Raw genomic sequence first — 144,179 nt, forward strand, 5'->3', positions numbered from 1 at the left:
TCAATGAAACTCTAAAAGCCTCGTCCTCCAGGTATCAACCAGCGCTCGTCCCCACTGGCACAATCATGGCCATGACAACCAGAATAAAAAGGTCATGCTAATGAGAGCCGGACAGAGAAGCATCGCAGGCTCTTGGAAAACTGCAGGCATTGTGTTGAGAAATCGAAGGCATACCTAATGAAGCTCTGCAGGACTCTTAGATAGACGGATAGATTCTGCTGTGCATCGGCTGACGCAGTCACAGAGATCAATAAAACTGAGTAAAAGTAAAAAAAAACAAAAAAAAAACACATCTCTGCAGGCAGCAGAGAGTCAATGGTTGTTAAAAGCTTGAGCTTGGAGTCAGGCTGGAGTCAGCTGCATTTAATTATAAGAGCGCATTGTCCCGCCCGTGGTAAATTAAAAGCTTTCACTATTATACAAGCACATACTTCCTGAAAACCTTTTCAATCTTACTTTTGTTTTTGGCTTCTGTAGCGTTCGGTTTCTGAGGTCATCAAGGATTATTATTCATGTTCCTCCACACCATCTGGATGTCAGCGCCTTTCCTTCAAGAAAGTCTATTTTCCTTATATTTAGTTAAAATATACATTTACTTTGCACACACTCTGCTACCTTAATAAAATAACACAGAAAACTCTTTCTTAGCGCTGAAACTCAAGCCGTTACCGCCAGAGCATAAAACCCACTGTGAGGCATGGTGGTGGCAGCTCATGATCACAAGTCACTGTCAGTTTATTTATAAAGCACTTTAACTCGGGGCGCACCAATTTATCAGCCAGCCGATTTCCTTAATGTTGAGAGATTGTGATCAGCCGATACTTACATATGAAGCTGATCTCATTCACAGATCTTTTCTACGTCTACAAAGGTCTAAAACTCAACCACTTAATCTTCTGCTCTGCTGTGAGAAAGCTTTGACTGACAGACTGGCCCACCAGGTCATGTCTGCACACTTGCAGTTAACAATAGTCACCTCACTGTCTCCTAATCTTGTTATATTTAGCGACGTTTCAGACAAAAAAAATTGGTATCGGCCAAAATCAGAATTGGGCTTTTGAAAGATTGGCAATCGGCCAATCAGTGCAGCACAAACTTTAACAGATAACTTGTGATTGTATCAAAGTGCTTTATGTTAATCGCTAACCACAATAAGATAAGACTCACAGCAATAAAACATGGCAACTGAAACATATAAGATGAAGCTGTGGCAAAAAATTATAAACAATTTCCAATACTAGTCAGTTTTGGCCTTCAGTTGTTAGAAAGCTGGAGTTGAAGAAGGATCACAGAGAGTCCAAGCAGAATCCCAAATCAACAAAACAGTTTCACCTGAAAAGGGTTGAATCTTCGGTCAGGTGACCCGAACAGCCGCTCTGGACAACAGACGTTTTGTTACATTTTAACAGGAATGTGTAGAGATTTATTGCCTTTCATTGGATTTGAACAGGCAGTGTTCAAGCGTTTTTGGTTTTTCAAGAATAAACGAAATGAAATGAAGAAATATAACTTGCTCAATCATTTCTTCCCCTATTTTTCCATATTACTTCTACTTTCATGGGAAAACTGCACTCTGGATAGCATTTAACTGGTCTAACATGTGAGGAAAAACTGCGACTCTGCAGTCAAAATTTATATATCTTAAAACCAAAAGAAAGAAGTCAAAGCCATAAAAATGTACAGAATTTACTTGAGAAGAAAGTTTTGGCAAGAATTCAATGTTGCTGTCAGATATCTGTGTGCTTATTAATCTCCTCCCAGAGGCAAGAACATCCTGGGTCGTTAAATAAAGGACATCCTTAGACTCTGACAACTTCATTCATCAAACAATAAGGCTGCTGAACCAGTTTTAGATGTATTTTCACATGTATAGAGCTTCCTGCTCATCATCTGCATAAGATGAGAATGTGAGCGTTCAAACTGGAAAGTTTGTCACTTAGAGCTCTGCTAACTTGACGCTTGGTTTTCCAAAACATGTACAGAGTTAACTGGAATGAGGTTCCATGTTTGTTTTTAAAGACTTACAGAAGCTGAGCAACAAATAATTATATTACTTTACATGTTTCCAATGCACTTGAGTAAAGCCACAAGAAACTGTTTTCTGTTAAATCATCCCTCTTTTCTTGTCTCCTCATCTTTATCCTTCTTTTAACTTTCATTTTCTCTCCCCTCCATGACGTTAAATATTTAAGTCAAGCTTCTTTAAAACAGCCGTGGCATCCTCATCATGACTTTGCTGAACAGGAACATGCTGCTTTAAGACTCAGAGGAGTTTGTCCTCGAAGCAGACCTCTAAAACATGAATGAGTTCATCCCCCAGCTCTTTGACTTGGTACGCGTCCGATCTCCTCCTGCTTCAGATTTATGTTGGCCGAGGCCGACCCTCATCTTCCTCCTCCGCCTGTCTGCTCTGCAGCGATTACAGGAGAGGAAGATCCAACATGAATGTGAGCTCTTTCAGATGCCACCTCTTCAAATCTTTTCTCTTTTTGACTCTAAAGATAATGTATTCACTGTAATATTCAATAAATTGGAATATGCATTCCAATTAAGTTCATTTGTCAGACTAAAAGTACTTTTTAAAAATAGTTTTTAAGCAATAAATGTGGGTTTTCTTCCACATTTTGATTACGTTCTTGTTGATTATTTACATTCCATAGATCTTGCCATATTAGTTAAATCTGTTGTTTTTAGTTTCTTAGTTTATTATTGTGTTCCGTTTGTGTGTTTGAATTTATTTCTCTTAGGTCTGTGTTAGTTTGCAGTTCCGTTCTTTGTATCACACTGCAAAAACACAAAGTTTTACCATTTTATGTGTAGTATAAATATCTTAGTAAACTTAAAATAAGACAAAACAAACTTATAAGTAACTTTTCAGCAAGATATAGAAACTTGTTTTAAGTAAACAATTCCTTAATATATATTTTTTTAAAGTATTAGTTCTATTAGCATTAAATTCACTTATAATAAGAATTTTTCTCATGTTAGAGGTAGACAAAGGCTTTTTTAAAAACAATATTAAGTAATTATTTACTTAAAGCACGACTCCTATTTCTTGCTGAAGTTACTTGTAGCTTAAGACTCTGGTTAAAAGATGAACATCTCCTTGCTCTGATGCTTTGATTTTCCCATCATGCTTCACCTTCCTTCACCTCGAAGCCTGAAAAGTGTGACAAAGAGTTGTGTTAATTGATTAAATCTGTCAGACCTCTCATTGTAACTCTGCACACGTTCCTGAAAAAGGTCACTTGGAGAACTTCCGAAGAAGAAGAAGAGGAGAAGGAGGATTTGTCCCGAAGCAGCCGTCAGAATTTGAATAAGCCCTGTTGTATGTTATCTGCAGCTTTTCAGCTCTTGACTGTGTAAGCTTGTCTGTCCTCGTTTCAGCTGCACTGCCAATCACTTTGTGTGCTGAAACACGTAATCAGGGAGAGGCCAAAGCAAACCTAGATAATAATTCACAGAGGAACACACTCCAGCCTTGGACTGTTCGTTTCTGTGTCCTATTAAAAAAATGCAGGAGCAGATTAACATGTTACTCCCCCTAATTGTTCCAGGCGGCTGTGGAGATGATCACAGCGGCGTTTGTATTGATAACATTTTATCTGCTCTTTGGAAACTCTGCAGTCCACCCGAGCTTATCTCATGTGTAAATAAGCTCCGGCTCGGTTTCACACCGAGGCGATCTGAACGTTGGGATTCCAGGTCACGCAGGGCACGACTCCGTCTGAGCGTTTTAACGTTTACAGGAAAGGTGTAACGCGGTCTCAGTGCGTGCTGTCATGTTTTACGAAGACCAGAGGCCTCGCCTGTAAACACCTCATAGAGCTATTGACCCAGTTTGCTGACGAGGCCAATTCACTCTGTAGTGAGTGTGTTTGTCTTTGTTTATGTTGCCCATTTAGGACTTTTTCTAGCAGATTTAGTGGCTTTCTGAAGGCCAGTGGACCTATAATAGGGAGCAAAGCAGCATGTTTATTGTAAAGATTTTTATTGTTAATTAAATTAAGTGAAGTTTAGAATTTGGAATATTATGATAAGAGGAAAGGTTATGACGAAAGCATAAATGAATGGAAGCCAATATAAAGTCCAAAAATGGGTCAGTTACAAACTTGCTTGTGTGTGTGTGTGTGTGTGTGTGTGTGCGTGTGTGTGTGTGTGCGTGTGTGTGTGTGGTAGATGTAATTTCTTGGTTTTGTGCCAGTGAGTAAATATTTGACTGCACTGTGCACCTCAGTTTAATTTCCATTACACGTGAGAAAAAGGGCTTTAAAAAGAAATCACACTCCTTAAATCTATTCATCTCATTTCATCACAGCTACAAACTTCTGTACATTTTAGTGGGACTTTATGTGACGGAACAAAGTAAAGCAGAAGTGGAGGGAAAGTAAATTCATGGTTTTCAAATTTGAAAAGTGTGGCGTGTACCTGTGTCCATTTTCTCTGACTCAATACTTAGTAGAACCAGGTTTCCTGAGATGTGCCACTAACAGAGCTATGAAAAATACGAAACTGAAACCAGATTCAAAATAATAATACAATTCTTTCATTAGCTCAGAGACTTTTTACCTAGCTTTTCTTTCTGGCTTTGATTTTAGTTTAATAATTTCAACATTTTTGAAACAAGGATGAGACCGATATGGTGTAAATATGGTGACAAAGCTTTGATAAATAAAGTTTTAAAACCTTACCACATATCCTCAGCAGAGTTTAGGTTTCCCCTGTGACTGGGCCATTCAAATACACAAGTTTGTATTTATCTAATCAGATCTGCTGTAGCTCTGGTTCTGTGTTTAGAGCTGAACCGTTGCACCAAATCAAATCCTTTCCAGATTCGTCAGGTTTCCTTCCAGGATTGTGTTTTATTTACCGCCATATTCTCATCAACTCCAACCAGCATCGCAACCCAGATGAGGAAAAGTGTCACTGCAGCATGATGCTGCCACTGCCATGTTTCATCATAAGACTATAGAGTTCAAAATGATCTGCTCTGTGTGTGAAAAAGTTTCAAATGACCAAAGGATTTTCTTAGACTTACTTGCTGTGTTTTTAGGGGGTTGTATCAGGACAAAAATTTGTTTTTCATACTTTCTTAAGGTACTTCAGATGATAATAAAGTAAAGTAACCGAAGTTAGAACTATTTCACAGAGTTAAATCAATCAAAGTAGTGGAAAATGAACTAAAGGAAAAAACCCAAATGCAGCCTCAGACCCAGAGACACACAGCGGGTGTCAGTCTTTTACTGAAAAGACAAACTAAATTTAATCATTACAGCCTTTTACAGTGCCAGCAAGCCACAGGATTTCACAAGAATGTTGTAAAAGAAAACTGAGAACCAGGGACTTCATGTTCTCTAGCAGTTAAATTACAAACAAGGAGCAGGTGAGAGCAACATAACCACAACAGAACAAACTCAAATCACAAAACAAGCAAAAAATCTGAAACCTAACACAAATGATGCTACAAACATCTCAATCAAACCCCACTCCCTCACATTTATCCGTTCCTAACAGCCTTCTTTTTTCATGATAAAATCTACTCGTGTCCTTGAATGCCCTCGATGCAACTCTTCTCTGTTTTTAATTTATTTATCTCTGATCTCAACATACTAATTAGCTCAAGCCCACCTCCATGCTCCCCAGCTGCAGCTGCTCTTCTTCCACTCCAAACCTCTCCATATTGACTACATTATGTATAAGGAGTTACAATTATTAGAAAAGCTGGCCCATGCTGCCACTTTTGACAAATGTTGATCAAATGTTGTGAGTTTAGACATGAGTGATAAGAGTAATAAACTCTGCTTCATGATTTCGCATATGAACAAGTGGACAACGGTGAAATGCGCCTCGGAGAAATAGAAGAATCCAAGGATGGATGGATGGATGGATGGATGGATGGATGGATGGATGGATGGATGGATGGATGGATGGATGGATGGATGGATGGATGGATGGATGGATGGATGGATGGATGGGTGGATGGATGGATGGATGGATGGATGGATGGATGGATGGATGGATGGATGGATGGATGGATGGATGGATGGATGGATGGATGGATGGATGGATGGATGGATGGATGGATGGATGGATGGATCTTTAACGCCATACCCTTTGGGGATTAATATTCTGTTCAATCAAGCTGATTTGCACACCACATTTCAGCAACGAGGCAGTTCAAAGTGCTTTACATCATAAAAGCACAAAAATAAAAAGTCATAGAACAACAACTGTTTGTTACAGTATTCCAGTTATTTTCCATTGTAATACAGAAGCAGTAGGACATACAGTGGTGCCCTTTTCTCTTCTTGTACAACATTCAGCTAAATATTTCTGAACTAGACCACATCTACAACATGGCTTAATGACCCTGGTAAATTCTTACTACAGGACGGACGTCTCTTCCAAAGTCCTTGCAATTCCCTTTACAGCCTCCCCTAAAATCCCATAACCTTTTAGTTGCGGATATGAAGAGGTCTTTTTTTTTTTTTACTACCATCAAGCTGCCACTGCAGTGTTTAAAAAGAGCATCGACTGACAGAGCTAAAGGTCATGAAAGTCATTAGACTAATAAACCCACCATCTGGGACTGTTTTCCTTTTAAAGTCTCCTCAGATGAGCCGGAGCACAAAAGGTGGACGATGACATGAGACGGCAGTGACAGACTTTAAGCTGAAATGTCACTAAAACTCTCCACGGGTTCAATTATTGCTATTGGACCCCAATTAGTGTTCTGACTTGACACTTGCGTTCGTCTGAGGAGCCTTAGACTGGAAACTTAAAGTGAAGAGATAACAGGTAACGGCTCCAATTTATTCCTGATGTTTCACTTGAACACTCCAGAAAGATAACAGCGTCAAAATATGGAGGACGGTTATCCCCTCGAAGCAGAGAGGAGAATATTCTGATTCTCCTCTGGATTATCATTCCTCTATTCCCTATATAATGTCATCTCTGGCTGGTTTTATGAAAAATATAAAAACAGAAACCAGATAAAAACTAAGAATTAAATCCTTTCAGTAGCTCAGCTTTTTCATTCTGGCTTTGGTCTCATTTTAATAGCTGCACTATTTTTAACAGCCTGACATAAGTGCACAATTAAAGCAATGATGATACCAATGTGGAGTATTGACTGTCTAAGGTTTTATTGAGCTTTAATTAGTGATTAGCTGTTAATCTGACATAAAGCTTTATTAATTAACTAACTGATGGCTGCTTCTTACATACCAGCTACAAAAATAGACAATATTTCATCAAATATATAATAAATTATGGATTCACCAATAAAATGTATCAAATTTGTTTATGATTTATAAATATCCACTGGAAGATTGTGGTAGCTCCTTGCATGCGTCTCTACAGCACTCTAGAGACATCTACTGGTCAGAAAAGAAATATTCTTGACCAAGTATCTGAAGAGGCTGCAGGGGAAACCTTAAGGCTTTAAAAATTATCAAAAAGTCCGTCTCAGCAATGAAAATGTCTAAAAACTATCATGTTTATATGTTATAAATACAGCAGAAAACAAAAACTGCAGTGAAGTTTCCACTGGGAAGAATCACTTGATGTGTTTCTGGCACTTAAAGGAAAATTGGCTTTCACTTATATTCACTTTGTATCAAAGCAAATAACACCAGTTTCTATTCTAACATTAAAAAAAAATCAAATAGTTCAAGTTAAGTTGAACTTAATTTCAGGTGCTAATGTTGCTACTATTAGGGCACCAAAGAAAACATAAATAAAATAACAGATAATTGTTTGCTTGGTTTTTAATCACATTGTATAAAACTGAACAGTTGTTAACAGTTTTACATCATACCAGATTATTTGAAAATAACTCACAGGGTTGTGAAAATGTTCTTCTGTTTTGAGGTTTTGTTGCAAGAAATGCTTTTTTTAATCAAAGAGAACTAAAAACATCGTCAGAAGCCAAACCCAACCTCAGCAGTTCTTGTTCTCACGTCTGCCTGATGTTACAAAAGTGTGAAATCAAGGACTTACAGATAGAAAAACATTTTTATCCCCGAGGCCGTCTGGTTTTTACATACTGCAGCTTTAAGAGAAACAAATGAATCCACCACTAAATTAAAGATGACATTTAATATGGACTGAAGAAAAACGTGGTTCAAAGTCTTCTTTTAAGATAAAAGTATATTTTTTATTTAATTTGGTGATCCAAGAAGAGTGAGGAGGCACATGATCCAAGCCCTTTGAAGTTCTTATACACTGTAAAACATTTGAGCCACATTTAGTTGTGTCTACTATCTTCCGCTCTTTAAGTCAAGTAAGTATAGTGAGTGTCAGATTTAGAACCTAAATGAGATTGTCAAAGATAAACTTACAGTAGTAAGTTGCGTCAACTTTATATCACGAGTTGAATTAACTGGAGTTTTTTGATACTTTAAAAAACTTAAATAAGAAAGAGACAGATGTGGGAGCTATTTCCCAGAATGCTTAGCAGCTTGTTCTTGTCCCCTGAGACAGAAGTGTCTTATATTGATCTATTTTGCTCTTAAGACAAATGTTAGTTTTAAGTTTGAGGATAATGTCCTGTTCATACTAAGTGTTTTAGAGCAGAATTTATTGTGATGTTTAATAAAATTCATCAGAAATTTTGTTCATGCAATTTGAAACAAGAATTTAAGTTATTCTAAAGTAAAATAAGTAAATATTTTAATTTGATAATGTGAGTGAAAATAATTGAGAAATGTGTGCTCCTTAATTTTTTCTTGCAAATTGTGAAATAATTATTTGGTTTAGATTGCTGCATTAAGTTAAAACTCTCAATTCAAGATTAATGAACTTAAAAACAATGTTTAGACAACTTGTGTCTCGTTTAAATCAACTTCATGAACTTTAATTCCTGAATTAAATCCAAAACAATTTTCTTGTTGACTTAAATTGGATTTTCACGGCAGCAGGTGGACTTTCATTTTCAAGTTGAACCAACTTTTACATATTTTACAGTGTAGCCAGTGATGATTTGAAGTCACGCCATCTGCAAGTCTTGCTCCAGTGTGTTTTATGAGGTTGAAAGTCACTTCAACCATTAATAAACATCATGTGGGATTCTAATAATCCAAAATAAATAAATAAACAACTGAATGTTGGGTTTTATAATTAGAAGAATAAGTATTTGAGTCCTTCATCCTGCCTCCAGTGAGATGAATCTAGTGAGGCCCAAGGAGTTTCAAAGGTCAGACTAGAAATATCCATCAATTTCTGGATCAGCCATTAAATGTATGTCCAATTAAAAAGGAGAACTGCTAATCAGATGCCTGAATATGCGCTCTCTGCAATTAATCTGTTTCACTTATTGAATACAAAACCTGTTATTAATCAACTATTTAATGACATTTTAATCTATTGAGATGCACGTCTTTTACAACGTGCCCTTCACTCCTCTGTCCAATTAAGTAAACATTCAGCTGCAGACGACGATACCAGATGTTCTGATTACTTGTGTCTTTATTAAAACACATCATTTAAAGCCACATTTATCTTAGTTATCACTTTATGGCTTCCTATTAGGGGAACGATTCTATTCAAACGCACTGATCCATTACAACTGATACAGGAGTGGTTTAATGTAATCAGCCCAGCTACTGCAGCTCATCAGTATGCTGCAGAGAGAGCAGAAGTCTGGCAGCACTGTTCAAAGACTCCAGTACTTACTCACACTCAGGGATATTACATTAGTATCGATTCTGCGCTGCTTCACTCAGTATTTATAGGAAAGTTGTTTCTGGAATCCATTCTTTGAAAACACTGTATTTATAGAGCAACCCAATGTTGTTTATTTTGATTCCAGGTTGTCCGGAGACGACAAATGAATCTCTAAACAGCGATACTACAATTCCCAGAATGCCGCAGGAGCTCAACTGTGTTGTGCTTCTGCCACCGTGCGGCCGCGGATAGTAAGTGCAGGGAAATGTGCTCATTCATTCATACAGTCACTACCATGCAGGCAGCTCGACCAGGACCATCTGCGGCAGCAACAGCAGACATGTAGGGAAGAAAATAAAGGAAGTGATTAAACATGGACTGAAGAATAATGTGCCTCGGCTGCCATCTTAACCATCACCATCATGTTCCCGGGAGTTTTCTATGCATTGCTGGCGGGTTTCCTCGGAGCCGTGGCGTCGTCGTCGGCCAAACTGTCCCTGGGAGCCGACTATCTGAAGGGAGTCTGTGAAACCGGACTCCGGACGTGGGGCGAGCAGCGGAAATTCAGACACGCGGATGAAACCACAGCGTGTGACCGGGTGAGGTCTCGCTTCTGTTCATTATTCAGTCCGGATGTCTGGGAACGGGCCGGTTCTGGTTTTAGGTGGGAGCAAATCCCACATCATCAGCACCACGGACAGCGTCACGCGACGGGCACCCCTGCGGCATCTTTGCTCTCGTGCAGTGTCCGCGTGCTGAAGGACGATGCGGCTCGTGCGGGATCGCGCTGTTCTGCCAGCGTGTCTCGTGTTGCTGATGCTGGTGACGCGGAAACGATGTGAGGGGAGTTAGGTTTCTGCTGTGACCTTCGCTCCGTGTCTATGCGGTGAAGTCAAAGACATCTGCAGACAGGTGTTTGCTGCTTTCACGCCAATCAGCTCACCTTCTGCTCTGAGTTGGTGCGGATATTTAGGAAAGCAGGGGGTTTGGAGAGTAAATTAAACGATCCTAATTGAAATGCGGCACCTGATTTTCATGCGTCACATCAGGATTGAGGTATTTCAGGAATACCAATTAGGGAACGGTGCAATCCTGTGGGATATCCTGCTTTAACAAGGTCAAAAGCCTGTTAGTGTATGGCAAGACCATGTATCACATTATAGCAAGATGGGATCTTTATTTTCAATTCATTTCAACATGGACTTCTTTTTTTCTTGGGGAGAATTTTGCAAGTTGTAGAGATAATTGTTATGACAGCAACTGAGTCTAAATGCATTTAAAACCTGATTTCTACTTGCAAAGGGACACATACGCAACTCATGACGTATAAGTTCATCATTTAGGCCCTGATCTGAAGAAAACTCAAAATGTATCTTTTGATTTTGCTTTTGTTTGACATTTAGTTATTAGTTAGAAAGATTAGCTTACTCCTAATTAGATTTTAACTCAGTCTGTGCTTTTAATGTTATTGTATTATTGTCTAGCGCTATCTTTATATAAAATAAGTTTTTCCAAATCACTTTTTTAAAATGATTTGAGATCATTTTAATCGTTTTAAGTGTTCAAAAATCATTCAAAATATTGAGTATTAATATTTTGAATATTTTAATATTCAAGCATAGCCAGTAGTATATTATTTCCTCTTTTTTCTTTCCAGCTCCACATCCCTCTGAGGCTGCTGTGTGGTGGTCTTCTTTTCACCTGCAACGCTGTGATGTGGACCTTCCTCGCCAAAGCACTCAGGTACTCCTCTTCCTCCACCCGAACCACTGTGACCACCACTGCCTCCAACTTCGTATCTTCCGTAAGTAGAAACCTTCTCTCATTTTCTCCTTTTCATCCTACTAGAAGACAAAGTTAATTTAGAGAACCCTTGACCATTTCTCCCCATATTTGCTGCCATATTTTTTTAATGCAGGCTTTAATATATATTCAGAAGTAATATTTTTCACTTCAACAGCTTTTGTTCTCCTGTCCGGCTGCAGGCTTTCCTGGGCCAGCTGATCTTTGGGGAACCCCAGATAACACTGTGGTGGGTCGGGATCTCGTTGACCTTTTCAGGTCTGTTGGTACTGCAGAGGATTTCGCCACAGGATCGGCATCAGACTGCAGCCACGACGAAGGACGAATAGCATGTTGTCTCCACTGGCTGGCTGTGCTGTGCTCAGGCTGACACCTCCTCTGCTTTTAAGCAAAGCCAAAGACAAATAGCGGCTGAAAACAGCAGTTTTATTCAACGAATTTGCTCTTAGCACAGCAGCCCAGGTGCATGATTGAAAAAGCTCCAGTGGGAGAACAAGAGGTCTTCCAGTCATGTCATATACAGACTGTGTGCACAATTATTAGACAAGTGAGTATTTTTTAACAAATCATCAGTTTTAGTTTTAAGGCATAATTTATTTAGGCCTAACATGTGATGCGAGTCTGTCTAAAGAGGTAAATCAAGGTTTACATAATTATTAGGCAGATTCTTTTCTTTAGAAACAAAAAGTGAATTAACTGAGTCTAAAAAGTCAAAAAAAAGACCAAAAGTGTCTTTGAGGGATTGTAAAGATGTTTGGACGTGTTCAGTGAAGCATCAAATGTTTTGTTGCAAATAATCAGCAGAGGGAAATGAGTTTGATTCTCATGGGGAAATGAATGTTTTTCATTTAGTTGTGTTTCATTTAGTTGGACACAATAATAAACCAAAACCATATTTTTACTTTCTTACACATTAATGTTTGAGGTTTATTAAGATTTTGGGATTAACTGAGAGTTTAATAAAAACAATCCTCCAAAACTACATTTGCCTAATAATTATGCACACAGTGTAAAATAAAATTCTCCCCTTTATCTCTGCAAAGATTTTAGGAGATGTTTTGCCGTCGGAGGATTTGCTTATGCAGCACAGCTACAGTCTGGCTTGTGGAGATAAACGAACGGATGCCTGTGTTCAGCTTCTTTCAAGCTCTTAAATCATTCTGTGCACAGATTCACAGAGAGAGGAAAAATTATTCTAGCTTTATATTTTTGTTGCATATTCAGACAATGAAGCACAAAGGAAAAAAAAAAGCTAAAATGAACAATGTGACATGTTTGGAAATGAGATCAAATAGACCCTTGTTGGGAAGGTGATCAGAGGTTGATATCATTCTCATGTTTGTGGGGTAAACATTAAGCCACAGGCTGCAGTTAATGCGATGCTGTAATCAATTTATTTTCCAGAATTTAAATTTAGGAGGAAATGATCTGGAACAGCGTCTGAAACTGAAATTCCAAGTTGGAGAGTCAGTCGTTTGGCACAACACACAACCTCAAAATACAGTATGTTCAATAAATCAGTCACACAAAAATGTACACACTCTCTTGGTTAACATAAAAATGTATTTTAAAAAATTGTTATCCGGGGTAATGAGCATTACGATCTGCAAGTATCACTCATTTCCCATCTTGGAGCTGTAACACTGTTTAGTTTGGCGAGGCATTATTTTGTCTGTGAAGTTTGGCATACAAATGAAGAAAGCACATTATCTGGAAACAGTGGGATTGTACTTAGTTATTATGGAAATTAAGAATGAGTTTTTAATGTAAGCATTTCCAGGCTGGATTTTTGTAGTTCGTCCTCGTCTCTGAAATCTATTTAAATTGTTTCAGACAAATAAAATAAACATTTGGTTATTTTACCACCTCCTCTATGATATTTCATTTGGATTCAGACATGTGAGTGATATCAATGTTTTATTAGACCAGAATAAGTGCATTTATTTTATCTGGACCTATATTTTTCAAGTATGTGTATTAAAACTGAAAAGTAGCTGCTGTGAGGTCATACTTTGGTTTATGGACAGATATTTGATAAGTGAAGCTCAGTATTTTGGCCATCAGTTGGCCTACGATTATTTTTCTTTATTTAACAAAACTGTTTTCTGTTTGGTAAACTCTTATTTCGGTAACACTTTATTTGAAGCGGGGCGAATAAGACTGTCATAACACTGTCATAAACATGACATAACACCTGTCATAAACATGAATAAGCCTTCATGAATATTTATGACTGTTGTCATAAAGCGTCATTTGGTAAATTATGACACTTTTAATACAAAGTTGACATTATTTAAAATGTCTTTGTTATGTCAACTTGACTTTAACCAAGAAATCATTACTGTTTAAACTTTACCTTTAATAACATAAAGTCACCTAATTTTTAAAGTGCAATCAGTAATACTTTTATAACAAATTTATATCAGTAATGATTTCTTGGTTAATGTCAAGTTGACATAACAAAGACATGTTGAATAATGTCAACTTTGTATTAAAAGTGTCTTAATTTACCGAATGACACTTTATGTCAACAGTCATAAATACTCATGAAGGCTTATTCATGTTCATGACAGGTGTTAAGTCATGTTTATGACAGTGTCATGACAGTCTTATTCACCCCCCTTCAAATAAAGTGTTACCCTTATTTCTTTCCCAGCCTTCTATGAAAGTCCGCCTGCAGGGGGCGACTTTCTTCACCTCAGTCACCGTGATTCTAACATTTTGACAGCAAACAATCATAAAACTGCACAATGTAACAATTGAGAAATGCATCGTTGAACAATTTCTTCTCACAGCAGAAATGTGTGCCAGGCGTCCAACAGCGATCACGGCCCAAATGTGTACGGATTAAAATAAAATAAAACTTTGCGATACATCTTGCAAATTTCTCACAGGTTGTGAGTTTTAAGCTCACAACCAAAGATTTTCTTACCGTCCATAAAGGCAAATCATTTAGTTAGCAAAGGTTGAGTCACACAGTTTAACTTGACTTTAGAGTAAAACATTGCTTTTGGAGATGTCCCGATCATCATGTTTTTATTCCAGATACAAAGCCAAGTCACGTACATTGAACATTTTGCAAAATTAAGACCAGATACTTTTCTGTTATAGTTTCTGTAAAACAACTTTAATATTTTATTCCAGCACAGGGACAAAGTAGATAATAAAGCTACTATAATGTTATTATAATGCATCTCCTAAAAGCTACATAGCCAGTGCTGTCTTCATCAGTTTGCTGAAGTGCTAGGCTAACATTAGCATGTTTTTTTTTTCTATATTTTGAATGGACTTGTTGATAATTTGGCTTCTAACATATTACATTCCTGCTCTGGTTAACACCAGTCAAGTACAAAATTTACCCAAGATTTTTTCCTGCTGTATAAACTTTTTGCTTTAAACATCATAAATATGATTGATCAGCATTTCAGCTGCTTTCTATGCAGCTCTGTCTAAGTCCAGCGCACCACAAAAACAAAGGAGGCTGCAGCAACCAATACAGTCTCTCATTCACTGTAGATATCACTGTAAAGTGTGAAAAACATGTAGATTGTCATGGAAACGCCAGATTTGTTCAACAAAATAATGAGAATAGCAACTGCTGCATATGTACTTTGCTTCCTAATGCTATATGTGTGGCTGATAAGGACTCAGACGAGTCAGGAGTTCATTTTAATCAATGACTGTCACTTAAAAATTCTTTGATCGGGACATTGCTGTTGGCTTCAGTTATTAAATCTGAAGGCCATTTCTGTCTTTTTTTACACATTGCGTGCAGGAATGAGGCAATACAATAAATATAGATATTATAGGAAGCTATTGACCTGATCCGATATAATCTTTTGGATTTTTACACAAAGTACCTGAGAGTGATCATCCTATCACTACTGAGCAACTCCTTAATGGCTTACTTAATGCTCATGTTTCCTTTAGTTACTTTGACACTTCCTGTAAACATCCAACAGGCTTACTGCTGTGTAAAGAAGGCACCCGGCTGACAAAGAGCCCTCTTACTCTTAAAAACTAACAGCTGTTCTAATGTAGCACTGCGGGGCTCATCCTGCTTCCTCTCTGGGTTCACGTTTTGTTCTGTTTCGGTTTTTTTATTACTTGAATTCATGTTTCTGCATATATAAGACTGTGAAACATACTGTGTTTCGATCCTAAGGCAGCTGCTGCACTTCAGTCACATGACCTGTCATGTGTGCATGTTTTTACAAACTGCTGAATAAATATCACCAAAGCCTCAATCAGCATCAGAGTGACACACCTGCTTCACGTATTTGCTTACTATGAAGAATTGCTCTTTAGCGGGCAATTTCTCTGGTCGTGTGAAACTTAGTAGTGTTAAATATTTCCTTCCACATCCCAGATTTAGAAAATTGTCCAGGATGGAGGTTTGGGTTCACAAAACGCTTCTTGTGGAGGGATTTAGATCCAGCCTTCCTGTCCAGGGTGGTTTCACATTAAATCTGCAGTTTGCACACCAAGGGTGTCCAAACTTTCTATCATGTTGGCCAAATTCAGAGTCAAAAGTGCCAAAAATTGGGGCCCCAAATAAATCAGTCCAAGAGCCACAAATTGCCCTCGGTCCGCACTTTGGCCGCCACCCCTGATGTTTACCAATGACTTACTCATCTGAGAACAATTTTTCCACTTTTTATTAAGATGTACTTAATAAAGTAAACAAAAGCTAAAAAGTATTTTTAAGTTACTGCAGTATTGATGCAGTATCTGTGGTGCAGGCAAGAAAGAAAGTGAAGGACGTTTCTACCAGGGTTTCTCTCTGCACCAAAAGGCTCATCCAGCATTTTCCAACATGATGTTGCCTCAGTAATACATGAGACTGATGGTTGGTATAAACCTTCTTGCTTAAGCCTCAGCCTCTCAACAACCTTTGCTTTGCATCACCTGGTTTGTCTCCTTTTAATGGCATGATATTACTGGAGGTAAACAATGCAACAGTCTCTTCCAGCATGGCCCACTTGCTGTAAACACTGATGTTTGAATTGATTTGAGTGGAGAAAAAAAAAACGTACTGGATTAAATGTGATGCTCTGCAATAAAGTAACTTATTTTATATAAATTGCTGTTTAAACCAAAATCATTAGGGCTAAGAATCATTGACCTGTTAAGATCTTGTGTGTCAAACCTGATGTTGCATTAGTTTGTTGTGCATCTTATGCAGTCCGTTCACATTTCCAACCTGAAACAGTGAGACATTAATGACAAATGTGATAAATTAAATGTCTGAGATTATGTGAAACTGACATTCGTCACAGTGAAAAAGTCTAAATGGGAAGGAAACATTGTTTAACTCAATAAAAGTCTCATCTGACAGCATCATTCAGGTGTTTTGTGTCGTGTGAAGGTTCTTGAGGATTTGCTACTCAATTCAGCATGACGTCTCACTTTGATTTTTATTTTGCTGGTTTTCAGGAATCTGAAAAACAATGCTTGAATAAACCGACAACAGGATTTGTAGTGCTCTTCATTAAATAAATAAAACTGTAAAGCTTTTCAGGGGAAAAAAGTAATTGGGAATCTTCTTGATAGCAAAGTTCGTGTTTTTAAAATAGAATAAAAATCAGGCAGTAGGGAGTTAAATCTTTAATAACTACACAGCAAAAACATCTGCAGTTGTGTAACTTAACACTTTATAATGACCCCTAAAACAAAACATCTAAGTTTTTATATTACAGCAATGAATCTTACATCATTTGAAATTTGTTTTGACTTTCCCCTTCAAAACATCAGTGAACAAAAATTTAAAACCTGATAACAGAGAAACATACAGAGCAGTTTGACAACAAAAAGAGGAGGAAAACTGTTGCACTGTGTTGCAAACTTGCTACATCTCCAAATAACGGTGACAGTTATAAAAATAAACCCATTTAAATGCCTTTACATGCTGCAATCTGAAAAAAAACGACTTCATTAAAGACTCAATTTGGCATCATCCATCCATTTTCTATACACCCTTGTCCCTCAGTGGGGTCAGGAGGTTGCTGGTGCCTATCTCCAGCTGACGTTCCGGGCAAGAGGCGGGGGTCACCCTGGACAGGTCGCCAGTCTGTCACAGGGCAACACAGGACACACAACCACTCACACCTAGGGGCTATTTAGACAGACCAATTAACCTGACAGTCATGTTTTTGGACTGTGGGAGGAAACCGGAGTACCCGGAGAAAACCCACCATGCACAGGGAGAACATGCAAACTCCATGCAGAATGACCAGGGCCGGGAATCGAACCCAGAACCTTCTTGCTGCAAGGCAACAGCTCTACCAACTGCGCCACTGTGCAGCCCCAATTTGGCATCATGTACACTCAAATACTTCCTTTTATCTGCATTTGGATGCCTTTAAATACAGTAAGGCTTTAAAACCCGCAGGCAAAGGCATTTTTTCTAGTGTTCAATACTCTGAAGTGGTTGTTTCCCTCAGAACATCATCATCTAAAAGTCAGAACTGGTCTTTTCCGGTCTGATCGAAACGTGACTGAACATTTGATCGTGTAAAGACCCTCGTTTGCTTTCCGGGTTCAGTCAGGCACACGACCAACTACGATGATGAACTACATTGCCCACAAGCAAACCCCATGAGCCGAGCAGCTGAATTACACCTGGGGTCTTCACATTTTCAACAACAGCTGGTGAAAAGGCCAAACATTTACAGGTAGCAGATAATAAAAGGATGCTGGTTCATCTGCCGGCTGAGAAACCGAAGTTGACGACTGCAAAATCTACAAAATACCTCATTTAAAATTTTTATAGATGCTACAGAAACTCATATTGCTTTTTATTTTGCTCTTACAAGCTGCAATCCATAGGTTTTCCAACTTAAACATGTAGCTTAAACTTTCATTTCTACAAATATTAAATATTTGTGTTGATGCACAAATCTGGAGATCCGTCTCAAAACAGGATCAGTGACGCCGACGGGAAACCGACAAGCTGTCGTAGTTTCAACCCAAAATATTTGACATTTCCCTTGTTTTGACTGTGAAGGACGTTTCAAAAAGCAGTGAGGCTTGACACTCTGAAGCAGGATAAGTCAGAATTCTAACAGCATTTTTATGCAGTTTGTTTTCCTTTCAGTCTTGTTGGGATTATAATTCATCCCGATTCAACATTTCGCCTGAAACCGTCCAAACAGGATTTTCTTAAAAAGCATCGTGCACAGGTTTAACTCGGCTCTCCGCCAGGAGACTTGCAGCTTTTTAAAAGCTGCTTTTCCTGTCTACATGTTTGCAAATTTCCGAGGAGACAAAGAGCAGAAATCTGGTAAATACAACTTGAAGCACAGCAGTTCTCTGCAAGGCAATAAGCAAAACGAAAACAAGCAACAACATGCAAATTTTACCAAAAACACAGACCTACATTTACTAAAATCATAGCACTTTGCAGCTTTTTCCAGAGCTGTTGTGCCCTCTACATTTATTGGCAGCCCAGGTAAAGGTATGGAGGGATCTTTAATATTTTTTAACAGTTGAAGTATTAAAAAATATATTTAGATCTTCAGCTTGAGTACATTTATTCACCCAATCCTATAAATAATTAAAATAACCCTGCTTGTGCCATTGACATTATAGACAAACCTAACAAATCCAGATTTATACTTTTCTTTTGTAAAACTGGAAAAAGTAAAGTGGAGACTTCCTGCTTCCTGTTCTCTTAAAAATGGGAAACACAAGAGAACATGCAGTTTAATTATAAGGCAGACGTGCTAAAAGTCAGGAGACGGTGATTAAACAAAATTCATCTCGTCTAAACTTGAGAATATCTATAATTAAACTAATAATTAGAAAATTTAAAACAACTCTCTCAATGCTGACAGGTTAAATGAATCTCAGAAACTGAAGCCAAAGTTTCCATTAAGCTAAAGCAGAAAGATTGTTTAATTTTACACATGTATCTTTACTGGGTGTGCCAATAAATATGGAGGAATTTATGCTTTAAAAAAAGCATAAGTTTTGTGTTTAACGTGTCAAACCATGCTGTAGTACGAAGGATAATAACTTGAACCAATCGCTGGAGTTATTGCTTCTGCTTTAAGATGGTTGCTTCCACATTTTACATATAAAACGATCTGAATCTCATCACACATGATTTGTTCTACCTTTATGGCTTTTATGCGGGAAAATAAGCATAAAAACACACTCCTGAACAAATCCACCCACTGAACAAGGCTGCAACATTCTCACTTTGAAAATAATGTAAACCAGTGACAACCTGCAGTGTTGCATTAAGGCAATAAATAGAGATATCTTTAAAAATATCAGATGTGCCGCCTGCTGAAGGACCCATTCTAAGGCAAAAAATCACCTGCAGCATTCAGGAGGAGATTATCGCAAAGACACTGAAACAGCAAAGTAAGTAAGAGGATGGTGGGACTGTTTACCGGAAGACGAATCCAGGAGTCGATACCTGGACCATGCTGGTCATCAGTTCACATGATTTACTCTGAGAAAGGAGGAAATGATCCGGCACGCAGCAACGAGCAGAGCTCCAAGTGCTTCTGAACTTTCATTTGATTTTTGTTCTCGGCGCGACTTCGTGGTGCCGATAAATCTCATTAATCTCATTCAGCACCAAAAGGGAAACGATAAAAAAAACAGAAAGTTACATTACAGAAACTAAAAGTGGACGACAGAACACCCGAGGAGATCCAAACTTCACGATACATCCACCGTTCAGGATGGAAACGACACAAAGAGTCCGTGTCCAGCTTTCACACGATGTACTGGTAGACGTCAGCCTTGCCGTGGTCCGGCGTCGCAAATGGGCTGAGCCAGGCTATCGAGAAGGGGTGGCCGAACACCACCTTCATGTTCATCCATTTGGACCTCTTGGCCCATCTTCTCTCCTCCTTCTTCAGCTGCTCGATGCCCTGCAGGGGGAAAACAAACGCTTTGAATTATGAATAACAAACGAGGGAAATGAATCACGTTTTCATTCTTTTGTTTTCCTCCCATAGGCTGTAGGTGACTCACTGAAAAGCACACTGAACTGCAGGCTCCATTACCCTGAAATTGCCTGAGACAGATGATCTTTGTAGTGAATATTACGGCACTGTGAGTCACACTCGTGGGTGGTAAGAGCAGAAAATGTACTGGAGTCAGTCTGGCAGAGGGCAGGAAGTGGATTACCTGGTTCTACTGCGTTTCTGGGCTTTTATTTGGTAAATTATAAATACTAAACATAAGATGAAGGAACCCAAAGTCACAAAATAATCAGCAGCTCTACATACAAGATGAGGCAACGAAAGAGAAGAAGGAAAGAAGTGAGTGTGGAGAAAAAGGGTTGACTGAGTTTACTCTCCACACCACAAAAAAAAACAGTTTTCAAACAAATCTGACATTTACTCATGTTTATAAACACAATGCAAGGATAGAAATAGAAACTAGAGGTGTGCCGATCGATCGGTCACCGATCATAATCGGGTTGATTTTCGTGAAAAAGTGCATGATCGGTGATCAGCGATCATTGGCTCTTGTTGCCGATACTGATCATCTGCATCTCATTTCGCAGCCTGGCTGTGCAGCTGGTCTCCTCTTTCCTTCACACTGCGCAAACGCGCAGCAACAAATCCTAAGCGATGTAGAACTATAACGCACTGAGTGAATGGGGAAATTTGCGTGTTGCGGCGGAAAATTGAAGCACGTCAAAATGCATCAACACAACGAAAATAATATAACATAAAACAATGCCATACTTGACGGAGTTTGGCTACATCGAGGCTCACTGCAGTAAAAAATGACATATGGAGGATCAGATAGCAGGTAAAGCAGCGCACAGCTACAAACACTCACCCGGATTAACATGACGGTCAGAAAGCTAAACAAATAACCAGCAAAATGATTTAAGTCTTCGAGCTGCGATGTAAGATGCTGGTTCTGCTCTCGCTGTTGAACCGCTGCTACGCTACAGGTAGTAATATTTGACAGACGGAGCGCTGCTTCTGCTCCACCTGGTAGTGACTCTCACACCGAACCTCTGTTTAAAGCTGCAGCATCTAACCTAAAAAAATACATTTTACATACGTATTAAAACTTTCGCTGTCCTAACATGAGACAGATAACCTCTAAAAAAATAATCAATCTCCTCCCTGCTTTGCATAATTACTCCACTCAGTCAGAAACAGCCACTCAGAACTAGCAGTAATCAGCTAGCCGCCATGCTAACAGGAAGTTTTCATTCAGTAACTCTGGATTGTTTATTGTAATGGATCCTGTATTTGCCTTTGAATGTTAAGTTTTATACTTGAATTTTTTTGGCAATGTTGAGAGGTTTTATTTTGGCTCTTTGCATTATTTAGCCTCTTCAGAGCCTTCATATGTTTTCAGTCTGTTAAAGATAGTATTACCGATAGCAGTACAATTTGCACAATGCCTGTTTTGTTTAGTTTTCTTCTTGGAAAAAGTTATTAAAAACAAGTTTTTGTCTAAATTAAGGTGAATTCATGGTTCCTTTTTCCACATAATGTAACCGGTAGTGTTTATGATAAAAAAATAAAATAAAATAATCATGTGATCGGTATCGGTGATCGGCCCTCATGGGTGATCGGTATCAGTAGGAAAAAACCTGATCGGCACATATCTAATAGAAACAGTAACTGAATGTATCGTCTTAAACCATTAAGATAAAACCTGGAGTTGACACTATCTATCCATCATTAATTATTAATGATCCATCTTCGTTGTTCATCCATTGTGGTTAAAACCGACAGCGCTGCACTTTAAACTGCTTGACAATTTTTTTTTTTTGCAGTGGGATTAAAGTGGATTAGTAGGAAGTCGCTCACCGTCTCATCACTACAGATGGAGTGAACCTGAGTCCCAAACATGACCGCAGTGAAGATGAGGAAGAGCAGACCCTCGAAGCAGAGGAGGATGAGGAAGATGACTGTAGCTGGTGGAGAAAAGTTACTGCACTCTGAGAGAGGAAGAAAAATAAGAGTTTTTATTACCTTAAAGCCAGTCGTACATCTCATTAGAAGAAATCTTTAAAAAATGTTTTTTTTCTGTTTGAGCTGAAAACCCAGAATATTAGACTGAATTATCGCTAAGGGAGAAACAAAAGCTACACATTTTCCTGTTTAGTTTAGAGGTACATTTTCAAATAATTAGAAAACTTCTACTATTTTTTCTACAACTCCAAGTTCAGCAGTTCCCTCATTTCTTTAAAAAGGACAAGTGAACAAGCAACATATTGATCAACCTCAAACCCTGAGATTAGATCAGATTAGGGGCATCATTTATCATTTATAAGAATTTTGATTTATTGTTGTGACAATAAATTCCAATTAAAGTATTGTATTGTTGGGATTGGTAGCTTTACCATTCTACAACTCACACTTCTTTATATTCCCAGTGTCAAAAAGAACCGGATTAAAATTGGAAATGTTTTTCGAGAGCCATATTTATGTCAGTCTTACAGTTACCTAAAAAGAAATAATTAACAGCTGTCATTTTTATCACCGTCAGGATAGTACGGCAAAATATTGTGATAAAACTTTCAGTCCATATCATCCATCCCTGGATCAGATTAGGAAATGTTTTGTGAAAAAGACGTTTTTTCTGCTTCAACCTTGTGAAAAATTACAGGAGAAAACGATTTAAATATTTTTTACCCACAGATTTAATGCACTCAAATCAAAGTTTGAGGTGTTTTTAGATCTTTATGCTGCTAATAATAAACTATGACCTCATTTTAAGGTTTTTTTTCCACGTTTAACCCAGGATAAAATAGATTTTATGCAGAGGAAATTAGATTGTTTTCTCATTCAGATACTCACTTGACCAGTCTTCTTCAAAGCAGAAAACAAAGTGGAAGGCCGCCATAATTAACGCGTGTAAGGAAATTAGTGCAATGTACATCTGAAAAACAGATTTAATATAAATTAGGTTTACTGGATCATTAATTTTTTTTTTTTTTTACAAAAAGACTCACTGTAAAGAGCACAAAGTATTTCTGGTTGTTCTCTCCGACACAGTTGTTGACCCAGGGACAGTGGTGGTCCATCTTTTTGATGCAGCGTTTGCACACACTGAGGAGACAAGACGAAATAAATACGAGAGAAGTGAGGAGCCTGTGAAACGCATCGTTCTGAAGGCAAAACACAATTACAGGACATGCAGACACAATCATGCAGGTAAAGAGAAATAATGCAATGTGGGACATAGTGAGCTTATTATTCATGTGATGCATTACATCTGTGACAAGTCCTGATTCTTACATAAGATTCTTACATCATTTCTTACTTTTTCAATCAGTTATTTGATTGGAAAAGTTCCCCAGCAGAGGATAAAATCATTAGAGGAAAATGTGTTTCCTGAAAATATCCACCTTAATGAAGGCCATTAAAAAGCCTGTCGCAATAAGCAATTAATCGCATGATAAATTAAAAGGAGCTTGATCAACTTTGTTTACAGAGACATTATACTCAATTTTACTCATGCTTTCGGTTGTGTGTCGCTTTTAATTTTCATTTTATTTATTGATTTTGGTTGCTGTTTTTATTTCGAACATGTGAAATGACTTCCAATTTCAGTGCTAAGTGTTCTCTACAAACTTAAACTTCATTAGTCTCCGAGAGGGCAAACTTGCATTATTATGCCATTATAAATACATTACTTCAAAATACATTAAATATAATTTATCACAATAATTACTGGGACATTTTATCATCCGGCCATATTTGTTATTGTGACAAGTCGTGCCATTAACTCCCATTTTGAAGCTCTAAAGCACCAACTGAAATTCAATTACTCTGGTGTTTTTGCACTTTTCATGCCTGGATTTCCCAGAGAAACACAAACGGCCACAGAGGGAATCCCCATTACCAAGCTGCAGAGTCTGCAGGGAAACGTTGCACAAAAGTAAAGCGAACAAACAGATGGGGGATGCAGGAGACGCGGTGCAGGGACAAACACACTGGAGGAGGAGAGAGAGATCCCAGCAGGATGATAGCAGCAGATTTCTGCAGCTTGGACTGTGCAGGTAAGAGCTGCCCTGCTCTACCTGCAGTGGTGCGCTCTGTCAGGCTTGATGCTGCAGCACTTTGGACACTTGTACACAACCTGTCCCGGTTTGAGCTGCAGGCTTTCGATGAATTCTTTGGTTGCATTTCCTTTGGGCACGGCTCCCTGCGAGACAGGAGAGGAAATGGAAAGCAAAAAGCGATTTAGCTGAATTATTCATGAAAGTAGCTCCTTTGTAAATATAAACTAGATATAGAAATATGTTCAATAAAACACAAAGATGCAACCGGCTACAACTATGTTTTTCTCCTGAGTGTCTACGATGAATTAATTAAACTGCTTCAAAACAATAAAAAGAAGAAAAGTCTAATGCTTTGTAGGAGTCAGATAAACTAAAACAGTCATGCAAAAAAAAAAAATGCATGGCCAGATTATTTATTTAAATGGGTAATCCAAAGGTTTTCATAGATTCTGTACATTATAAATCTGAATTTTCTGGAAGAAGACTTGGTAGTGAAAAGGATTTTTTTCTTTAAAAAAAATGTATGAAAAAACATTTGAGTAAAAGTTGGTTTTTACTTTAAAAAAATTTCCGTAATATGTCAATACAAATACAGTAATATAATATTTATTTCAATTATCTCTTCTGTTAGTTGTACAATGGAGCATTATGGAAAAACTATGAGAATTCTTGCTTAAGTGCTGAATATAGTCATAATTATATCAGAAAAAGACAAAAAAAACATCTTAAAATTACGAGACAAAAAAACGTTTTAATGAGAAAAAGTTTAGTTATCGGGATCTTTTTCAAAATAAATAGTTGTTTGTGAAATTGTCTCAAAGTCCTGCTTCTAATAATAATTTCATACTGATGCATTTTATCTGTAAAACCTTTACCAAAGTATAACTTCACAAGCTGCTCAACATTCCTCATTTTAATTATTCATAAAATTAGAACTTTATTCTGATCGTTTTAAAAATGTATGCTTTTATTTAAAAATTTTAAAAAAACTTAGCCTGGCCCTAATATTCAGTCCTTATTGAGCTGAATTCAAAGTCCAGATAACAGAAGCTGTAAAACAGGCTTGTCAAACAGGTTAGGCCTCAGTCATGATGACATCACTCTGAACTACAGAAACCTAGGAAATGCAATAGTGGAAAAATAAATAAAAAATCTATCACATTGATTTTTCACCCAGTCCTAGTCTGTGTAACGCCACATAACCAACATCTTCTTAATTTAATATTCAAAAGAAGAAATACTTCATATCTGGATGATTTTGATAAAACCAAGGCAGAAGAGAACAGCTACACCTGCCACAATAACAAAGTTTGATGGGCAATAAATTGTCCCAGAAGTTAGTGCAATAAACAATAAACAATTCTAGTAATATAATGTTATTCCCAAAGATCAATAACCTTTAAATTCTAATGAACATTATCACTGGAACTGGAAAACATTTAAAATTTCTAAAACAACAGAAAGGATCAATTAAGAATTATGAAGTCTTTGTAAACAAAACTGCCCTTCAAATAAAGTGCAGATCAAAGCACCAGAATAAAACCTTTCAAGAGAGAAAAATGATAAATCATGCAAATGGAAATTATTGAGTTCATTTTAATAAAGTGAGGCATGATGAATGCAAATGTTACAGGTTTCTTCTAACTGAGAATACATGCATGTCTAAATGAATATTGTGGTTATGGAGTGTTTTTATGGGTCTAAAGTGGCTGAACTGACCGGGTCCGTGCACATCGCCCTGGCGTGAGAAGCGAGAGCGAGGAAGGCGAGGCCATTGAAGAGCAGCCCGTTGAAGAAGCTGTAGGCCACGTTCTTGGCTGGCAGCAGCAGGACAAACACCACCACAAACTCCGCGTAGAAGACCAGGAGCCAGGTGATGATGCCGCACACGATGCCGCAGCTGTCGCGAATGAACCACATGGTGCCGGAGCTGCTGCGGGGAGGCGGAGGGGCGCAGTGCTCGGGCTTCAGGTAGCCGGCTTGCCGCTCGATGTCTCTGCTGCGGTGCGCCGGGCTCTTCATTCTACAGCGCCCGCGGCTCCAGTCTCATACTGACAGGAGGCAGAAGGAGAAGCGAGGGAGGGATGTAGGGATGCAGAAGAGGAAACAGACACTTAGATGAAATCTAAAGGTATGAAATATCTGCTTTTCAAGGTTCAAAGATGTTTTTTATGTCAAAATTTCATTCTCTTCTATGCAGATTTAAAGAGTTTTCTGCAGTTTTTAATGGAAACATTCACACTGCAAACACAAAATGTCACCAAGTATTTTTTGTTTAGTTTTTAGTGCAAATATCTTGGCACACTTGAAATAAGACAAACCTTCTTAAAATGAAAAAGAAGTAGTTTTATTGCCAGATTTATTCACTAAAAACATGGGGAAAATATCTTGTTATAAATTAAATAATCTGCAAGTGGAACTAGCACTTTTTCATCAATATTAAGGAATCATTAACTTAAAACAAGCTTCCTTTTCTTGCTGAAAAGTTATTTGTACATTAATGTTGCCTCATTTTAAGTGTACTAAGATATTTGCACTAGAAACTCGACCAAAAATAGCTGGTAAGATTTTGTGTTTTTGCAGCGCACTGTGTTTGCACCTCCACAATAGTCAAGTTTTTAATTCAGAAACTGAACAAAATACCCACTACTTGTGGGTGCAATTGCTGAAAAAATAAACTCCTGTCTTTCTTTTACTATTCTAAGCAATTTGAAACAACTTGCTCAGTAACTGAATATTGTGAGAGAAAGTGATCAGTTGTTGCTTCACCACACGTGAAGCAACAACTGATTGTAATAATTGTAAAAAATTATTTACAATAAAAAGGCTTTTAAAATGTTCAAGTTAAGACTTGGAAAGAACACCCAAAAACTAAAGGGACTAAAACTGATTGCTCAAGGATTTATAGCAAAGTCGATGTTTTCTTGAGTTTTCCCAATGAAATGCTACTTTAACATTAGAGGGCACCTTCAGTGAGACTCTTCCCTCTAGTTGGGCTGAGTGGACCAAAAGCAAAAGGTTACTAAAACTGCTCGCAGCATATTCAGATACACATCAATATTTTATGGGCATGTTTGACAGCCTGTTGCAGGAACGCGGTGACAGGATGGTGGGATGACGGCAGCTAATGGGGACAGAGGTCAACCACACACAGTTCCTTAATGCCTTCATGCGGTTTCACCTGAACCTCATCTGAAGACCAGAAACAACGGTTTGGTGACCGAACCTGTCAGTCCAGGTCTTATTAAACAGTCACTGTGACATTCAGCATGTTTTATTCATTACTTGGAGAATTTTTTTAGCCTTTCAGAGCAACTAAGAGAGCCTGTGAAACTACAAAATCAGCAGCATAATAAAGGGCAAACTGGGAACATATTAGAGAGATTATAGATTCACGTTGACTGATGATAAAATACACCTGCATGTGAAGGAATTAGAATATAAATGAGAAGCTGGTTTATTTCAGTAACTGAATTGAAACCGTAAAAATCATCTATTAAAAGTGTTTATTTCCATTCATTGAATGTACATTTCTAACATCTAATGAAAGCCCAGAATTCAGCTTTGAATATTACAAAAATCCACCCATCCATTTTCTGACACCCTTGTCCCTTACGTACTAAAGACTAAAATTGACAATATTACAGGAGAACGTCACTGAGTGAAACTGAACTAAATGTTTGAATGACAAATCTCGACTTGGAACAGATAATATCAGATCTTGTGAATGCGGTCAATTTATTTTCAGAAAGATTAAAGATAGAACTTCAACCAGGAAGTTAACTCTGACAACTGGAGCAGAGCAGGGAATCAGCTTTTCCAACACTTTATAGCTGGAATCTAGTTCAATTAGGATGTTTTAAATTGTTTTTTTCTCTACCTAAACAACTCACCTCTCGGTTTCTCTGATTCCGTCCGTTTTTTCTTGTAGTTTTTCCGCTTCTTTCAAGGTTTCGGAGAATGAAGAGACGCCAACCTGGGGTCTGCACTCCGCTCCGCGGCAGCGTTTGCTAGCTCAGTCCAAGCTAACCTCTCCAATGTCCGCACCGCTGTTGCTCCCGTCCTCACAGCCGCCTCTGTTTCACACTGCTGTTTGTCTCTTAGTTTGTTATAGCAATAAAAATAGACGCTATTAAAACCCGGTTCTGCTCCGGAGCTTCCTTACTCGGTAACATCCAGAGAGCTCTGCGGGGAAATGAAGACAACAAATCGGATCCATCCAACCAGGAAGTCTGGTGCCCTCTTCGCCTGATAAAGGGCGTGTGTGCCCTGAGCGTGGACTGTCAGGTTTCAGATTCACAATGGAGGCTTGTGCTCACAGTTGACCAAACAAATCAAGAGAATTATGCGACTGTTTAAGCTCGGAGGTTTCTAATGTATTTTTCCAATAGGGAATAAAACAGTTTGGTCGCCATCCAAATAAAAATTCCAAATAATTTTCAACAAGTTATAGGTTTTTCACCATACTTAACATCAAAATCCAATATGGCTGCTGCATGATCAGAAATCCATCCATCCATCCATTTTCTTTCACCCTTGTCCCTCAGTGGGGTCGGGAGGGGTGCTGGTGCCCATCTCCAGCCAACGTTCCGGGCGAGAGGTGGGGTTACACCCTGGACAGGTCGCCAGTCTGTCGCAGGGCAACACAGAGACACACAGGACACACACACACACACACACACTCTCACACCTAGGGACAATTTAGAGAGGCCAATTAACCTGACAGTCATGTTTTTGGACTGCGGGAGGAAACCGGAGTACCCGGAGAAAACCCACGCATGCACAGGGAGAACATGCAAACTCCATGCAGAAAGACCCCAGGCTGGGAATTGAACCCAGAACCTTCTTGCTGCAAGGCAACAGCTCTACCAACTGCGCCACTGTGCAGCCCATGATCAGAAATATTAGAATTAATCACACTTCTTATGAATAATAATAATAATCTGAATTTGATTACATTGTTTGATAACTAGGATCAACATGTACACAGTGAGAACCAATATTAATATTCATAAATCCTTAAGAATGCTAAACTAAGGTTTTGGCTTTCTCAGAATATTGATATGTGCACAATTGCTATTATCATTGTGACGATTTTTTTATGTAACTACATTGAAAACAAAGTTTCCCATCTCACTTTATTGTGTTCATCTGTTCAAGTGTAAATTATAAACAAAAAAAACTCAAAACTTTCCAAAAAACATTTCTGAAATCTAAAAAAGTAAAGTCAGTCAAGTTTATTTGTATAGCATGTTTCAGTAACAAGGCAATTCAAAGTGCCTTTTATCATAAATACACAATACGCTAATTACGCAACAAGCAATAAACATTAAATTATGTCAAATTATGTCACAATCAAAATCATCAAGTAAATATTCATCATATATGTTGATCAATATTTCACTTTCTACTAATCAAAGCCAACACTAAATATATGGGTTTTTAATCTTGACTTAAAGGAACTCAGTATTTCAGTTGTTTTGCAGGGGTTTTTTTGTTGTTTTTTTTGTATTTCTTACATCTGTCATTGTATTTTTCATATTTTCAACCAAGCCAATTTCTATTGGCACAAAACATAAAAAATAGGTTATTTAATATTTATGCTTGCCCATCAGGGGTTAAAGAAACAAGAAAAAGTCTCTGCTTACATCTCCTGGAGAATTTTCCTGGTGTTCCAGAGAGGAATGTGGAAGGAGCAACAATGGAAAAACCTCCTCCAGTCTAGGTTAAAAAATCCTTGCTGACAAAACTTTCGTTCAAAAAAAGTCTAAAATATTCACCATTTCTACATTGTTGGGGATCACCAGTTGTGAAGATTTAAAAAATTATAATAAAAATAATAATAATGCATTGTAGCCGCTGATTCCTCTCCTGATATTTGTTAGAAACATCAGAGGAGGGGGTGCAGGCTCAAGCAAGGGCCAGTTTCAGGCTGGAATTTAAAGAAATTCTTTGAATTTTCAGTAGAAGTGATAAGCCTCACATTCACAGAGTCTGCCAATTTCTCTATCTGTTGGAAATCACCTTGTGGAGCAACAGCAGCAACCATAGCCTCCCAGACACTGTTCAGAGAGGAGGACAGTCATACATATTTAATCTTTAAAGCTACAGTATACAACTTTTTTAAAACATCAGTTTTTTTTTTTTTTTTGGATATTTGTTTAAACTTGTGACAGTTATGAGACAAATAATATGTGAAAAATGAATGTCCTCCATCTCCTCCCTGAGCTACGATAGCTATCAGCAAAAATGCATCACTACAGGTAAAAAAAAGAATCAGAGCCAGGAGGAAGGCCTTAGCTGTCAATCAATCCCGTGTATGCGCTGATCATTACAGAAAAGCTGTTTATCTGTTTTCATCAGTGACCATGCTAACTAGCCTGAGCATTCAGACACTGTAGGACTCAGGGGTGGGTGTGAGCAGTGCATGATTGACAGCGCTAGGACCCTCCTCCTGGCTTTTACTGGTTGTTTCTAACCAAGTACGGAGTTAGCTGGTTTGTCCTGGTAGAACTGGAAGAAGGCAGAGGAGCCTGTCCTCTACTGTGATACTGTCACGACAAAGTGACAGTTTTAACAAATATGTAAAAAACAAGTTTATTTTATAAAAGTTACATACTTTTATGTAGCGCCTGATGGAGCATTGTCTTGCATAACAATCATTGTCTTTTGGAAAGAGACAGACTTCTTCCTGTACCACTGCTTGAAGAAAGTGTCCTCTAAAACCTAGCAGCAGATTTGGGAGCTGATTTAGAGCCGAAAATGATCTTTATTAATACCATTCCATTTTATATAAGATTTATACAAAATACAGTTTATTTATAAGAATTAGAGGAATAAACAGGAGGGAGAATAGAGGATAAGAACTGCTCGTAGTTTTTTTAATACACTATTATAAGTTGGGTAATACTACATAAACTATGGAACACGGTTTTATTAGTTTCAAGAAATATGTCACAAAGAAAATAATTGAGTGTAGAAATTGACTTTAATAAGAAATGAGAATTGAAAATGTGTTCAATTAAATAGTAATGAAGAGAAATAAATTTCACTGTTTGAAAAATACTGGTCTCAGGAGAATTTAAGGAAATGTAATGCGTAGTAAAATCCAAGAGATGGCAGTAGTGCAACATCGATGGATACAAGCTGCCGTTAAAAACTATAGAAGAAGAAAAAAAACAGCGAAGAAGAGTATAAAAAAACAACATGGCAACCGTGCAAGTCAGCGAGGCTGAGAAAGTTTACATCCTACACGGAATACGGGTAAGGTTTCGTCTTTTATCGGAGCCATGAAGGTGAACTGTTGTGCTAGGATGTAGTTAGTTTGTTCGCCATCGCGGCTGCGTGTATTTAAACGCTTTCTGCGGTTCTGATCAGGATGATTTACGGGTGGATGGAAGAGGCTGCGAGGACTACAGACACATGGAAGTAGAAACAGATGTGGTGTCCAACACTGACGGATCCGCTAAAGTCACACTGGTAAAGATAAGTTTCAGCTTCTCATTTTCTATGTAAACAACTCAAATAAAAAAACACATGCATTAGATTAGAGCGAATTACACCAAATGTCCGTTTATAAGAAAATCTGGTCCACTAATGTTTATTCTATAGTCATTTAGTCACTTTCAGGTCCAGCTGCTACATGAAGTCCAATTTAATTCTAATTGTGGTTCAGTATGTTCAACATGCGTCTCTGATTGTCTCCCATTGATCCTCTCAGGGTCACACTGCAGTTCTGGTTGGGATCAAGGCTGAGATCGGAAAACCGAGGCCGATGGTTGCAAATGAGGGATACCTGGAGTTCTTCGTTGACTGGTGGGTGTTTATGCCGAATTTGATTTCTGATTTTAATAGATTTCTTGTCTTTAATAAAATTGACAAATGACAGGAAATATTTTTAAAAACCGGCTTGTATTTGAGTCATTCCCGCTGTGAGTTTACTTGAATTCAAAGTCAAAACCAATAAAAGCAGATAGTCGTTCTTGAGTGGGTTAACGTCACTCGGGAAAGAAGTGCACTGGTGAAAAAAAATCCAGGTTTTCCAAAAATAAAATCTAAAATAAAATAAAACAGAAAATCTGATTAATTGATCAAATTGATTGATCTGCCTAGTGCGGTGGTTGTCGTCATGTGTAGATAATAATAAAGAATCACACTCAATAATCACTGAATGGAAAATGTGTGTGTTGTTCCTCCACAGTTTGTAAACATATGAATTTGGAATTACTGGTATTTGCATCTGCAGACTGAATTACTTTCCTATAACCTATCCCCAAGAAACGTATATCACAACATAAAGGTTGACTTAAATGAAAAGTTATGATCAACAGTAAATACAATAAAATGATCAAAAAGAGTTAGAAAACAATGTGTTTAAAGCTACTGAATTAAAGCAAGTACAGTCTTTAAAAATGACTTCAGTTCTGTGTCATCTTAAGCCAGTTTTTTAGCCTTGAAGTGGATATTTTAGTGCTATGGTCTTAAAATCAGATGGTAGTGAGATCCAAAGCTTACGACTCCTAATAGAAAAGGCTGTTTGTCCAAAGGTTGATGTGCAAAATTGTACAGTATTCAATTAAAAATGTATTACTGTCAGTTATTACTTAATTTTTCACTTAATCATCTAATTTAAGATGAGCCATCATCTATAAACAAAAAAAAAAAACAAGTTGGAAAAATTAGCCATGTTCTGGTTTCCTCACCGACAGAAAAGCTGTGAAAAGATCACAGCTTTTCTGCTATTGTTATTTTAAAACTATCCACTAGATGGCGGTGTTGTTCTCTCTTAAATTTTTGGCCAAAGATTACTGCAGATTTTCACAAAAACATAACACACATTAACTAAAACAAAAAAAAAAAAACCTCTCAATAGGATATTGTTCAGTCCACCATGTTGTTTTTTTTCCTCTTTCAATCATCAGCTCAGCCAATGCAACCCCAGAGTTTGAGGGCAGAGGAGGTGAAGAGCTGGGGACGGAGCTGAGTAACACCCTCTACAAAGTCTTCAACAACCAGCACAGCTTGGATCTGAAGAGCCTCTGCATAAGTCCTGGCGAGCACTGCTGGGTGCTTTATGTGGACGTGTTGGTGAGTTCACGGCCCCAGGCTCACCTGGCTTATCAAGGAAGAACTTTTAACATTACAGCTAATGCTTTTTGCTGTCCAGTTTTAAAATGTACAATCAGCTTTTCATTTTTAAAGGCGTTTTAAACAGAAAACACAAAATCGAACAAGAAACGTCAGATTTTACTGTAGAGAAACGACCAGGAGTTGGTGTAGGTGGCCAAGTGATACCAATTAGATCCAGCAGCACCGACCTCCACACAGCCTGTGGTTATGAGTGGGGATGATAATTATCATTTGATCCAAATGGTTAAAATCTAACATTATCGTGTTCCTCCTCAGCTTCTTCAGTGTGATGGGAATTTGTACGACGCCATCTCAGTAGCGATCAAAGCTGCTCTCTTCAACACAAAGTGAGTTTGTTCAGTTCGTATTACTCCATTAACTTTGATCTAAACTGATTTGATCTATAAACAAAAAAAAAAAACAAGTTGGAAAAATGAGCCATGTTCTGGTTTCCTCACCGACAGAATTCCCAGAGTTCACATCTCATCCGATGAAGAAGGAGGGAAGGAGATCGAGCTCTCTGACGACCCGTACGACTGCATGAGACTCGCTGTGGAAAACGTTCCCTGCATAGTGACTTTATGCAAGGTGAGCTCCCAGCTGATGGGTTCAGACAGAAACTAGATTTGACAGGGATGATTAAGGCCGGCTGGGTTTTCTGCGTGCAGATCGGCCACAGACACGTGGTGGACGCCACCCTGCAGGAGAAGGCCTGCTCTGTGGCGAGCCTCATCATCTCCGTCACACACAAAGGAATAATCACCTGCAGCAGGAAGGTGGGGAGAGGCAGCCTGGACCCAGAGAGCATCTGTGAGATGATAGAGGTGACGACTCTCTGACTTCCTGTTCCTCCATTTTATTCAGCTGCAAACTCGCACAACTATAATCTGACAGGGTGACACTTTATCTGAAGGGGTAAGACTGACATGACAATGTCATAAATATGATATAACACCTGTCATGAATGTGTATGACTGTTGTCAGGAAGTGTCATTCTGTAAATAAGGAAATTTTTAATGCAAAGTTGACACTTTTAATAGACTTTTAATGCAACTTTGCAATAAAAGTGTCATTATTTACCTAATTGTATGTCGTGACAGCAGTTATAAACATTCATTAAGACGCCTTCATGTTTCTGTTTTGTCAGTCTTATGAACACCCCTTCAAATAAAGTGTTACCTCTTAAAGTTTTAAAGACTTTAGCTCATTTCTCTTGGCATTCTGTATATCAAGTCATTTTACTCAAAGATAAGAAAGCTGTGTAAAAACAAGTTTTCGTTTTGTATGCATTCAGGCATCTATGGAAACCAAAGTTTACACCAGTCACGCCCTGCATTGTTTCATTTCCTCTGCAGACAGGAAAACGAGCAGGAAAAGCTCTCCACCCTCCTCTCATGAAGCTGCTGCAGCAGGAGGAGAGTCTGGGCAAGAAGAGGCAGAAAGTCGGATTCCTTGGCTAAAATCACCTCTTTATGTTTGTATTTTTATGTGTTTGTAATTTTCTACTAAAAGTATATTTGTACACTTTTGTTGTCATGGTAGATTTTTTTTTCTAATGTGTTTGTGTTATTGAAAAACTAATTTATTAACCTTTATAAATACTCGTCCAACCTTACTGAGTGCTGGAGGGACATTTGAGTAATTAATCATCACCACCACCTTGATAAATACAGAAATTTTGTGTCTATTATGAACAATGCTCCATACATTGGAGCATTGTATGGAACAATGCTCCAATGTATGGAGCAAAATACAGGTGCTTTAAAATAAGTATCACATATGTATTTATTGTATGCTTTTAATAAAAGTACTGAATTTTCTTAAATTAGAGTAATGCAAGTAACAGGAATGAGGCAGTTTGTCGCAGGTGGAGGGATAAAGCTGAGACATAACTCCAGAACAAAAGGTTTAACATAATCATGCAGTGAACCATGAAGCCTGTTTTAGTTTCTCTTTTGTTTTTCAGTTTCTCCTCAGTGCTGCCATTTCTTGTAGAAGTGGAAGAGGAGGGGGAGAGTAAGGGGAAAAACTGAGTTCAAAGTGTAAAAATACACCCAATAATCATTCTTCTATTTCTGAGAAACTGGGGATTAATTTTTAATTGAACACAGTTGATTATTTCATCACCACCTGTATAAAGGCAGGAGTTTTGTGTCTGTCAGAAACAATGCTCCATGCAAAGACGCAAAACAAACAATCCATGCATTTTATTCATAAAGTAAAGGGTCAAATATCCTATTTATGGTATTTTAATAAAATGCAGAATTTTCTTAAATTAGAGTAATGTGGGCAGTTTGTCCTGGATGAAGGGAAAAAGCTGAGACATAACTCCAGAACAAAAGGTTTAACATAATTAACTGAATCATGCCGTGAACCATGCAGCTTGTTTTAGTTTCTCTTTTGTTTTTCGGTTTCTCCTCAGTGCTGCTATTTCCTATAAATGTGGGAGAGAAGAGGGGGAGCAACCTGAGCATCCAGAGACTTTGGAGACTAAATTAAAGCGTAATATCAATAGTATTGTTATATAACTCACCTTAATATATGCAACAAGTTAGACCAGGGGTGTCCAAAGTCGGTCCTCCAGGGCCGGCATCCTGCATGTTTTAGTTCTCTCCCTAGTGGTTCTAACAACCTCCTCAGCAAGTCAATGTTCTCCTTAGGCCTCTAATGAGCCATCATTTGATGCAGGTGTGTCAAACCAGGGAGAGAACTAAAACATGCAGGATGAGGGCCGACTTTGGACACCCCTTAGTTAGACTATTGCACATTTGAATCTGGAGAAAATAAGTAACAGCTGAACTCACCCAGATTTACGTTGTTCTTTATTTTGACTTAATGGACATTACCTTAGAGTTCAAAACAGATTCTGTACAATGGCTTAGCTGAGTTTTATGCACATTGAGGCAGTCCTTAAAAATAACTTGAAACAAAACCAATCAAAGCTCTAGTTTCACTTTCATTTTGACTCCAGGACTGTTTAAGATCCTGCACAGGATCCACACTGCACTCATTGTTTCACTGCAGCTGGAGTGTCTGCACTGCTCTCTCTCACTGACCATGGACAGCCACAGGTTCAGCCCAAACAGGACTTACGGCTGTGGTAAGTCACTTTCATCCTTCTTTTGTGTCATTCTGCTTCCAAAGAGTATCACAGTGTTTAGATAAAACAGTTTTTAGAAAATTCGGTTTATTAAAGCATCGCGTATAACCAGCCAATTCCTTCTTTTTTTTTTTGCCTTGATGCGAGCTGTATCTGATCTTTTCATGAAAGTCTGAAAAACAGGTCAGAATTTTGTCCAATGCGACTCAGGCTACGTCACTACTCTGCGTCCTGATACGCAGGAAGAAAAAACGACAACTATGGCGGACTATAATAAGGATCAAGTTGTTAATGTCCTGGACTGACAACAACTTCGAAATCATAAACTATGCTACACCGTTAGCATCCATATTTACATCCACAGCTCTTTTTTTATTGCGTTTGAGCACGCTCTCTATCTGTGACGTTATTGCGCATGCGGAGCACTTTCACGTCGTTTGACGTTCACTGGAGATCCCATACAGGTCGCATTTATTTGGAAGCGTAAACGACCACGCCAAAAAAAATAAAAAAATAAAATCTGATTGGACAAAAAATTGTCAACTTTAGGCTATAATGCTTATTATAAAAAAACATTTAAATAAATACAAATAAAATAAATAAGCATTTGTTTCCAAGAGATATTTTTGGCCAATATCTTTAAAAAAAGATGTTTTTGACCAATCTAGAGGGCTCTGGAAGGTAAAAATACTGAATTTCATGACTCAATCATAATTTGCATAATTCTAAGGAAATTCACCCTGAAAACAGAAGGGACAGTGGACCAGACAATTCAGGTGTTTTGGAACAGGAATGTATTTAAAAGTTGAAGGATCGTCTCTTCAGGGCTGAACTTTGGCAGGCTTTGTAGCCTACTTTGATGCGTATTCTTCATGAAAATGGCAAATATGCTGAATTATAGTATTCACATTAAGCCACAATAACATGACAGCAGTTTTATTGGACCATAACCAAAGTAATACGACATGTTGATTCAAATTCAAACTTTCTTCTTTACAGGAACAAACATTACAAACAACAATGAGTTGAGGATCGTGATGGTGGGGAAGACTGGGATTGGGAAGAGCGCTTCTGGAAACACCATCCTGGGTCGACCGTGCTTTCAGTCCAAATGCAGCCCCAAATCCATGACCACTGACTGCTCCAAAGGCTCCAGTAATGTTGATGGACAGCAGGTTGCTGTCATTGATACTCCAGGTCTGTTTGACACCAGATTTGAGGGAGATAAAACCATCAAAGACCTGAGTCAGTGCGTCTGTTATGCTTCTCCTGGACCCCACATCTTCCTGGTGGTCGTTCCAATCGGTAGATTCACAGAAGAAGAATTACAATCGGTGCAAAAGATTCAAAAAATCTTTGGAGAGGCAGCAGACAGATACAGCATGGTTCTGTTCACTCGTGGAGACGACCTTGAAGGCACCATTGAAGATTATTTGTCTGAAAGCCGAGACCTGCAAGATCTGGTGTCCAGATGTAACGGCCAGTATCATGTCTTCAACAATAAGATGAAAGACAAGAAACCTCAGGTCACTGAGCTGCTGAAGAAGATCAGAACCATGTTGACAGGAATGGAGGAATCACTACACCAATGAGAGTTCCAAGAGGCTGAGAGGGCAGTTGAGGAGGAAAACAACGCATCCTGAAGGAGAAAGAAGAGAAAATACGTAGGAGAAGAAGAACTGGAGAGAAAAATAAAAGAAAAGTATGAGAAAGAGATGGAGCGAATGTATAAGCAAATCCAGGCTGACAGAGAGAGGGAGAGAAGGAGAGAGGAGGAGAGGAAGAGGGAGAGAGAGGAGATGGATGAGGTGAGGAGGCAGGAGAAGGAAGAGATGAAAGAGGAGAGGAGGAGAGAGAGGGAGGAGATTAATGAGGAGAGGAGGAGGGAGAAGGAGAAGATGGATGAAGAGAGGACAAGGGAGTCAGAGAGGATGCATGAGGAAAGACGGAGGGAGAAAGAGGAGATGTGTGAGCAGAGAAGAAGGGAAATGGAAAGGAGTGAGGCAGAGAGAAAAGAGAGAGAGAAGCAGTTTGAATCCCTGAAGGAAAAGCAGGAGAAAGAAATTCAACAAGCAAAATCCAGGCTGCAGTCTGAGCATGAATCTAAGGCCAGAGAAGAAGCTGAGCAAAATAATCCTCTCTATTATTTGGCTAAAGCTGGAGAACACCTGGTTAATGCTGGAAAACAAGTTGTTAACATTGGAAAAGAAGTTTTTAACGCTGGATGTAGCCTTGTTAAATCTTTTACCAGCTTGTTTTAGTTAAATAGTGAAAGTCTGAAACTTGCTGCTCATACAAGCATGACGATGACCGCAGGAATCTGAAAACAACACATTTCAACTGCAAGTTTCTTTACAAAAACTGAAGTATAAAACGTGGAGAACAGAAAACGACAAACTAGATTCTGTCTCTTTCATTGTTAATAAACGAAGCAGATCTCCAGTCAGAGTAAAACTCCTTCATCACATCTTGACATTAAAACTCAGCCAGAACCTGGATGTTCTTTGCACCGTGATGGAAAGTTAATGTGAGGTTTTCTAAGAACACAGTGATATAAATTAGATCACTGTTGACTCTACACCTCTATCCAGGCGTGAATAATTTGGAGCTTAACTGTCTATAATATGAAGCTGCCAGACTTTAACACTGTTGGAGATCTTTAAGACTGCAGGCTGATCTTATGTTTCACATGCTGTCAAAAAAATAGTTTGAATCCATGTCAAGTTAGTTAGTGTTTGCATATTATTTCAAAGTATTTCATGTATCACTTGTTAAGCTTTTGGAAAATGTATTTTGTTGCTGGAAAGATTAGTATAAATGGAAAATGATAGTAAATGTACTAGATTCAGGATGATTTTTACTTCAATATTCTTGCAGTTTTGCAATAATTCTCACTTTGTTGATGGTTTAAACTGATTTCTGGTGTTTCTAATGTTTCTGTTCTGTTGAAATATTTTGTGTCACCCTGTTCTGAATATGAAATCACAAATAAAGCTTGATGGAAAAATTGATTGTTAAATTGATTGTTTTTAAATCATTTGCTTTACATATAGAAGTGACTGGGGAAAGTTGTGGTATTGAATGGATAGTAAACTATCTTAGTTGTCTTTTAAATCCACACTTACGACTGATATGAAATTTAATTTTAAACCAAGCGTTTTGTCTTCATTGAAGAACATCTCTGTTTTTTAAGGGTTTCAGCTACAGTTGGTATAAATTGAGAAATGCAAAGCTGAGAAATATTTTTACTCGCATATTTTCTTTTACATGTTTGAAGTCAAACTCGTTTTAATTTCATGCAGAGTTCCTGACTACAAAAACACAAAGGGGAAAATCTAGAGAAATGGCAAAATGTTATGAATTAATTTTAGTTTATCACAATTTTTGAACTCATAGCCTTGGCATAATTACAAGATCTATAAAATCACTAAGCATTCACTTAACAGCACCTGTCTGCTAACAAAGTAGATTAAAAGAACAATTACAGACAAATGGAGAAAACAAGGAGTGGAGAAGAAGATTCCCAGAAAAGGCCACCTAAAATTACTCCATGAGCAAATTTACCCAACAATGGAGCTCATGAATATAAACCTGACATATTATTTCAATTACATTTTTACTGCTTTTGTTTGGAAATTTAGACTACAATAAATAGAGTAACACAACTTTACATCAGCACTTCTGATTCATTTTCTGTGGCTCATTAAACTCGCATCAAGGAGCAATAATTTTGGCACGAATTAACATATGTGGCACTGAAAGTTATCAGTGTTTTGTTTCATATATTGTGAAAAACCATTATTGTAGTAAAGTATTTCATTCGAGATCACAGCTTTTCCGCTCCTGTTTTCAAACTGTTTTCAAAGCAATGAAGATAATGTGCAAGTTGCTTGATTATGATTATACTGTAAATAAGTTTTGCAGTGTAGTTTTTCTTTTTTTTGGACTGTGAAAAAACCCAAAATCTTACCATGAATTTTTCTTGAGGAAACAAGAAAAATTCAATTGGAATAAAACAAAACTAATTTATAAATAGCATTTCTGTAAGATATAGGAGCTTGTTTTAAGTCAATTATTTCTTAATATAAGTAACATGTACCAGTTCCACTGGCATATTATTTCACTTATTACAAGACATTTATCCAACACTATAAGTAAAATAATCAGCCTGTGAAACTAGTACATTTTTAAGTCAATATTAAGCAATTCTGGACTTAAAACTAGCTCCAATATCTTGTTGAAAAGTTACTTTAAGTGCACTAAAATATTTGGACTAGAAACTAGACCAAAAATATTTAGAAAGATTTTGCGTTTTTCTTCTAACTTTATGACTAAACCGATTGTTTTTCTTGGCTCAGAGATCTGCCTACTAACTCAGGGCCGACGGACGGCCAGCGTGAGGGCCGACACCTACTGTCGTCTTTATTCGCTGAGCGTGGACGACTTCAACGAAGTCCTGGAGGAGCATCCTCTGATGAGGCGGGTGTTGGAGAGCGTGGCTGTGGAGCGACTGGATCGAGTTTCACGCAGATCCAGTTATCAACCTCCAACGACTGAGTCTGAGTGAAGGAAGAAGAGAAAGAGACTCCAGCCAGACATACAAAGACCTTTTTAACAGATCTCAAGAAAATAAAAAATACAGATGTTGTTAAATGCTGCATCACTTGATTGAAACTATTGAACATTCATTAATTACAAATTGTCACTTGAATATTAAAGCTCAACATAATGTTTACTTGGATTTTATTGATGTTCACAAACTGAATAAACCTTTGTCAGCGCTTTTTACAGTTTTTTCTTCTGTATAACTGAGAGTTATAGATCCACATGTTGTTTTTTAACAAGTTATAGACTGTAAGCCATATAAATCAGGTGTTCAAGCAGGAACACATCCAAAAAAAGCCACTGGACCTCAAGGACTGGATTTCTGTTTGACCAGCACTGAGATGGGAGCAGCAGATGGTGGTGCATCATGAAGCTTTCTGATTCAAATGATCCCTAAGATCTGTATGTTGAGTCACATGGAGGTTAATACCGATGGCCGATAAGCTCCAGTGATGTAATAACTCAACTGTGACCGCAGCTGCAGGTGGTGGTGAACTTTTACATCACCCTATTTTACTCATTTGTTATTATCAGGATTTATAGTTACACTGGGTTTCAAAGAATAATGTCTTTTTAAAAGATCAGACGCACAAATAAATAAATAAATGAATAAAACTCTCAGTATGTTATCACTTTACCAGATTGAATCAGTGAATTTCTGCTGATATTTGATTCTCGTCAAGCACTTTTCACCAGGAAGAGGCAAAGGCAGGCGGAGAAAAGGTAAAACTGAGATTGTTTGGGTTTCTTTTCATCAACTGCCTCTTGTTTACATGCTTAAGATCCTGCTAATAAGGTTTGTTTCTAAAGTGTTTCTCTCAAAACAGGTCTTTAATAGAGTGGTGGTAATATTTTAAATTGCATAAAATTAAAATTTGAGGGACAAATTGCTTTGCATGTTTGTAGAACTGTAATTAGACTTTCTCTGACTGGATTTCTGCCAAAATGTTTATATTTTGCTGGCACTGATTATGCAGAGTAAATATGAATATTTCTGACCCTGAGACATAATAATGAGTTTTCCAAAGCAGCTTTCATAGAACAACAAAGAATATTAGCTCATATTTGTACACATTGCATTGCTTTTTTTAATTTAAAGAAGCATTTGTTTACATTTGCAAAACACTGTGTTTATATTTATGTCCGTCTGAAACAGTTGCGTGTTGTGCAGAGTGTAAGCACTGAAAGGAAATATTGCTGTACATCAGACGGCTGATGATGCAGATGGTTTTCTGAACAGCAGCTAATAATTCAGTGCTACGTCAGAGATCTGATGTTGGTGCAATCTTACAGATATTTGTTTCCCCGTAATTTTGGTCATTTTATATTAAAATGTCTTCTGGGGACTTTTTCCATGGAGTGACTTCGGTTATGTATTAAACACAGGCTGTCCAATAAATTATTAATTTAAGAATAAAAATATTTAGTCAGGGCTTGATCTCCAAATAGTACAACAGGCACAGAAAATTAGTACGACAAAGTTTGTGTACAGACAAAAAGTCTCATTTTAACATAAACTGTGTGTCTGTCATTTTGGTAAAAACATGTTTATTCTTCATTTAGTGAAGTAACTCAAAGTGTGTAGTAAGTAGCCAGAAATATTTAAGAGTAGCAGTATTCATAATATTACTCAAGTAAAAGGTTCTCCATCTTTTTTTCAACTAAATGTAACTTGAGTAAATGTAATATACAACTGAGTCACAGCCTAAAAACGTAACATCTTTTTATAGTCATAATAGAAGACAGCTGCAGCAGAAAAGAGAAAAATACAACTATGACAAAAGACACCAAATTATTGATGACAATAATAATCCACCATGCTTTCTTACATTTTCCATAAACATGTTTATTTATTTATTCACAAAACCTTTACTTGGGTAGAGTTAAACTGGTTAATATAATCTGAAACAATCTGAAGCATCAGTTACAATCTCATCTTGTTTTGAAGAGAAACCTTATCAGATAATTTTTTGTACGTAGATGTATCTGAGAATGCACAATTAGTGCATAACAGCACATTGTATTTTTTATTCTAAGTGTATTAAGATCAACAACATCCACCCACCCACTCTTTCTCTATACAGGATAGAATAATACTAATCAAGTCCAGTCTTGTGAGAATGTTCTGGAAGGGAGTCCATGTCCAGTCAAACTCTGTTAGTGCATGAAATAGCCAGTGGGCTCCAAAGCCACTTCAGCTATCAGCATCAGTTCTGGCTCTCCTCAGGGCTGTGTGCTGAGCCCTCTGCTCTTCACATTGTACATAAACAGGATGTTAATAACATACAGTTGATCAGTATTGTTTTTGATACAGAATATGCCAGGAAAACAAAACAAAGCATCTCTGAAGGAAAATGTGTCGTGGTTGCACATCTCCAAGAATCCAAATGTGAAGATACAAATGATCACACTTTCAACTTTTCAAGTTTTATAGACATGAAACCCCTCCAGTCTTTCATTCTAGTGTTAAACCAAAACCATTCAATAGTGAACCTCAACATAGGACATGTATGGAAAATACTGCTATGGCTTTTCACCTGTGTGACGCCTCATGTGGTGAGTTACACCAACTTTGTGACGAAAACTTTTTCCACAGCTCCCACAAGAAAACGGCTTTTCACCAGTGTGAATCATCATGTGCTGAGTTAAAGTTGGTTTTTGATTAAAACTTTTTCCACAGATCCCACATGAAAACGGCTTTTCACCAGTGTGAATCCTCATGTGCTGAGTTAAAGTTGGTTTTTGATTAAAACTTTTTCCACAGATCCCACATGAAAACGGCTTTTCACCAGTGTGAATCATCATGTGCCGAGTTAACTTCTGTTTTTGACTAAAACTTTTTCCACAGTTTCCACAAGAAAACGTTTTTTCACCAGTGTGAATCATTATGTGCCGAGTTAAATCCTGTTTTCGACTAAAACTTTTTCCACAGCTCCCACATGAAAACGGCTTTTCACTAGTGTGAATCATCATGTGCAGAGTTAAATCCCGTTTTCGACTGAAACTTTTTCCACAGCTCCCACATGAAAACGGCTTTTCACTAGTGTGAATCATTATGTGCCGAGTTAAATCCCGTTTTCGACTGAAACTTTTTCCACAGCTCCCACATGAAAACGGCTTTTCACCAGTGTGAATCCTCATGTGCTGAGTTAAGGTTGGTTTTTGATTAAAACTTTTTCCACAGCTCCCACATGAAAACGGCTTTTCACCAGTGTGAATCATCATGTGCTGAGTTAAATGCTGTTTTCTCCCAAAACTTTTTCCACAACTCCCACATGAAAACGGTTTTTCACCTGCGTGAATCATCATGTGCTGAGTTAAACTCTGGTTTTGACTAAAACCTTTTCCACAGGTTACACATGAAAACGGCTTTTCACCAGTGTGAATCATCATGTGCAGAGTTAAATCCCGTTTTCGACTGAAACTTTTCCCACAACTTCCACATGAAAACGGCTTTTCACCAGTGTGAATCATCATGTGCCGAGTTAACTTCTGTTTTTGACTAAAACTTTTTCCACAACTCCCACATGAAAACGGTTTTTCACCAGTGTGAATCATCATGTGCTGAGTTAAATGCTTTTTTTGACTAAAACTTTTTCCACACTTCACACATGAAAACAGGTTTTGAACTGTATGAGTTCTCATGTGAGCATCAAAAACAGATTTTAAAGAGAAACGCTTTTTACAGATGGCACATGAGAAAAGTTTTCTTCTTTCCTGATTTTGCTTCTCAGCTCCAGCAGCTTCCTTTAAGAGGACTTGGTTCCTGTTTGGTTCTGATTCAGTTTGGTGTGTTTGCTCATCAACAGGAACCAACATGCAGGTATCAGTTTCCTGTTTTAATTCAATCTGTTCTTCTCCCTGACTGCAGTAAACTTCTTTCTCTTCCTGGTCTTGTTTTCCCTGCAGAGGTTCCAACTCCTCCTGGTCCAGAGTCGATCTTCTCTCTTGGTTAAACTGCAGGGAACCTGGAGAAGAAAACAGAGAAAAAGAGTTATTGTTAATTTTATTGAAGTAAGCAGGAGAAATCTTTCATTCTTTAAAACAGAAATAAAAAAAAAAACACTTTAAATTTCAAAAGCGTAGACAGAGATACAGATCAGTCGTCACATCCAGCTGACATTTGGAGAATTCTCATATGAACGGATTTTAAAATCATATTTTATTGCAAAATTAATTGTAGAAGGGATTATTGTTGATATTTGACAGTAAACTGCATTATGTCAAGATGTTTTTTGTATTACTCTGAATTCTTCTATTCGGTGTTTGTTAGCTTCTGTTAGCTTCTTGGCGCAGCTGCGTTCTCCAGTCACTGGTAGCTAAAATCACGATACCCTCACTGTGTATCCCTCTGAAAAATGAACCCATTTAAATAAAGAAATAAAGGAATCCCTCCAGGGGTGATACCACGATAGAGAGCGTTCATTTTATAGCGTTAACACCGGAGCTGTAAGTGGTCCGGTATGAAACGGGGGTGATAGAACAACACAGCACTTTTAAATTTCAATAATCAGAATGCAGAAATTGTTTCCGTTGTTTTAAAAGGTTTATGTCAGTCTGCCTTTTCCTCATCGATACGCTTCCCGACCGCCCTGCACCTTAGGGGCTTAAAAAAAAAAAGACGCGCACATTGCGCAAAACTCTGAAACAGGAGAAGCAGGACATAAACGGAGCGACGAACTAGATGTGAAATATGGCATAAAAACAGAGAATCCGACGCTGAACAGTGAAAAATCAACACATGATGTGAAACACATGACGATTAGGAGGCGCAGCAGGTGATGAGTGAATATTATTCGTCTTATATTATTCGTCTTATAATGGATCTAGCAAGAGGAAAGAAACTAAAGTGGACATAGCAATAAACCAAGAGAGGATAATAATAATCAAATGAAACTAAATGGAAATGAATGAAGAACAAAATGCAAGAATAAACTAAGAAACTAAAGTAAATACAGAGGAATAAACTGGTATGGCAAGACCTTTTGTGCAATAATTAATACAGAGGACTGTATGGCAAAAATAAACAGACACTACTTCCAGATAAAAGGTAAAATAATATTGTTGAAATGTTATGGGTTTGTTGAGACCACATCTAATACTGAGAATAAATATATCTTACAGACCATAACAGTAAAGAACTGATCACTTATTTATGTTTTTAATTAGATTTGATATATTTATTTCTTTAATATTATTTTTCATGTCAGTGTTAATGTCATGAGGCTGATGACTCCATGACACTTTGAATTTGACTCATTAGGATTTGATTAAGAACAAGATTTGTTCTTTGTATTTTCTGTCCAGTAAAACTATTAATCTATAATCAATAGACATGTCTACATAAAGATATAATCCATGTTTCTGTGTCATATTTGTATGGCATTAAAAGGACCTGGAACTGTTGTTTTTCCACTGAAAGCTCTGGTTTGCACAATAAATGCCATGTGGGTGAAGTTTTATGGATGATACTCTGATGTCCCATTCTCCTGAAGGCAGCACAGAGCTGCACCACCAGAAACGGACAGAAACACTGAAGAGAAGAAGAGTTATGATTAATGTAGTTACAGTTCTATCCATGTTTTTATGTTGCAGAGCTCAGTCATTTGCAAATAGTTCAAAGTTTAAACTGGCATGTTGTTCATCTTTTATCTGGTCATTTTGTGCAACATTTAACAACTAGAAAATGGCACAAAATAAGAATATTTTTTCCACTCTGATTGACTGCTGTTAGGCCTACAAATTTTAAGTTGAATGTTCATTTATTGCATTTTTCGTAGACACTTGTGAAAATAATTTCTATTCCCATGGCTTTTTTGTTCTCTGGGAAATTATTTTTGATGATAAATACAGAAACAAGCATAAAAATCAAAACATGTGCAATAGTGATAGTAATATTAATGATAAAATAATGGTCAGTGCAAAGTGGCCTGCAAATTCTTTGGTGGGGGGCGATGAGGGACCTGGATAAAGGCTAGGGGGGCGCTGGCCCAAAAAAGGTTGAGAAACACTGCTCTACATAAATAAGCCATTGGCACAGCGTAATATTCATGTCTGCGTTCTAACACGTTAACAAAATATTTATACGGGAAAAGAACATTTACTAAAATGATCCTCATACAGAAAAGTGCAGACATTAACCTTCGTCCAAACGCTGGTGTTTCCTACCTATTCGGTGTAAGATTATCTGGGGGGTCCGGGAGAAATCCAGCAGTCTGCGCTGATCATCCATCTCTTCCTCTGACTTGACGATTATTTCTTTAAACTCTGAATGTTGCTTCAGCAGCAGTTAACAGGAGCTTTTTGATAAACTCGTTAAAACTGGACAGAAGATAGTTTTCAGAGAAACACTCAAACATTCAACACAACAGACCACGTGCAGTCCTCTTTGTCTTCTTCTTTCCAGGTTTATGATTGTCGGTTTTCATGTTATTGCTTTACCGCCACCTTGTGGATCCTTCGATCATTACATGTAAAGAGTTCTCATACAGTGGCAATTCATTTTGGAAAACGTTAAATCTTTTCATAGTAATAATAGAAGACAGTTGCAGCAGAAAAGAGAAAAATACAACTAAAACAAAAAAAACCCACTAAATTATTGACGACAACCATAATTTCTAAAATAAAGATCAATGTATGTATGTATGTATAATAAATGTAATGTATATTAAATGTAATTATTTTTTAGTCATTCATAAAACTTTTCATTAAGGTGTGTTGAGCCACAATCAAATCCAAAAGTTGCAAAACAACGACCCTTGAAGACTGGAGTTTGACTCTTTAAATGAGTTAACAGTCATACATTTTATCAACAGTCTTCAATATGCACAGCAGAAAATTAAAAATGAGTGATTATTGAGAATAGGGACAAAACAGGTCCTATGGATAAACCACAAAATTTGAATAAAATATACACAAAATAGGGACTGTGCGTTTCTGCAGTGTTGCTCTGATGGCGTAACAGGTGTTACGTAAATCCGCGTTTCCCCATCAGATACGGTTCCCCCTGCGTCTCCTTACCGCTCAGCTACGCCAAGCTCACGCGGCAAAATACGCGCGTGCTCGTGGTGAGCACTGAGAAAGCACGCGCATAGGGAACTACGGCCACCGTGAAAGCTCAAACAACATGTTTCGGCAAAGTTGTCACTTTCTTCACGTTTTAGTGGGAAACTAATAATAATAATAACAAGAATAACAATAACAACAATAATAATACTAGTAATAATAATAATAAATAATAGTGATGATAAATACATAAATGTCACATAGATATTATAAATGTATATATATATATATATATATATATATATATATATATATATATATATATATATAACATGTATTTATATTATATTGTATAGATATTTAGGAGAACAGCAGTGCTAGAATAATGTTGAAGAAAGGTGATGAAGCTCTGGTGAGGTCTTCATTTAGTTTATTGAAATACGTGTAACACTCACTAGTGTTTACAGTTAATCAACTCGTAATAAGACCAGAGCTAGGTTCGGCTACTGGAGTAGTGAGAAGTGCATTTTGAATTAATGACCACAGACCAAAGAAAATGTAGGTAAAACAGCCGGCTTATTATTTGTTGAAAGAACAATAAAAGAAAAAACAACAACAATGTTACACAATTAACACACAATGACACAAATTCCAAAAATAGTTTCCAGTTTCTTTCAGAATATTTTATAAATCTAAATTAAGGATACTATTTATTTTACCTAGGTTATAGTTCTATTTAAGTTCTAGTTAATACTATTTATCTATTTTAATCTACAGTTTGTTTTAATCTGTTTAATCTATTTTAGTTCTTTGGTGTTTCCCTTAAGAAGTTAGGAAAGAAAAAAACAATAACAGCAAAACAACAAAACACAGCAGAACAATTCAGCAAAGACAGGTCAAACTGTGCTTCAGATCGATGTCTCGTTTCCTCCGATGATCCAAGTTAATTCTGTTTCAGTGACCCACTGCTAACTCGCACAACATAGGCAGGTCATACCAAGTTGCGGGGTTTGCAATGTCCAGCAGAGGGCGTAGCTCCTACTGGATGGTCATTAAGCTCCGGGTTGGCTCGCCATCTCGTTCTCCTTAGGAAGATTCATTTCAGTGATGATCCGAGACTCCTTAGTCCAAATCCCAGCCGAATGTAAGAAAATAAATAAATAAATAAAAAAAGGCCTGTTGCCAACAAAGAGCGACAGTTAGCAACAGTTAGCTCCTCTGTTGATAAGCCGTTGAATTTCTGTTGACAAGAGCGGCTGTTAGCTTCAGCGGATCAGCTGTTACTCCTGCTGACTTTCAGTTGGCTTGCTGTTAGCACCAAGAGCAACAGCCAACGCCTCCGCTGATCAGCTTCCGCTTCAGCTTTCAATTTAAATTAAATAAATGTTTGACAAATACATTACCAAAAAAAAAAACAAAAAAAAAAAACGGAAGAAACAAAATACACTTTCAACTCACCAAGTCCAAATCCACAACACACAAAAATGATCCCGAGCGCAGCCAAGGTGAGAAAAAAAAATAATGCGAAAAGCTCCTGCTAAAAAAAAAAAAAAAACTCGTCTTAGACAGCAAGTCAGCTACGAGTGGTCAATTTCTCTTATCCGTCTTTTTTTTCTTTTCAGCACAATCCCGTTTTCTTGTGCGCTCTCTGCCTCTCCTCTCCCTCACGTCAGAGAACGCAGCAACCCGATTGGCTGAAACTAGTCACATGGGTTATACATAAATGCGATCCTTCAGAATAAGAGAGTTCGCTGACAAAGCAAAACTGGTTTATACAGCTTCTCTAATCAATTAAAATATCAAAAATCAAATACAGCAGTTATGTCTCTAATTGTTGCTCTTTTTTATATATATTTTTTTTACAGTTTTAAGATCGATTAATTCCCTATTTATTTTCCTATTTATTTACTTCCTATTTATCTAATTTACTATTATTTTTATGTAGAGGCTATTTCAACCTGGGTTACATACGTATGAACTGTTTTTAATTTTTTAATAAACTAAACTATTTTATTTTGAGAGGAGCAGGTCAGGGAAGACATAGGAGACCCAGGTGCAGTTTCAGATTGTGAAGATATAAAATTACATTAATTATAATAGAACCACAAAGGAGAATGGGTGGAGACTGATGTCAGGTTAATTTCTTTCAATATTTCAATATTTTTTTCATTACTTCCACACTATAAGGGTAATGGTTAAGAGACAATAAGAAAAGTGCTTGAGGAGAGGTTTAAAAATGAATTAGTGAACATTTTTGCTATAGAGTTGCGATGTTTAATAATGTATACATCTGAAAATGAAGTTGTTTAAATTCTCATTCTGTATGATAAAAACATACTTTTTATATTTAGTTCACATTCTGGTAAATTACTGTAGTGTCTGTTGTAAATCCATGCAGGAACATCAGGCTGCAGAGAGTCAGAGGGAGGCAGAGACAGAAACACATATCTGTAGATATTTTAGTTAAATGTTTGCGGCTGAAAATGACAGGAGAAAAACATTTAGGTTTTTGCTTCAGTGTTTTTATGGCTCATGTTTGGTAAGTTACTGAATGCAGAGCTGGAAGTGAGACTGAGTTAACAGTGAGGAGATAAGGTGTTTGTTAGACGTGAAAAGTATATTTTTTATTTATTTTGTAGATCAAACTGTTGCACTGATGTAGAGAGTTGTTCAAGAAGAACAAAACTTGTTTTTTAGATTTTAATTTTGTTGGTCAAACTGCTTTATTGAGTTTAAAACTGCCGAGTCCTACTTTATGAGCCGTTTTCTACATTGAACCAATTCAATTACCAGTCAATTTATATCAATGCATTTTGACCAATAATCAAATGTCTTTTGACCAATAACATATATCAGAATCTGTTAGCCTGTCTGTGCTACCAGAGTATGTAGCTTGCTAGTTGTGAGGCAAATGCTAAAGTGAGTGTTCATCCTGGAATGACGGTCATTATACTATGCATAACCTTAATCTGATTATTGGATTGTAAACAGTAAAGTGTTAGAATACTTGTTACTGAAACCAGGGTCAGATTAGAGTAACGCATTACTGACGTGTTGATGGCATAATTGTTTGACATTTCTGCTCAAACTATTTACTGATCTGTCAGGTTTCCGATATGAGTCCCCCCCCCCAATGACAGACTCGTTCCTACGCCCTTGAGTGCATGAAAAAGTCAGTGGGCTCCAAAGCCACTTCAGCTATCAGCATCAGTTCTGGCTCTCCTCAGGGCTGTGTTCAAACAGGATGTTAATAACATACAGTTGATCAGTATTGTTTTTGATACAGAATATGCCAGGAAAAGAAAACAAAGCATCTCTGAAGGAAAATGTGTTGTGGTTGCACATCTCCAAGAATCCAAATGTGAAGATCCAAATGATCACATTTAACAAATACAACAACTTTCAGATCTATAGACATGAAACCCCTCTAGTCTTTCATTCTAGTGTTAAACCAAATGAATTGAATAGTGAACCTCAACATAGGACACATATGGATAATACTTCTATGGCTTTTCACCTGTGTGATGCCTCATGTGGTGAGTTAAATGAACTTTGTTACGAAAACTTTTTCCACAGCTCCCACAAGAATAAGGCTTTTCACCAGTGTGAATCATTATGTGGCAAGTTAACTCCTGTTTTGTCCTAAAACTTTTTCCACAGCTCCCACATGAAAATGGCTTTTCACCAGTGTGAATCATCATGTGCTGAGTTAAATGCTGTTTTCTCCCAAAACTTTTTCCACAACTCCCACATGAAAACGGCTTTTCACCTGCGTGAATCATCATGTGCTGAGTTAAATGCTGTTTTCTCCCAAAACTTTTTCCACAACTCCCACATGAAAACGGCTTTTCACCTGCGTGAATCATCATGTGCTGAGTTAAACTACTATGCTGACAAAAACTTTTTCCACAACTCCCACATGAAAACGGCTTTTCACCACTGTGAATCATCATGTGCTGAGTTAAACTCTGGTTTTGACTAAAACCTTTTCCACAGGTTACACATGAAAACGGCTTTTCACCAGTGTGAATCCTTATGTGCCGAGTTAAATCCGTTTTTAGACTAAAACCTTTTCCACAACTCCCACATGAAAACGGCTTTTCACCAGTGTGAATCATCATGTGTCGAGTTAAAATTTGTTTTTGACTATAACTTTTTCCACAACTCCCACATGAAAACGGCTTTTCACCAGTATGAATCATCATGTGTCGAGTTAAAATTTGTTTTTGACTATAACGTTTTCCACAGTTTACACATGAAAATGGCTTTTCACCAGTGTGAATCACCATGTGCTGAGTTAACTTCTTTCTTTCACTAAAACCTTTTCCACAGCTCCCACAAGAAAATGGCTTTTCACCAGTGTGAATCATCATGTGCCGAGTTAAAATGTGTTTTCGACTAAAACTTTTTCCACACATCACACATGAAAACGGCTTTTCACCAGTGTGAATCATCATGTGCTGAGTTAAATGCTGTTTTTGTCTGAAACTTTTTCCACAGCTCCCACAAGAAAACGGCTTTTCACCAGTGTGAATCATCATGTGCCGAGTTAAATGCTGTTTGCGACTAAAACCTTTTCCACACTTCACACATGAAAACAGGTTTTGAACCATATGAGTTCTCATCTGATCGTCAAAAACATATTTAAAGCTAAACGCTTTTTACAGATGGCACATGAGAAAGGTTTTCTTCTTTTCTGATTTTGCTTCTCAGCTCCAGCAGCTTCCTTTAAGAGGACTTGGTTCCTGTTTGGTTCTGATTCAGTTTGGTGTGTTTGCTCATCAACAGGAACCAACATGCAGGTATCAGTCTCCTGTTTTAATTCAATCTGTTCTTCTCCCTGACTGCAGTAAACTTCTTCCTCTTCCTGGTCTTGTTTTCCCTGCAGAGGTTCCAACTCCTCCTGGTCCAGAGTCGATCTTCTCTCTTGGTTAAACTGCAGGGAACCTGGAGGAGAAAACAGAGAAAAAGAGTTATTGTTAAATTTATTGAAGTAGGAGAAATTTTCATCGTTTAAAACAGAAATCAACAAAAAAAAAAAAAAACACTTTAAATCTCAAAAGCGTAGACAGAGAGACAGATCAGTCGTCACATCCAGCTGACATTTGGAGAATTCTCACATGAACGGATTTTAAAATCATATTTTATCGCAAAATTAATTGTAGTAGGGCTGCGACAAACTGGCGACCTGTCCAGGGTGAACCCTGCCTCTCGCCTGGTACACTAGCTGGAGATAGGCACCAGCAACCCTCCCGACTCCACTGAGGGAAAAGGGTGTAAGAAAATGGATGGATGGATAATTGTAGTAGGGATTATTGTTGATATTTAACAGTAAATTGCATTATGTCAAAATTTTCTTTATTTGTATTGCTCTGAATTATATAAAAAGTTAATTTTAGTCCACTTTATATCTTTGGGGTTTATTTACAAACATGAGTTTATTTGTAGGTTAATAGTTGTTTAGTTTTTGTCCTTTGTTATTTACTTTTCTAAGTTAAACAGGAAGAACTGTGGGTCCATTTTCCGTCACTATAGGGACTGGTATTGGACCAGCATGCACTGGGTTGGGCCTCTAGGTTTTGACCAGAGCAGCAGAGGAAACAATGAAAAGTAGTGATGATGAGATGAAGCTTCATGAAGCCCTGAGGAACTCCATCCAATCACTGGACTCCTGAGCCGATGCACCGCTGTGCTTCATATGCTCCACTGGGACATCAAGTGGACAATATATGTGAAATAGGCAAAACAACAATAAATAAACAAGTAAAAATGTTTGACACAAACTTTGATTAATCTGGTTGCATGAAAAAAATGGCTGGATCAAAAAGAAAACGGGGAAAAACAGGAGAGAGGGTTGTGATTGGCTTGTTATTTGCTATGTCACCAGAGACAACGATTTATGACAAAAAATAAAAACTAACTGTGCTCGGGTTTAGGTGAGTTCTCCGTTTTATATGCTTCATAAAATTTATCATGGATTAATCGACACACCTCTAATGAAAAGTTTGACCAAATTTGTTAAGCAAATAAAGTTTGACCTTTGTTATTTACTTGTCAAAACTGGAAAAAATAAACTATAAAAACAATCTTCAAGGTTTTTGGACATTAAACTTTTATCTACATACGAAGCATCACCTCAGTGTATTAAATGAGCAATACAAATTACATGAGCAATATGGGCAACCGCCCAGGGCGTTATTATTATAGGGATGCCAGGAGACCTTTGCGGATTGTAGCACAGCGATGAAAGCAAAACAGAATGAAATGAGTTTTAATTGATACTGGTCAGCTCTAAGTATTTCATATCTAGGTGTTCTTATGGGAATGTGGATCTTTCAGATCAGTCTGAGAACCAATTTTGATAGGTAAACTTAATTTTATTGTGTCATTTAGCGCAGGGCGCTGGTCTTGGTCTCTGGTTAGGTGGTCTTGACTACAACTCTGCTACATGTCTCCTTGGTTGCATGTCCGCCCCCACCACCTTTTTTCCAACCCCTTTCAGTTGGATTTCTTTTTAAATAAATGTCACTAATGAAGTTCATGCAATGTTAGGACAGGAGACAAGAAGTTTCCTTCCCTAAAATTATGATTCATAGGATCGCATATCAAAGTCTAAACTGTTACAGAGAATAAACACAATAAGAACATGTTTAATCTGTGGCATTGTTTATTACAATGGCACATTTCTGATGTATTAAAATTAAATACGATCGGCACACTAATCGTTAACCTAATCGCTAACCTATTAGCGATTAGGTTATGTATTCAGCAAGTACTTTTACTTTTAATACTTAAGTATTTTTAAAAGCCAGTACTTTTTTACCTTTACTTAAGTAAAATGTTAATGTGGTACTTTTACTTGAGTACATTTTTGACTGTGTATTTTTACTTTTACTTAAGAACATTTTTTGAGTACTTTCTCCACCACTGTTGGTTTGACATAGAATCGCCACTACAATTGATTTATTACAAATTATAAAATTTACAGCTACTAACACCGCTATTAATATTTTATGTTGCCTGCTTTACTAACCTTGCGCTGCATTGTTCACTTTTCTCCTGTTTTCTGAAGCAAGTCTCAGTAGTTAGAGAGGAATAAAAAAGGTAATTTTCTCACTACCATTGTCTCAGCGTAATATTCATGTCTGCGTACTAATATGTTAAATATTTATACGGGAAAAGAACATTTACTAAAATGATCCTCACAGAGAAAGGTGCAGACATTAACCTTCGTCCAAACGCTGGTGTTTCCTACCTATTCGGTGTAAGATTATCTGGGGGGTCCGGGAGAAATCCAGCAGTCTGCGCTGATCATCCATCTCTTCCTCTGACTTGACGATTATTTCTTTAAACTCTGAATGTTGCTTCAGCAGCAGTTAACAGGAGCTTTTTGATAAAGAGAAACACTCCAACATTCAGCACAACAGACCACGCGAGCTCTTTGTCTTCTTCTTTCCAGGTTTATGATTGTCGGTTTTCATGTTATTGCTTTACCGCCACCTTGTGGATCCTTCGATCATTACATGTAAAGAGTTCTCATACAGTGGCAACTCATTTTGAAAAACTTGAAATCTTTTCATAGTTATAATAGAAGACAGTTGCAGCAGAAAAGAGAAAAATACAACTAAAACAAAAAACCCACAAAATTATAGACGACAACCATAACTTCTAAAATAAATATCAATGTAAGCATATTAGTAATATATATTAAATGTAATTATTTTTTATTTATTCATAAAACTTTTCATTCAGGTGTGTTGAGCCAGAATCAAATCCAAAAGTTGCAAAACAGCGACCCTTGAAGACTGTAGTTTGACACTTTAAATGAGTTAACAGTCATACATTTTATCAACAGTCTTCAATATGCACAGCAGAAAATTAAAAATCAGTGATTCTTGAGAACAGGGACAAAACAGGTCCTATGGATAAACCACAAAATTTGAATAAAATATACACATAATAGGGACTTCCGGTCATGTCGTGGTGCTGAACGGACGTGCGGTGAAGCCCTCATCAATTTCCTTCTAAAAAACTTAATTAACAACCTGTAATATCTTGCTTCTTCAGTCAACTGTACTAGTTATCGCTGATACTAGTTATCGCTGTTAACTAGTACCAGATAGCACCAAAGAACGCAAAACCAACCTCCAAAAAGGCTTTAATAACGTCTATGTTGAGCCCAGCGCAACAGTCCGGGAGTAGCAGGTTAGCTAACGCTAGCATTGCCTACAGCGACGGGGCAGCTTCTCCCCTAGTTGGCAGTGGCGTCTCGGATATGCCTCCTGTTAACAACAAATCCACAGAAACAGATGGTGATGGTCTGGCGGCCATGGAAGCAGGTAGCACTAACGACCTCGTGGCGGCTATTAACTCGATGAAATATGACTTTGTTAAGAGATTTGATAGCCTGCTAACTGCTATCCAGGGGTTGCAATCGGATATAAGAACTGTTACCACGCGTGTTAACGACAGAATTAGCGCTAACGAGGATACCGTGAGAAATTCTGTTCCCCCCTGTGTTGGAGCGCGCATTGCAGCCAGAGTAGTGGATCCGGCGGATCTGACCATTTTCACGGCGTTTCTGATCGATTTCTCGGTAAAAACTACTCATATATCATGTCAATGTTGTAACTTTCAGTTTAATCGGCAGCTGTCAAATAAAAATACATACATAAATAAACGAGGTCTTGTGTTATTTTAAACGCGAAGTGAGTCGATCTTTTTTCCAGCCTTTGTCTCGTAAGCCTGACAAGTCAGTCAACAAACACAGGTTTCCAACACGTTGTGTGCATTATAATGTTTCATTTCTGATAAGGAGGAGGAGGGAAGCTGGCTGATAGCAGGGCACAAAAATAAAGACTTCCTGAAAAGATCAGAGTGTAAACTTTTTGGTAAATCCCGTTCTAATGTAAAATATGACAGATTACTGGATTAAGGAAATGCCTAGTATGCTATAACACATAATTTTTTTGAGAATTTGGAAACAGGTGCTTTTAATTTCCAAAAGTTATTGGAGGAGAGAATGGATTGCCTGAAATAATGTGTTTGCCCTCTATAAAATGGAAACAAATGAATTTACCTGCAAGTCTTTTGCTGTTTTATTCCTCTTATTATCAACAATAATTCCTGATTTTCATAACATTTTCTCTTTTTAACAAAGTTAGGATGGGGGAACAAAATTTTAAGCATGAAACTAATAAGCAAGAATTGGAACAACTTGAAAAATCTATTAAAAACACAGAAACGCAATTATTTAACAGTCCTTCAACCCAACTAAACACAGAACCTCTTAGGTTAAGAGCTAAATACAACATGCTATCTACAAATAAAGCAATTAAAAGTTTAATGAGACTGAAACAATTATTTTGAACAAGGTGAAAAGGCCAGTAAGCTGTTGGCTTGGCGTATCAAACAGGAACAAACAGATAAAGCAATAAACTCAATTCAAACAGCTGAAGGGGTGTTTACATCTGACCCAAAGAAATAACATGTTTTCTTTTTACTACAAATTGTATAGCTCAGAGTACTCACACCTGTTCCCCAGGCACAAACTGATTTCTTGGATTCATTGGAATTTACTCCCCTAGATAACGAATCCTTAAAATCACTTGATTTTGAGCTCAATGCACATTACTGTCTGAGGCTATATCCGGTATGAAAGGTGGTAAGAGCCCAGGACCTGATGAAATTCCAATTAAAATATAGACAATTTTTCAATCCAAAATGATACCTCCAATGCTTGACATGTATCAAGAATCCTTCAAAAAGGATCTTTCCCTCCTCACTTAATACACCAATCATCTCCCTACTCCTGAAGTCAGGTAAACCTGCAACTCAATGTGGCTCATATAGGCCAATTTCTCTTATTAATAATGATGTTAAAATTTTGTGTAAAGTGTTAGCTAGGAAGTTGTAGCTACTTTTACCCATGATGGTCCACCCTGATCAAAATGGCTTTGTACAAGGAAGCCAGGGTTTTCACAACATCAGAAGGGTGTTTAATGTAATTTTTGAGAAATCTGAAGTTCCAGACAATGCTCCCTGTCACTGGACACAGAGAAGGCCTTTGACAGGATAGAATGGCAATATATGTTTGCTGTTATAGAACGCTTTGGTATAGGAGGGAAATTTCTTAGCTGGGTAAAGCTAATTTACTCAAACCCACAAGCTGAAATCTTAACCAATGGTCTAATTTCATCTCCCTTTAAATTGAAACGTGTGACAAGGCAGGGCTGCCCCTTTCTCCTCTGTTGTCACACTGGCCATCGAGCCTTTAGCTATGGCAATTTGCAAACACGATAATATAACCGACATAAGAATAGGGAGCTTGGAACATCGTATAGCCCTGTGTGCAGACGATATAATCCTGTTCTGCTCTAAGTTGGGTAACACCATGCCCACAATAACTGATTTAATTAAGTCTTTTGGAGTTTTTTCAGGATATAAGGTAAATAATGCTAAATCTGAAATATTGTACTTATCAGAAAAAGAACGTCTCAATCCTCCAGTTTCAACTCCATATGTAGCATCAAAACAAGGATTTACCTATCTAGGTGTTAAAGTCACCCCTACAATAAACGATATTATTCCAACTAATTATTATCGCCTTACAGAATCAGTTATGCAATTAGTACAAAAATGGTCCAAACTACCCATCTCCTTAATAGGTCGTGTCAATATAATAAAAATGGCAATATTGCCAAAATTTTTTGAATGTTTTCCAATCAGTTCCACTCCCCCCCCCCCACCTTCTTCTTTAAGGAGATAGATAAAACTTTTTCCAACTTTATTTGGAACGGTAAGTGTCCTAGAGTGAGACTGCCCCTTTTATATTTGCCTTACGACAGAGGAGGTTTACCATTGCCCAATCTATTATGGTATTTCTGGGCAGCCCAGATCAGGGCAGCTATGTTTTATTTTATTTCCAGACAGCCCCCAGGGTGGGTTACAATGGAGTCCCAGCTGATCTCATTCCTATAAATCTATATTTGTATTCATCAGACAGGAAAAGCTTATTAAACAAACAAAAACTTTTCCGAAAAATACATTGCTTGTCTGGCAAAAAGCACTTGTTATTTAAGAGAAAAGCAACAACTATCCCAGTTCTCACCCATTTTTGGAAACGGGGACTTGCGTCCAGGTAGAGCGGACCCAGGTTTTAAACTGTGGTCTGCTAAGGGATAGCCAATGATCTTTTATAGGGAGAATATGTCATTCTAAGACCTTAAAACAAATATGACATTCCTACGAAACATTTCTATAAATATCTTCAAGTTCGGAGTTTCATTTTAATAATCTTGATCTCTTTGTCTCCATTAGAAGACATTATTGTAAGTCACCTATATGACAGAGGACAGGTGTCTCTTCTTTATTGCTTGTTTGTTGACAAATGTAAAGAATCTTCGGCCAACATCCTACAAGCATGGGAAACAGACTTAGGAGAGAGCTTGTCGAGTGAGGAGTGGTCAGAAGCCTGCACTTCGATCCATACACAATCTGCTAACACAAATTCCAAATTATTACAATACAAATGGTTGACTAGGCAATACATCACTCCAGTTAAATTGCATCATTTTAACCCTAATATTCCTGACACTTGCATTAAATGTACTTCCCAAAAAGGTTCTTTATTTCATTGTATGTGGCGTGTCCTCGAGTGTTGGCTTTTGGAAGGATGTATTGATTGTGATTGGTCAAATGACTGGTAAAAAGGTTCCTTTGAATCCTAAAATGTGCATCTTTAATATTTTCTGAAGACTTTGTTATCCCAAACAACTTGAGATCCTTACTTAATGTCTCTTTTTGGAAGCTAAACGCTGCATTGCACTCTTGGAAGAAAGGGTCATTATGTGGAATTTCCCAATGGACCACACAAATAACATTCTACTTTGTACTCGAGAAAATCAACTATTTTACTAAGAACAAGCTTGATAAATTTTGGGTGATTTGGTCTGTCTTTTGCCAAATGATATCCAACTCGATGGATGGAAAAGGATTGGTTATAAGGTCATATGGTGAGTCAAACTGATGTTTACGTTGTTTAGTCTATTAAGGGTCTGCAAACCCCTTTTTATCTATTCCCTCCCAGTGTGTATGTCCTTTAGGTTTTGTCTGGTCTAGATCTACATTTTAAGTATTTGTAAGTGAATATATGTATGTTTCTTGTTCTCTTGTTAAAATCAATAAGAATACATAAAAAAATATATATACACAAAATATTTTTTTTCAAATATCTGACTAAACTAAAATGGTCATGTGAGCACAACAATGTATATTTTCCTGGTGTTTGCTCAAAAGGTTTGTATTTTAAACACTGTAGTCGGTGGATGATGCCTGTAAAATCCCTTGTCCAGGAGCAGAGCTCAATACATTAAAATAGCTTAAACAATTAAAGAAATACTAAAATTATATACTATGACAATTAAGTATAAGTAGTCATATAAATAATTATAAAAGTATAAATAAATTTTGGTTAATTTGTTATTCTCTAGTTTTTTTCTTTTTATTCCCAAGTTGTTTGTCCCAACCATGTTGTGGTTGTGACAAGCCACATCATGGTTTGTCACAACCACAAACTGGTTGTGACAACCAGTTTTTACAAGGTTTTGTAAAAACTGACAATTTACAAAACTTTGATGAAATTTTGTGAAATAAAAACTTAATTTTGGTTTACTGTAAAGATTTCATGAACCTGATGAGCTACAACATGGCCTCATTCAGAATAACGTCATATAAATTGAGGTAGTTTGGCATTTCGTCAACTCCGTCAGATGTCAACTGTATCGGTTTTTGTGACTGAAATTGTCAAATCTCACTTAAATGTAAAATTAATTCATTTTAATGTATTTTAAATAAATTGAATTACTTTACATGTACCAAGTTTTTCAGTTTACTCACTAGTTTGTCACCACCTTTAGTTCTGTGGATTTTTTGTTTTAAATATTTAGTTTCTTGAGAAGCATTTGTTGGTAAAATGAGTAAAAATATCACTAATAGGGTCATTAAAAATTATTCTATATATATTTTTGTCAGGTGGTGATGAAAACGTTCTAGGTCAGGTCGATTGAAAGCGTATTTTTTTTTATGTTGCAACTGGGAGCCTGTAACTTAGCATCTTTACATTGTCATATGGTTGAGAAACAAAAATATATATTGGACTAGAACTAGACTAAAAATATTGAGAAAGATTGAGTTTTTTTCTAACTTCACCTTGGCGTTTCCTACCATGTGCAGTCCTCTGTCTTCTTCTTTGGGGTTTTATGATTGTCGGTTTTCATGTTATTGCCTTATCGCCACCTTGTGGATCCTTCGATCATTACATGTAAAGAGATCTCATACAGTGGCAATTCATTTTGGAAAACTTCAAATCTTTTCATAGTAATAATAGAAGACAGTTGCAGCAGAAAATAGAAAAATACAAAACAAAAAAAAAACACTTTTATTATAAGTGTATTAAGGTCAACACCCACCCACTTTCTCAATACGAATAGAAAAATACAAATCAAGTCCAATTTTGAGAGAATGTTCTGGAAGGGAGTCCATGTCCGGTCAAACTCAGTTAGTGCATGAAATAGTCAGTGGGCTCCAAAGCCACTTCAGCTATCAGCATCAGTACTGGCTCTCCTCAGGACTGTGTGCTGATCCCTCTGCTCTTCACGTTGTACATAAACAGGATGTTAATCAGTATTGTTTTTGATACAGAATATGCCAGGAAAACAAAACAAAGCATCTCTGAAGGAAAATGTGTTGTGGTTGCACATCTCCAAGAATCCAAATGTGAAGATCCAAATGATCACATTTAACAAATACAACTTTCAGCTCTATAGACATGAAACCCCTCCAGTCTTTCATTCTAGTGTTAAACCACATCCATTGAATAGTGAACCTCAACATAGAACGTGTGGAAAATACTGCTATGGCTTTTCACCTGTGTGACGCCTCATGTGGTGAGTTAAACTAACCTTGTGACGAAAACTTTTTCCACAGCTCCCACAAGAAAACGGCTTTTCACCAGTGTGAATCATCATGTGGCAAGTTAACTCCTGTTTTCTCCTAAAACTTTTTCCACAGCTCCCACATGAAAATGGCTTTTCACCTGTGTGAATCATCATGTGGCAAGTTAACTCCCGTTTTTGACTGAAACTTTTTCCACAGCTCCCACATGAAAATGGCTTTTCACCAGTGTGAATCATCATGTGGCAAGTTAACTCCCGTTTTCTCCTAAAACTTTTTCCACAGCTCCCACATGAAAACGGCTTTTCACCAGTGTGAATCATCATGTGCTGAGTTAATTTCTGTTTTTGACTGAAACTTTTTCCACACTTCACACATGAAAACGGCTTTTCACCAGTGTGAATCATCATGTGCTGAGTTAAATGCAGTTTTCGACTAAAGCTTTTTCTACAACTCCCACATGAAAACGGCTTTTCACCAGTGTGAATCATCATGTGGCAAGTTAACTCCTGTTTTCTCCTAAAACTTTTTCCACAGCTCCCACATGAAAATGGCTTTTCACCTGTGTGAATCATCATGTGGCAAGTTAACTCCCGTTTTTGACTGAAACTTTTTCCACAGCTCCCACAAGAATTCGGTTTTTCACCAGTGTGAATCATCATGTGCCGAGTTAACTCCTGTTTTTGACTGAAACTTTTTCCACACATCACACAAGAAAACGGCTTTTCACCTGTGTGAATCATCATGTGCCAAGTTAAATTCTGTTTTCGACTGAAACTTTTTCCACACTTCACACATGAAAACAGTTTTTCACCTGTGTGAATCATCATGTGGCAAGTTAAATTCTGTTTTCGACTAAAACTTTTTCCACACATCACACATGAAAACGGTTTTTCACCTGTGTGAATCATCATGTGCCGAGTTAAATTCTGTTTTCGACTGAAACTTTTTCCACACTTCACACATGAAAACGGCTTTTCACCAGAGTGAATCATCATGTGTCTAGTTAAATTCTGTTTTCGACTAAAACTTTTTCCACACTTCACACATGAAAACGGCTTTTCACCAGAGTGAATCATCATGTGTCTAGTTAACCTATCATTTCTTCTAAAACTTTTTCCACAGCTCCCACATGAAAACGGTTTTTCACCAGTGTGAAACATCATGTGCTGATTTAACTTCTGTTTTTGACTGAAACTTTTTCCACACTTCACACATGAAAACAGGTTTTGAACCGTATGAGTTCTCATGTGATCATCAAAAAAATATTTTAAAGCGAAACGCTTTTTACAGATGGCACATGAGAAAAGTTTTCTTCTTTCCTGATTTTGCTTCTCGGCTCCAGCAGCTTCCTTTAAGAGGACTTGGTTCCTGTTTGGTTCTGATTCAGTTTGGTGTGTTTGCTCATCAACAGGAACCAACATGCAGGTATCAGTCGCCTGTTTTAATTCAATCTGTTCTTCACCCTGACTGCAGTAAACTTCTTTTTCTTCCTGGTCTTGTTTTCCCTGCAGAGGTTCCAACTCCTCCTGGTCCAGAGTCGATCTTCTCTCTTGGTTAAACTGCAGGGAACCTGGAAAAGAAAACAGAGAAAAAGAGTTATTGTTAACTTTATTGAAGTAAGTAGGAGAAATCTTTCATTGTTTAAAACAGAAATCAACAAAAAAAAACACTTTAAAATTCAAAAGCGTAGACAGAGAGACAGATCAGTCGTCACATCCAGCGAACTAACGAATTTGCCACTTCGGCACAGCACAGAGGACGTCAGAGGATGAAAAACAATAGACTCCGAGCAAAACTCAGATGTCCCAGCTTTAACTAGCATGTAAACGCACCATCTACACACAAATCTTGGAGCTTCCCAGAAGCGTGAAATGAGTCTCAAAAATAGTTGTGCACTCGTAACCAGATTTGTGTGTAAATGCAGTTTTGTGTATGTGTACCAGGTGATTTGTGTGTACTTTATCAACATGTATAGGCGTAGAAGAAGGTTTATTTTATTTTTAAGTTTTACAAATCGAGTATTACACACACATAGATATTTTAACACACACACAAATCTTTTTACATACGCACAGATATTTTGAGACTATTTTCACTCCATAAGGTCTCAGTTTTATATGCTTCATAAAATTTATCATGGATTTACCGACACACCTCTAATGAAAAGTTTGACCAAATTTGTTAAGCAAATAACAATGTTTGACCATTGTTATTTGCTTAACAAACTGGAAAAAATAAACTATAAAAACAATCTTCAAGGTTTTTGGATATTAAACTTTTATCTACATACGAAGCATCACCTCAGTGTAGCGGTGGCTTCTTGATTTGACTTTTATAGAATATTTAGTTTGACAAACACATTATAAAATTTACAGCTACTAACACCACTATTAATATTGTATGTTTTACTAAACTTGCGCTTCGTTGTTCACATTTCTCCTGTTTTCTGAAGTAAGTCTCAGTAGTTAAAGGAGAGTGTTGGATAAATGTTATATTATCTTTTTCTACTTATTAGTTTTCATTCTAAATAATGTAGTTATCTATAAAAGTATCTCTTCTGTTTATGAATAGTGTGTGGATTTAGTAGGAACTTGTGTCACATATTTGTTTCATGTGGATTGTAAAACCACCCCCGTTCCAGGACGCCAGCAGACAGAGTTGCTGGTGTCAACAATGCATGCTGACCATTACCTTATAAGGAGAAGAAGGCCAGTTGGGGGCATCTGGAGAAGGAAGAGGAATGCATACTGTAAACCAGTTTCAGCCTGTTTGCTCCCCCACCTTTAGAAATCATCTGTAACCAGGGCTTTCCCTAAATAAAAAGCGGGGAGAGCGGAATGCAAGCCAGAGTTTGTTTGGGGCATGTGACTGGTTGCATCTCCGAACACCTCTCCTCGCAGCGAGTTGAATTCTAATCTCTGTCTCCGTGTTTCTTTTGCAGAGTTATATACTTATGTCAGGGGTTAAACCTGACATATACTTTGGTCCTTCGAGCCGGAGCTCAAGACACCTGAAGGTTGGTCCAGCACGCAAGGGGATCCAGGTGAAGTCTGTGGCCACAGCTTAAAAATCCTTTTCCAGGACTGGTTGCCCTTGTGGGGCTGGACCCCGGACGGTTGACGAGTGATCCAAGAACACGGGAGACAGTGAGTAGTTTTCTGTTAAAAAAGGCCTGAATGAGACGTGTGGAGCACGTAGAATTAAAACCCTGAGAATCCTAGGCACTATCAGGTAAACTGAGTAGTTAAATTCCGCAGGGAGGGCAGACTCCTCTAACTGATAGTTAGTTAAATTCTGTGTGGGACGGCGGAGTCCCCTACTGCAGTTAAGAGAAAAGAAGCGCATTCTAAAAGTGTGATTGTGTGTGTGAGTGAAGACTTCTGACTCTAGACAGAACTCTTATACCAAAAAACAATAGGAACCAAGTGATGAGATTTTGTGGATGCATGCAGGCAAGAAAGCTCCACTCTTTTGAGTTGAAGTGAGCTTTACCACAATCTAAATTATCATCACCCTATTGTAAAAATCCCAGTGTTTAGAACACAGTAGGTGTTGAAACCACACTGGGCTAAATTTAGTGGAAAACTAAGCGTAACACAGCTGAAAGAACTGCAGGACAAAATTAAAACAAAATGTAACGGAAAAGAGAAGCAAATGGCAAAGGAAGGTTATGAGCAGATAAAAGTCTGGCTCCAAATAGCAAGAAAGAGAGAGGATGAAGAGAGAAAGGCTGAAGAAAGGAGAGAGCGGGAGGCAGAAGGACAGGAGAAATATAAGGCAGAAAAGACAGGTTGTAAGAAGGAACCAGGGGAAGTAGCAAAGGTACAGTTATGTTTCATAGGAAAGAAGATGACAATGAAAGCACGGTGTATGCAGCTCTAATGAGAGAAGCAAGGCTGCAGCTGAGCAGAACACAAGGAGCTACTGCTCCTCCCCCACCAACACCAAGCACCCCCGCCACATCATATATAGCAACAGCATAAGGCAGAGGCTTGCTTGAAAGACCACCCTCATATGATTCGAGCCCAACACCCACAAGGACCAGATCATGGGGATCAGTGGGGGGATGGTCTCATAGGTTGGGAGGGCTATTATCACCTAACCCACCTCAGATGCCCAACCTCCATGCAGGAGATGAGGACTTATTTCCCATGATTGAAATCCCAAACCCAAGGGCAGGCCAAGATGGAGCTCTCCCAACTATAAGTGTTTATAGAACATGGACAAAGGATGATATAAAGAGAGCAGTAGATGGCATTCCACACCCTAAAGAAGACGTAGAGCAGTGTGTGGAGGATATGGAAAATCTTAGAAGAACCTACTGCTTAAATGGTGCTGAGGTACAACAGGTCTGGATGCAGTTAACCGGTCCAGACTGGTATCATGTTAAAGGGGATTATGACCCAATGAATAGAGTAAATGACCCCCTGGTGATAGAAGAGCAGGGAAGTGACACTTTAAACACTAAAGTGGGACATTTGCTCACCAGGATCAGAGCTAGGTATAGAAGACAGGCAAACTACACTGAAATCAGTAGGTGTAAACAAAAATCAGAAGAACCTTTTGATGATTTCCGTGTTAGAATGGAAAAAGTGTTTAAAACACACAGTGGATTACAGGAGGACGGTGCTGACCACGGGCCATACCGTCAGCAGTTAAAAAAAATGCACTACATGCAGGCTCTAGACCCGAGATAAACGGGTGGATAAATAAACATTATATAGGAATGAGTGGAGGAACACTGGGAGACTATGTGACACATGCTTTGCATGCAGAAAAAGTAACAAAAGCAAAACAAAAAATCCACACCTGTCTCCACCTTCTTCCAAGACACTGGAGATGAAATGGAAGTGTACTACCAAAGGGATAAGAACCGAGGAAGGGGTAGAGGAAGAGGGAGGGCCGGGGCCGTGGATTTGGACCCCGCCAAGGAGGGGGTCCGAGGGTCTGCTGGACATGTGGAAAAGAGGGCCACATTGCCAGAGAATGTCAAAGTGGAGCACAGGGGAAAGACCAACATCAAGCATGACTAGATTTAGGTCCAGAAGTCATGCTCAATTTAGAAGAATTATTTTTTGAAGAAAAAGTTAGACCAGAGGTTGAATTAGTAGTGATGGGAAAAAAGATGATCTTTTTATGTGACTCAGGGGCATGCAGGACAACTATAAGACACAAAATACCAGGAATGAGGTTGGGCCCTGAAAAAATAATGGTCAGGGCCGCACAAGGAGCTGTTAATAGCATACCAGAAACACAGCCAATCTGGATAACAGATCCAGAAGGAGAACAATGTGAACTAAAAGTGTTGGTACTGCCAGACTGTCCAGTAAATCTGTTGGGACGAGATGGCTTAGTAGCATTGGGATTAGCATTGATGACCTACACATTACTTTGTGGTACGAAAACTCTCCAGGCCCGGACAGGAAATTTGAAGACCAATTACACAGAGTAACCCCAGTAAAAGTCACCATAGCATATGTGTATTCTGATGTGTCAGCAACCTCAGCAGCCTCTGTAATCCTCCCAGAAGAGGTGAAGCAATTTTTTTGAGAAGATGGAGAACCTCATGACTATGAAGCTTTAGCAACCACCAAAGCTAAATGTAGAGCTGACCTAACTGATACACCATTAGGGTTTGGACAAATAGTATTTGTAGATGGATCCTCTAAAAAGGACGCGTATGGAAAAACTAGAACAGGATACGCTGTGGTAACATCCGAAAAAGTACTGTAGGCAGAAGCTTTACCACAAAATCTATCTGCACAAGCAGCAGAACTGATAGCATTAACAGAAGCTTGCAAACTAATGAAGGATAAGGCTGTAACAATCTATACTGATAGTCAATAGCATTGCCACGATACACACTTTTGCCCAGTACTGGAAAACAGGGAATGATTACATCTACGGTAAACCAACAATCATGCTGACCTGCTAAAGATTAATTAAGCAGTACAGCTACCTAAACACGTAGCAGTCTGTAAATGTGCTGCACATACATCAAACACAGACTTTGTATAAAAAGGGAATGCATTTGCAGATAAGCATGCAAAAGCAGCAGCAATGAGAGAAATAAAGGTTTTATGGAATGCTACTGAATCATTACAACAGGATGTTTTAAAAGACGTGCAACAACAGTCACCTACACAGGAAAGAGAATCTTGGTTAAAAAAAGGGGCAAAAGAAAAGAATGGAATATACACTTGACCAGTAGGAAAACCAATCCTACCAAAAAATTTATACAAATGGGCTGCAATATTGAGCCACGGTGATACACATGTCTCAACAGGGGGGATGGTAGGACTAGTATCTAAATACTTTACTACTTATGGATTTAATACTTATTCAAAATATTTTTGCAGAACGTGCCTCATCTGTGCAAAACACAATGCACAGGGAAACTTAAGACCAAAAAGGGGACAGTTTCCCAAACCAGAATATCCTTTTCAGCACATACACATGGATTTCATAGAATTAGATGCAGAAAAAGGAAATGAAGGAAAAAATATTGTCTGGTAATTATAGACTCCTTTTCCAAATGGGTTGAGCTGTTCCCAACAAAGACACCTGACGCATTAACAGTAGCTAAAGCACTATGCAAAGACATAATACCAAGGTATGGGATACCTGAGAGAATATACAGTGACAATGGAACGCATTTTGTGAATCAAATAATAAATAACATAGGGAAAGCATTTGAAATAAACCTAAAACACCATTGTGCTTATCACCCACAAAGTGCAGGCCTGGTTGAAAGAATGAATGGTACTATAAAAAACAGGTTGAGTAAATGTATGGAAGAAACAGGTAGACCATGGTCAAAGTGTGTAGATTTAGTCAAACTGCATATTAATATTACTAGCACCAGTGGGCTAACTCCCTATGAAATGCTGTTTGGAAGACCATATAGATTACCATATTTTGGAAATTCCTGGGAAACAAATGATGAGAGTAATCTAGCTGACTATATGAGAAAGATGTTAGAAAACCAGAAACAACCACCATCTGATGATGAATTCCCATCTGTCTGCCACAGGAAGCCTCACTAGTTGAACCAGGAGATTGGGTGCTAGTGAAAAGTATAAAGAAGAAGCATTGGCACTCACCTAAGTGGGAAGGACCCTACCAAGTATTGTTGACTACTGGCACTGCATTAAAGATAGCAGAAAGAAATACTTGGATACACTTAACACATTGCAAACTGGTGATACGGAGAGATGACTAAAATTACATTTTTAATAATAGTGTTCAACTTGTAATAGTAATAAGTGTTGTAGTGATAGCAATTTTTTTTACTTAGTGTAGTATTGTGAGGATTTCAAAGACCTCCAGAGAAAAGTCCAGCTACAAAGGGAGTTGCATTTATAGTATACAACTGTCTCAAACCTGGTGAAGATTGTCCACAACTCTGCCGAGAGGTGCTTAGGAAATCATCATAATCTACAATGTTGACCAAAAGAAATAAAGTCCTACTGGGACTAGGGATACTGATCCTAGCCATTGTAATAACAATTATTTTTAGTTTTAAGATAAGACCACACCAGGTAGCGAAAAGAAGATCCTTCCCAGTATGCAGGATATGATTTTTATCTGGATAGTCATGTAAGAAACACCAGGGATTCGTGGTGGGGAGACACTTTTATCACTACGTCTCGCTCATGGAAGCCAGACTCATATGGGTGGACGGATTTAGCAAAAACATGGAGGAAAATTGTTACAAATTTAACAGTAACCACAACCTCAGTGTATCTCACCATTAACTCAACGGCAATGCCCCTAAATGAAAAAAAATGTTCAAAGATTAGATTATGCGCATGGGCACCAGGTACTGACCCATGTTGGGAGCTAAGACTGTGTCCTTTGTTCATGGCCAACATGGCAAAGGCATCAAACGAGACTGGAGGAAATTTAACTCCCGCAGGGGGACAAAAAAAAGAATTAAAGCTATTGTTGTAGTAGACTATAAATTGCCTATTGATGACTGGTTTAGGGTAACCACAGGTATATCTGCAGAAAGCAATAACTGGCTTTTAATGGCTGAACAAGCTGCAATTGCAGTTAAACAAGAATGTAGACAGAATCAACTACATCCACTACAATGTTCAGAGGTTAGGCAACAAAACTCAGGAAGGATTTGAGGCCGTCCACGCTCAGTTGTCTGCTACCTCCCTCATGGCTTTCCAGAACAGGATTGCGGTTGACATGTTGTTAGCTGAGAAAGGAGGCGTCTGCAGTCTTTTCGGAGCTGAATGTCATGTTCTAATTCCAAACAACACAGCGGCAGATGGTACCTTGACCAAGGCTATTGATGGCCTGAGAAGCCTGAATAAGAAAATGAAAGACCATTCAGGAGTGGACACTGAGATGTGGGATGCATGGGCAAATATGTTTGGAAAATACAAAGACTTGGTAGCCTCAGTCCTAATTTCCATAGCTGTCTTTGCAGCAATCTTAACAATGTGTGGATGTTGTTGCATTCCTTGTATAAGAGCACTTCTAAATAGATTGATCACAACAGCAATAACTCCTATGGAAAAGCAGCTTTATGCACTGTTGCCATTGGATGACGAAGCACTGGAAGAAGAAGATGCAGCGGACCCTGATGGAGAAGAACTGTCACTGCATCTGCCAGACTTGTATCCTGATCCTAATGACTTTTAAGAGCTAGATGTAAACGATAACTGTTGACCCTTTTTCTCCTCTGAGTGTAAATAAAAGTACTTATAGTGAACTGGTGTTTGAAAATCTGAAACAGAAGAGGACACTAAGTGATTTGAGAATAGATACTTTTATGATAAACAGGAGGGAAATGTTGGATAAATGTTATATTATCTTTTTCTACTTATTAGTTTTCATTCTAAATAATGTAGTTATCTATAAAAGTATCTCTTCTGTTTATGAATAGTGTGTGGATTTAGTAGGAACTTGTGTCACATATTTGTTTCATGTGGATTGTAAAACCACCCCCGTTCCAGGACGCCAGCAGACAGAGTTGCTGGTGTCAACAATGCATGCTGACCATTACCTTATAAGGAGAAGAAGGCCAGTTGGGGGCATCTGGAGAAGGAAGAGGAATGCATACTGTAAACCAGTTTCAGCCTGTTTGCTCCCCCACCTTTAGAAATCATCTGTAACCAGGGCTTTCCCTAAATAAAAAGCGGGGAGAGCGGAATGCAAGCCAGAGTTTGTTTGGGGCATGTGACTGGTTGCATCTCCGAACACCTCTCCTCGCAGCGAGTTGAATTCTAATCTCTGTCTCCGTGTTTCTTTTGCAGAGTTATATACTTATGTCAGGGGTTAAACCTGACAGAGAGGAATAAAAAATTTAATTTTCTCTCTACATAAATAAGCCATTGGCACAGCGTAATATTCATGTCTGCGTTCTAATATGTTAATAAAATATTTATACGGTAAAAGAACATTTACTAAAATTATCCTCACAGAGAAAGGTGCAGACATTAACCTTCGTCCAAACGCTGGTGTTTCCTACCTAATGGGTGGAAGATTAATGAAAACAGTTTTTCACCTGTGTGAATCATCATGTGTCTAGTTCAGGGGTGTCAAACTCCAGTCCTCGAGGGCCGGTGTCCTGCAACTTTTAGAAGTGCCTCTGCTGCACCACACCTGAATAGAATAATTAGGTCATTAGCAAGGCTCTGGAGAACTGAGGAGGTAATTAAGCCATTTGATTCAGGTGTTTTGTACCTGTGGCACATCTAAAAACTGCAGGACAGCGGCCCTTCAGGACTGGAGTTTGACACCCCTGGTCTAGTTAAATTCTGTTTTTGACTGAAACTTTTTCCACACTTCCCACATGAAAACGGCTTTTCACCAAAGTGAATCATCATGTGTCTAGTTAACCTATCATTTCTTCTAAAACTTTTTCCACAGCTCCCACATGAAAACGGTTTTTCACCAGTGTGAATCATCATGTGCTGATTTAACTTCTGTTTTTGACTGAAACTTTTTCCACACTTCACACATGAAAACAGGTTTTCAACCGTATGAGTTCTCATGTGATCATCAAAAACATATTTTAAAGCGAAACGCTTTTTACAGATGGCACATGAGAAAAGTTTTCTTCTTTCCTGATTTTGATTCTCAGCTCCAGCAGCTTCCTTTAAGAGGACTTGGTTCCTGTTTGGTTCTGATTCAGTTTGGTGTGTTTGCTCATCAACAAGAACCAACATGCAGGTATCAGTCTCCTGTTTTAATTCAATCTGTTCTTCACCCTGACTGCAGTAAACTTCTTTCTCTTCCACTTTTATCTGATGATCTTCTTTCTTTTCCTGGTCTTGTTTTCCCTGCAGAGGTTCCAACTCCTCCTGGTCCAGAGTCGATCTTCTCTCTTGGTTAAACTGCAGGGAACCTGGAGAAGAAAACAGAGAAAAATTGTTATTGTTAACTTTATTGAAGTAAGTAGGAGAAATCTTTCATTGTTTAAAATAAAAATAAAAAAACACTTGAAAATTCAAAAGCGTAGACAGAGAGACAGATCAGTCGTCACATCCAGCTGACATTTGGAGAATTCTCATATCAACGGATTTTAAAAAACATATTTTTTCGCAAAATTAATTGTAGCAGGGATTATTGTTTATATTTAACAGTAAATTGCATTATGTCAATATGTTATTTGTATTACTCTAAATTACATAAAAATTTAATTTTAGTCCACTTTATTTGTAGGTTAATAGTTGTTTAGTTTTTGTCCATTGTTATTTACTTTTCCAATTTAAACAGGAAGAACTGTGGGTCCATTTTCCATCACTATAGAGACTGGTATCGGACCAGCATGCACTGGGTTGGGCCTCTAGGTTTTGACCAGAGCAGCAGAGGAAACAATGAAAAGTAGTGATGATGAGATGAAGCTTCATGAAGCCCTGAGGAACTCCATCCAATCACTGGACTCCTGAGCCGATGCACCGCTGTGCTTCATATGCTCCACTGTGACATCAAGTGGACAATATATGTGAAATAGGCAAAACAACATGAAGCCTTACAATAAATAAACAAGTAAAAAATGTTTGTGATTCTGATATATAAACTCTGATTAATCTGGTTGCATAAAAAATGGCTGGATCAAAAAGAAAACGGGGAAAAACAGGAGAGAGGGTTGTGATTGGCTTGTTATTCGCTACGTCACCAGAGACAACGATTTATGACAAAATATAAAAACTAACTGCTCGTGTTTAGGTGAGTTCTCCTTTTTATATGCTTCATAAAATTTATCATGGATTAATCGACACACCACTAATGAAAAGTTTGACCAAATTTGTTAAGCAAATAAAAACAATCTTCAAGATTTTGGGATATTAAACTTTTATCTACATACGTAGCATCACCTCAGTGTAGCGGTGGCTTTTTAATCCGTGTATGGTTCGTTCTTTGGTTTTTTTGTTTCAAAATAAAATTAGAAAAACCAAACAAGCATGTGTTCTTTTTTGTTTTTTCGTTTTTTAAAACAAAATTAGAAAAACGGCAATTGCAAAAATAAAGAAAATGAGCTATCAATTTTTGTTTTCATTATTTAATTTTTGGCAAGCGGTCTGACCCGGAAGTTCTCTCTGTCCGGCTTTCGCAGGGACCGAATCACACACATTATGCAGGCTGCAGGGACACAAGCTTGTTCATTTCAGGCTATATACTGTAGTATTTTCTCCCAGCCGCAAGTCAGTTTAAGTAAAGCTCCTGTGAGAAACAAATAATACCGGACAGCTGGTCACCGAGAAAAATTGTTAGCCTGAGTTTTTAGTTAAGTTTTTTATTTTGAAAGGCCAGAGCACCGGGGAGTGGCTTTCCACTGCAGCCATACCCGTCTCGTCTCTGGACCAGCAAGATGGCTTCCATTGCACTGCGCCTCCAGCAGCGACAAACAGTAAGTACACTATTAATTTGTCACAAAAAGTTGTTTTAAGATGTTTTTAGACTAGAAAGTAGCCCTTATAGCTTAATTTACGGTTTGAAATATACTCCGGCGTTTTCGGAGCAGCGTAGCTCCGCTAACGGGGCAAGGCGGCTCCAGGCTCAGCGGCCGGGTGGAGTGTGTTTACCCCGCTAACCAAGGTCTGGGAAAGTCACCTTGTCTATTCTGCTGCTTGATATCTGATCGTAGCTTCTCAAAGTGTAACATGAAGAGTTTAATGTGTTTGCATATATACTATTAGATACGTGTGTCAAAATATAATATTCCTCTCTGCAGAGTTCGATATTTCTGAAGATGTTAGTATCTCCTAATCATTGACATCATCCGATACTAGTTACTAATATTCCCTTCCTCTGATCTTTTTGTAGTTTGTAAATTCATATTATTTATGTGTGCGAAATATATTCTTCCCTTCGATTGGCTTCTTATGTGAAGTGTGAACTTTTTTAAAATATATTTTTTATTGTTTCACGCAGGCAGCTCTTAGGAGGAGAGGCCTCAGCTCCAGGTTTGGATGCAGCTTCCCAGAATCTCCCAGTGATCCTCTTCCTCCTCCTGACATCGTCTTCTTCGCTGTCTCCTCATCTTTTATATACATAAATTATAGGAATATTTTTTCATGTTTCCCCAAACATTGGCTGAATATCTGCGTATGTTATTGTAATAAATAAATTTATGAAAATGTTTTGTCTGTTTATTTTGTAAGATTTGAGTTTAAAGCTCAGATTACATAAAGGTTGATACAAATTAAATATTTGTTTCTTTTTATGTTTCTTGCTTATAAATCCAGAGCTAAGAAATAATTAAAAGTATCAACTCAAAAGTTGTTCATTATGTTTAGTCAGTTGAGTCTAATAAGTTATAATAAATAGGACACGCTGGAGGGACGATGTCTCTCTGCTGGCCTGGGAACACCTTTGATTCTCCCGGAGGAGCTGGAAGAAGTAGCTGTACTGCATTCATCATTCCACCAAGGAACTGCTTTTTTCTTACCTTTAACTTTGATTTTTGGGATACTAGAATTAGCAACATTTAAAATGTGTTCTGTTATCTGACATTCTTCAATGTTACCTTTTAATGTAACCATATGGCTGTTTTTTTTCACAATTGATTAAAAATTTTAGCCAATTAGTTTTATTGAAGCACCATCTTGTTAATATTAAATTTTGCTGCCTATTTACACTGTCATTAATTATTGTACTCACTAGAAAATGATCACTCCCTAATGTAGACTTCCTGTTAATATATCATCCATTCCATCTCATTTCCAGTATTCCCTCCTGATGTAGAAGCCATGTTGCTACAGTCAATGTACAGTTTATGCAATCCGCCAAAATCAAATCCTACCGCCTTCGTTTGTTCGCTATTTCACTCGTTTCTCCTTCTTCCCGCTCCACTCCCAAGCTCCTTTGGGGCTTTATGATTGTCGGTTTTCAATCATAAAATGACCTTTTAGAATCAAATCTAAAAGTTGCAACTCCAAAACCGACAATCATAAAGCCCCAAAGGAGCTTGGGAGTGGAGCGGTGGTGCTTTACCGCCACCTTGTGGATCCTTCGATCATTACATGTAAAGAGTTCTCATACAGTGGCAATTCATTTAGGAAAACTTAAAATCTTTTCATAGTAATAATAGAAGAGAGTTGCAGCAGAAACGAGAAAAATACTACTAAAACAAACAAAAAAAACCCCACTAAATTATTGACGACAACCATAATTTCTGAAATAAAGATCAATGTATGTATATTAGTAATGCATATTAAATGTAATTATTTTTATGCATTCATAAAACTTTTCATTCAGGTGTGTTAAGCCAGAATCAAATCTAAAAGTTGCAAAACAACGACCCTTATCAACAGGCACAAAACAGGTCCTATGGATAAAGCACAAAATTTGAATAAAATATACAAAAAATATAATTTTTTCAAATATCTAACTAAACTAACCTGGGTCATGTGAGCACAACAATGTATATTTTCCTGGTGTTTGCTGAATTTTTTTTTTTTATTTTAAACACTGTAGTCGGTGGATGATGCCTGTAAAATCCCTTGTCCCGGAGCAGAACTCAATACATTATAATAGCTTAAAACAATTAAAGAAATACTAAAGTTATATACTGACAATTAAGTATAAGTAGTTATATAATTCATGATAAAATTGTCAATAAATTGAATTAAAAATCATTTTTATTTTCCAATTCCATTAAAAGTTGTCCCTAGTTTTTGTCAACACCGTCACAAATGAAAAAAAATAAAATAAAATCAGGCATTATTGGGGGGCACCAGAACTTCTGAGGACCCCATGGCCACTTCCCTTCTCTTCCTTTGCTGAGAGGGCTAGTTAGCTCCGGTTAGCTTATGTTATTCTTTAGTTTTTTCTTCTTTTTATTCCTAAATTGTTTGTCACAACCATGATGTGTCAACACCATAACTGACAATTTACAAAACTTTGATGAAATTTTGTGAAATAAAAGCTTAATTTTGGTAAAATGTAAAGATTTCATGGACCTGATGAGCTACAATATGGCCTCCTTCAGAATAACATCATATAAATTGAGGTAGTTTGGCATTTCGTCAACTCAGTCAGATGTCAACTGCATCAGATTTTTTGTGACTCTTTCAGTGAAATTGTTGTCAAATCTCACTTAAACGTGCAATTAATTAATTTTAATGTATTTTACATAAATTGCATTACTTTACATGTACCAAGTTTTTCATTTTACTCACTAGTTTGTCATCACCTTCAGTTCTGTGTCAACTCCGTCATGCAGTGTCAACTCCGTCAGATGGATTTTTTGTTGTTTTTGTTTTAATATTTATTTTGTTTCTTGAGAAGCATTTGTCATTAAAATGAGTAAAAATATCACTAATTGGGTAATTAAAAATTATTTTATATTTATTTTTGTCAGATGGTGATGACAGCGTTGTAGGTCAAGTCGATTAAAAGTGTAATTTTTTTTTTTTAAATTGCAACTTGGAGCCTGTACCTTAGCATCTTTACATTTCCAAAACATTTGTCTTATTTGCATACATAAGGTTGAGAAAAAACAAAAAAATATTGGAAAATTAAAACCCATTTTGTCCCTACTCTCAAGAATCACTGAAATGCACCATGAAGCTTTCTGATTCAAATGATCCCTAAGATCTGTATGTTGAGTCACATGGAGGTTAATACCGATGGCCGATAAGCTCCAGTGATGTAATAACTCAACTGTGACCGCAGCTGCAGGTGGTGGTGAACTTTTACATCACCCTATTTTACTCATTTGTTATTGTCAGGATTTATAGTTACACTGGGTTTCAAAGAATAATGTCTTTTTAAAAGATCAGACGCACAAATAAATAAATAAAGGAATAAAACTCTCAGTATGTTATCACTTTACCAGATTGAATTAGTTCAATTCTGCTGATATTTGATTCTCGTCAAGCACTTTTCACCAGGAAGAGGCAAAGGCAGGCGGAGAAAAGGTAAAACTGAGATTGTTTGGGTTTCTTTTCATCAACTGCCTCTTGTTTACATGCTTAAGATCCTGCTAATAAGGTTTGTTTCTAAAGTGTTTCTCTCAAAACAGGTCTTTAATAGAGTGGTGGTAATATTTTAAATTGCATAAAATTAAAATTTGAGGGACAAATTGCTTTGCATGTTTGTAGAACTGTAATTAGACTTTCTCTGACTGGATTTCTGCCAAAATGTTTATATTTTGCTGGCACTGATTATGCAGAGTAAATATGAATAATATTTCTGACCCTGAGACATAATAATGAGTTTTCCAAAGCAGCTTTCATAGAACAACAAAGAACATTAGCTCATATTTGTACAAATTGCATTGCTTTTTTTAATTTAAAGAAGCATTTGTTTACATTTGCAAAACACTGTGTTTATATTTATGTCCGTCTGAAACAGTTGCGTGTTGTGCAGAGTGTAAGCACTGAAAGGAAATATTGCTGTACATCAGACGGCTGATGATGCAGATGGTTTTCTGAACAGCAGCTAATAATTCAGTGCTACGTCAGAGATCTGATGTTGGTGCAATCTTACAGATATTTGTTTCCCTGTAATTTTGGTCATTTTATATTAAAATGTCTTCTGGGGACTTTTTCCATGGAGTGACTTCAGTTATGTATTAAACACAGGCTGTCCAATAAGTTATTAATTTAAGAATAAAAATATTTAGTCAGGGATGGATCTCCAAATAGTACAACAGGCACAGAAAATTAGTACGACAAAGTTTGTGTACAGACAAAAAGTCTCATTTTAACATAAACTGTCTGTCATTTTGGTAAAAACATGTTTATTCTTCATTTAGTGAAGTAACTCAAAGAGTGTAGTAAGTAGCCAGAAATATTTAAGAGTAGCAGTATTCATAATATTACTCAAGTAAAAGGTTCTCCATCTCTTTTTCAACTAAATGTAACTTGAGTAAATGTAATATACAACTGAGTCACAGCCAAAAAACGTAACATCTTTTTATAGTCATAATAGAAGACAGCTGCAGCAGAAAAGAGAAAAATACAACTAAGACAAAAGACACCAAATTATTGATGACAATAAAAATCCACCATGCTTTCTTACATTTTCCATAAACATGTTTATTTATTTATTCACAAAACCTTTACTTGGGTAGAGTTAAACTGGTTAATATAATCTGAAACAAATAACAGCATCAGTTACAATCTCATCTTGTTTTGAAGAGAAACCTTATCAGATAATTTTTTGTATGTAGATGTATCTGAGAATGCACAATTAGTGCATAACAGCACATTGTATGTTCTATTCTAAGTGTGTTCAACAACATCCACCCACCCACTCTTTCTCAATACAGGATAGAATAATACTAATCAGTCCCTCACGTCCAGTCTTGTGAGAATGTTCTGGAAGGGAGTCCATGTCCGGTCAAACTCTGTTAGTGCATGAAATAGTCAGTGGGCTCCAAAGCCACTTCAGCTATCAGCATCAGTTCTGGCTCTCCTCAGGGCTGTGTGCTGAGCCCTCTGCTCTTCACATTGTACATAAACAGGATGTTAATAACATACAGTTGATCAGTATTGTTTTTGATACAGAATATGCCAGGAAAAGAAAACAAAGCATCTCTGAAGGAAAATGTGTCGTGGTTGCACATCTCCAAGAATCCAAATGTGAAGATCCAAATGATCACACTTTCAACTTTTCAAGTTTTATAGACATGAAACCCCTCCAGTCTTTCATTCTAGTGTTAAACCAAAACCATTCAATAGTGAACCTCAACATAGGACATGTATGGAAAATACTTCTATGGCTTTTCACCTGTGTGACGCCTCATGTGGTGAGTTAAAGTTGGTTTTTGATTAAAACTTTTTCCACAGATCCTACATGAAAACGGTTTTTCACCAGAGTGAATCATCATGTGTCTAGTTAACCTATCATTTCTTCTAAAACTTTTTCCACAGATCCTACATGAAAACGGTTTTTCACCAGAGTGAATCATCATGTGTCTAGTTAACCTATCATTTCTTCTAAAACTTTTTCCACAGCTCCCACATGAAAACGGCTTTTCACCAGTGTGAATCATCATGTGTCGAGTTAAATCCCGTTTTTGACTGAAACTTTTTCCACAACTCCCACATGAAAACGGTTTTTCACCAGTGTGAATCATCATGTGCTGAGTTAAAGCCTGTTTTAGACTAAAACTTTTTCCACAGCTCCCACATGAAAACGGCTTTTCACCAGTGTGAATCATCATGTGCTGAGTTAAAGCCTGTTTTAGACTAAAACCTTTTCCACAACTCCCACATGAAAACGGTTTTTCACCAGTGTGAATCATCATGTGCTGAGTTAAAGCCTGTTTTAGACTAAAACCTTTTCCACAACTCCCACATGAAAACGGCTTTTCACCAGTGTGAATCATCATGTGTCGAGTTAAATCCCGTTTTTGACTGAAACTTTTTCCACACATCACACATGAAAACGGCTTTTCACCAGTGTGAATCATCATGTGTCGAGTTAACTTCTGTTTTTGACTAAACCTTTTTCCACACTTCACACATGAAAACAGGTTTTGAACTGTATGAGTTCTCATGTGATCATCAAAAACAGATTTTAAAGCGAAACACTTTTTACAGATGGCACATGAGAAAAGTTTTCTTCTTTCTTGATTTTGCTTCTCAGCTCCAGCAGCTTCCTTTAAGAGGACTTGGTTCCTGTTTGGTTCTGATTCAGTTTGGTGTGTTTGCTCATCAACAGGAACCAACATGCAGGTATCAGTCTCCTGTTTTAATTCAATCTGTTCTTCTCCCTGACTGCAGTAAACTTCTTTCTCTTCCTGGTCTTGTTTTCCCTGCAGAGGTTCCAACTCCTCCTGGTCCAGAGTCGATCTTCTCTCTTGGTTAAACTGCAGGAAACCTGGAAAAGAAAACAGAGAAAAAGAGTTATTGTTAACTTTATTGAAGTAAGCAGGAGAAATCTTTCATTGTTTAAAACAGAAATTAAAAAAAAAACCACTTTAAATTTTAAAAGCGTAGACAGAGAGACAGATCAGTCGTTACATCCAGCTGACATTTGGAGAATTCTCATATGAACGGATTTTAAAATCATATTTTATTGCAAAATTAATTGTAGAGGGGATTATTGCTGATATTTGACAGTAAACTGCATTATGTCAAGATGTTTTTTGTATTACTCTGAATTCTTCTATTCGGTGTTTGTTAGCTTCTGTTAGCTTCTTGGCGCAGCTGCGTTCTCCAGTCACTGGTAGCTAAAATCACGATACCCTCACTGTGTATCCCTCTGAAAAATGAACCCATTTAAATAAAGAAATAAAGGAATCCCTCCAGGGGTGATACCACGATAGAGAGCGTTCATTTTATAGCGTTAACACCGGAGCTGTAAGTGGTCCGGTATGAAACGGGGGGTGATAGAACAACACAATGACGATTAGGAGGCGCAGCAGGTGATGAGTGAATATTATTCGTCTTATATTATTCGTCTTATAATGGATCTAGCAAGAGGAAAGAAACTAAAGTGGACATAGCAATAAACCAAGAGGATAATAATAATCAAATGAAACTAAATGGAAATGAATGAAGAACAAAATGCAAGAATAAACTAAGAAACTAAAGTAAATACAGAGGAATAAACTGGTATGGCAAGACCTTTCGAGCAATAATTAATACAGAGACAGTATGGCAAAAATAAACAGACACTATTTCCAGATAAAAGGTAAAATAATATTGTTGAAATGTTATGGGTTTGTTGAGACCACATCTAATACTGAGAATAAATATATCTTACAGACCATAACAGTAAAGAACTGATCACTTATTTATGTTTTTAATTAGATTTGATATATTTATTTCTTCAATATTATTTTTCATGTCAGTGTTAGTGTCATGAGGCTGACGACTCCATGACACTTTGAATTTGACTCATTAGGATTTGATTAAGAACAAGATTTGTTCTTTGTAATTTCTGTCCAGTAAAACTATTAATCTATAATCAATAGACATGTCTACATAAAGATATAATCCATGTTTCTGTCTCATATTTGTATGGCATTAAAAGGACCTGGAACTTTTGTTTTTCCACTGAAGGCTCTGGTTTGCACAATAAATGCCATGTGGGTGAAGTTTTATGGATGATACTCTGATGTCCCATTCTCCTGAAGGCAGCACAGAGCTGCACCACCAGAAACTGACAGAAATACTGAAGAGAAGAAGAGTTATGATTAATGTAGTTACAGTTCTATCCATGTTTTAATGTTGCAGAGCTCAGTCATTTGCAAATAGTTCAAAGTTTAAACTGGCATGTTGTTCATCTTTTATCTGGTCATTTTGTTCAACATTTAACAACTAGAAAATGGCACAAAATAAGAATATTTTTTCCACTCTGATTGACTGCTGTTAGGCCTACATATTTTAAGTTGAATGTTCATTTATTGCATTTTTCGTAGACACTTGTGAAAATAATTTCTATTCCCATGGCTTTTTTGTTCTCTGGGAAATTATTTTTGATGATAAATACAGAAACAAGCATAAAAATCAAAACATCTACAATAGTGATAGTAATATTAATGATAAAATAATGGTCAGTGCAAAGTAGCCTACAAATTCTTTGGTGGGGGGCGGTGAGGGACCTGGATAAAAGCTAGGGGGGCGCTAGCCCGAAAAAGGTTGAGAAACACTGCTCTATATAAATAAGCCATTGGCACAGCGTAATATTCATGTCTGCGTTCTAACACGTTAACAAAATATTTATACGGGAAAAGAACATTTACTAAAATGATCCTCATACAGAAAGGTGCAGACATTAACCTTCGTCCAAACGCTGGTGTTTCCTACCTATTCGGTGTAAGATTATCTGGGGGGTCCGGGAGAAATCCAGCAGTCTGCGCTGATCATCCATCTCTTCCTCTGACTTGACGATTATTTCTTTAAACTCTGAATGTTGCTTCAGCAGCAGTTAACAGGAGCTTTTTTGATAAACTCGTTAAAACTGGACAGAAGATAGTTTTCAGAGAAACACTCAAACATTCAACACAACAGACCACGTGCAGTCCTCTTTGTCTTCTTCTTTCCAGGTTTATGATTGTCGGTTTTCATGTTATTGCTTTACCGCCACCTTGTGGATCCTTCGATCATTACATGTAAAGAGTTCTCATACAGTGACAATTCATTTTGGAAAATGTTAAATCTTTTCATAGTAATAATAGAAGACAGTTGCAGCAGAAAAGAGAAAAATACAACTAAGACAAAAAAAACCCACTAAATTATTGACGAAAACCATAATTTCTAAAATAAAGATAAATGTATGTATGTATGTATGTATGTATGTATGTATGTATGTATGTATGTATGTATGTATGTATGTATGTATGTATGTATGTATGTATGTATGTATGTATGTATGTATGTATGTATGTATGTATGTATGTATGTATGTATAATAAATGTAATGTATATTAAATGTAATTATTTTTTAGTCATTCATAAAACTTTTCATTAAGGTGTGTTGAGCCAGAATGAAATCTAAAAGTTGCAAAACAACGACCCTTGAAGACTGGAGTTTGACTCTTTAAATGAGTTAATAGTCATACATTTTATCAACAGTCTTCAATATGCACAGCAGAAAATTAAAAATCAGTGATTCTTGAGAATAGGGATCAAACAGGTCCTATGGATAAAGCACAAAATTTGAATAAAATATACAAAAAATATATTTTTTTCAAATATCTGACTAAACTAACCTGGGTCATGTGAGCACAACAATGTATATTTTCCTGGTGTTTGCTGAATATTTTTTTTATTTTAAACACTGTAGTCGGTGGATGATGCCTGGAAAATCCCTTGTCCCGGAGAAGAACTCAATACATTATAATAGCTTAAAACAATTTAAAAAAATACTAAAATTATATATTATGACAATTAAGCAGTAAATAAGTAGTCATAAAAATAATTATAAAAGTATCAATAAATTGAATTAAAAATCATTTATATATATTTTCCAACTCCATTGAAATTTGTCCCTAGTTTTTGTCAACACCGTCAGAAATTAAAAGAATGTAAAAAATAAAATAAAATCAGGCATTATTGGGGGGCACCAGAACTTCTGAGGACCCCATGGCCACTTCCTTTCTCTTCCTTTGCTAAGAGGGCTAGTTAGCTCCGGTTAGCTTATGTTATTCTTTAGTTTTTTCTTCTTTTTATTCCTAAATTGTTTGTCACAACCATGATGTGTCAACACCATAACTGACAATTTACAAAACTTTGATGAAATTTTGTGAAATAAAAGCTTAATTTTGGTAAAATGTAAAGATTTCATGGACCTGATGAGCTACAATATGGCCTCCTTCAGAATAACATCATATAAAATGAGGTAGTTTGGCATTTCGTCAACTCTGTCAGATGTCAACTCCATCAGATTTTTTGTGACTCTTTCAGTGAAATTGTTGTCAAATCTCACTTAAATGTGCAATTAATTCATTTTAATGTATTTTACATAAATTGCATTACTTTACATGTACCAAGTTTTTCATTTTACTCACTAGTTTGTCATCACCTTCAGTTCTGTGTCAACTCCGTCATGCAATGTCAACTCCGTCAGATGGATTTTTTGTTGTTTTTTGTTTTAATATTTATTTTGTTTCTTGAGAAGCATTTGTCGTTAAAATGAGTAAAAATATCACTAATAGGGTCATTAAAAATTATTTTATATTTATTTTTGTCAGATGGTGATGACAACGTTCTAGGTCAGGTCGATTAAAAGTGTAATTTAAAAAAAAATGTTGCAAATGGGAGCCTATACCTTAGCATCTTTACATTTACAAAACATTATTTGTCATATTTGCATACTTATGGTTGAGAAATAAAAAACAAAAAAATATTGGAAAATTAAAACCCATTTTGTCCCTATTCTCAAGAATCACCGAAATGTGTTTTCCACTTAGTTTACTTCTGTCCATTTTGTCTCTGTCATGCAGGAGATTGTCAGCTATAACTGCCGTGGACTTGTCGCCAACATGCCGCTCTTTGCCAACACCGACCCTCACTTTGTCACCGTGATCCTGACCAAGCTGCGCTTTATGTTTTCCAGCCGGGAGACTATGTAATACGAGAGGGAACGCTGGGTCGGAGAATGTATTTCATCCAGCATGGCACCGTCACCCGCGTGACAGTAAGGAGTTAGTGCTCAGTGATGGAGCCTACTTTGGAGGTAAATACAGCAGAGTATTAAAACTCTATTCGGCTACTTATCATCTCTACGAGAGTCTTCATAATTCAGATTATTGCTGCCCTTCTTCTATAAAATCTCCCACAGAACTCTTGGCTGTAACTGCACTACATTTCCACCTAATATTTACTATTTCTTCTGAATTTCTAATGGTAAATGTAATTTTTCATCATTGGCTTAATGTCATTTTGAAGAAAAAACTAAAAATTATGAAATATTTCACTCTGTAAAAGCAATGAAGATAATGTGCAAGTTGCTTGATTATGATTATACTGTAAATACATTTTGCAGGGTAGTTTTTCTTTTTTTTGCACTGTGAAAAAACCCAAAATCTTGCCATGAATTTTTCTTTAGGAAACAAGAAAATTTTAATTGAAATAAGACAAAACTAATTTATAAATAGCAATTCTGTAAGATATAGGAGCTTGTTTTAAGTCAATTATTTCTTAATATAAGTAACATGTACCAGTTCCACTGGCATATTATTTCACTTATTACAAGACATTTATCCAACACTATAAGTAAAATAATCAGCCTGTGAAACTAGTACATTTTTAAGTCAATATTAAGCAATTCTGGACTTAAAACTAGCTCCAATATCTTGTTGAAAAGTTACTTTAAGTGCACTAAAATATTTGGACTAGAAACTAGACCAAAAATATTTAGAAAGATTTTGCGTTTTTCTTCTAACTTTATGACTAAACCGATTGTTTTTGGAGCGACTGTGGAGTGACTGGATCGAGTTTCACGCAGATCCAGTTATCAACCTCCAACGACTGAGTCTGAGTGAAGGAAGAAGAGAAAGAGACTCCAGCCAGACATACAAAGACCTTTTTAACAGATCTCAAGAAAATAAAAAATACAGATGTTGTTAAATGCTGCATCACTTGATTGAAACTATTGCACAATCATTAATTACAAATTGTCACTTGAATATTAAAGCTCAACATAATGTTTACTTGGATTTTATTGATGTTCACAAACTGAATAAACCTTTGTCAGCGCTTTTTACAGTTTTTTCTTCTGTATAACTGAGAGTTATAGATCCACATGTTGTTTTTTAACAAGTTATAGACTGTAAGCCATATAAATCAGGTGTTCAAGCAGAAACACATCCAAAAAAAGCCACTGGACCTCAAGGACTGGATTTCTGTTTGCCCAGCACTGAGATGGGAGCAGCAGATGGTGGTGCATCATGAAGCTTTCTGATTCAAATGATCCCTAAGATCTGTATGTTGAGTCACATGGAGGTTAATACCGATGGCCGATAAGCTCCAGTGATGTAATAACTCAACTGTGACCGCAGCTGCAGGTGGTGGTGAACTTTTACATCACCCTATTTTACTCATTTGTTATTGTCAGGATTTATAGTTACACTGGGTTTCAAAGAATAATGTTTTTTTAAAAGATCAGACGCACAAATAAATAAATAAATGAAATAAACTCTCAGTATGTTATCACTTTACCATATTGAATCAGTGAATTTCTGCTGATATTTGATTCTCGTCAAGCACTTTTCACCAGGAAGAGGCAAAGGCAGGCGGAGAAAAGGTAAAACTGAGATTGTTTGGGTTTCTTTTCATCAACTGCCTCTTGTTTACATGCTTAAGATCCTGCTAATAAGGTTTGTTTCTAAAGTGTTTCTCTCAAAACAGGTCTTTAATAGAGTGGTGGTAATATTTTAAATTGCATAAAATAAAAATTTGAGGGACAAATTGCTTTGCATGTTTGTAGAACTGTAATTAGACTTTCTCTGACTGGATTTCTGCGTTAAAGTTTATATTTTGCTGGCACTGATTATGCAGAGTAAATATGAATATTTCTGACCCTGAGACATAATAATGAGTTTTCCAAAGCAGCTTTCATAGAACAACAAAGAACATTAGCTCATATTTGTACACATTGCATTGCTTTTTTTAATTTAAAGAAGCATTTGTTTACATTTGCAAAACACTGTGTTTATATTTATGTCCGTCTGAAACAGTTGCATGTTGTGCAGAGTGTAAGCACTGAAAGGAAATCTTGCTGTGCATCAGACGGCTGATGATGCAGATGGTTTTCTGAACAGCAGCTAATAATTCAGTGCTACATCAGAGATCTGATGTTGGTGCAATCTTACAAATATTTGTTTCCCTGTAATTTTTTATTCATTTTATATTAAAATGTCTTCTGGGGACTTTTTCCATGGAGTGACTTCAGTTATGTATTAAACACAGGCTGTCCAATAAATTATTAATTTAAGAATAGAAATATTTAGTCAGGGCTTGATCTCCAAATAGTACAACAGGCACAGAAAATTAGTACGACAGTTTGTGTACAGACAAAAAGTCTCATTTTAACATAAACTGTCTGTCATTTTGGTAAAAACATGTTTATTCTTCATTTAGTGAAGTAACTCAAAGTGTGTAGTAAGTAGCCAGAAATATTTAAGAGTAGCAGTATTCATAATATTACTCAAGTAAAAGGTTCTCCATCTTTTTTTCAACTAAATGTAACTTGAGTAAATGTAATATACAACTGAGTCACAGCCAAAAAACGTAACATCTTTTTATACTGTCGAGAAAAGTCGAGCTCATCCCACTTCCCCATGCTGGAGATTTTAGTTTAATAGTAATAATAAATAAAATTACCTTAAAATTAATTACACAGGTGACATCAAGACCCAACAGTAGAGTCAGACGGTAATAAAATGAATCTGGTTGTGTGTTGTTATTGTGTCCTGCAAACTTTGTTTAATTCTACTTTTTTCTATTTAATCATAAAAAATCATAGTCAGGCAGAAAGAGAGTCATGAAACAGGAAGAGCTCATTTCCTTAATAAAGAGGAAGTTTCTATCTTGCATCAGGCTAAAAATAGTTCAGACCATTCCTTATTTTAAAGCATTAAAGGTTTTTAAAGAATAAAATCTAAACATTTTGAGAGATTGGATAAAACCCAGAGTAAAATACTTAAAATAATGACTTGTAATTATGCCAATAATTAATATTGGTTTAACCAGTGCTTGATGTTGGTTTGATTATAAGAATATTTACACTTACTCTTACACTTGTGGAAGTACTTAAAGGTGAAACAAGTAACTGTAATTTGGTATCAGATAATTACAATAATGGATTATTATTGGGTTCTTTTCAGAAATGTCTGTAATAACTCACCTTATGATTATAATAAGAGTAACTAATAAGTTATGGTTATTATAACATTATAAATGAATGTTAAACCAAAAAGGTTATAAATGTGATTTTGACATTGAACTTGAAAAGGTGTAAAATGTTGTAACTGTAATTAAAGGTCACTGATGTTGTGTTGAAGGTAGATGGTAGGTGAAAGGTCAGGGGAAAAGAGGAACTGATAGGAGAGCGGAGGTGACTAAGGCCTTATTGCTAAACTTCAACTTGCCTAAGAAAAGGTTGGGCAGGAAACAGAGGTAGGAGGAACTGTTGAGCAACTTGGGGACATTAGAACAGAGATCCGGTCATAAGGTCTCCAGGGTGATGGAGATGAGATCATCTGTCCAAGCAGTCAGCCAATGAGACAGGCACAGCAACAAAGCTAGCCAATGTAAACGCACCAAAAGGTGGATAAACCCTTTATAAGGTGGGTGCAACAGAGGAATCTTTGGTTGGATCCTTCAGGCAGCTTCGAGCCAAGACGGAGATGGACAAAGAACTCTGCAGCTGAAGAAGAGCCGGGGCCACAGAGCCGAAGACTGTTCTGCACATGGGGACCAACCCGTTAGCCCCGCAACATGTGGCTTCAAATCGCACTTCTCTCAACAGCTGGGTTGACCAAGGCAAAGATGAAGATAAAGACAAAGGTGAAGATAAAGACAAAGGCAAAGAACAAAGGCAAAGAGGAAGAACTGGTGTGTTCCTTCCGTGGGACCAGGAAGATCGTGAGACGAGGAGAAGGGAGCTACAGAGCTGCAAGACAAGAAGCTGAGGACCGCTACGCGCATGAGGAAGTCACCCTGAGGCCCGAGACCTGCCGCTCTAAGTCAGTACTCTTCCTGTACTGGGAACCTCCTGCTGCTGCAACACCTTCTTCATCATCAGGCCAGTTCTGGGGTTCAAAATGCCAAACTCTGTCCGTCTCTCTCAAAGTTTCCCTTTTTTAGTTCTCAGTGTCAGCATTAGGGAAAGATAGGCTAGATTATTGATTTTACTTATTTGATTATTTCTGCTACTGAATTAAGCTGTACTGACCCTTGCAAAATTGCCTTACTAATAAAATAATTAGCATTTAAGAAAATCTAAAAGATGTTGTGGACATTCAATTAATGAGTCACCTTAAAGTTCTTTGATGGTTGTGAAATAGCTATGAAGTTTGATTCTGGGAGGAAAAAGTAGGAATGTTTTATAGGTTGCTTTTAGCCAAAACTAAAACAACACCCTTGGGACTCGCCCGAGTCACTAAAACCAACCTGGTTCAGTAACAAGTGCAAGTTGTAATAAAGAGAAAGAGCGACCGTTAACAGGTGTGCTCTGTGAAGCTAGTTGGTTGCAAGCTACTCAATCTGGCTAATTCACAGGGTGAAAAAGGGTGGGACATCTGGAGGGGGAGGTCGTTAGAAACCAGGCTAGTCTTTCTCGACGCCAGCTTAAACAGAGTTTACTCAGTTCTGAACAGGGTAAAATCCCATCAGATTTAGAAAACTCAAATTACCAGTTAGATGGAGAGCTGGCTGCACATCTCCCTCCTCTGAGAAGAGGAAGTAGAGTGAGAGAGAAGGGGGGGGAGGTGTTGCGCAACAACAAGAGTCATAATAGAAGACAGCTGCAGCAGAAAAGAGAAAAATACAACTAAGACAAAAGACACCAAATTATTGAAGACAATAATAATCCACCATGCTTTCTTACATTTTCCATAAACATGTTTATTTATTCACAAAACCTTTACTTGGGTAGAGTTAAACTGGTTAATATAATCTGAAACAAATAACAGCATCAGTTACAATCTCATCTTGTTTTGAAGAGAAACCTTATCAGAAATTTTTTTGTATGTAGATGTATCCGAGAATGCACAATTAGTGCATAACAGCACATTGTATTTTAAATTCTAAGTGTGTTAAGATCAACAACATCCACCCACCCACTCTTTCTCTATACAGGATAGAATAATACTAATCAGTCAATCACGTCCAGTCTTGTGACAATGTTCTGGAAGGGAGTCCATGTCCGGTCAAACTCTGTTAGTGCATGAAATAGTCAGTGGGCTCCAAAACCACTTCAGCTATCGGCATCAGTTCTGGCTCTCCTCAGGGCTGTGTGCTGAGCCCTCTGCTCTTCACGTTGTACATAAACAGGATTTTAATAACATACAGTTGATCAGTATTGTTTTTGATACAGAATATGCCAGGAAAACAAAACAAAGCATCTCTGAAGGAAAATGTGTCGTGGTTGCACATCTCCAAGAATCCAAATGTGAAGATACAAATGATCACACTTTCAACTTTTCAAGTTTTATAGACATGAAACCCCTCCAGTCTTTCATTCTAGTGTTAAACCAAAACCATTCAATAGTGAACCTCAACATAGGACATGTATGGAAAATACTGCTATGGCTTTTCACCTGTGTGACGCCTCATGTGGTGAGTTACACCAACTTTGTGACAAAAACTTTTTCCACAGCTCCCACAAGAAAACGGCTTTTCACCAGTGTGAATCATCATGTGCCGAGTTAAATCCCGTTTTTGACTGAAACTTTTTCCACAGCTCCCACATGAAAACGGCTTTTCACCAGTGTGAATCATCATGTGCTGAGTTAAAGCCTGTTTTAGACTAAAACCTTTTCCACAGCTCCCACATGAAAACGGCTTTTCACCTGTGTGAATCATCATGTGTTGAGTTAACTTCTGTTTTTGACTAAACCTTTTTCCACAGCTCCCACATGAAAACGGTTTTTCACCAGTGTGAATCATCATGTGCCGAGTTAAATCCCGTTTTTGACTGAAACTTTTTCCACAGCTCCCACATGAAAACGGTTTTTCACCAGTGTGAATCATCATGTGCTGAGTTAAATGCTTTTTTTGACTAAAACGTTTTCCACAGCTCCCACATGAAAACGGTTTTTCACCAGTGTGAATCATCATGTGCCGAGTTAAATGCTGTTTTTGACTAAAACGTTTTCCACAGCTCCCACATGAAAACGGCTTTTCACCAGTGTGAATCATCATGTGGTAAGTTAAATCCTGTTTTAGACTAAAACGTTTTCCACAGCTCCCACATGAAAACGGTTTTTCACCAGTGTGAATCATCATGTGCTGAGTTAAACTCTGGTTTTGACTAAAACCTTTTCCACAGGTTACACATGAAAACGGCTTTTCACCAGTGTGAATCATCATGTGCTGAGTTAAATACTTTTTTTGACTAAAACTTTTTCCGCAGCTCCCACATGAAAACGGCTTTTCACCAGTGTGAATCATCATGTGTCGAGTTAAATCCCGTTTTTGACTAAAACTTTTTCCACAACTCCCACATGAAAACGGCTTTTCACCAGTGTGAATCATCATGTGTCGAGTTAAATACTTTTTTTGACTAAAACTTTTTTCACACTTCACACATGAAAACAGGTTTTGAACCGTATGAGTTCTCATGTGAGCATCAAAAACATATTTTAAAGCGAAACGCTTTTTACAGATGGCACATGAGAAAAGTTTTCTTCTTTCCTGATTTTGCTTCTCGGCTCCAGCAGCTTCCTTTAAGAGGACTTGGTTCCTGTTTGGTTCTGATTCAGTTTGGTGCGTTTGCTCATCAACAGGAACCAACATGCAGGTATCAGTCTCCTGTTTTAATTCAATCTGTTCTTCTCCCTGACTGCAGTAAACTTCTTCCTCTTCCTGGTCTTGTTTTCCCTGCAGAGGTTCCAACTCCTCCTGGTCCAGAGTCGATCTTCTCTCTTGGTTAAACTGCAGGGAACCTGGAGGAGAAAACAGAGAAAAAGAGTTATTGTTAACTTTATTGAAGTAGGAGAAATTTTCATCGTTTAAAACAGAAATCAACTCAAAAAAAAACACTTTAAATTTCAAAAGCGTAGACAGAGAGACAGATCAGTCGTCACATCCAGCTGACATTTGGAGAATTCTCACATGAACGGATTTTAAAATCATATTTTATTGCAAAATTAATTGTAGTAGGGCTGCGACAAACTGGCGACCTGTCCAGGGTGAACCCTGCCTCTCGCCTGGTACACTAGCTGGAGATAGGCACCAGCAATCCTCCCGACTCCACTGAGGGAAAAGGGTGTAAGAAAATGGATGGATGGATAATTGTAGTAGGGATTATTGTTGATATTTAACAGTAAATTGCATTATGTCAAAATTTTCTTTATTTGTATTGCTCTGAATTATATAAAAAGTTAATTTTAGTCCACTTTATATCTTTGGGGTTTATTTACAAACATGAGTTTATTTGTAGGTTAATAGTTGTTTAGTTTTTGTCCTTTGTTATTTACTTTTCTAAGTTAAACAGGAAGAACTGTGGGTCCATTTTCCGTCACTATAGGGACTGGTATTGGACCAGCATGCACTGGGTTGGGCCTTTAGGTTTTGACCAGAGCAGCAGAGGAAACAATGAAAAGTAGTGATGATGAGATGAAGCTTCATGAAGCCCTGAGGAACTCCATCCAATCACTGGACTCCTGAGCCGATGCACCGCTGTGCTTCATATGCTCCACTGGGACATCAAGTGGACAATATATGTGAAATAGGCAAAACAACAATAAATAAACAAGTAAAAATGTTTGTGATTCTGATACACAAACTTTGATTAATCTGGTTGCATGAAAAAATGGCTGGATCAAAAAGAAAACGGGGAAAAACAGGAGAGAGGGTTGTGATTGGCTTGTTATTTGCTATGTCACCAGAGACAACGATTTATGACAAAAAATAAAAACTAACTGTGCTCAAGTTTAGGTGAGTTCTCCGTTTTATATGCTTCATAAAATTTATCATGGATTAATCGACACACCTCTAATGAAAAGTTTGACCAAATTTGTTAAGCAAATAAAGTTTGACCTTTGTTATTTACTTGTCAAAACTGGAAAAAATAAACTATAAAAACAATCTTCAAGGTTTTTGGACATTAAACTTTTATCTACATACGAAGCATCACCTCAGTGTATTAAATGAGCAATACAAATTACATGAGCAATATGGGCAACCGCCCAGGGCGTTATTATTATAGGGATGCCAGGAGACCTTTGCGGATTGTAGCACAGCGATGAAAGCAAAACAGAATGAAATGAGTTTTAATTGATACTGGTCAGCTCTAAGTATTTCATATCTAGGTGTTCTTATGGGAATGTGGATCTTTCAGATCAGTCTGAGAACCAATTTTGATAGGTAAACTTAATTTTATTGTGTCATTTAGCGCAGGGCGCTGGTCTTGGTCTCTGGTTAGGTGGTCTTGACTACAACTCTGCTACATGTCTCCTTGGTTGCATGTCCGCCCCCACCACCTTTTTTCCATCCCCTTTCAGTTGGATTTCTTTTTAAATAAATGTCACTAATGAAGTTCATGCAATGTTAGGACAGGAGACAAGAAGTTTCCTTCCCTAAAATTATGATTCATAGGATCGCATATCAAAGTCTAAACTGTTACAGAGAATAAACACAATAAGAACATGTTTAATCTGTGGCATTGTTTATTACAATGGCACATTTCTGATGTATTAAAATTAAATACGATCGGCACACTAATCGTTAACCTAATCGCTAACCTATTAGCGATTAGGTTATGTATTCAGCAAGTATTTTTAAAAGCCAGTACTTTTTTACTTTTACTTAAGTAAAATGTTAATGTGGTACTTTTACTTTTACTTGAGTACATTTTTGACTGTGTATTTTTACTTTTACTTAAGAACATTTTTTGAGTACTTTCTCCACCACTGTTGGTTTGACATAGAATCGCCACTACAATTGATTTATTACAAATTATAAAATTTACAGCTACTAACACCGCTATTAATATTTTATGTTGCCTGCTTTACTAACCTTGCGCTGCATTGTTCACATTTCTCCTGTTTTCTGAAGCAAGTCTCAGTAGTTAGAGAGGAATAAAAAAGGTAATTTTCTCACTACCATTGTCTCAGCGTAATATTCATGTCTGCGTACTAATATGTTAAATATTTATACGGGAAAATAACATTTACTAAAATGATCCTCACAGAGAAAGGTGCAGACATTAACCTTCGTCCAAACGCTGGTGTTTCCTACCTATTCAGTGTAAGATTATCTGGGGGGTCCGGGAGAAATCCAGCAGTCTGCGCTGATCATCCATCTCTTCCTCTGACTTGACGATTATTTCTTTAAACTCTGAATGTTGCTTCAGCAGCAGTTAACAGGAGCTTTTTGATCAAGAGAAACACTCCCAACATTCAGCACAACAGACCACGTGAGCTCTTTGTCTTCTTCTTTGGGGCTTTATGATTGTCGGTTTTCATGTTATTGCTTTACCGCCACCTTGTGGATCCTTCGATCATTACATGTAAAGAGTTCTCATACAGTGGCAACTCATTTTGAAAAACTTGAAATCTTTTCATAGTTATAATAGAAGACAGTTGCAGCAGAAAAGAGAAAAATACAACTAAAACAAAAAACCCACAAAATTATAGACGACAACCATAATTTCTAAAATAAAGATCAATGTAAGCATATTAGTAATATATATTAAATGTAATTATTTTTTATTTATTCATAAAACTTTTCATTCAGGTGTGTTGAGCCAGAATCAAATCCAAAAGTTGCAAAACAGCGACCCTTGAAGACTGTAGTTTGACACTTTAAATGAGTTAACAGTCATACATTTTATCAAGTCTTCAATATGCACAGCAGAAAATTAAAAATCAGTGATTCTTGAGAACAGGGACAAAACAGGTCCTATGGATAAACCACAAAATTTGAATAAAATATACACATAATAGGGACTTCCGGTCATGTCGTGGTGCTGAACGGACGTGCGGTGAAGCCCTCATCAATTTCCTTCTAAAAAACTTAATTAACAACCTGTTATATCTTGCTTCTTGAGTCAACTGTACTAGTTATCGCTGATACTAGTTATCGCTGTTAACTAGTACCAGATAGCACCAAAGAACGCAAAACCAACCTCCAAAAAGGCTTTAATAACGTCTATGTTGAGCCCAGCGCAACAGTCCGGGAGTAGCAGGTTAGCTAACGCTAGCATTGCCTACAGCGACGGGGCAGCTTCTCCCCTAGTTGGCAGTGGCGTCTCGGATATGCCTCCTGTTAACAACAAATCCACAGAAACAGATGGTGATGGTCTGGCGGCCATGGAAGCAGGTAGCACTAACGACCTCGTGGCGGCTATTAACTCGATGAAATATGACTTTGTTAAGAGATTTGATAGCCTGCTAACTGCTATCCAGGGGTTGCAATCGGATATAAGAACTGTTACCACGCGTGTTACACAAGCAGAGGACAGAATTAGCGCTAACGAGGATACCGTGAGAAATTCTGTTCCCCCCTGTGTTGGGAGCGCGCATTGCAGCCAGAGTAGTGGATCCGGCGGATCTGACCATTTTCACGGCGTTTCTGATCGATTTCTCGGTAAAAACTACTCATATAATCATGTCAATGTTGTAACTTTCAGTTTAATCGGCAGCTGTCAAAATAAAAATACATACATAAATAAACGAGGTCTTGTGTTATTTTAAACGCGAAGTGAGTCGATCTTTTTTTCCAGCCTTTGTCTCGTAAGCCTGACAAATAAGTCAGTCAACAAACACAGGTTTCCAACACGTTGTGTGCATTAATAATGTTTCATTTCTGATAAAGGAGGAGGAGGGAAGCTGGCTGATAGCAGGGCACAAAAATAAAGACTTCCTGAAAAGATCAGAGTGTAAACTTTTTGGTAAATCCCGTTCTAATGTAAAATATGACAGATTACTGGATTAAGGAAATGTCTAGTATGCTATAACACATAATATTTTTTGAGAATTTGGAAACAGGTGCTTTTAATTTCCAAAAGTTATTGGAGGAGAGAATGGATTGCCTGAAATAATGTGTTTGCCCTCTATAAAATGGAAACAAATGAATTTACCTGCAAGTCTTTTGCTGTGTTTATTCCTCTTATCATCAACAATAATTCCTATGATTTTCATAACATTTTCTCTTTTTTAACAAAGTTAGGATGGGGGAACAAAATATTTTAAGCATGAAACTAATAAGCAAGAATTGGAACAACTTGAAAAATCTATTAAAAACACAGAAACGCAATTATTTAACAGTCCTTCAACCCAACTAAACACAGAACCTCTTAGGTTAAGAGCTAAATACAACATGCTATCTACAAATAAAGCAATTAAAAGTTTAATGAGACTGAAACAATTATATTTTGAACAAGGTGAAAAGGCCAGTAAGCTGTTGGCTTGGCGTATCAAACAGGAACAAACAGATAAAGCAATAAACTCAATTCAAACAGCTGAAGGGGTGTTTACATCTGACCCAAAAGAAATAACATGTTTTCAAATTTTTACTACAAATTGTATAGCTCAGAGTACTCACACCTGGTTCCCCAGGCACAAACTGATTTCTTGGATTCATTGGAATTTACTCCCCTAGATAACGAATCCTTAAAATCACTTGATTTTGAGCTCAATGCACAATTACTGTCTGAGGCTATATCCGGTATGAAAGGTGGTAAGAGCCCAGGACCTGATGAAATTCCAATTAAAATATAGACAATTTTTCAATCCAAAATGATACCTCCAATGCTTGACATGTATCAAGAATCCTTCAAAAAAGGATCTTTCCCTCCCTCACTTAATACACCAATCATCTCCCTACTCCTGAAGTCAGGTAAACCTGCAACTCAATGTGGCTCATATAGGCCAATTTCTCTTATTAATAATGATGTTAAAATTTTGTGTAAAGTGTTAGCTAGGAAGTTGTAGCTACTTTTACCCATGATGGTCCACCCTGATCAAAATGGCTTTGTACAAGGAAGACAGGGTTTTCACAACATCAGAAGGGTGTTTAATGTAATTTTTGAGAAATCTGAAGTTCCAGACAATGCTACCCTGTCACTGGACGCAGAGAAGGCCTTTGACAGGATAGAATGGCAATATATGTTTGCTGTTATAGAACGCTTTGGTATAGGAGGGAAATTTCTTAGCTGGGTAAAGCTAATTTACTCAAACCCACAAGCTGAAATCTTAACCAATGGTCTAATTTCATCTCCCTTTAAATTGAAACGTGTGACAAGGCAGGGCTGCCCACTTTCTCCTCTGTTGTACACACTGGCCATCGAGCCTTTAGCTATGGCAATTTGCAAACACGATAATATAACCCACATAAGAATAGGGAGCTTGGAACATTGTATAGCCCTGTGTGCAGACGATATAATCCTGTTCTCCTCTAAGTTGGGTAACACCATGCCCACAATAACTGATTTAATTAAGTCTTTTGGAGTTTTTTCAGGATATAAGGTAAATAATGCTAAATCTGAAATATTGTACTTATCAGAAAAAGAACGTCTCAGTCCTCCAGTTTCAACTCCATATGTAGCATCAAAACAAGGATTTACCTATCTAGGTGTTAAAGTCACCCCTACAATAAACGATATTATTCCAACTAATTATTACCGCCTTACAGAATCAGTTATGCAATTAGTACAAAAATGGTCCAAACTACCCATCTCCTTAATAGGTCGCGTCAATATTATAAAAATGGCAATATTGCCAAAATTTTTAGAATGTTTTCCAATCAGTTCCACTCCCCCCCCCCCCCCCCCCTTCTTCTTTAAGGATTTAAGGAGATAGATAAAACTTTTTCCAACTTTATTTGGAACGGTAAGTGTCCTAGAGTGAGACTGCCCCTTTTATATTTGCCTTACGACAGAGGAGGTTTACCATTGCCCAATCTATTATGGTATTTCTGGGCAGCCCAGATCAGGGCAGCTATGTTTTATTTTATTTCCAGACAGCCCCCAGGGTGGGTTACAATGGAGTCCCAGCTGATCTCTATTCCTATAAATCTATATTTGTATTCATCAGACAGGAAAAAGCTTATTAAACAAACAAAAAACTCTTTTCTGAAAAATACATTGCTTGTCTGGCAAAAAGCACTTGATTATTTAAGAGAAAAGCAACAACTATCCCAGTTCTCACCCATTTTTGGAAACGGGGACTTGCGTCCAGGTAGAGCGGACCCAGGTTTTAAACTGTGGTCTGCTAAGGGGATAGCCAATGATCTTTTTATAGGGAGAATATGTCATTCTAAGACCTTAAAAACAAATATGACATTCCTACGAAACATTTCTATAAATATCTTCAAGTTTGGAGTTTCATTTTAATAATCTTGATCTACCCTCTTTGTCTCCATTAGAAGACATTATTGTAAGTCACCTATATGACAGAGGACAGGTGTCTCTTCTTTATTGCTTGTTTGTTGACAAATGTAAAGAATCTTCGGCCAACATCCTAAAAGCAAGGGAAACGGACTTAGGAGAGAGCTTGTCGAGTGAGGAGTGGTCAGAAGCCTGCACTTCGATCCATACACAATCTGCTAACACAAATTCCAAATTATTACAATACAAATGGTTGACTAGGCAATACATCACTCCAGTTAAATTGCATCATTTTAACCCTAATATTCCTGACACTTGCATTAAATGTACTTCCCAAAAAGGTTCTTTATTTCATTGTATGTGGGCGTGTCCTCGAGTGTTGGCTTTTTGGAAGGATGTATTGATTGTGATTGGTCAAATGACTGGTAAAAAGGTTCCTTTGAATCCTAAAATGTGCATCTTTAATATTTATTCTGAAGACTTTGTTATCCCAGACAACTTGAGATCCTTACTTAATGTCTCTTTTTGGAAGCTAAACGCTGCATTGCACTCTTGGAAGAAAGGGTCATTATGTGGAATTTCCCAATGGACCACACAAATAACATTCTACTTTGTACTCGAGAAAATCAACTATTTTACTAAGAACAAGCTTGATAAATTTTGGGTGATTTGGTCTGTCTTTTGCCAAAATGATATCCAACTCGATGGATGGAAAAAGGATTGGTTATAAGGTCATATGGTGAGTCAAACTGATGTTTACGTTGTTTAGTCTATTAAGGGTCTGCTACAAAACCCCCTTTTTTATCTATTCCCCTCCCCAGTGTGTATGTCCTTTAGGTTTTTGTCTGGTCTAGATCTACATTTTAAGTATTTGTAAGTGAATATATGTATGTTTCTTGTTCTCTTGTTAAAATCAATAAGAATACATAAAAAAATATATATACACAAAATATTTTTTTTTCAAATATCTGACTAAACTAAAATGGGTCATGTGAGCACAACAATGTATATTTTCCTGGTGTTTGCTCAAAAGTTTTTGTATTTTAAACACTGTAGTCGGTGGATGATGCCTGTAAAATCCCTTGTCCAGGAGCAGAGCTCAATACATTAAAATAGCTTAAAATAATTAAAGAAATACTAAAATTATATACTATGACAATTAAGTATAAGTAGTCATATAAATAATTATAAAAGTATAAATAAATTTTGGTTAATTTGTTATTCTCTAGTTTTTTTCTTTTTATTCCCAAGTTGTTTGTCCCAACCATGTTGTGGTTGTGACAAGCCACATCATGGTTTGTCACAACCACAAACAACTGGTTGTGACAACCAGTTTTTACAAGGTTTTGTAAAAACTGACAATTTACAAAACTTTGATGAAATTTTGTGAAATAAAAACTTAATTTTGGTTTACTGTAAAGATTTCATGAACCTGATGAGCTACAACATGGCCTCATTCAGAATAACGTCATATAAATTGAGGTAGTTTGGCATTTCGTCAACTCCGTCAGATGTCAACTGTATCGGTTTTTGTGACTGTGAAATTGTCAAATCTCACTTAAATGTAAAATTAATTCATTTTAATGTATTTTAAATAAATTGAATTACTTTACATGTACCAAGTTTTTCAGTTTACTCACTAGTTTGTCACCACCTTTAGTTCTGTGGATTTTTTGTTTTAAATATTTAGTTTCTTGAGAAGCATTTGTTGGTAAAATGAGTAAAAATATCACTAATAGGGTCATTAAAAATTATTCTATATATATTTTTGTCAGGTGGTGATGAAAACGTTCTAGGTCAGGTCGATTGAAAGCGTGTTTTTTTTTATGTTGCAACTGGGAGCCTGTAACTTAGCATCTTTACATTGTCATATGGTTGAGAAACAAAAATATATATTTGGACTAGAAACTAGACCAAAAATATTGAGAAAGATTGAGTTTTTCTTCTAACTTCCCCTTGGCGTTTCCTACCATGTGCAGTCCTGTCTTCTTCTTTGGGGTTTTATGATTGTCGGTTTTCATGTTATTGCCTTATCGCCACCTTGTGGATCCTTCGATCATTACATGTAAAGAGATCTCATACAGTGGCAATTCATTTTGGAAAACTTCAAATCTTTTCATAGTAATAATAGAAGACAGTTGCAGCAGAAAAGAGAAAAATACAAAACAAAAAAAAACACTTTTATTATAAGTGTATTAAGGTCAACAACACCCACCCACTCTTTCTCTATACAGAATAGAAAAATACAAATCAAGTCCAATTTTGAGAGAATGTTCTGGAAGGGAGTCCATGTCCGGTCAAACTCAGTTAGTGCATGAAATAGTCAGTGGGCTCCAAAGCCACTTCAGCTATCAGCATCAGTACTGGCTCTCCTCAGGGCTGTGTGCTGATCCCTCTGCTCTTCACGTTGTACATAAACAGGATGTTAATCAGTATTGTTTTTGATACAGAATATGCCAGGAAAACAAAACAAAGCATCTCTGAAGGAAAATGTGTTGTGGTTGCACATCTCCAAGAATCCAAATGTGAAGATCCAAATGATCACATTTAACAAATACAACTTTCAGCTCTATAGACATGAAACCCCTCCAGTCTTTCATTCTAGTGTTAAACCACATCCATTGAATAGTGAACCTCAACATAGAACGTGTGGAAAATACTGCTATGGCTTTTCACCTGTGTGACGCCTCATGTGGTGAGTTAAACTAACCTTGTGACGAAAACTTTTTCCACAGCTCCCACAAGAAAACGGCTTTTCACCAGTGTGAATCATCATGTGGCAAGTTAACTCCTGTTTTCTCCTAAAACTTTTTCCACAGCTCCCACATGAAAACGGCTTTTCACCAGTGTGAATCATCATGTGCTGAGTTAATTTCTGCTTTTGACTGAAACTTTTTCCACACTTCACACATGAAAACGGCTTTTCACCAGTGTGAATCATCATGTGGCAAGTTAACTCCTGTTTTCTCCTAAAACTTTTTCCACAGCTCCCACATGAAAATGGCTTTTCACCTGTGTGAATCATCATGTGTCGAGTTAACTCCCGTTTTTGACTAAAACTTTTTCCACAGCTCCCACAAGAATTCGGTTTTTCACCAGTGTGAATCCTCCTGTGCCGAGTTAACTCCTGTTTTTGACTGAAACTTTTTCCACACATCACACAAGAAAACGGCTTTTCACCTGTGTGAATCATCATGTGGCAAGTTAAATTCTGTTTTCGACTGAAACTTTTTCCACACTTCACACATGAAAACAGTTTTTCACCTGTGTGAATCATCATGTGGCAAGTTAAATGCTGTTTTCGACTAAAACTTTTTCCACACTTCACACATGAAAACGGTTTTTCACCTGTGTGAATCATCATGTGCCGAGTTAAATTCTGTTTTCGACTGAAACTTTTTCCACACTTCACACATGAAAACGGCTTTTCACCAGAGTGAATCATCATGTGTCTAGTTAAATTCTGTTTTCGACTAAAACTTTTTCCACACTTCACACATGAAAACGGCTTTTCACTAGAGTGAATCATCATGTGTCTAGTTAACCTATCATTTCTTCTAAAACTTTTTCCACAGCTCCCACATGAAAACGGTTTTTCACCAGTGTGAAACATCATGTGCTGATTTAACTTCTGTTTTTGACTGAAACTTTTTCCACACTTCACACATGAAAACAGGATTTGAACCGTATGAGTTCTCATGTGATCATCAAAAACATATTTTAAAGCGAAACGCTTTTTACAGATGGCACATGAGAAAGGTTTTCTTCTTTCCTGATTTTGCTTCTCGGCTCCAGCAGCTTCCTTTAAGAGGACTTGGTTCCTGTTTGGTTCTGATTCAGTTTGGTGTGTTTGCTCATCAACAGGAACCAACATGCAGGTATCAGTCGCCTGTTTTAATTCAATCTGTTCTTCACCCTGACTGCAGTAAACTTCTTTTTCTTCCTGGTCATGTTTTCCCTGCAGAGGTTCCAACTCCTCCTGGTCCAGAGTCGATCTTCTCTCTTGGTTAAACTGCAGGGAACCTGGAAAAGAAAACAGAGAAAAAGAGTTATTGTTAACTTTATTGAAGTAAGTAGGAGAAATCTTTCATTGTTTAAAACAGAAATCAACAAAAAAAACACTTTAAAATTCAAAAGCGTAGACAGAGAGACAGATCAGTCGTCACATCCAGCGAACTAACGAATTTGCCACTTCGGCACAAGCACAGAGGACGTCAGAGGATGAAAAACAATAGACTCCGAGCAAAACTCAGATGTCCCAGCTTTAACTAGCATGTAAACGCACCATCTACACACAAATCTTGGAGCTTCCCAGAAGCGTGAAATGAGTCTCAAAAATAGTTGTGCACTCGTAACCAGATTTGTGTGTAAATGCAGTTTTGTGTATGTGTACCAGGTGATTTGTGTGTACTTTATCAACATGTATAGGCGTAGGAGAAGGTTTATTTTATTTTTAAGTTTTACAAATCGAGTATTACACACACAGATATTTTAACACACACACAAATCTTTTTACATACGCACAGATATTTTGAGACTATTTTCACTCCATAAGGTCTCAGTTTTATATGCTTCATAAAATTTATCATGGATTTACCGACACACCTCTAATGAAAAGTTTGACCAAATTTGTTAAGCAAATAACAATGTTTGACCATTGTTATTTGCTTAACAAACTGGAAAAAATAAACTATAAAAACAATCTTCAAGGTTTTTGGATATTAAACTTTTATCTACATACGAAGCATCACCTCAGTGTAGCGGTGGCTTCTTGATTTGACTTTTATAGAATATTTAGTTTACATTATAAAATTTACAGCTACTAACACCACTATTAATATTGTATGTTTTACTAAACTTGCGCTTCGTTGTTCACATTTCTCCTGTTTTCTGAAGTAAGTCTCAGTAGTTAAAGGAGAGGAATAAAAAATGTCATTTTCTCTCTACATAAATAAGCCATTGGCACAGCGTAATATTCATGTCTGCGTTTTAATATGTTAATAAAATATTTATACGGTAAAAGAACATTTACTAAAATGATCCTCACAGAGAAAGGTGCAGACATTAACCTTCGTCCAAACGCTGGTGTTTCCTACCTATTCGGTGTAAGATTATCTGGGGGATCCGGGAGAAATCCAGCAGTCTGCGCTGATCATCCATCTCTTCCTCTGACTTGACGATTATTTCTTGAAACTCTGAATGTTGCTTCAGCAGCAGTTAACGGGAGCTTTTTCATAAACTCGTTAAAACTGGACCGAAGATAGTTTTCAGAGAAACACTCAAACATTCAGCACAACAGACCACGTGCAGTCCTCTTTGTCTTCTTCTTTCCAGGTTTATGATTGTCGGTTTTCATGTTATTGCTTTACCGCCACCTTGTGGATCCTTCGATCATTACATGTAAAGAGTTCTCATACAGTGGCAATTCATTTTGGAAAACGTTAAATCTTTTCATAGTAATAATAGAAGACAGTTGCAGCAGAAAAGAGAAAAATACAACTAAAACAAAAAAAAACCACTAAATTATTGACGACAACCATAATTTCTAAAATAAAGATCAATGTATGTATATTAGCAATATATATTAAATGTAATTATTTTTTATTTATTCATAAAACTTTTCATTCAAGTGTGTTGAGCCAGAATCAAATCTAAAAGTTGCAAAACAACGACTCTTGAAGACTGGAGTTTGACACTTTAAATGTGTTAACAGTCATACATTTTATCAACAGTCTTCAATATGCACAGCAAAAAATTTAAAATCAGTGATTCTTGAGAATAGGGACAAAACAGGTCCTATGGATAAAGCACAAAATTTGAATAAAATATACACAAAATATATATTTTTTCAAATATATAACTAAATTAACCTGGCTCATGTGAGCACAAAAAAGTAAAGGGTTCTCTCAAATAACACATCCTAGATCTGAATGAATTAAATATAATTGCCAATAATTTCCATCTGTTGTCTATTCCATTTGCACAACTGCACGTGAAATTGATTGTCAATCAGCGTTGCTTCCTAAGTGGACAGTTTGATTTCACAGGAGTTTGATTTACTTGGAGTTATATTGTGTTAAGTGTTCCCTTTATTTTTTGAGCAGTATATATTTTTCTGGTGTTTGCTGAATATTTTCTTATTTTAAACACTAGTCGGTGGATGATGCCTGTAAAATCCCTTGTCCCGGAGCAGAACTCAATACATTATAACAGCTTAAAACAATTAAAGAAATACTAGAATTATATGACAATTAAGTATAAGTAATCATATAAATAATTATAAAAGTATCAATAAATTGAATTAAAAATCATGTTTATATATTTTCCAACTCCATTGAAATTTGTCCTTAGTTTTTGTCAACACCGTCAGAAATGAAAAGAATGTAAAAAAAATAAATAAAAAAATCAGGCATTATTGGGGGGCACCAGAACTTCTGAGGACCCCATGGCTACTTCCTTTCTCTTCCTTCGCTAAGAGGGCTAGTTAGCTGTGGTTAGCTTATGTAAGTGGTTCCCAAACTTTTTCTCCTGCGCCCTCCCAGTGGTTTCCAAATATTTTATAGGCCCCCCCTATGGATTACAAAAGGCTGTCTGGTTGAACGACGTGTGAGGGGGGGAGAGAGGGTTCTTAGAGACTCCTTGTCCCTAGAGGCGTGGGGTGAGGAGGGGGCGCAAAATGAATGTACGTAGCTGAACACATAGACATTAATAGGTAGACGCCTCATGGAGCGGGCCGGCCCGTTGCTGCGATACGTAACAGCGTCTGCCATATTGAATGTGGCATCTCTGCCAGTAAGCCAATACAAGTGAATGGACCGAACTTTATAAAGTGCCTTTCTACAAAGTATTTTAAGTTAATACCTGCCATTGACACATTTTCTGACACACATTAATAGATTTGGCAATCAAAGAAATTGGTGAAGACAGAATTCTTTACTTTTAATGTCATTAATTAATTGTTTGGGGGCATTTTTGAATAAAAAGCACAATGTTTTGATAGAAATGACACTGATAATTTTTATATTGAAATTGATGGACACACTTTTACAGCGTTTTATTAAAGAATATATTTATGTAATTCCATAATTTAATGAACATATAACATTTCAAGACAAATAATTTTCCTGTATTTCGTTTTTTATACGTTATTGAGAAATTACTTTTGATTTATAAATCAGTCATTATCAAACATTAAACTACATATTTTTCTTACCTTTTACGGAGAAAAAATATTACAGTATGTCAACTCTGCTATTGACAGCAGAGTGAAAATAATTCTAACAGAATAAATAATTTTTATTTCATTACATAAGTGACATAAGCATATTTTGTATGTAGATATATCTGAATATAAAAGTATCTGATATATATCTGAAAATGCACAATTGGTGTATAACAGCACATTGGAATTTTTATTATAAGTGTATTAAGATCAACAACATCCACCCACCCACTCTTTCTCTATACAGGATAGAATAATACCAATCAGTCCCTCAAGTCCAGTCTTGTGAGAATGTTCTGGAAGGGAGTCCATGTCCGGTCAAACTCAGTTAGTGCATGAAATAGTCAGTGGGCTCCAAAGCTACTTCAGCTATCAGCATCAGTTCTGGCTCTCCTCAGGGCTGTGTGCTGAGCCCTCTGCTCTTCACATTGTACATAAACAGGATGTTAATAACATACAGTTGATCAGTATTGTTTTTGATACAGAATATGCCAGGAAAAGAAAACAAAGCATCTCTGAAGGAAAATGTGTCGTGGTTGCACATCTCCAAGAATCCAAATGTGAAGATCCAAATGATCACATTTAACAAATACAACTTTCAGCTTTATAAACATGAAACCCCTCCAGTCTTTCATTCTAGTGTTAAACCAAATGAATTGAATAGTGAACCTCAACATAGGACACATATGGATAATACTTCTATGGATTTTCACCTGTGTGACGCCTCGTGGTGAGTTAAACTAACTTTGTGACGAAAACTTTTTCCACAGGTCTCACATGAAAACGGCTTTTCACCTGTGTGACGCCTCATGTGGTGAGTTAAACTAACTTTGTGACGAAACGTTTTTCCACAACTCCCACATGAAAACGGCTTTTCACCTGCATGAATCATCATGTGGCGAGTTAAACTACCATTCTGACAAAAACTTTTTCCACAGCTCCCACATGAAAATGGCTTTTCACCACTGTGAATCATCATGTGCTGAGTTAAACTCTGGTTTTGACTAAAACTTTTTCCACAGATTACACATGAAAACGGCTTTTCACCGGTGTGAATAATTATGTGCTGAGTTAACTCCTGTGTTCCCCTAAAACTTTTTCCACAGCTCCCACAAAAAAAAGGTTTTTCACCTGTGTGAATCATCATGTGCCGAGTTAAACTAACTTTGTGACGAAAATTTTTTCCACAGCTCCCACATGAAAACGGCTTTTCACCAGTGTGACGCCTCATGTGAAGAGTTAACTCCTGTTTTCCCCTAAAACCTTTTCCACAGATCCTGCATGAAAACGGCTTTTCACCAGTGTGAATCCTCATATGCCGAGTTAAATCCTTTTTTAGACTAAAACTTTTTCCACAACTGCCACATGAAAACGGCTTTTCACCAGTGTGAATCATCATGTGCAGAGTTAAATTCTGTTTTCGACTAAAACTTTTTCCACACATCACACATGAAAACGGTTTTTCACCTGTGTGAATCATCATGTGCCGAGTTAAATTCTGTTTTCGACTGAAACTTTTTCCACACTTCACACATGAAAACGGCTTTTCACCAGAGTGAATCATCATGTGTCTAGTTAACCTATCATTTCTTCTAAAACTTTTTCCACAGCTCCCACATGAAAACGGTTTTTCACCAGTGTGAAACATCATGTGCTGATTTAACTTCTGTTTTTGACTGAAACTTTTTCCACACTTCACACATGAAAACAGGATTTGAACCGTATGAGTTCTCATGTGATCATCAAAAACATATTTTAAAGCGAAACGCTTTTTGCAGATGGCACATGAGAAAGGTTTTCTTCTTTCCTGATTTTGCTTCTCGGCTCCAGCAGCTTCCTTTAAGAGGACTTGGTTCCTGTTTGGTTCTGATTCAGTTTGGTGTGTTTGCTCATCAACAGGAACCAACATGCAGGTATCAGTCGCCTGTTTTAATTCAATCTGTTCTTCACCCTGACTGCAGTAAACTTCTTTTTCTTCCTGGTCATGTTTTCCCTGCAGAGGTTCCAACTCCTCCTGGTCCAGAGTCGATCTTCTCTCTTGGTTAAACTGCAGGGAACCTGGAAAAGAAACAGAGAAAAAGAGTTATTGTTAACTTTATTGAAGTAAGTAGGAGAAATCTTTCATTGTTTAAAACAGAAATCAACAAAAAAAAACACTTTAAAATTCAAAAGCGTAGACAGAGAGACAGATCAGTCGTCACATCCAGCGAACTAACGAATTTGCCACTTCGGCACAGCACAGAGGACGTCAGAGGATGAAAAACAATAGACTCCGAGCAAAACTCAGATGTCCCAGCTTTAACTAGCATGTAAACGCACCATCTACACACAAATCTTGGAGCTTCCCAGAAGCGTGAAATGAGTCTCAAAAATAGTTGTGCACTCGTAACCAGATTTGTGTGTAAATGCAGTTTTGTGTATGTGTACCAGGTGATTTGTGTGTACTTTATCAACATGTATAGGCGTAGGAGAAGGTTTATTTTATTTTTAAGTTTTACAAATCGAGTATTACACACACAAATATTTTAACACACACACAAATCTTTTTACATACGCACAGATATTTTGAGACTATTTTCACTCCATAAGGTCTCAGTTTTATATGCTTCATAAAATTTATCATGGATTTACCGACACACCTCTAATGAAAAGTTTGACCAAATTTGTTAAGCAAATAACAATGTTTGACCATTGTTATTTGCTTAACAAACTGGAAAAAATAAACTATAAAAACAATCTTCAAGGTTTTTNGATATTAAACTTTTATCTACATACGAAGCATCACCTCAGTGTAGCGGTGGCTTCTTGATTTGACTTTTATAGAATATTTAGTTTACATTATAAAATTTACAGCTACTAACACCACTATTAATATTGTATGTTTTACTAAACTTGCGCTTCGTTGTTCACATTTCTCCTGTTTTCTGAAGTAAGTCTCAGTAGTTAAAGGAGAGGAATAAAAATGTCATTTTCTCTCTACATAAATAAGCCATTGGCACAGCGTAATATTCATGTCTGCGTTTTAATATGTTAATAAAATATTTATACGGTAAAAGAACATTTACTAAAATGATCCTCACAGAGAAAGGTGCAGACATTAACCTTCGTCCAAACGCTGGTGTTTCCTACCTATTCGGTGTAAGATTATCTGGGGGATCCGGGAGAAATCCAGCAGTCTGCGCTGATCATCCATCTCTTCCTCTGACTTGACGATTATTTCTTGAAACTCTGAATGTTGCTTCAGCAGCAGTTAACGGGAGCTTTTTCATAAACTCGTTAAAACTGGACCGAAGATAGTTTTCAGAGAAACACTCAAACATTCAGCACAACAGACCACGTGCAGTCCTCTTTGTCTTCTTCTTTCCAGGTTTATGATTGTCGGTTTTCATGTTATTGCTTTACCGCCACCTTGTGGATCCTTCGATCATTACATGTAAAGAGTTCTCATACAGTGGCAATTCATTTTGGAAAACGTTAAATCTTTTCATAGTAATAATAGAAGACAGTTGCAGCAGAAAAGAGAAAAATACAACTAAAACAAAAAAAAACCACTAAATTATTGACGACAACCATAATTTCTAAAATAAAGATCAATGTATGTATATTAGCAATATATATTAAATGTAATTATTTTTTATTTATTCATAAAACTTTTCATTCAAGTGTGTTGAGCCAGAATCAAATCTAAAAGTTGCAAAACAACGACTCTTGAAGACTGGAGTTTGACACTTTAAATGTGTTAACAGTCATACATTTTATCAACAGTCTTCAATATGCACAGCAAAAAATTTAAAATCAGTGATTCTTGAGAATAGGGACAAAACAGGTCCTATGGATAAAGCACAAAATTTGAATAAAATATACACAAAATATATATTTTTTCAAATATATAACTAAATTAACCTGGCTCATGTGAGCACAAAAAAGTAAAGGGTTCTCTCAAATAACACATCCTAGATCTGAATGAATTAAATATAATTGCCAATAATTTCCATCTGTTGTCTATTCCATTTGCACAACTGCACGTGAAATTGATTGTCAATCAGCGTTGCTTCCTAAGTGGACAGTTTGATTTCACAGGAGTTTGATTTACTTGGAGTTATATTGTGTTAAGTGTTCCCTTTATTTTTTTGAGCAGTATATATTTTTCTGGTGTTTGCTGAATATTTTCTTATTTTAAACACTAGTCGGTGGATGATGCCTGTAAAATCCCTTGTCCCGGAGCAGAACTCAATACATTATAACAGCTTAAAACAATTAAAGAAATACTAGAATTATATGACAATTAAGTATAAGTAATCATATAAATAATTATAAAAGTATCAATAAATTGAATTAAAAATCATGTTTATATATTTTCCAACTCCATTGAAATTTGTCCTTAGTTTTTGTCAACACCGTCAGAAATGAAAAGAATGTAAAAAAAATAAATAAAAAAATCAGGCATTATTGGGGGGCACCAGAACTTCTGAGGACCCCATGGCTACTTCCTTTCTCTTCCTTCGCTAAGAGGGCTAGTTAGCTGTGGTTAGCTTATGTAAGTGGTTCCCAAACTTTTTCTCCTGCGCCCTCCCAGTGGTTTCCAAATATTTTATAGGCCCCCCCTATGGATTACAAAAGGCTGTCTGGTTGAACGACGTGTGAGGGGGGAGAGAGGGTTCTTAGAGACTCCTTGTCCCTAGAGGCGTGGGGTGAGGAGGGGGCGCAAAATGATTGTACGTAGCTGAACACATAGACATTAATACGTAGACGCCTCATGGAGCGGGCCGGCCCGTTGCTGCGATACGTAACAGCGTCCGCCATATTGAATGTGGCATCTCTGCCAGTAAGCCAATACAAGTGAATGGACCGAACTTTATAAAGTGCCGTTCTACAAAGTATTTTAAGTTAATACCTGCCATTGACACATTTTCTCACACACATTAATAGATTTGGCAATCAAAGAAATTGGTGAAGACAGAATTCTTTACTTTTAATGTCATTAATTAATTGTTTGGGGGCATTTTTGAATAAAAAGCACAATGTTTTGATAGAAATGACACTGATAATTTTATATTGAAATTGATGGACACACTTTTACAGCGTTTTATTAAAGAATATATTTATGTAATTCCATAATTTAATGAACATATAACATTTCAAGACAAATAATTTTCCTGTATTTATTTTTATACGTTATTGAGAAATTACTTTTGATTTATAAATCAGTCATTATCAAACATTAAACTACATATTTTTCTTCCCTTTTACGGAGAAAAAATATTTATTACAGTATGTCAACTCTGCTATTGACAGCAGAGTGAAAATAATTCTAACAGAATAAATAATTTTTATTTCATTACATAAGTGACATAAGCATATTTTGTATGTAGATATATCTGAATATAAAAGTATCTGATATATATCTGAAAATGCACAATTGGTGTATAACAGCACATTGGAATTTTTATTATAAGTGTATTAAGATCAACAACATCCACCCACCCACTCTTTCTCTATACAGGATAGAATAATACCAATCAGTCCCTCAAGTCCAGTCTTGTGAGAATGTTCTGGAAGGGAGTCCATGTCCGGTCAAACTCAGTTAGTGCATGAAATAGTCAGTGGGCTCCAAAGCTACTTCAGCTATCAGCATCAGTTCTGGCTCTCCTCAGGGCTGTGTGCTGAGCCCTCTGCTCTTCACATTGTACATAAACAGGATGTTAATAACATACAGTTGATCAGTATTGTTTTTGATACAGAATATGCCAGGAAAAGAAAACAAAGCATCTCTGAAGGAAAATGTGTCGTGGTTGCACATCTCCAAGAATCCAAATGTGAAGATCCAAATGATCACATTTAACAAATACAACTTTCAGCTTTATAAACATGAAACCCCTCCAGTCTTTCATTCTAGTGTTAAACCAAATGAATTGAATAGTGAACCTCAACATAGGACACATATGGATAATACTTCTATGGATTTTCACCTGTGTGACGCCTCGTGGTGAGTTAAACTAACTTTGTGACGAAAACTTTTTCCACAGGTCTCACATGAAAACGGCTTTTCACCTGTGTGACGCCTCATGTGGTGAGTTAAACTAACTTTGTGACGAAACGTTTTTCCACAACTCCCACATGAAAACGGCTTTTCACCTGCATGAATCATCATGTGGCGAGTTAAACTACCATTCTGACAAAAACTTTTTCCACAGCTCCCACATGAAAATGGCTTTTCACCACTGTGAATCATCATGTGCTGAGTTAAACTCTGGTTTTGACTAAAACTTTTTCCACAGATTACACATGAAAACGGCTTTTCACCGGTGTGAATAATTATGTGCTGAGTTAACTCCTGTGTTCCCCTAAAACTTTTTCCACAGCTCCCACAAAAAAAAGGTTTTTCACCTGTGTGAATCATCATGTGCCGAGTTAAACTAACTTTGTGACGAAAATTTTTTCCACAGCTCCCACATGAAAACGGCTTTTCACCAGTGTGACGCCTCATGTGAAGAGTTAACTCCTGTTTTCCCCTAAAACCTTTTCCACAGATCCTGCATGAAAACGGCTTTTCACCAGTGTGAATCCTCATATGCCGAGTTAAATCCTTTTTTAGACTAAAACTTTTTCCACAACTGCCACATGAAAACGGCTTTTCACCAGTGTGAATCATCATGTGCAGAGTTAAAGTTGGTTTTCGACCAAAACTTTTTCCACAGTTCACACATGAAAAAGGCTTTTCACCAGTGTGAATCGTCATGTGCTGAGTTAAAGTTGGTTTTTGATTAAAACTTTTCCCACAGATCCTACATGAAAACGGCTTTTCACCAGAGTGAATCATCATGTGTCTAGTTAACCTATCATTTCTTCTAAAACTTTTTCCACAGCTCCCACATGAAAACGGTTTTTCACCAGTGTGAATCATCATGTGTCTAGTTAACCTATCATTTCTTCTAAAACTTTTTCCACAACTGCCACATGAAAACGGCTTTTCACCAGTGTGAATCATCATGTGCAGAGTTAAAGTTGGTTTTCGACCAAAACTTTTTCCACAGTTCACACATGAAAAAGGCTTTTCACCAGTGTGAATCGTCATGTGCTGAGTTAAAGTTGGTTTTTGATTAAAACTTTTCCCACAGATCCTACATGAAAACGGCTTTTCACCAGAGTGAATCATCATGTGTCTAGTTAACCTATCATTTCTTCTAAAACTTTTTCCACAGCTCCCACATGAAAACGGTTTTTCACCAGTGTGAATCATCATGTGCTGATTTAACTTCTGTTTTTGACTGAAACTTTTTCCACACTTCACACATAAAAACAGGTTTTGAACCATATGAGTTCTCATGTGATCATCAAAAACATATTTTAAAGCAAAACGCTTTTTACAGATGGCACATGAGAAAGGTTTTCTTCTTTCCTGATTTTGATTCTCAGCTCCAGCAGCTTCCTTTAAGAGGACTTGGTCCGTGTTTGGTTCTGATTCAGTTTGGTGTGTTTGCTCATCAACAAGAACCAACATGCAGGTATCAGTCTCCTGTTTTAATTCAATCTGTTCTTCTCCCTGACTGCAATAAACTTCTTTCTCTTCCACTTTTATCTGATGATCTTCTTTCTTTTCCTGGTCTTGTTTTCCCTGCAGAGGTTCCAACTCCTCCTGGTCCAGAGTCGATCTTCTCTCTTGGTTAAACTGCAGGGAACCTGGAGAAGAAAACAGAGAAAATTTGTTATTGTTAACTTTATTGAAGTAAGTAGGAGAAATCTTTCACTGTTTAAAACAGAAATAAAAAAATTAAAAAACACTTGAAAATTCAAAAGCGTAGACAGAGATACAGATCAGTCGTCACATCCTGCTGACATTTGGAGAATTCTCATATGAACGGATTTTAAAAAAACATATTTTTTCGCAAAATTAATTGTAGTAGGGATTATTGTTTATATTTAACAGTAAATTGCATTATGTCAATATGTTATTTGTATTACTCTAAATTACATAAAAATTAAATTTTAGTCCACTTTATATCTTTGGGGTTTATTTACAAACATGAGTTTATTTGTAGGTTAATAGTTGTTTAGTTTTTGTCCTTTGTTATTTACTTTTCTAAGTTAAACAGGAAGAACTGTGGGTCCATTTTCCATCACTATAGAGACTGGTATTGGACCAGCATGCACTGGGTTGGGCCTCTAGGTTTTGACCAGAGCAGCAGAGGAAACAATGAAAAGTAGTGATGATGAGATGAAGCTTCATGAAGCCCTGAGGAACTCCATCCAATCACTGGACTCCTGAGCCGATGCACCGCTGTGCTTCATATGCTCCACTGGGACATCAAGTGGACAATATATGTGAAATAGGCAAAACAACATGAAGCCTTACAATAAATAAACAAGTAAAAAATGTTTGTGATTCTGATATATAAACTCTGATTAATCTGGTTGCATTAAAAAATGGCTGGATCAAAAAGAAAACGGGAAAACAGGAGAGAGGGTTGTGATTGGCTTGTTATCCGCTACGTCACCAGAGACAACGATTTATTACAAAAAATAAAAGCTAACTGCTCGGGTTTAGGTGAGTTCTCCTTTTTATATGCTTCATAAAATTTATCATGGATTAATCGACACACCACTAATGAAAAGTTTGACCAAATTTGTTAAGCAAATAACAATGTTTGACCTTTGTTATTTACTTGTCAAACTGGAAAAAATAAACTATAAAAACAATTTTCAAGGTTTTGGGATATTAAACTTTTATCTACATACGAAGCATCACCTCAGTGTAGCGGTGGCTTCTTGATTGGACTTTTATAGAAATTTGGTTTGACAAACACATTATAAAATTTACAGCTACTAACACCACTATTAATATTTTATGTTTTACTAAACTTGCGCTTCGTTGTTCACATTTCTCCTGTTTTCTGAAGTAAGTCTCAGTAGTTAAAGGAGAGGAATAAAAAATGTCATTTTCTCTCTACATAAATAAGCCATTGGCACAGCGTAATATTCATGTCTGCGTTCTAATATGTTAATAAAATATCTATACGGGAAAAGAACATTTACTAAAATGATCCTCATACAGAAAGGTGCAGACATTAACCTTCGTCCAAACGCTGGTGTTTCCTACCTAATGGGTGGAAGATTATTTTGGGGGTCCGGCAGAAATCCAGCAGTCTGCGCTGATCATCCATCTCTTCCTCTGACTTGACGATTATTTCTTTAAACTCTGAATGTTGCTTCAGCAGCAGTTAACAGGAACTTTTTGATAAACTCGTTAAAACTGGACAGAAGATAGTTTTCAGAGAAACAATCCAACATTCAACACAACAAACCACTTACAGGCCTCTTTGTCTTCTTCTGTTCTATTATCGCGGATTGCAAGCAACTTTAAGGTGCATACCGCCACCTACTGTACAAGAGTGTGTAGCAACATTTCTTTACATCTATTAAATTCTATTTATTAATCTTGCATTTTGAAGAAAAATAAATAATACTTTTCTTAATCTATAAATATCCATTATGTTTCCTAATGTTCCTTTAATACTCAATGTTTGACCTGTCCTTCCAACCATTCTTTTTAGATTCTCCCTTTCAGATTCATATGTTCTACAGTTCATTAATATGTAACGGGTACCAGGTTTCCGGACCCGTTGGCAGCAGAAGATGAAGCTGAAAAACAGTATTTAAATGAGCACACGGGAGACGCAGTCTGTGTGTTACACCAATTTCTCAACTTATTTATTAACAAACCAGCTCATTCCACCATCAATACATCCCATTTCAGAGTTCAGCAATTCACTGTATTTATAGTCTATTTAGACATATTCAATCATAAACATATTTCGTCACAATTCCATGGATGGTAACATATACCTTCAATTCACCGCACTCTACATGCATATCTAATCACACATGGCGACATTTCATGGGTATGTATATTAAGCTACTGCACTGGCATAAATACCTTTTGAACACAAACCAAGTGAATGCACTAAATCATTGCTTAAATCTCTCAAAACTGTCCAGAACACAAACAAATCATGGAACCTGAAAACAGCACAACACTCACTCCATACATACATATCCCCACTAACCCGCTCTTTCCTGCCGCTACAGTGTGCTAACCCACTAGCATCACGGTTCGTTGGCTACCTCCTCCAGCCGTTGCTGGCTCCGAAACACAACAAAACCCATCCTATCTCTCTCAACACGTTAATACATTTTCCCAAACATTCCCCAAACAGTATCAAGAAATAAAGTACTTTCTTAACATAAATATTGAGGGTTATCCTCACCTGAAAAACAGTATTTAAATGAGCACACGGGAGACGCAGTCTGTGTGTTACACCAATTTCTCAACTTATGAAAAACGGCAGAGCAACTTATGAAAAACGGCAGAGCAACAGGCAGCTCAGAATCCCCATCCCCACCTACCGGTGAAACACCGTTACTGCACCCATCGTCATTAACCCCATATACATTTAAAGAAACGCATGATGCCCTTTTATTTCCATTTTTGTGGGCACACATCAGTGGGCATCACAAATACATGTTCTACATTTTCTTTCTCTCCACATCCTTCACACTTATCATTACTTTTCTTCCCTATTAAATATTATGTGTCATTTAAATTGGTATGGCCTGTTTTTAATCTGGTCATAATTATTTCTTCCCTTCTTTTTCTCTCATTAATATTTCTAATTAATACTGACTTTTGTACTTTATATAATCTTCTCCCTTTCTTATCTTCATTCCACCTTTTTTTTTTTTTTTGCCATTTTTCCACCAGATAGGTGATCTGATAGTCTTTTAGAGATGCGAGTTTCAAACTGGTGTATTTATTCCTATTCCCACACATACTTTATGATTTTTAGAACCATCTGAATACATTTTGAGGTAGTTAGAATATGATTTTCTTAAATATACATCAGTCTTTACCCCTATTTCATTTAAATTCCAGTCGTTTTTCATTTTAAGAAGTCTCATGTCTACATTAACCTCAGGAAATAGCCATGGAGGAATAACACTAATTGGATTAAACTGAGCTATTTTCTTATCCTCTACTCCATACATTTTGATCAATTTACTTATCATCCATCCAAATCCATTACTCTGGAACTTTGCATATTCCTAACAGTTTTGTAATATAATTAATGTTACATTCTCTTCTTCATTACTTTAAATTTTTATCCAATATACTAAAGCTAATTTTATTCTTATCATTTCCAGCGGAGTTTCTCCAGTCTCTATTAGAAGAGCATTAATCCATCCATATGGCCCCATCATCTGCATATAATGCATAGTTTATACATTTATCAGTATCAGAAAAAAATTTCATTTATCATTATATTAAATAAGATTGGACTAATTGCACTACCTTGAGGTATCCCATTTTCCACATTAAACTCTTTTGAATAATCATTCCCAATCTTAACTCTTATTTTTCTATCCAGCAAAAATTTGCTATCCAATTAAACATCGTTCCACTAATTCCCATCTGATTTTTTTAAGTAGTCCTTCTCTCCACAGTGAATCATATGCATTTTCTTTATCAAAGAATACTATAATCATTACCTCCTTCATTTTTAAAGCTTTCTCTACGTCATTACTTACTCTGGTTAGAGCATCCATTGTTGTTCTCCCAGTTCTAAAACCACACTGGTATCCATTCATTAGTTTCTTAAGCTCAAGAACATATCCTAATCTACTATTATTTTCTCCATCCATTTACTTAAATGAGAAGTTAAAGCTATTGGTCTATAATTATTTGAACGGATAGGATTTTTCCCTGGTTTATTAAACAGAAGTATTATTGCCCTTTTCCAGCTATTTGGTATTAAACCTTCATTCCATATTTTATTAAATAATTCTAATATTAATTTCAATGTTACTTCTGGAACCTGTCGAAACATAGCATAACATAATTGATCCTCTCCTGGAGCTGAGTATCCTGTCCCTTTCAGTACTGTTTTCATTTCTTTTATGGTTATATTCATAATGTTGACATGCATTTTTGACATTTTTCCAAAATATTTTTATAATTTCCAAGTTTTTGTATTTTCTGCTGTCTGTAAGATGTTCACCACTGTGAACTGCAGCAAATGTCTCCCCTAATAAATCTGCCTTATCTTTATCTAAAACTAATGTTTCCTGTCCTCAGACCAATGCTGGCATTTTAACATCATTCCTTTTCCCCGTCATTTTCCTAAACATTGACCAAACGCTCTGCAATTTTATTTCTGAACCTATTGAGGAACAATATTCTCTCCATGTTTTCTTTTTAGCTTCTTTAATAATTTTGCAAGCCATTGCTCTTTTCTTTTTATATTCAATAAGGTTTTAGGTTGTTACATTTTTCTGTAATATTTTAAATGCTTTGTTACGTTCTGCTGTACTGCATTCATCATTCCACCAAGGAACTGCTTTTTTCTTACCTTTAACTTTGATTTTTGGGATACTAGAATTAGCAACATTTAAAATGTGTTCTGTTATCTGACATTCTTCAATGTTACCTTTTAATGTAACCATATGGCTGTTTTCTTTACAATTGATTTAAAATTTTAGCCAATTAGCTTTATTGAAGCACCGTCTTGTTAATATGAAATTTTGCTGCCTATTTACACTGTCATTAATTATTGTACTCACTAGAAAATGATCACTCCCTAATGTAGACTTCCTGTTAATATATCATCCATTCCATCTCATTTCCAGTATTCCCTCCTGATGTAGAAGCCATGTTGCTACAGTCAATGTACAGTTTATGCAATCCGCCTAAATCAAATCCTACCGCCTTCGTTTGTTCGCTATTTCACTCGCTTCTCCTTCCTCCCGCTCCACTCCCAAGCTCCTTTGGAGTTTTATGATTGTCGGTTTTCAATCATAAAATGACCTTTTAGAATCAAATCTAAAAGTTGCAACTCCAAGGTGGTAAAGCACTGGTGCTTTACCACCTTTTATGATTGAAAACCGACAATCATAAAGCCCCAAAGGAGCTTGGGAGTGGAGCGGTGGTGCTTTACCGCCACCTTGTGGATCCTTCGATCATTACATGTAAAGAGTTCTCATACAGTGGCAATTCATTTTGGAAAACTTAAAATCTTTTCATAGTAATAATAGAAGACAGTTGCAGCAGAAAAGAGAAAAATACAATTAAAACAAACAAAAACCCACTAAATTATTGACGACAACCATAATTTCTAAAATAAAGATCAATGTATGTATATTAGTAATACATATTAAATGTAATTATTTTTTATTTATTCATAAAACTTTTCATTCAGGTGTGTTGAGCCAGAATCAAATCTAAAAGTGGCAAAACAGCGACCCTTGAAGACTGGAGTTTGACACTTTCAATGAGTTAACAGTCATACATTTTATCAACAGTCTTCAATATGTACAGCAGAAAACTAAAAATCAGTGATTCTTGAGAACAGGGACAAAACAGGTCCTATGGATAAAGCACAAAATTTGTGCCAGCATTGCTCGTCGATGCCAGAAAAAATCCTGGAAAGGCGGCTGAGAGTAGCTGTAGCTAACAGCCAGGACCCGTGCTTCTCATCACCTTCAGCTGTTGCAGCGGGTGATAAGCATCAACCGCGAGCCTCTATGAGCTGGGCGGACATGATGGAGGAAGAGTCCTCGCCCATGCCCCCTCTGTTTGAGGGTCTAATGGGGAGTGGGGAACTCGAAACAGGCTTGGAGGAGATGGAGGGTGACGCAAACTCCGACCTCCTCGATCTGGAAGACATGGAAGAAGAGGAAGATGACGTCTTCCCGACTCAACTGTCCAGGCCGCCCAGCAGAGCAGAAATCGCCTCCCCTGGGGACAGTGACTTGTATGATGTGTGCAGACGGGCTGCTTTAAAGCTGAACATCCCCTGGCCAGCAGCCCAGGACGCGGGCGGTACAGAACGCGACTTGTATGATGGGAAGAGACTGCAACCGGTCTTGCCATCGGCTAAACAGCTTTTACCAGCTGTTCCTGCCTGCATGAGAGAAATTAGCCGTTTCTGGTCTAGCCCATTTAAGAGCAAGCTCCCCACCAAGGGCTTCTCTAAACTGGAGGTTCAGGGCATGGGTGAGTTGGGGCTGGTCGAACCCCCAACAGTGGAGCCTTCAGTGGCTTACCACCTTCACCCTAACCGCAGATCTGTGTCAGCATCTTCAAGCATCTCGCTTCCAGGTAAAATAGATCGCCTCACTGCATCTATTTACCAGCGGATGTACAAATATGCTGCACAATCAGTGTGCTCGCTTAATGCAGTTACACTGTTGTCAGCCTATCAAGGTGAAATCTTGGAGGAGATGGGTCGTCTGCTGGACTCGGGGACACCAAACCCCACCCTTTGGGATGAGATATGTGTGGTGAACGATCTTATTCTACGTTCCTCTAGAGGTGCCGTTCAAGGCTGTGGTTGTGTCATGGGACTGGCAGTCTCAGGGGAGAGGGCCTTATGGCTAAACCTGTCAGGCCTGAGTGACGCCCAAAAGGCTGAAATTATGGACTTGACCTATGACCCCTCAAAAGGTCTATTTGGCCCCTCCCTGGAGAAAATGAGGGAAATAAGTATCCTCAGAAAACAGGAGGGAGAGGCCTTCAACCTTTGTTTGCCTCGTAAACCTAGCCAAACTCCTCCACCAGGACCGAGACCTGGCTTTGCAGCTGCTGCAGTGAGAGGACGGCAGGGTGGACCTAGGGCTCCAAGAAGGCCTGCCGCACAACCTCCCCAGCAAAGTAAATCTGAGAACCCAAAACCATGGGGTAAGCATTCTTTTGCAGTGGCCGCTGCAAAAAATCGTCCATCTTACCCCATGGAGGGGAAAAAGAAGCGGGCCACCTAGCCCCTGTCTTTTTTCCACAACTTCTTCCTCGGAAGAGAGGGTTTTCAGACAGCAGAGCAAACCTCTCTGTCCAGTGTTCAAATTCTCCTGTGGTTCCCAGTTCATCAGGAGTCCTGTTAAATTCTCCTCCTCGTGTTCAGAGAGAGGAAATTTTGAGACAGACAACACAGTGTTTTACAGCACTTCAAAACTGTTATGTAACACTTCACAGCACTTTGTCAGTGTCACCAAGCACTCACCAGTGCCCCCTCACACATTTTTCTGTTCTGGGGGAATCAAAGGAAATAAAAGAAGCTTTTCTGCATCCAGGCATGTTGCCGAGGGCAGGAAGCCCCCCACAAAAAAAGAAGAAAATTGCAAAAATAAATACCCCTCTGTACCCAACAGAGGGAGCTGGCGCTCTCTGCATGTCAGCAGAGCTCAGCAGTGCAGAGGGGATGACGTCACCCATCATGGCGGGCCCCCTCTGCTCAGACAAAGCAGTGGCGCGCATGCGCAGTCTCCCCATGGGTTTTGACCACAATTTCCAGGGGGTACAGACTGCAGTTCGCTGTGCGACCTCCGAGATTCAACGGAGTGCTCGTTTCGGTGGCCAGCGGGGATTCGGCCCACGTCCTGGAGGACGAGATCGCATCCCTGCTAGCCAAACAAGCAATCAGAATAGTGCCGGAAGAAGAGGTTCATCAGGGCTTCTACTCACGCTATTTTCTCATTCCAAAGAAAGACGGCGTGTCATTACGGCCCATACTGGACCTGCGTGTGTTAAACAAACACTTACGCAAGTATGCATTCAGAATGTTAACACACAAGACGCTATGTCTCTCCATTCGTCCGGAGGATTGGTTTGTAACCATTGACCTCTCCGATGCATATTTCCACATAGCCATTTACCCCCCACACAGAAAGTTTCTCAGGTTTGGTTATCAAGGCACTGCCTACGAGTATCAAACAGTCCTGTTCGGGCTGTCATTAGCCCCGAGGGTGTTCAGCAGGTGTGTGAAGGCGACGCTGTCTCCTCTGAGATCGAGCGGCATCAGAGTTTTTTCGTACATAGACGATTACCTCATTTGCTCTCGATCGAGAGATCAGGCAATCAGCGACTCTCGGGTGGTGTTAACCCACCTCATCAACCTGGGGTTCAGAATAAACCAGACGAAGAGTCGCTTAATTCCTGTGCAATGCACGGAGTATTTGGGTCTCAAAATAAACTCCCTCTCCTACCGCGTTACGTTATCAGAGGGGAGAACCCTGTCATTCGCTCAGTGCATGGCACATTTCCGGCTGGGGAAAGTCGTTCCATTCAGACTTTGCCTACGGCTCCTCTGCCTCATGGTGTCAGTGATTTCCGTTGTCCATCTGGGACGGTTACGGATGAGGGATTTTCAGCAGTGGGTCGCTTCACTACGTCTATGTCCCCGCCGTCATCTTTACCGCAGGGTGAGAATAACACCTGCGTGCGTGGCGGCTCTCCGACCATGGGGAGACCCAGCCATCTTCGCAGTGGGCGTGCCCCTGGGTGCGGTATCGTCCAGGGTTACTCTGACTACGGATGCGTCTATGATGGGCTGGGGTGCAACTATGATGGGCAGAGCTGTGAACGGTGTATGGTCGGAAAAGATGTCACGGCTCCACATCAACATGCTGGAACTACACGCCGTATTCCTAGCTTTGAAGCATTTCATGCCTTTGATGGTTGGCCGCCACGTCTTAGTAAAGATGGACAACTCCACAGCTCTCTGGGCCTGGCCCGTGAAAGGTGGAACCTAAATGCAACAGGTCTCCCCCCAGAGGTCATCGACACCATCCAGAATTCAAGGGCTCCATCAACTCGTTTGCTTTACAGTGGTAAATGGCGAGTTTTTGAGGAGTGGTGTGTGGAGAGACAGGCTATTCCTTTTCAGTGTTCTGTGGTGGAGGTCCTCTGCTTTCTACAGAGCTTGTTGGAAAAGGGCAAGGCCTTTTCAACTATTAAGGTTTATTTAGCTGCAATCTCAGCTTGTCATGTGGGTTTTGGTGATAAACCTGTGGGGCAGCACCCTTTGGTGTGCCGTTTCATGAGGGGGGCGCGGCATAAGCTGCCCACCTCTAGGCTCTTCATGCCATTATGGGACCTCACTCTGGTACTGGAGGCCCTTTGCCATCATCCCTTTGAACCTTTGGAGGGTATTGGTATGAAATTGCTTACATTGAAAACTGCACTGCTCTTAGCTTTAACTACTGCTAAGAGAGTAGGTGAATTACACGCACTGTCTGTCAGTCCTACTTGCCTACAGTGGGCACCAGGGCTTTCTAAAGTGTGCTTGAGACCCAATCCTGCTTTTGTGCCCAAGGTGATGGAAACATCATACAGGTGTTCAATGGTGGAACTGCTGGCATTCCATCCACCTCCTTTCTCTTCAGCAGAAGAAAAGAGGCTTAATTGCATATGTCCAGTGAGAACTTTGAGGGCTTATGTTGACAGGACAACTGACTTTAGAAGAGCTGTCACCTGTTTGTGTCTTGGGCCACTTCTCATAAGGGCAAACCTATCTCTCGCCAAAGGTTAGCACACTGGATTGTGGAGACTATATCTCTGGCATATAGATGCTCAGGGTCAAAGCCACCTGAAGACGTGAGGGCCCATTCTACCAGGAGCATGGCCACCTCTTGGGCTCTGTTCCGTGTCTGTCCAAGACATCTGTGCTGCAACCAGTTGGGCTACACCACACACGTTTGTGAGGTTTTACAGGCTGGATGTGGCCCAAACATCATTGGCGCACACAGTGCTTGGGGTTGGCTCTTCAGGCTGCACCTGAGTCCTGAATATTAATTGCTGCCAAGCATTGCTTCGGGGTCAGCATGCAATTCGGGAGTTGGCCATATCTCCCATAGTGAAACACCGAGCGAAGTTAGAAAAAGAACGTTGGGTTACTTAACGTAATCCCTGGTTCTTTGATAACAGAGTGAGGTGTTTCACCAACACATCCCTTCTTGCATGGGCACGGAAAGAAACCTGCTTAGAATGAGTTGAGAGGGGTAGGTTGGCCGTGATATTGGATGGTGGGTGGAGCCACAGTCACGGCTCAACCTGTCTGTCGCAGACAGATGTGATGTCATTGGAGCTTCCGTAGTTGGGTCACGCTGAGGCGATTCCCATAGTGAAACACCTCACTCTGTTATCAAAGAACCAGGGATTACGTTAAGTAACCCAACGTTTTCAACAACCAGCACAGCTTGGATCTGAATAAAACCTGCTGGGTGATTTATGTGCAGAGATGGGAAATAATTAGTTACATTTACTTTAGTAGCTTTTTAAAAGAAAAGTACTTTTTGGAGTATTTTGTTTAGCTGTACTTTTTACTTATTGTAACCCGTAATTAGTCAATTAGTCAGACTTTTATTTTTACGGGCCCACTTCCTGTTTTGCCCCCAAACTCTTCAACTTATTTAAAGCCCCGCTTCCAGCGCAGTTAAAACACCACCTGTTCCACTGTGATTGTGACTGGCTGTTGGCGTCTTGCTGATCATCTCTCCTTGGAAAATTCACCCAAATCTCTGAAACTGATTTGAACTATTGGTGAGTTTGCTGTTTGATAGCAGTATTGTTCAGCATGAAAGTTTTGCTCGATTGCTCATTGGAGCATTTTTTTATTGTGGCAGTTGTTACCTGGGCTGTCACCGGGATTCACAGCTGATCGCAGTCTAGCACTCTCTGCTCAAAGGTAATTGTTTTGTGCAAGATTTCTTTTCCAATTTCATTACTTTTGTAATGAAATTGATTGAAAATAGGATGTAGCTACATTTAAATTGATATTGCGCAGTATATTTTCTTTTTCCTCACACTGCTTGAGTATTTTGAGTTAATTTATTTTCTCTTGATTGATATTTTGAAAGTGAACTTTGATTTCAACTTTAACCTTAAATGGATTAGTTTGAAATACGATTATTCTTTTTGTTTATTTAAATTATGGTTAACTTAACCTGACTGAAATGTTTAATTATTGAATTTGATATTTATTGTATTTGTGTGTTTGCACATACTTATTGTTGATAAACCGCCTAATGGGTTTTTTTTGGCCTTTTAGGTCGGGTTTTTTTTGATGGATCAGATTCTCAGATCCTCTTCTGAGCAAAGGATGGCGAGCTAAGGACAAGAACTCTAATCTTTTGAATTTATTTATTTTGAATTAATTTGACCCTCATTGTGTATTTGTAATTGTTTGTTGTTTTTTTCCCCCCTATCATCAATACAAAAAACACCAAAACTAAAACAGTGATTGTCTTCATTCACACCTCAGGCTCCTTCAAGAACCATCTTCTGATACTGCTTTTGTAGCCGCAGTTAGCTGCGTAGCCCATAACTGTTACATTCTGTGGTGAGCTAGTCAGGAGTGTGAATGTTTTGGTGAATGTATTTTGCTGGTTGTATTGAAATATGGATTTCTTTGAAGGAATTGGTATCAATGTTGCTCATTCTGTCATCATTAGTGGTGTAACGAACACTCAAGCAGATGATGAGATCATCAATTATTTACGCAGCTATGGTGAAGTTAAGGTTTTTACTATTACTGCACATGAGAGTCCATTTTATAAAAACCTGGCCATTGAATTTATTAATCCTGCAGATTTGGAAAAGCTAAAATCGCTTTTACCATATATTTACCAATCTGAGACTGCAGATGATGTTATATTCGTTGTCAAATTACTTTCAAGAGAGTGCCTTGCCACAACCACAGTGGACACTACCTCAGCCCCTGATTACCTCCATGAACTGAAACGCATTTCCCAGCAGAGTGGACAATCATTTGATGATGTTTTGAGAGGAGTTTTTGAACAAATAAGTGCTCATTTAGGTATAGCGGCTACTGGAGGGGAGCCTGATGAGGCTGATGATGATGAGAACACAGTTGAAATACTTACGACTGACAGAGAATCCAGTCAGACTCAGCCATTTACTCTTCCCTCAAACCAATCAGATCAGTCCACCACCAACCCACAAAGACCACAAACTCAAACAAATCCAGCTACAAGTGTGGGGCCGAGAATTTCTCTCTCGGGGAATGATCTAAACCCTCCTGGGGTCCAAAGGGTTGTAATTGAACACATTGTGCGCAGAGATGATGTCAATCTTCAACCTCTGTCTTCCTTTAGACTACGTACCTTCTCAGGGAGGCTTCCAAAACCTCAGCATGAGGCAGATTATGAATCTTGGAAGTCTCAAATAGAAATGTTAAATGCAGATCCAGGTCTAGCACCTCTACATGTTACAAGGCGCATTTTGGAAGGTTTACTACCTCCAGCTGCTGACCTAGTGAAGGGTTTGGGGCCTAATGCCCTCCCTGCAGAATTTTTGCAAGTACTTGATTCTGCATATTCTACTGTTGAGGACGGAGAAGAGCTGTTTGCAAAATTTTTAAACACGCTTCAAGACCATGGGGAACGACCATCTTCTTATCTGCAGAGACTCCAGTTAGCTCTCAGTACAGTGGTGAAGCGTGGTGGGATTCCAGCAACTGAAATGGACAAATATTTGTTAAAACAATTTTGTAGAGGTTGCTGGGATAACAGTATGATAAACAAACTGCAACTAGACAAGAGAAAAGACCAACCACCTTCCTTTTCAGAGTTTTTATTAACACTTAGAACAGAAGAAGACAGACAGTTGGCAAAAGAGATGTTGATGAAAAAGCATATTCCATCAGTCAAGCACCGTGTTAATGTACAAGCTCATACCACCAGTGCATGCTCATGTGGCCATCTGTCAGACTCGGGTGCTATTGAAGATTTGAGGAAGCAAATGCTGAAGCTGCAGAGTCAAATGTCAGCCCTGCTGTCCAAAGACCCCAATGCTGCTAAACCAGAAAATCAGCAGAAGAAACAGAAACCAAAATCTGGCCAAACCAGTAGTAGGCCAAAGCCCTGGTTCTGCTTTAAGTGTGGACAGGACGGTCACATTGCTCCCAACTGTTCCAGTCAGCCAAATTCCAGCCTGGTTGAAGAAAAGCGGCGCCAGCTGAAACAAAAACAGCAGTCCTGGGAGAAAAGTAAACCATCAAACTAGAAGCAGTTCTTACTGAGGGACAAGTAGGAGCTGCAACTAGTGAATGTCCCCACAACAAAGATTCATCTTCATATTTCCCATTACCTAAAGGATTAGTGGGCACAAGAAGTACTGGTGAGGTGAAGATTAAAGGGATCAATTTTCATTGCCTCTTTGACACAGGTTCCCAAGTCACCACAATTTCGCATTCCTTCTATAACACCCATCTATCAGATCATAAGATAAAACCATTGAATGATCTTTTGGAGATAGAAGGTGCAAATGGTCAGAGGGTGCCTTATATTGGATATGTGGAACTCTGACATTTCCCTCTGAGTTTACAGGAGAAGAGATGGACATCAACACCTTGGCCTTGGTTGTTCCAGACCTGCGGTCATCACAACCTCCTGTTCTGATTGGCACCAACACTTTGGATGTTGTTTATGACCAGTGCTGTCAGTTACAGTCCGAGTTCCATCCTGTGCCTTTTGGATATAGAGCAGTGCATAAAATTTTGGAGATGAGGCATAAACTAACAATTGATGACTATCATGGCATTTTAAAAATGCAGTCATCCAGCCCACAGGTAGTTCCTGCTCAAAAGACTGTTGTGATGGATGCTCTCCTGATATGCCCATTACTGCAAGGAGAAAATGAAGTAATTATTCAGCATCCTACCTCTTTCTCTCTACCTGGTGGTTTGATAGTAAAATCTAGCCTTATGGATCTACCTCCTGTACAGCCTGCTTCTCTGCCTGTGGTGATCACTAATGAATCTGACCATGACATTGTGATTCCAGCTAGAGCAGCCATTGCTGAAGTCAGTACCATCCAGACCATTCTTCACAAAGAGCAGAATGTGCATCAATCTTCCCAGAGTGCAGAGTCAAATCCAACCAAGATGAATTACACCTTTGGAGACTCTCCGCTTTCAGCTGAATGGAAGCAACGCATAACAACCATGCTCAACAGTATGTCAGATGTTTTTTCAAAGCATGATCTTGATTTTGGTTGCACAGATAAGGTTAAGCATGAGATCAAGCTGTCAGATCCCACTGCTTTTAAACAGCGACCAAGACCCATCCACCCCCAAGATGTGGATGCTGTGCGTAAACACATACAAGAACTGCTGCAGTCTGGTGTTATACGTGAATCTAACTCACCCTTTGCTTCTCCCATAGTTGTAGTGCGGAAGAAAAATGGTGCAGTACGGCTCTGTATTGATTACAGAAAGTTGAATGCCCAGACCATCAGAGATTCATATGCTTTGCCAAAGCTGGAGGACACATTTTTGGCACTGTCCGGCTCCAGATGGTTCTCCACATTGGATTTGAAATCAGGTTACTTCCAGATTGAGATGAATGAATCAGACAAGAATAAAACTGCATTTGTCTGTCCGCTTGGATTTTATGAATTTAACCGCATGCCTCAAGGAGTAACCAATGCCCCTAGCACTTTCCAACGTCTCATGGAGCGGTGCATGGGAGACATGAATTTAAAAGAGGTGCTTGTTTTCATTGATGACTTAATAGTGTTTGCACCAACTCTAGAGGAGCATGAACTCCGGCTGAAGAAAGTTCTTCAATGCCTAAAAGAATTTGGATTGAAGTTGTCAGTTGAAAAGTGTGTTTTCTTTCAGACATCTGTTCGCTACCTTGGACATGTAGTCTCAAGTGATGGAGTGGAGACGGATCCAGACAAGATTTCCACATTAACATCTTGGCCGGTTCCTCAGAATCTAAAAGAGCTCAGATCATTCCTTGGTTTTGCAGGGTACTACCGCCGCTTTGTGGAAGGGTTCTCATCAGTGGTTAAACCTCTCAATGAGTTAACAGCTGGATATCCACCCTGTCAGAAAAAATCAAAACGAATGAAGTTGCAACATTACCTTGACCCCAAAGAACCTTTTGCTGCATGCTGGACAACTGCTTGCCAGCAAGCTTTTGAAGAGGTTATCCAGAAGCTGAGTACGGCACCAGTTCTCGCATTTGCAGACCCAGGTAAACCTTACATCTTACACACTGATGCTAGCTCTACTGGCCTTGGTGCAGTTTTGTACCAAGAACACGATGGGCGAAACAAGGTGATTGCATATGCCAGCAGAGGTCTGTCCCGCAGTGAAAGTCGCTACCCTGCCCATAAACTTGAGTTTCTGGCTCTCAAATGGGCAGTTACAGAAAAATTCTATGACTACCTGTATGGATCTGATTTCACTGTGGTTACAGATAGCAACCCACTGACATATCTGCTAACTTCTGCTAAATTGGATGCTACAAGCTACAGGTGGCTTTCTGCTCTTTCAACTTTTACATTTAAGATCATTTATCGGGCTGGCCGGTTAAATGCAGATGCTGATGGTCTTTCTCGGCGACCTCATGCTGAACAGGTGACTGATCCTTTATCTCTGAAGGAGAAAGAGAGAATATTGAAGTTCACTGAACAACATCTGGAGCATCCATCCTGTATTTCCATTGACCAGCATTCAGTCCAAGCAATATGTGATAGACAACTGGTGTACAGCTCACCCAACCTGGACCAGGTTGCTGCTCTTGTGCAAACTCTCTCCATTAACACTGACAGTTTACCAGACAGTTTTATTAATGATCTGCAGTTCTCTTCACCTGTTGTGCCATCTTTTTCTGAAGGTGAAATTGCTGACAAACAAAGAACCGATCCAGTCATTCAGCACATCATCGCTCAGTTGGAACGAGGGGAAAACCCACCGCCATCTCTGAGGGAGCAGCTCCCCGATCTGCCATTACTCCTGCGAGAGCTTACACGTCTGGAGCTCCATAATAATGTTCTCGTCAGGAGAAGGAACATTGGAGCTGAGCTTACTTACCAACTTGTACTTCCAGAGGAATGGCGGGCTGAGGTCCTCAACCAGCTTCATGACCAGATGGGCCATTTAGGTACAGAGAGGACTCTGGACCTTGTCAGATCACGGTTCTTCTGGCCACGAATGGCAGTTGATGTCTGTAACAAACTTAAGAACTGTGAGAGATGCATTCGAAGAAAAGCACAACCTGAGAAAGCTGCACCCCTTGTTAACATTAAAACCTCAAGGCCACTCGAACTTGTTTGTATGGACTTTCTGTCAATAGAACCAGACCGAAGTAACACCAAAAATGTTCTAGTGATAACTGATCATTTCACAAAATATGCTGTTGCAGTGCCAACACCAAACCAAAGAGCTAAAACTGTAGCAAAAGTGCTATGGGAGAACTTCCTTGTTCATTATGGACTGCCAGAGCGTCTCCATAGCGACCAAGGGACTGATTTTGAATCTCACACTATCAAAGAGCTCTGTCAAATCACAGGAATCCAAAAGATTAGGACCACACCTTATCATCCCCGTGGCAATCCTGTGGAACGATTCAACCGAACGCTCTTAAACATGTTGGGCACGCTGCAAGAAGAAGACAAAACTCACTGGAAAGACTTTGTAAAGCCGTTAGTACACGCTTACAACTGTACTCGAAATGATGTTACTGGATACTCCCCGTATGAACTGATGTTTGGTCGACAACCCCGACTTCCTGTTGACTTGGCTTTTGGACTGCCTGTGTCTGAGAAACAATCTACATCTCATTCACAGTATGTTGAAAAACTCAAGTCACACCTCAAAGAAAGTTACAAGATTGCAACTGAAAACTCTGAGAAAGTTATGTGGAAGAACAAACTCAGATTCGACAAGCAAGTCACAGCTGCAGAACTCTCAGTTGGAGATAGAGTTCTGGTTAGAAATGTCAAACTACGAGGCAAGCACAAGCTCGCAGACCGGTGGGAGTCGGATGTGTATATTATTCAGAAGAAAGCCGGCACTCTTCCAGTATACACAGTTAAACCAGAAGGCAAAGATCGTCCCATCAGAACCCTCCACCGTGACCTGCTGTTGCCTTGTGGCTACCTGTCTCCAGCCTCCAAACCAGAACAAATAAAGCCAACGACTGTGATTGTACCCGTGACTCCAGAAAATGTAGATCTTCCAGATCCTGAAAATGAAGAAGTATTCTTACCTGATTTATCTGATTACTCCAGCTCTTATCTCACCAGAATTACAACTGAGGTTGACTTACCTGCTCCCGCATCTACTGTCGCTCCTATGCCTGTGGATCCGCCTGGCCAGCGCTCACAGGGTTCCATGGAAGGAACTGTTGGTGAGGAACAGGAAGTGGAGTCTGGACCTGTACCTACTGCTGAACTGGACATGGAGCAAACAGCTGAAGATGAAGCAGATTCTGCTGACTCGGAGCCTCTCGAGGAAAACTCCTTCTCTCAATCAGGACCTGTCTCTCCTCACTCAGAATCTGCATCCTCTCCAGAACAAACCAGCCTGTTAAGTGATTCTACTGCTTCAAAACTCTCCAGTCCAGATCCGGAACCACCTGTCCGATGCTCGACTCGAACACGTCAGCCACCATCTCGTCTGCAGTATTCGAAACTTGGGCATCCACTTCTGCAAAGCATCCAGTACCTGTTTCAAGGACTCAGCACAGCCTTTACATCTGCTCTGGAACTGGATGAGACCTCTGTGACCTCTGCATCATGTGACAGTGTGGTGTGTCACCAGCCGCTTGCATGTGTGAGGACGCACATGAGTTTAGGGGGGGAACCTGTAACCCGTAATTAGTCAATTAGTCAGACTTTTATTTTTACGGGCCCACTTCCTGTTTTGCCCCCAAACTCTTCAACTTATTTAAAGCCCCGCCTCCAGCGCAGTTAAAACACCACCTGTTCCACTGTGATTGTGACTGGCTGTTGGCGTCTTGCTGATCATCTCTCCTTGGAAAATTCACCCAAATCTCTGAAACTGATTTGAACTATTGGTGAGTTTGCTTGTTTGATAGCAGTATTGTTCAGCATGAAAGTTTTGCTCGATTGCTCATTGGAGCATTTTTTTATTAGAACTGTGGCAGTTGTTACCTGGGCTGTCACCGGGATTCACAGCTGATCGCAGTCTAGCACTCTCTGCTCAAAGGTAATTGTTTTGTGCAAGATTTCTTTTCCAATTTCATTACTTTTGTAATGAAATTGATTGAAAATAGGATGTAGCTACATTTAAATTGATATTGCGTAGTATATTTTCTTTTTCCTCACACTGCTTGAGTATTTTGAGTTAATTTATTTTCTCTTGATTGATATTTTGAAAGTGAACTTTGATTTCAACTTTAACCTTAAATGGATTAGTTTGAAATACGATTATTCTTTTTGTTTATTTAAATTATGGTTAACTTAACCTGACTGAAATGTTTAATTATTGAATTTGATATTTATTGTATTTGTGTGTTTGCACATACTTATTGTTGATAAACCGCCTAATGGGTTTTTTTTTTTGGCCTTTTAGGTCGGGTTTTATTTGATGGATCAGATTCTCAGATCCTCTTCTGAGCAAAGGATGGCGAGCTAAGGACAAGAACTCTAATATTTTGAATTAATTTGACCCTCATTGTGTATTTGTAATTGTTTGTTGTTTTTTTCCCCCCTATCATCAATACAAAAAACACCAAAACTAAAACAGTGATTGTCTTCATTCACACCTCAGGCTCCTTCAAGAACCATCTTCTGATACTGCTTTTGTAGCCGCAGTTAGCTGCGTAGCCCATAACTGTTACATTATACTAGTAATTTTTTAGGTAAAAAGTATACTTTTTACTTTTACTTGAGTAAAATATGTAGAAGTTGCTTTACTCTTACTTGAGTGTAATTTTTACCCAGCTCTGTTTATGTGGACATGTTGGTGAGTTCAAGCCTCCAGGCAGACGTTCGGGGTTTCTTGGCTAAATTCACCTCTTTATATTGTTTCTATTTAGATAACGATGTAATTTTCTAATAAAAATGTATTTGAACACTGGGTTCACTTTTGTGTTTCAGTGTTGTTGAAAAAAAATCTAACATATTATTCATGAAGTTCAAAGTGTAAAACATAAACCTTAATAATCATTCATCTATTGTCTGTACCCACCTTTCATTGTGTGGAGCATAAAAATCTCCAAACAATAAAGCTGAGACACAATCAGGGCTGCTCTGATTTATCAACCAACTGATTTATTGGTGCCAGTTTCCTTAATTTTGGGAGATCGGTGATTGGCTGATACTTATATATGAAGCTGATTTTTTCTACCTCAGCAAAGGTCTAAAACTCAACCACTGTCCTCCTTTGCTCTGCCATCACAGGTTTGCCTGTCGTGTCTGCACGTTTCACTGTTGTCCTCACTGTTGCCAACTCAGAAACTTTCTCGCCATATTTAGAGACATTTCAGACAAATAAATATTGGAATTGAAAGGTCAGGCTTTTTAAAGATCAGTAATCTGCAATCAGCAGAAAACTGCAGTTGGTGCATCCCTACACACAAAATTCAAGTGCTTTATTTATGAAATAAAGGATCAAATATACTATTTATATTATTATTTTAATGCGTTTTCTATAATGTGAGTGAATCTGAAATGTACTGAAAGTTGGATAAAGTGAAAACATAATACAAACAACAGGAATTACACACTTTGCCCCAGTTGAGGTAATATGATGCGTTTTGATGTATTTTTTAATTTCTCTCAACATGAGTAAATTCATTGTAACAAATGTCTTTTTAGTATCCAGAACTTTCTACAAGTCTTGTTTCTCATTCAGATGAAGTTTTGTGAAACTAACAGGCTTTGACTTTTTATTCACTTTGGTTTCTTTCACATAGAAAGTGCTCCTGGTCCAGTCATATGGTATAAAAGCCTTTATACTGGATACCATATATAGAGCTGGTATTAAATCTTTATAGCCTTTATGCACCTGCCATCACACAGTTAGTTCCCATTAAAACCTGTGTTTTAATGGGTTTCTGTCTCTCCTGTCCTCTAAACTCCTCACCCAGTTCCAGTAAATAATCTCTTATCATGAACCTGGTTCTGCCAGAAGACTCTCCAGTTAAAACAAAGTGGTTCTTTTCCACTGTCGTCAGTGCTTGACCACATGTGAGATTGATGAAAATCATTAACTTGATACAGTGGGCTGGATTTCCTTAGATCACATTTTGCCAACTGGCTTTACATGATCAAGTTCAGCTGAATGAACTGCTTTATAAACAGGATTCAATAGGACTGTGTTGGATTTAAATATGACTATGTAATAAATGTAATTTAATGGAATAAATGTATTTTAACCAAACTGGATTCAATGTGATTGGAAGTAGGACTTATTTTATTTTGAAAATGCTTTAAAGGAAGTTTTGTGGTTAATTTTTGCTTTATAAACAAACTGATGAAATTAAATAAAGAAATCCCTTCATGGGTGATACCACGATAGAGAGCGTTCATTTTATAGCATTAACACCGGAGCTGTAAGTGGTCCGGTATGAAACGGGGGTGATAGAACAACACAGCACTTTTAAATTTCAATAATCAGAATGCAGAAATTCTTTCCGTTGTTTTAAAAGGTTTATGTCAGTCTGCCTTTTCCTCATCGATACGCTTCCCGACCACCTTAAGAACCAGATTTGTTCTTTGTAATTTCTGTCCAGTAAAACTATTAATCTATAATCAATAGACAGGTCTATATAAAGATATAATCCATGTTTCTGTCTCATATTTGTATGGCATTAAAATGAACTTTTGTTTTTCCACTGAAAGCTCTGGTTTGAACAATAGACGCCATGTGGGTGAAGTTTTATGGATGATACTTTGATGTCCCATTGTCCTGAAGGCAGCACAGAGCTGCACCACCGGAAACTGACAGAAACACTGAAGAGAAGAAGAGTTATGATTAATGTAGTTACAGTTCTATCCATGTTTTAATGTTGCAGAGCTCAGTCATTTGCAAATAGTTCAAAGTTTAAACTGGCATGTTGTACATCTTTTATAGGGTCATTTTGTGGAATATTTAACAACTAGAAAATGGCACAAAATAAGAATATTTTGTCCACTCTGATTGGCTGCTGTTAGGCCTACCAATTTTAACTTGAATGTTCATTGCATTTTTCAAAGACGCCTGTGAAAATAATTTCTATTCCCATGGTTTTTTTGTTCTCTGGGAAATTATTTTTGATGATAAATACAGAAACAAGCATAAAAATCAAAACATCTACAATAGTGATAGTAATATTAATGATAAAATAATGGTCAGTGCAAAGTAGCCTACACATTCTTTGGTGTGGGGCGATGAGGGACCTGGATAAAGGCTGGGGGGGCGCTGGACCAAAAAAGGTTGAGTAACACTGAGTTAAATTCAAGGTGCTCTGACATCAGTCAGCGGGCACACCCTCCAGGTGTTGCAGCCTCTAGGCACCATCTAGTGGATAAAAAGGGAAGCAGCAGGCAACAGAAAATCCCCAACAAATTCTTACATTAAAACAGTTTGTTAGGGCCTCCTGTGTGTTTTATTTAACAAAAATGTTGGTGTATTTTATGAATACAGTGTTCAGTGGTCATTTAATGTGTTATTTGTTATTTCAATATTTTATTAATGTGGTTTAGCAGTTTGGATAACCTGACTTCCTGTCAAGCTATAAGAATGACAAAAACATGAGTGGCTTTCAGCTAGTTGAGGTGAATGTCCAGGAATGGCCCACGGTATTTAAAATTTGTTTTTTACAATTAATTATTACATGTTCTATCTCCAAGCCCATACCACACTCACAGCTACCTGTTACATGTTTATTTATCAAATGGAAAGTTTTATTTAATCCTGTATGTCCACGCCATAACCTTGTCATCACTACTTGTTCATTTTGACTCCCTCCAATTATTTCCGTACTCCCTACTTTCTCTTCTCACAGTTACTGCCATTCAGATTTTTCATTGTTCACAATAGATTTTATTTCAGATTTATAATATGCTGGTTCCATAATTCTACCCTGTTTAAAAGAGACCAAAACTATATGATTTGCCATGTCTTTATGTCATGGTTTTAGATATGTGCTTGACCCACATGCAGATAACACTCAAGAGGCAAATGGCTAAAGTAATAAAGTTTATTAAACAGTAATGAATCTGAATGTGCATCTTTGTCCTGGAAATGGGGGGAAGGACCAGAAACACGGAAACAGATTGGGAGAACAGTGAGTAATTTAACTGCCACTTTTGAATTCTCTCTGCTTTTGACCTAATTTCCATCATTGCATTTTTAACTCCTGCAATGAATATCACTAACCTTTTTAAGTCCACACACACTTTATTTTTTCTTGTTTGGTTTAATCCTGCATTCATCCTGTTTCCACCACATTTGTTCTTTACTTCATCACTTTGACCCCATCTGCAGGATACTTTGTTATGTACTCTGACCTGTTGGACCTTCACCTCCCTCTTCATAACTTGGCAAGCCTCGTACATCACACTGTGGCTGCCACTACAACTACAACTTTGGTTCCCTGCTTTAATTGGACTGTTCGTAATCATGATCCTCTCCACACCGTGCACATCTTGTCTTTCTTTTGCAAGTCTGAGCCGTTTGGCCAAATCTTTGACATTTAAAGCACCTTCGCGGTGGTAGAATATATTCTCTCACAGTCTATTTAGGGTACACATAATAATGTGTACCCTAAATAGACTTTCTCTGCAAGCGTTTCCTCATCAAATTCTAGCAAAACACTTTCACAGTTCCCTTTCTCTTCATTTTTAAAAGTCTGAACGGGGCGCTAGCAAGCAGCTGTAAGATGAAGACGTGTTGGTTTGCGCTCTCCACCACAACTTTAACTAAATCACTAAATACCACTATAAAAGCACCTGGAAGCTGGCACTTTTGACGTTGCATCCTTGGCTAGCCACCGGGCATCATGTCGCCGTTGAAGAAAGCCGCAAACTCCGGGAAAAACAAGACCGGTACATTGGCGGCGGTGCTAATGCTAACGAGGCTAATGCTAGCGTAAGTAGTGGCCATACTGGCGGGACCGAGAGTGAACCCAGAGACTGTGCTCCAGGCGACAAGACTCAGATGCTCGAGATGTGCCAGGAAATATGTAAAACTATGTCGGCGTCAATCCTTGAGAAACTGGATGAGCGCTTCGACACCCTTGAAGCTAAGTTCCAGTCTGTCCTCGCTGGACAGACTGACTTGCATAACCGCATGGTCGGCCAAGAATTAGCAACCAAGGCTCACGAGGAGCGTCTGGGAGAACTTGAAACGAAATGTGTGTAGCTCACAAAGCTTGTAACCCAGCAGCAAACTAAGTTACTGGACTTGGTGGCTCGTTCCCGTAGACATAACATCAAAATTGTCGGCATCAAGGAAAACTCAGAAGAAGGGAGGCCAACCGAGTTTGTCTCTAAGCTCATCCCCGAACTACTGGGTAAACAACACTTCCCACATCCACTGAAGGTTGACCGCGCACACCCCTCTTTGTGGCCCAAGCCGGCGGCGGGTGAGAAACCACGCTCCATCATAGCCCGAATACATCACTTTCAGAGCAAAGAGCAAATTCCGTTTGCTCTTTGCTGGCTGCTGGTGCAATGGCAGGATGGCAACCCCCCTGAGGTATTCAACGACCCGGCCCGGGCAGAGGCGGCTCACCTGCGGAGGAAGGGAAGCATGACTGAAAAGGACTAGTGAGCATGTGTGGCACATTTATTTAGTTTTTGCTTTTTCTCGTCACAGTCTTAGGGTGAGCTAATTCCGTTAAGCAGTGGTTCGTCTGACGAACTATATTTTCTAACAACATTCAAATGTTTACGTTCCGAGTGCATTTTTAAAGATCCGGGACTGTTCTTTCAGAAAACATATTTTAAGTTTATCTGGTAGAGTTGTTTAGTTCAATTATCAGTGTAATGATTGTTGTGGTGGAGGGTGCCGTGACTTGACTGAGTTCGGTCCGCTATCTGGCCGTCAGCTCCTGCTTTGTTTAAATGGGGGAGATATGCGTCGTGTTCCGCAGACGCTGGGAGGGGGGGGAGTTCGGGGTGTGTTAATTGTATGTTTTGTTTTACCCAGATGCACATGCTTTACTCGTTTGTACCACTCGGCATCAAAACTGCTAGCTCTGACAGTATACTCCTGCAATGGCTGATGTTTGCGGCGGTGGGTGGACGGAGGGGAGAAATCTGCAACTGATCTCGTGGAATGTAAAAGGTCTCGGCACTGCAATAAAGAGGGGGAACGTTTTCAAACACCTTAGTCCTTAGCTGCAGACATTATTTTTCTACAAGAGACCCATATTAGAAAAGATGCACAACATAGACTGAAGTGTAGCTGGGTGTCTCAAATATACCAGTCGCCATTTACCTCACATGCTCGGGGTGTGGCCATATTAGTGAGAAAGAACATCCCATTTCAGACATCGTCTGTCGTCAGTGACCCAATGGGCAGGTACGTGAGGGTAACCGGCACAATAAACTCGAAACCATTAACTCTCCTTAATGTATATGGTCCAAACTCAGATGATCCTAATTTTTTTAGAAAAGTTTTTGACCTACTTCCTGACGATGGCTGTTCAAACGTAATAATAGCAGGGGATTTGAACTGTTACCTGGACCCCTTTCTCGACAGATCATCTAAACGACCAGCATCAGAACTGGTGTGACCGGTGGATTTCTGCATTGTGTGTGTTGTGTGGTGATCAGACAAACCACAAGACATCAAGTCTGGGTTAGGAGGCGGTCTCCGTTTATTTAATTTGTCAATCGGGAGATATTAGCATTAGCACCTAGCATGTGCTCCAGTTCTCCAACCCGATCTCTCCCCAGTGGAACGAATAACAAAAGGGCCACTAACGTACCTGTCAATCGGAAGATATTAGCATTAGCACCTAGCATGTGCTCCAGTTCTCCAACCCGATCTATACAAAATAATAGTTAGCATGCATCAAATGATATAAAGGTGTAATAGCAACTCAAATGAAAATATCCAAACACATATCATTAATACAGAAGGAAAAATAAACATTTGAACAATATAAATGAAAGGATTACAGTAGATTATAAAACTTGCCTCTCCCCAGTGGAACGAATAACAAAAGGGGAGAGGAAATTAATAACTTAATATTTATAATAGTCCTGGAGGACCCTGAACAAAAGAAGAAGAAAATAAGGCGGAGTTGGAGGACCAAACCCCTTATAGTAGACACAGAGGAACACAGCAACAGTCAAGTAGAAGCAGACAAATACATGAAAGAACACATTTTGTGGAAATATAAAACTATTAATATAGACCCAGTTACATTTACATCCACCAAACTTCTAAATAATCTTCTCAAATCAAGGAATATGGTTGATATTTGGCGGGCTCAACATCCTACCAGTAGAGATTACTCATTTTACTCTCATGTGCATAAATCTTACAGCAGGATTGATTACTTTCTAATAAGTAACAATCTCATCTCTCAAATTGCTGATTCTAAATATCACAACATTCTGATTTCTGATCACTGCCCCCTATCTATGTCTTTAAATCTCTCCCTTCCCAGGCAGGCTTACTCCTGGCGACTTAACGCAAATCTTCTCAATGATGATAACTTTATTAAAAACATAACCTCTAAATTAAAGGACTTTATAGAAATAAATGATAATGGCGAAGTATCAGATTCCATCTTATGGGAAGCATTAAAGACAGTTTTGCGTGGCGAAATAATCTCCTACACTTCAGCCCTTTAAAAAGAAAGAGAAAAACGTCTCTGAAATAATCAGTGCCCTTTCCAATTTGGAAAGAAAGTACCAAATCTCTGAATCATTCGATGACTATAAGGAAATACTTAAACTCAGATATGAATATAATGGAATTATGAGTAGCCAGGTTAGTAATTTGCTTTGGAAACTACGACAAAAGAATTTTGAGCTTGGAGATAAGCCTGGTAAACTGTTAGCGCTACAATTGAAGGGCGCCCAAGCCACAAGGTCAATCTATAGCATTAAGTCAAACACCGGCACACTCTTAACCAATTCTGTTGACATAAATCGCAGATTCAGAGAGTTCTACGCCACGTTATATTCATCCGAGAATAATACAACACAATCCGATTTTAACAATTTTTTCGAATCCCTCCCGCTGCCTAAACTGGATAAACCTGACAGAGACTACCTTGAGTCTGACTTGACGCTTCAAGAGGTCAGAGACGCTATAAAATCCCTTCCATCTGGCAAAGTTGCCGGGCCGGACGGTTTTGGCTCGGATTTCTATAAGAAATTTTGTGACCATCTTGCACCACTCTTGTTTAGAATGATGTCTGCTTCAAAAAAGGATGGAAAACTGCCCAAAACTCTTTACGAGGCTAATAGTTCTCTTTTTCTCAAAAAGGAGAGGGATAAAACTGATCCAGCTAGCTTTCGGCCGATTGCACTGCAAAATGTTGATCGCAAGATAATCACAAAAATCTTGGCCACTAGACTGAACAAATGCTTAGCATCCATTATCCATCCGGATCAGACTGGGTTTATCCCTGGCAGATTGTCTTTTTTCAATGTAAGACGATTACTCAATACAGCATACCTTGATCATAGAAACACTAATGCCTCTATTCTGGCCCTTGATGCACATAAAGCCTTTGACCAGGTCGAATGGCCGTATATGTTTGAATCATTGCGCAGATTTGGCTTTGGCAAGACTTTCATCTCCTGGGTGAAACTGATATATCAAGAACCCATTTGTTCCGTCCTGACAAATAATGATCGGTCAGCTCCATTCCACTTCCAGCGCTCAGTTCAGCAAGGCTGCCCGCTGTCTCCAGCGCTTTTTGCTATTGCGCTGGAGTCACTTGCTGTGGCGATAAGGGAGCACCCGCATATTGAAGGCCTTCGAGTCGGTGGCGTTGAAACAGTCATCAGTTTATATACTGATGATGTGATATTATATTTATATGACACAGTAAAATCTGTCCCCTTCCTCCTCAGCTTGATTACATCTTTTAGTAAAATTTCAGGATACACAATCAATTGGTCAAAGAGTGAATTGATGCCTCTTTCCAATTTGTATCCATTAGGATTTCTACAAAAAGTCCCATTCAAAGTGGTTGAGAGCCATCTTACCTACTTAGGTCTTACTGTACCCAAAGATCCAAAACTTATATTTAAACTAAATTTTGCAAAGTTTATATCAGGATTAAAGCAAAACATTGAGTACTGGAAAACTTTGCCCCTGTCAATGATTGGACGCATTAACTCAGTTAAAATGATCTCCCTACCTAGGTTTTTGTATTTATGTCAAAATCTTCCTATTTATCTTACAACAGCGTTCTTTAAAGACTTGGACTCCATCATTCAATCCTACATATGGAACGGGAAAAATGCTAGGATTTCCAGAGTACACTTACAGAAGCCGAGAGGGGAGAGTGGCCTGGGCCTACCTGTATTTAAACACTATTATTGGGCTGCCAACATCAGAGCGCTAACGTTCTGGCAGCAGGGGCTCCCAGGTAACCCAGCGATTGATACTCCGTTGTGGGTCAAGATGGAATCCAAACTGGTGAATAATTCCTCCCTACCAGCTATGTTGTTTGCCTGCCTTGAAAAGCCGGAAGCCTACCGAAACCTGAGCTTTATATTAAAACATGAAGTAAGAATCCTAAATCAGATCAGAAGTTTCCTTGCATTACCAAACACATCTGTACAGACGCCGTTATGTTTTAACCACAGTTTTTTGCCTCCTTGGCAGGATAAAGCTTATCATGACTGGAAGGAAAGGGGGCTGGTGTCAATTAAGGACCTGTATATTGGCAACAAGTTTGCATCATTCAGCCTATTGAAAGAAAAATATAATCTGCCCCATTCACACTTCTTCCGATATCTGCAGGTCAGGCATTACATTAAATCAAAGATTCAGAACTTCGACACTCTTCCGATTGAGCATGGCATTGTTGACATCCTAGGGAGCCCCCCTGATGCAAGACATCTTATTACAAGAATTATACATCTGTTTGGTGACCGAACTGTGGCACACACCACAAAAATGAGGGAGGCCTGGGGAAGGGAGCTCGGGATAACAATCCCTGAACCCCTGTGGAACAGGTGCCTTTCTAAAATCAGCTCTTGTTCAATAAACAGCAGGCATCAGTTAATTCAGTTTAAAATCACACATCGGTTACACTATTCAAAGGTCAGATTGCATAAGATTTACCCCTCTGCCTCCCCAATGTGTGACAGGTGTAACATGTCTGAAGGCACACTGTCTCATGCTTTTTGGTCTTGCCCTTCACTAACTGGTCTTTGGTCAAAAATATTTGATTGGTACTTCAAGGCATATAAGACTCTCTTACAACCTGAACCAGAACTTATAATCTTCGGATGCCCTCGGGTGCCGGGGACTATACCCGCTGTAATGCGGCAACCACTGGAGTTAGGACTGATTGTTGCCAAGAGACTAATCTTAAGAGACTGGAGGTCCTCTGTTCCTCCTTCCTTCCACCTGTGGGTGATGGACATGATGTCCATGATACAGATGGAGAGACTTTGGAAAGGCTCTAAATACACTTTCTCATGTAACTGGAATCCCTTCTTGGAACACTTTTCGAAGACCAGACTAAGCTGATCAAACTCTTCCATGGTCTCTCCCCTCTGTCGCCCTCCGGTGTGTGTATGTGTACCCTTGTATGTGACTATGTATATGTGCTGTGTGGGTATATCATATGTCAACCGCAATGTTTTATGCTTTGACCTGTGCATCTGGGCCTTATTTGTCTGTTTAATTGTATGTTCTAAACTTTGAAAACTTAAAATAAAATTGAAAAAAAAAAAAAAGTCTGAACTCTTCTTACATCTTCCAACTCTCCTCCCTCTGAGATTTGATTTCCTCAGTTGAAACCTGTAGTGGAATCCCACGCGTTTGTAAACAATCGACTTCAGTTCCCATAAAATGCACAGTACTGGTACCCAAATATATAAGGCACTGGTATCACAGACATGAGTGTTAGTATTCATGTCTACAGTAATGTGTAATTGTGCCCACTAGATGGCAATATTAGGTCATGAAACACTAATAATCTGTGTTGTCATAACTAATTACTGACATTTGTCAGGAAAATTAAGCTAAAACATTTGTTTTGTGAGTTAGAATATGACAGCTTACTAGATGGCAAATCCTTTCTCTTTTCTGTACTTTATTATACTCTTTGTGATGCTGGTATTGTGGTTTGATTTTAAGGTTTTTCCTAGTTAAGTTTTATTTGAACTAGTTTCACAAGTAAACATATTAAATTATTCCATTCTGTTCTGTAGTTATTCTGTTGTCAATGCTAAATTAACTCTTTCTGCATTTCTTTATTTTTGAAATATGGGCCGCAACACCTGAAGACCCAAAGATTAACAGAGAAGAACTGATTATAAATACCTATTTATACATCACCTTTACATTGACTTACATTCAAAATAGCAGACAGAACCTATTCATACTCTTAAATTCTCACACTTTTATTAAATGTGTTATGTAACAGATGTTACAGTCTGTGAGGAAATGTACGCACCTTTCTTCAAATAAAAGAGGTTTCTGTTAGAGATTTTTTGGTATCATTTTGTTACTTTAGTTCATATTCAGTCTAATGTTAATCAATAGTTAATCAACATTCAGTCTAGAGATTATTGTGATTTTCAGTTTAAAGTGTTCTCTTTCTTCTGTGTGTATAAACTGACCTGGTCATCTGCCTGTTTGTCTTCATGTGAAACAGTTAACTGTGTGCTTCCCAGACCTTAAATTACGTTTCCACAGGTGCCTTCTTATTACCCGGAATACTCCCTACCTGCCTGTGTGCAGTAAAATATTGTCTCTTACCTATCCTCCCTCTTTTTGCTAGATAATAAAAGACAAGCTGTAACCAAAGGTCTTAAGAACGCTCAGTCAACGGCTTGGAGGAGCAGTTTGCTGAGTCTTCTCCTTTTGCAAAAGCTTGGTCATAAAATTCATATACGTTGTCTGTGGTTCTTTTAATGAAAGTTCGAAAGGAAAAATACCCATCAGTTCAGTCAAAGTTTGATGGGAAAGGTTTTCATTTGCATATTTTTGTCAAAATTAAGTGATTTTATGGTTCCTTTTTCCTAAAGAGAAAAATTAAAAGCCACTCCAGGTGATCAGTTTTGGTGATCTGCAGTGATTGGCCCTCATGGGTAATCGGAATTGGCAGCAAAAAATCTGATCAGAGAATCCCTATTAACCTTACTGTGCTTTTTGCCAATATAAATAATTGGTGCAGCGTTAACTTGTTTTGGGAAGTATTCCTGTTAAAGGGAAGTTTTACCTTTTCACTGTCATCACATGCATCTTCAGTATGTCGATGGTGATGGATAATAGTTTTTAGCTCATAGTTGATGTTCTTTTGTGATCAAAAACCAGACAGGATCCAGAAATTATAGAGCTCAGAATTATTGCTTTACGTAGTTCTTCAAACATTTCATTCTAGTTCACAGGATTACATGCATTCAAACAAGAGGGAGAGTCTCTCTCTGATCTAACCACCTGGCTTCTAAAGCATTGTCTCCTACGAGGACTAATTCAGGGGTGGAGACAACATTTACACTTCCAGAAATAAAAAACACATTTGTACTAGAATATATTCCTATAAAAATACACTGCTCAAAAAAAATAAAGGGAACACTTTAACATTTAAGTGAACACTGAAGTGTTCCCTTTATTTTTTTGAGCAGTGTATTTACACGATTACAATTTAACTCTTAACAACTTCAAAACTAAAACCCAAACAAAATCCAAAATATCTCTCCTCCCTCTCAAACAATGGATTTTCCCAGTGAGGCTGATTGAAAACACCAGGTCCTTGTCAGCATTGCTCATGGGCGCGCTTCCATGGCAACACATGACCAGGAGACCTCAAAGAGAAGAGAGAATGATTAAAACAAAATATTAAATAAAGCAAGTTTCTTCCTCCAAACAAAAAATAAATTTACCACATAAATTAGAATATAGAAGTACAAAAACAACACCTGTTAGGGAGGGGGTAAATCCCTCACAGTTAAGAATTTAGGGCTTTGTCAACACTACATGTAATCCAATAAAGCAAACAATTACAACGAAGCAGTCAATGCA

The 144,179-nt window shown here is 37.9% G+C and overlaps 9 protein-coding genes, 2 long non-coding RNA genes and 1 pseudogene across 17 annotated transcripts; 4 read left to right on the top strand and 8 right to left on the bottom strand.

Annotated features, from left to right (window-relative positions):
- The first annotated feature begins 9,925 nt into the window (after positions 1-9,925).
- Positions 9,926-16,812, top strand: LOC103472658 (transmembrane protein 42). The gene is made up of 3 exons (XM_008422417.3): positions 9,926-10,265; positions 11,324-11,470; positions 11,652-16,812. The coding sequence occupies exons 1-3, from the start codon at positions 10,089-10,091 to the stop codon at positions 11,796-11,798; spliced, it is 471 nt and encodes a 156-aa protein (XP_008420639.1). The 5' UTR covers positions 9,926-10,088; the 3' UTR covers positions 11,799-16,812.
- Positions 16,813-17,063: 251 nt separating this feature from the next.
- zdhhc3b (zDHHC palmitoyltransferase 3b) lies at positions 17,064-28,742 on the bottom strand. The gene is made up of 7 exons (XM_008422415.3): positions 28,366-28,742; positions 26,192-26,523; positions 24,491-24,615; positions 23,420-23,516; positions 23,265-23,346; positions 22,272-22,402; positions 17,064-20,357 (listed from the first exon to the last, which is right to left on the bottom strand). Exons 2-7 carry the CDS (start codon positions 26,492-26,494, stop codon positions 20,199-20,201), a joined length of 897 nt encoding a protein of 298 aa, XP_008420637.2. The 5' UTR covers positions 26,495-26,523; positions 28,366-28,742; the 3' UTR covers positions 17,064-20,198.
- A 2,837-nt stretch (positions 28,743-31,579) lies between these two features.
- Positions 31,580-35,125, top strand: exosc7 (exosome component 7). Its single transcript, XM_081612802.1, has 8 exons — positions 31,580-31,735; positions 31,850-31,951; positions 32,193-32,287; positions 33,394-33,559; positions 33,878-33,948; positions 34,066-34,189; positions 34,270-34,425; positions 34,957-35,125. The coding sequence occupies exons 1-8, from the start codon at positions 31,679-31,681 to the stop codon at positions 35,059-35,061; spliced, it is 876 nt and encodes a 291-aa protein (XP_081468928.1). The 5' UTR covers positions 31,580-31,678; the 3' UTR covers positions 35,062-35,125.
- A 916-nt stretch (positions 35,126-36,041) lies between these two features.
- Positions 36,042-39,707, top strand: LOC103461513 (uncharacterized; annotated as a pseudogene). The gene is made up of 2 exons (XR_014089846.1): positions 36,042-36,701; positions 37,701-39,707. The product of XR_014089846.1 is annotated as an uncharacterized LOC103461513 (transcript).
- Positions 39,708-43,248: 3,541 nt separating this feature from the next.
- Positions 43,249-47,806, bottom strand: LOC145553794 (uncharacterized). The gene is made up of 2 exons (XM_081612792.1): positions 47,475-47,806; positions 43,249-45,274 (listed from the first exon to the last, which is right to left on the bottom strand). The coding sequence occupies exons 1-2, from the start codon at positions 47,536-47,538 to the stop codon at positions 43,830-43,832; spliced, it is 1,509 nt and encodes a 502-aa protein (XP_081468918.1). The 5' UTR covers positions 47,539-47,806; the 3' UTR covers positions 43,249-43,829.
- Positions 47,807-48,724: 918 nt separating this feature from the next.
- LOC145553797 (uncharacterized) lies at positions 48,725-55,959 on the bottom strand. The gene is made up of 2 exons (XM_081612798.1): positions 55,567-55,959; positions 48,725-53,258 (listed from the first exon to the last, which is right to left on the bottom strand). The coding sequence occupies exon 2, from the start codon at positions 52,934-52,936 to the stop codon at positions 51,815-51,817; it is 1,122 nt and encodes a 373-aa protein (XP_081468924.1). The 5' UTR covers positions 52,937-53,258; positions 55,567-55,959; the 3' UTR covers positions 48,725-51,814.
- A 5,848-nt stretch (positions 55,960-61,807) lies between these two features.
- LOC145553793 (uncharacterized) lies at positions 61,808-82,753 on the bottom strand. Of its 3 annotated transcripts, XM_081612789.1 has the most exons (3): positions 82,499-82,753; positions 72,496-72,633; positions 61,808-63,837 (listed from the first exon to the last, which is right to left on the bottom strand). In XM_081612789.1, the coding sequence occupies exons 1-3, from the start codon at positions 82,560-82,562 to the stop codon at positions 62,225-62,227; spliced, it is 1,815 nt and encodes a 604-aa protein (XP_081468915.1). In that variant the 5' UTR covers positions 82,563-82,753; the 3' UTR covers positions 61,808-62,224. The 3 variants fall into 3 exon arrangements, with proteins under 3 accessions (XP_081468915.1, XP_081468917.1, XP_081468916.1); XM_081612791.1 differs by lacking the exon at positions 82,499-82,753 and having other exon boundaries at positions 71,791-72,668; XM_081612790.1 differs by lacking the exon at positions 82,499-82,753 and having other exon boundaries at positions 71,755-72,668.
- On the top strand, positions 72,394-74,860 carry LOC145553803 (uncharacterized). The gene is made up of 4 exons (XR_014089850.1): positions 72,394-72,458; positions 72,575-72,679; positions 74,038-74,139; positions 74,664-74,860. It is a non-coding gene; the product is annotated as an uncharacterized LOC145553803 (long non-coding RNA).
- On the bottom strand, positions 78,737-81,056 carry LOC145553799 (uncharacterized). The gene has a single exon (XM_081612801.1). The coding sequence runs from the start codon at positions 80,413-80,415 to the stop codon at positions 79,456-79,458; it is 960 nt and encodes a 319-aa protein (XP_081468927.1). The 5' UTR covers positions 80,416-81,056; the 3' UTR covers positions 78,737-79,455.
- A 6,983-nt stretch (positions 82,754-89,736) lies between the features above and the next one.
- On the bottom strand, positions 89,737-103,589 carry LOC145553795 (uncharacterized). 3 transcript variants are annotated; one of them, XM_081612793.1, is made up of 2 exons: positions 103,286-103,589; positions 89,737-91,803 (listed from the first exon to the last, which is right to left on the bottom strand). In XM_081612793.1, exons 1-2 carry the CDS (start codon positions 103,347-103,349, stop codon positions 90,443-90,445), a joined length of 1,425 nt encoding a protein of 474 aa, XP_081468919.1. In that variant the 5' UTR covers positions 103,350-103,589; the 3' UTR covers positions 89,737-90,442. The 3 variants fall into 3 exon arrangements, 2 of the variants coding, with proteins under 2 accessions (XP_081468919.1, XP_081468920.1); XM_081612794.1 differs by lacking the exon at positions 103,286-103,589 and adding an exon at positions 94,100-95,937; XR_014089845.1 differs by lacking the exon at positions 89,737-91,803 and adding an exon at positions 100,349-102,212.
- Positions 103,590-105,580: 1,991 nt separating this feature from the next.
- Positions 105,581-108,796, bottom strand: LOC145553796 (uncharacterized). 2 transcript variants are annotated; one of them, XM_081612797.1, is made up of 3 exons: positions 108,541-108,796; positions 106,207-107,469; positions 105,581-106,124 (listed from the first exon to the last, which is right to left on the bottom strand). In XM_081612797.1, the coding sequence occupies exons 1-3, from the start codon at positions 108,602-108,604 to the stop codon at positions 106,111-106,113; spliced, it is 1,341 nt and encodes a 446-aa protein (XP_081468923.1). In that variant the 5' UTR covers positions 108,605-108,796; the 3' UTR covers positions 105,581-106,110. The 2 variants fall into 2 exon arrangements, with proteins under 2 accessions (XP_081468923.1, XP_081468921.1); XM_081612795.1 differs by having other exon boundaries at positions 105,581-107,469.
- A 2,040-nt stretch (positions 108,797-110,836) lies between these two features.
- Positions 110,837-114,768, bottom strand: LOC145553800 (uncharacterized). Its single transcript, XR_014089847.1, has 2 exons — positions 114,509-114,768; positions 110,837-113,091 (listed from the first exon to the last, which is right to left on the bottom strand). It is a non-coding gene; the product is annotated as an uncharacterized LOC145553800 (long non-coding RNA).
- Positions 114,769-144,179: the final 29,411 nt, after the last annotated feature.

Source organism: Poecilia reticulata, chromosome 11 (genome assembly GCF_904066995.2).
Source record: "Poecilia reticulata chromosome 11, P_reticulata-male-v2, whole genome shotgun sequence".
NCBI classification, from domain to species: Eukaryota; Metazoa; Chordata; class Actinopteri; order Cyprinodontiformes; family Poeciliidae; genus Poecilia; species Poecilia reticulata.

Coding starts and splice junctions, on each gene's coding strand:
- LOC103472658 (XM_008422417.3), top strand. CDS start 10,089: ATGTTCCCGGGAGTTTTCTATGCATTGCTGGCGGGTTTCCTCGGAGCC. Junction 10,266..11,323: donor AAACCACAGCGTGTGACCGG/GTGAGGTCTCGC, acceptor TTTTCTTTCCAG/CTCCACATCCCTCTGAGGCT. Junction 11,471..11,651: donor CCTCCAACTTCGTATCTTCC/GTAAGTAGAAAC, acceptor GTCCGGCTGCAG/GCTTTCCTGGGCCAGCTGAT.
- zdhhc3b (XM_008422415.3), bottom strand. CDS start 26,494: ATGAAGAGCCCGGCGCACCGCAGCAGAGACATCGAGCGGCAAGCCGGC. Junction 23,347..23,419: donor AATACTTTGTGCTCTTTACA/GTGAGTCTTTTT, acceptor TCTGTTTTTCAG/ATGTACATTGCACTAATTTC. Junction 20,358..22,271: donor CCATCTGTAGTGATGAGACG/GTGAGCGACTTC, acceptor TTCCCCCTGCAG/GGCATCGAGCAGCTGAAGAA.
- exosc7 (XM_081612802.1), top strand. CDS start 31,679: ATGGCAACCGTGCAAGTCAGCGAGGCTGAGAAAGTTTACATCCTACAC. Junction 31,952..32,192: donor GATCCGCTAAAGTCACACTG/GTAAAGATAAGT, acceptor TGATCCTCTCAG/GGTCACACTGCAGTTCTGGT. Junction 34,426..34,956: donor GCATCTGTGAGATGATAGAG/GTGACGACTCTC, acceptor TTTCCTCTGCAG/ACAGGAAAACGAGCAGGAAA.
- LOC145553794 (XM_081612792.1), bottom strand. CDS start 47,538: ATGGATGATCAGCGCAGACTGCTGGATTTCTCCCGGACCCCCCAGATA. Junction 45,275..47,474: donor GATAATCTTACACCGAATAG/GTAGGAAACACC, acceptor TTTCTTCTCCAG/GTTCCCTGCAGTTTAACCAA.
- LOC145553797 (XM_081612798.1), bottom strand. CDS start 52,936: ATGAGAACTCATATGGTTCAAAACCTGTTTTCATGTGTGAAGTGTGGA.
- LOC145553799 (XM_081612801.1), bottom strand. CDS start 80,415: ATGTTGGTTCCTGTTGATGAGCAAACACACCAAACTGAATCAGAACCA.
- LOC145553793 (XM_081612789.1), bottom strand. CDS start 82,562: ATGGATGATCAGCGCAGACTGCTGGATTTCTCCCGGACCCCCCAGATA. Junction 72,634..82,498: donor GATAATCTTACACCGAATAG/GTAGGAAACACC, acceptor TTTCTTCTCCAG/GTTCCCTGCAGTTTAACCAA. Junction 63,838..72,495: donor AGAAGTTTACTGCAGTCAGG/GTGAAGAACAGA, acceptor TTTCTTTTCCAG/GTTCCCTGCAGTTTAACCAA.
- LOC145553795 (XM_081612793.1), bottom strand. CDS start 103,349: ATGGATGATCAGCGCAGACTGCTGGATTTCTCCCGGATCCCCCAGATA. Junction 91,804..103,285: donor GATAATCTTACACCGAATAG/GTAGGAAACACC, acceptor TTTCTCCTCCAG/GTTCCCTGCAGTTTAACCAA.
- LOC145553796 (XM_081612795.1), bottom strand. CDS start 108,604: ATGGATGATCAGCGCAGACTGCTGGATTTCTCCCGGATCCCCCAGATA. Junction 107,470..108,540: donor GATAATCTTACACCGAATAG/GTAGGAAACACC, acceptor TTTCTTTTCCAG/GTTCCCTGCAGTTTAACCAA.